The following is a 121,896-nucleotide window of genomic DNA, read 5'->3' as shown; positions in this document are numbered from 1 at the left end:
GTCTGTTTAAACTAGTTTCAGATTTAACGCTTCTGAACCCTGCTATTTGTCAGGGCTAGCCGATTTGTCTCTGCTGATGTCCCCTTTAAATCATGCTATCTGCCATTTTCCTATTATATAGAATTCAACTTCCGGGCATGGCGACATGCTCAACTTTGTCTGTAGTGTCCCCTTTGTCCCTAATCCATGACTATCTCTGAATGCCTGTAAATGGAGATGATGTTTAAGAGATGAAGGGTGTAGGATCCAGACACACAGGGGTGTGGTTAAAGAGGCAGCAGCTTGTAGCAGGGACATTATGGTAGCTGGAGCTGGCTGACTTGGAAATGGTTTTTACTTGACTGTTCCAGCATCCGACACGGACATGGACATAGACACACACACACACACACACACACACATCCACAGAGGCAGGGTGCCCAGTCTCCTCCCAGTCCTCCAGATGCCTCCAGCTTTGAAGCCGAGTGTGGTGGGAGAAGGTGAGCAGGATCCGTGGCATCATGAAGGCTCCACAGCAGACAGAGGGACGCACTGACCAGATGCTAGGAGCCATGGGGGATATCCTAACATCGCTGGCCCTACCCAGACAACCCTGGGTAAGATTTGAGGGAATTAGGCAGTGGGAGGAGGAAAACTTTTGCAAGAAAAGAGACAGCCTCTTGCATGTAAAATTTAAGCACAGTGGGGATAATTGGGAGTGACTGTTGGTTTATGAGCAACACTTTTGGGTCAGTTTTGTATTGCCTGCTTGGAGAGAATGCATTGTCCAAGGAAGTGGATTTATTTTCGCTGAGGATGGCGGGGGGGGGGGGAGAGGATGTATCTGAGGTATTGATTATAGTACTGAGATGGAGGATGGATAATTCCCCAATAAGAAAGATAAGTATGTTCTGAACTCTTGCCATCTACAGTGGTCCCGGGGAGGTCAAGATGAACTCAGTATCTGTTTGTAAGTCCTTCTGAAGGACTTTGAACTGCCAACCAGTACATTTCCATGTTATTGTCTGACTGCTCTGGGTATTTGACCGAGTGCTAGCCATTATAGCCAGAGTTTCAGTTTTGTTAAACTAACGTGGGAGGTCTCTACCGACCCCTTGATCAGAAGTAGTAAATCATGCCAGATTAGGGTCATCCTTATCCTTCAGACTCATCCAGCCCTGAAGGTCGAAAGGTAAGATGAGTAAGATTCTCTTCTCCCCAATTGTGCAATTTTCTTCATTAAGTCTAAGCTGAGGTTTTTAAACTTGTTTTTGTTGGGGGGGGGGGTAGGGCAGTTTTCGCATCATCCCCAAACTCAGCTTCCAAGTTATTTTTATTGTTCCGAAAACTGGGATGTGGCGATGGACCCAGGAGGAATTTCTCTTCCAATCTTTTCATCAGGGTGAGTCTGTGCTTCTCCCCACCCACAAGGCTGATATCCCTAGTCCAGGACAGAAAAAAAAAACCCAGCTTGTGGGGGTTGCTGAGCAGTGCTAAAGGGCGTGGCGGGCACAGTTCTAATGGAAAAGTAAAGATTGGGGTTTTATCGTCTTTGGAATGCTCCCGTCTTAGCAGAACTACAGTAAATGTGCTGTCTTGGACAAGGCTGGTAAGACAGCATTATCTCTCGGGTTATTTGGTGGAAAGGTTTATTTTAAGGGTTTTAAAAAAAATTCTAGAGTTGTTTTTGCAGTGTTGCTGAAGCTATGCAGCCAAAGTTGTTCAAAAACTGCATGAGGATATTGTGGCATTCCTGTTTCTTAGAGCAGTGTTTCTCAACCTTGGCAACTTGAAGATGTCCGGACTTCAACTCCCAGAATTCCCCAGCCAGCATTCGCTGGCTGGGGAATTCTGGGAGTTGAAGTCCGGACATCTTCAAGTTGCCAAGGTTGAGAAACACTGTCTTAGAGGATAAGGGGTTTTCCCCCCAAACTTTTCCCCACCATAATTGGTAAACAAAAACAAGCATCTTGATTTCTAAATGCTTGTAATTCAAGCAAAATGCCTGCTCACTTTCAAAAGGGGCTGTCCCTTTCTGAAAGGCATCGGGGTAACATTAACAAACAGCCGAAAAGACAGGTAACTCTCCACAGGTTTGGTCAGTTGAAAGCCAAGGATAATCAGGCCAATTGGTCTTTCAGTTCCATGGTGTTTTAATGCTCCCCTCTCCCAACCTCAGGACTAACGAAAGAAGATTTCCCCCCTCTCATTCATAACCTTCGCCCAGCACAGAAAATTAGGGAGTGGGAAAAGGAGGGGCAGGAGCTCCATTTATCATCAATGGGTGACCTGCGATAGTTGCCAAATCAGATGTTTGTGAATCTTATCAATTGTATTCTCAGTATGTTAATAAAATACCACCACTTCAAGGTTCTTCCTAAGCTAACTTTGCCCTTTGAAAGTTTGTAAACATTACGATCGCACAGAAATCCATACTAATGTATTTTCCCAGGTGTAAGATCCGGAAAAGTAGAAAGCTCAAGTTTTATTGTTGTTTAAACTCCCCCACCCCTTAGCAAGGAACAAAATGCCATGACTACCTCTCTGAATGGATTTTCATGGAATAAATTTATGCTAGTAAGCCTGTAGCATTTTGTTGGCCAAAAAAGGAAAAAGAGAGCTAGTTTTTTGTTACATGGTCACCTGGCAGGATTTTTTTTTTTTACTTTGCTGCAAATAACTATGTCTATAGCTGTTTGCAAGCCTGATGTAAGCAGGTTGGTGTTTGCTTCTTAATTTGTGTACTGTAATCTCCTCCCCAGATTGGTCCATTTTGGTTGTATGACCTACATGTCATATTGAGCAGTGTGTGTGGTTCTCTAATGGCTTGATAGTTTTTGCACCGACTTGTTTGTGAGGGGTCCTTGATTTTCCCTGAACTTGTTTGTTTTCTTGCAGACATTTCATTACCCAAACTAGGTAATATCATCACGGTGGTGGGTTCCTACCGGTTCAGACCGGTTCGGCCAAACCGTGAGTGGTTTGGCGGTCTGGGTCACTGGAACTGGTAGTGACCCAGGCCTGCCACACCCCTGAACCGGTTCTCCGGGCAACGCCTTAGGCGCCTCCATATTTATTTATTTTTGCTTCTGCTCATGCGCAGAACAATTTGAATTGCACTGCACATGCACACTCAGCGCACATCAAGCGCAAGCGCACCGCGCCCCTACAAGCAAACCGGCAGTAATGCCTGCCAGAATCCACCCCTGCATCATCAGTGCTGGCGGGGAGTGTGGTGAAAATGACCAAGCTCAGAGATCACCAAGAATCCCTCATTTCAACTCTGAGCTACAAATATTTTCCTCTATCAAGACTTGTTCATGCATGGCAACCCAAGAGAGACTAGTTGCTGAATAGTTGGTTCTACAGCGGGGCATCATTCTTACAGTGCCCAACTTCTGTGCTTAATCATTTTAGATCTGGGCTTGGATCCCATGTTATAAGAAGAAGGATGACTATACAAAGAAGGCTGGAGCTTTGCTAATTTTAGGAGGTGTGGAGGGAACCAAGCAGATGCAGCTTGATGTATTGCGGCTGCAATATCTACTTCTAAGAGTGTTGAAGAAGAGTAACACAGTGGAAAAACTCACAAAATTGGAACATAATTTGTCAGGTCAGGCTAGCTGACATATAGTACTACTTTTATATCAGATGATGCAGCCATTATCTCAACTTCACTTATGGACTTATCTAATTGCAGTATCATGGCGGCTCTGTACTTACTAGCATCTGGTCATCCCAATTTCAATGAAGAAAGAGTATTGGATGTTGAGAAATAAGCTGAAGTCTTATGAAGTCTTAGCAGTAGATTCAGATGAAGTGTTTATTCTTTCTATGCAACTCCTGTATCCAATGCCATGTGACATGGTGGCCACTGGCTTCAACCTTTAAAGTTATTAATGATAGTAGTTAAATAGGACCTATTTATATGGAGCAGCATGTCATCCACTGCTTATATCTTTTTGTGTCTGTAGAGCAAAACAGAAACATTTACGTTCCGTTTACAGAATTCCCGGTGGTCTCTGTCAGATCAATGAATAAAACAGAATTTTAAGTTTAAGTAGTAGTAAGATGGGAAGAATACTCCCAGGAATCAGAATTTGCTCTTTTTCTACTTGTTCGATTTTTAGCATGCACATTGGCTTGTCTTTGTTTCCGCTCTTTTTAAATCTACTAGTAAAAATTACTGGGTTTTTTTTCCCTATGTCCCCAATATCCTCATTGTCTTCCTGCCTACTCAGTTCTTTGCTCTGTTCCCACTCCATCACCTCCAGGAAGAACATTATGTAGCAAAAAGATTTCAGGTCAGTGTTTACAAATTAGTCTATCATGCCAAGTCCATTTAATTCTGCGTTTTGTTTCCTACAGAATTTCCTAGTGATCAGACAGTTGCCTCTAGAAAGTGCAAAAGCTTGGGCTTGAAGAGGTCATCTTTCCATTTCAGTATTTTTTCCTAAAGAGATACACTTCTTCAGAACAAAGAGATTCCATTTTGTTGTGGATTTAATAGCCTCTCCTTTGAAGTATCCAACTCAGTGGGAAAGAAGATCCTCTTCCCCTTTATGTGAAAATTCTGTCGGGCTCTTTTAGAAATTGGGTTACCCATGTTTGTGGCCAGCCACTGTGTAATCCAGAACAACTCTCAGCACCACCTTGGGTAGGTTTTGTGACCTACTTGGATGATCAATCTCTGTACTATAGGAGACTGGTTTAAATGAGGGGGGAGAGGAAATAGGTGCATTCTCTTTTATTTCCCTCCCTGCCCTCCCGCACCTCAAAAATCCCTGTAAAGAAGCAGCCAATAACATTGGAAATATAGTAACTTGGTTTCCTTCAGTGTGGAGCAAAGGGAGAAACCATTCATGGCTTCCCCTTCTCTTGCATTAGAATAATAGTGGAGATCTGAAGTTTGGAAGCAGATACTGGGAAACACACAAGTATCCTTGTTCTTTTTGTCCCTTAGCAATCCTCTTCTGAACCATGGGAAGAGGGTGAACACTTCCAACTTTCACATGTGTAAAATAATTGGATTTCCACAGTGGGAAACCAATGATACGTAAACGGATGGGGTGTGGTGGGAGGAAAGAGAGGTGATGGGTGGCATGAAGTTCTGACTTGGAAACTTAACGCATCCCTTGGAGTCAGAAATGTCTGTCTCTGATTCAGACATTAGAATGGAAATTCTCCTACACTTGGAGACTTGGAAATTCTTGTTTCTTTATCTCTCATTCTTTTAAAAGTAACTTTCTGTTTTCTAGGTAGGCATTTGAGATGAATTGACACAGTTTTGAAGTTTGCCGCAACAGATAGAAAAGAAGTGAGGTTTCATTCTGCATTTTAGCTGTGACGTTGAAATATATCTTGCCTTCTGTGACTGCATATGAACTCTCCATGCCAGAATATACATATACAGATATTCAATACATACATTCTCAGCTTTTTTTATTTATTTGAGGGAAACAACCAATTAAAAAAATGGAATGAAAACTGCAAAATGTCTGTGAGATGTAGTTCCGGCATCCTTGATACTCACAAAAATGATCTGCAAACTACACTAATTGCATGTATCAAAAATATATCTATATTTCTTTTTTTTTTCTTTTCTTTTTATTTCCCTTTTTTTTTCCTTTTCTTATAATTTTAGTGTAAAATACAAATTGAATAGATTAATGCAGTGGTCTCCAACCTTGGCAACTTGAAGTCCACAGGTCTTAAAGTTGCCAAGGTTGGAGACCACTGCATTAATGAATAGTAGAAATACACCTAAGTGAGGAGTAGAGGGAAAGAAGAGGGAGGAGTCAAGAGGGAGTGAGAGGGGAATGTAAGGAGGGTGAGATGGAGGGAAGGGGAGAAAGGAATGTCTGAGGGGGAGGGGAAGTAGAAGAGGGGAATGCTGGAGGGGAGAAATGAAAGTTGGAGGGGGAGAAGAAAGGGTGTATGGAGGATTGAAGTGTTATGTTGGTTTTCCATGGTGGAATAGAAGATGAGTTGTGTTTATTGCTTTCTTAATTGCACAGTATATAAGTGATTGTATAAAAAGGAAAATGAAAATGAAATAAGACATACGCTATATATATATATATATATATATATATATATATATATATATGTGTGTGTGTGTGTGTGTGTGTGTGTGTGTGTGTGTGTGTGTGTGTGTGTATGTGTATGTGTGTATGTGTGTGTGTATCTATATCTATATCTATATCTATATCTATATCTATATCTATATCTATATCTATATCTATATCTATCTATCTATCTATCTATCTATCTATCTATCTATCTATCTATCTATCTATCTATCTATCTATCTATATATATATATATATATATATATATATATATATATATATAATCTATATATCTATATATCTATATCTATATCTATATCTATATCTATATCTATATCTATATCTATATCTATATCTATATCTATATCTATATCTATCTATATCTATATCTATATCTATATCTATATCTATATCTATATCTATATCTATATCTATATCTATATCTATCTATCTATCTATCTATCTATCTATCTATCTATCTATCTATCTATCTATCTATCTATATATCTGTTATTGTACCAGCTTGTGATCTATTTCTGATACTGAGGCTCCTCATATCAAACAGGCTGTTTGAATTCTAACCTAAAACCTGAACATATTTTCTGCTTCATTACAGCTGTCAGACCTGTATTCACAAGAGCAGGGAGCTGAGATGCAACCCCTGGCTAACAACAAAAACAACAGGGGGCAGCCTGATATGGGATCCCAGCAAGAAGCAATAGCATCCTCAGAGATCCCTGTAGTCCAGGTCACAGAAGAAGGTGAGCTGCCTGATTTATTTTATTGTTAGGTTGCCTCTCCAGATCTAGTGCAATAAGGAAAGCAGCTTTATCATTGTTTTTAATCTTGTTATGCTCCAACATACCTGAATAATTGATTGACTGTCTATACTTTCTCTACTGCCATATTTCCCAGGCATGTAAGTTCCCTGAGTGTATTATTCATTTGCTGTGTAACTCCGAAACCCTAACAATTAAGTAGCATACAATGTTGGAAACTAAAGAAATAACTAAGACTTCTCACTGATCTTGAGTACTTGGACAATGATTGAAATGCCTTAATAAATCTTGTCTTTTCTGACAGGCAGTATTTCTACGAAATCTTTCTGTACCACTAGTTTTTAATCTTTTGTGTGTATTCAAGTTTTGACTTATACACCATTCAAATGGTTTACTTATGAGAGGCATTATCAAACTGATCTTACCACCATGAAGTCTTCCTTTCGTATGCTCACTGGTATTGCACAATCTTAATTTGGGTTTGCAGCTCACCATGAGGTAGTCTGCTTTAAGAATATTTTTGAATAAGCCATAATTGGTTGGATTAATGCATCATGCTAAGTCAAAACCCAGAAGTACACTGCAATGGCTAAACCAGCATGAAAAATAATGTTGAAGTTTGTTGTGTGAATCCTCTTGATTTAAACAATAAACCATAGTAGAGCAGACATGGATCAATGTGATATTTGAATCCAGTCTAACACAAAGCTTAAACCAATCAATGACTGAATAAAGTATGAGCCCAACCTTAGCCATTCTGTACATTTTTTTCCTAGTTATGGTCTATTATTTCTTCGTATTTAAAAAGATCTACTCTTTGTGCTACAGGAAACAGTATGATAAAACCAAATTAAATAACTAGCATGGTCACTGAGCAATAAACCTTCTTCTTTATTAGTTCTAGAAAACAGGTTGGGAAAGATTCTTGTGTTGGATTGCTTGGTCTATTTTAGATGTCTGCTCAGATCTAGCTACATTAAAGACATACTGTGCTTAAGAGGCCATCCCAAGAGAGGGAAGATAGCAAGAGTGAAGACAAAGATGGTTCTGTCAACAGCTGGAGCCTGCCAGCTGCTAGTATTGTAGTGATCAGCAAATCTCTTGTGATATGAATTATTTTAAATTAACATATGGGAGAAGAGGGTGCCCTAGTATCCATGGTTCCATGTTGCTATTGCTGCTCTGCTTTAACAGAGAACCAATTATTTATATGACTTGCAAATGTGTTTTTTTGCATTCTTAAAAAAATGTCATATTTATCTGACAAATTTTCTAGAAATCTGTCTGTTATATGAGTACAAAGCAACGAAGGAAATCTGATCTGTGTGACTGTCATTTTGGGAAATAAAACTGTCATATACCTAATCAGTGACAGGAAATCTGAAGTGCAAATCCTGGAATCAGACAGATGCATGTATTGAATACCTAATTTTCCAATTTTTCAAATATAGTTCCTTACCCCAAGGCATTTTCTTTAGGATGATTTTTGAATGCAAGCTTTTGCCAGTATCCGATTCTAGATTCAATTCCTAACAACTTTAGGTTAAGCTGAGGAGAGCCCATGCCTGAAATACTGTAACAGATCTGTTGACTGTTACTATGGAATTGCCTTCTCCTGTGTAATATTTGCTAAATATGTTAATTGCAACTCCCATAATCCTCAACAACTTCTTGGGAATTAAGGGATTGTGAACTAACAACTGGTGAGATCAGATAGGAGGCAGTGCTCAATTTGGTTTAACTCATCAAAAGGGTGCCAGAGTCACACTTGACATAATTGTTCCCAAATAGGTAAAAATCAAGATTAAGAACAAGGGTGAATCAGGTAAGAGAACACTTTATTTGATTTAATATAAATGAATATTTAATTAAATTGAATGGAACACAGTTAACATTACTATGAGTTGTATATTGAATACAAGATTAAAATCGAATGGCAAAAGGTATGAGGAATTTCCCCAAGCTTTTGGGCCCACGTGCAATCTAAAGTCCCCAGGCTGTGTACCTCTGATCTTAAAATATAAGTTTTCTCAAACCTTGATCTGGAGAGACATCTATCTCTGTTTATCTATTATCCATCCATCGTACATCTATTCCTGAAAGTGTATAGGCACACAGAACAAAGTTGAAAAAGAGAGACATCAAGCCCTTGCTTCTGTGTTTATATTTGACCAAAGGAAGACCAAGGGAAGACATGGAAAGGAGATGACAACCAAATGACATATGCTTCTAGATTAGGCTTTCAGTATACAATTTCCCTGCCTTATTTAAGATATTTATTCATTTTTTTCCCTTTTCTTAGGTTTTTTTTTCTTACACCCAAAAGATCCATTAGGGAAGAAAAGATAATGTCATTTGGTCATTAGCACCAGAAGCTACATTGTAATGCTATCTGGAAGCAATAACACTATAGAATATTTTTGTTTTTCTTGTCTATAATGTAATTGTGAAGAAAATAAATCAAATATTAGGAAATAAGACCATTCAAGGGCAGCTAACAGTCAAGGATGCAGCCTCAGAATATAGAAGCTAGTATCGGGTTCTGTGGGTTTAAGGTGTGGTGGGGTGGAGACAAGAAAGTAAGAGCATTAGAATGAATGACAGCTGGCAGAAGTTGTTTTAAATGAATGCAGGGAAAAGAGGGAGGCAAAATAGAGGTCAGAAAAGAGTAAGCTGTTCGTGGCAATAAGTAAAATAAATGAGGAATTCAAAACAGAGGTAAGAAGATTGAAGGAAGGAGCAGAAAGGATGAGCCTCTGCTGATTAGTTCCCAAGATAATTAATAGATTACAGCAACGCTTCTACAAGCCACAGGCAGGGTAGTTAGGCATGTTTCTTTCAGAACCTGATGACATCTCTGCATTGATGGGCTCTTGAATGGAGACAACACTCCTTGCCAGTTCCATCTGCTTGCCAATGCCCCTGCTTTTCTTGGTTGACCAACAGGCTCTTCAAATGAGTAGTGAGACATTTCTTGTAATCTAGTACTGCCAAAGCCAGTTATATTCTTACAGAACTGGATCTGGAATTGACACTAGTGATCTGCCACTCTGTTTAGCCATATCTCAAGGAAAATGCTTGATTCTGCTGCATTGAGGACTTGACTAGAAGCCCAGTAGCTGGCTAGTCACTCCAAGTGGCTAGACAATTAACCGGAAGCTTAACCGTGACCTAGGAGGAGAGGTTTCTCCAACTGTGAGCTTTCTAATGAACTCATTATCTCCAATCTCTCAGGAGAGCAATTGTGAAGTGGAAGAGCTACCAATTTAAAGATGCAACAGCCACCTTTATTCCCGTGAGTGATTACTGTATGAATATAGAAGTAGTAAGAAAAATGTGCAAGACAGTTAAATAATGGATAACATAAGAAATATATATTCAGATAATTGATTTGTAATTCCTCATCTACCTTCGGTCTTTGCTCTTGCCAGCACAACCAATGTTCTGCAGACATACTGAGACGATTTGCTTTTCTTCCCACCATATAAGAAAGTCTTATCAGTGAAAATTGAAGGGAAAAATACTGCATACTCTTTCCCAAATCCATTTACACTCTACAGTTATCCTGCTGTAGCTTCTGCTTCTCTTGTGCTTTTTGTTACTCTTTCTTTGCCCTCCTTTGTTTCCTTGGCCTGTTCTACAGTTTCACTATACAAATGGACAAATGTCATCCTCTTCCAACAGCATCCTGGTTATAGGATACCAGGCCTTGCCCTCACCTCCATCTGCCCTAATATTTGAGTAATATCTGCACAACTATTTTTTAAGCATTCTTCTAAAATTGTAGTTTGTGAGAGAAAGGCAGCAGGATTAAGTTCTCTCCATGTAGCAGTTTCTAAACAACTTATCACTAAAGCTCCCATGATTAATAGGTGTTTTGGTACAGGGTTATACAGATGATAATTTAAAGTAGATTGTAGATTGTAGATTACTTTATTTGTATGCCGCCCTTTTCCCTGAGGGGACTCAGGGCGGCTCACAATTCAGGGGGAGGGAAGGACAAAACAAGTTACATATATGAAGACAATACATCATTAAAAAGCGCAACAGTCATACTATTCGGGTGGGGTTGAAGTCTTTAGCCCCAGGCCTGTCGGGACAGCCAGGTTTTAAGGGCTACGCGGAAGGTCTGGAGGGTGGTGAGGGTACGAATCTCCACGGGGAGTTCGTTCCAGAGGGTCGGAGCAGCCACCGAGAAGGCTCTCCTCCGGGTAGTTGCCAGTCGACATTGACCGGCTGATGGAATTCGGAGGAGGCCTAATCTATGGGATCTTATTGGCCTAGTGGAGGTAATTGGCAGTAGGCGGTCTCTCAAGTATTTGAAGTAGTAAAGTATTTGAGAAGTACTGGGATGAACACACTTGACCTAGATTCTGTAACAAAACTCTTCTCAGCACCTCATCAGAAGCAATGACTAATTTAAATGGCACATAAAACCAATGGTCTTAGGGTGAAAACATATTGTTATTAAGATGGTAGCATCTTTAATATTAAAAAAGGTTGCTATTATTTAAGCCAGGCTCTAGAAGAATAGAATCCTAAATGTCCTCTTCAATCCTTCTTTGAAAAGAATCTGAGGTCACTTTTACCATTATCATTACTCCATAGGTTATACACTTGAACTTGCACTTTGAAAATAAGTGCCAGAACTAATCTCTGATTCAAATCTGATTTGAGATAAAAAGAAAATCATATTCCTCAATTGAACAGGTTGCAAACAAAGTCTAATCTACAATTTGCACCACAGTGGAATGGTAGAGTGACAGAGGAGATTGTACCATCTCTGGAGAACACGTAAATGCATGATGTTATTTTTAAAAGCTACCCAATATAACAACTGTATACATCCTACAAGTAAGAAAACATGATACCAAATAGAAAATGTTTTTTCCCCCTCAACTTCCTTTTTTATTTCTTTGCTTTTACCTCTAGTGCTTCCCACTAGGTTGGGAAGCAACCTGGGTAAATTTCCCAAAATTGGATAGATGTTTTTCTTCTGTTAGTGACATACAAACCCACTACCTATCACAACATTTAAATTGACTTAATGATTGCCCTGTATCAGTGGTGGGTTGCCGCCGGCGTCCTCGTGCACGCGCGAAGTTCACACATGTGGCGTAGCACCTGAGCAATGCTCCAGCTGCTCATGGAGAATTGCACAGGCGCTGTATGTGCCATGCGCCTGCGTGGAAGCACAGAAGCCTTCAAAGACCGGTAAGGAGCGCGGGCGGGTGGGTGGGCCCTTTGCCGTTCCCGGAAGTTACTTACTTCCGGGTTCGCCGACCAACCGGTTCGCGGGGACCGCCGCGAACCGGTTGAAACCCGGCCCTGCCGTGTATACTAAAATATATTCAAAAATCTCCCAAAGTGTTCCTTCTATTAAGATAAACATCATTGAAATTATCAATGGCAATTGGATGAAATGGCTGAAAATCGTTCAGTGATTTTTTATTATAATGGGGGTAGACCTCGAATTATGACCATATATTCAGTGTCCATTCGAAGTTACAATGGTGCTGAAGGAAGAGACCACTTATCAAACTGAGGACCGCTCATAAGTGTTTTTGGGTAATGAAAGAGAGAGAAAAATCAGAAGCATTTCTTTAGAGAATTGATCTTATGACTAGTTTTTAATGCTGATCATTAAATCAACCCAATGAGTTGATCGTACCAAAATATAGTCATCATTCTGTGGCATACTGGACAGACTCAAGGAACTTTGTGGTCGTTGATAACAACTTTGAGTTTCTAGTTCTGCAAGATAAGCATATTAGTTACTGTACTGTTTAGATTCTGGTTGGGAATGATGGGGATTGTAGTCACAACATGCCTGGAAAGCATTAGATGGTAGAAGTCTTCCAATAGTAATGAAGCATGCATGTTCCTGATAGAGGGTTGGCTATTTTTGTGGGGCAGTCGGAATGTGAAAGCATGAATGGGGAAAGGAAGAAAAACATTAAACTATGGTAATAAATGTAACCTCTGGGGTTACATTGATATGCAAATGTTACATTGGTGCAAATATGATCAAGATTTCCTTTATTCAAAACGTATTTCTGTGCTGTTTTTGCATATCCTACTTACACCTATTTTTTCTTTCAAGAAATTTCGAACAGTCTCCGTCTGTATAGTTCTCACCTACTCACCTATTTTATCCTGATAACAATTCTGTAAGGAAGAATTATTGCTGCAATTGGCTCAAAAATATTACATGACTGATAGAGGATTTGAACCTGGGCCTTCTCAGATAAGTCCAGCACCTTGGATGATTAGAGCTTCATTTGTCCATTCATCCCCCAAGCAAACTTCATTTGAGGAAAGCATGAAGCACAGCAAGCTCATTGTTACTGCACATAGCAAAAGAGTGGTGTCCTTCCTGTGATTATCATCTGCCTGCCTTTTCAAATATATATTGATAATAGCTTTTCTGGGAACTCAAAGTATGCATGGGCACGGCTGTGTCATCATCTCAACAATAAACCCAGAAATAGTTGAACTGAGAGTTCATTATGGTCTTATTAGGGACTTCAGTCTAGTCTCCTCAGTCTCAATCCAACAACTTAACCACTGCATCATATCAGTTCTTAACGTGTTACGGGTTTTGTGCATAAATTTTTTGCTAGATGAAAATGTATTTCTAGTTCATTTGTTAAGATGTACAGTGCACCTTACTTTTTCTCCAGAAACCTAAGGAGCCTAGGACTCCTTTCTCCAATTTAATTCCTATCAGTCTGAGAGGCAGGTTGTGCTGATAGAGAATGACTGGCCCAAACTTAGGTATTACCTTCTGCGTAGGCATTTTCAGCTGTCTTTTGTTTTGAAGATGTGGGTTGATTCCTGAGGCTTTTATCTTTGCAATAGGAAGTTGGTGTAAAAAGGACCATACAAATCTCCCCCCCCTCCACTCCCTGTTTCTGATTTAATGCTGTCCTGTGTGGCGGGAGGAGGGGACAGGGTCTGTAACACTAATGCACTATATAAGGCTCAGCCTTCACAGCCATCAGCACAAGAGAAGCTGCTAACTCATGCCTCTCTTGATAAACTTTGGACATGCTATATACTCATTCTTTTTATTTGTATGTCCACCCCACACACACACTCACACAGACACATGTGTGCCTTCTAATGTACTCCTTGTTTCCTTGCCTTTCCAATCCCAGACGGCTGCATCCAATGAGGTTTGTTTTCTTTCTCTTTTCTTCTCCTTCCTCACGGTAGCCTTCCGCAGTGGTGGGAACACCAAGAGATCTCACTTGTGCCTGCTGCAGGCTCAGCTGCTGCAGAGCTGGCTGCAATGGCTCAGCAAGAGTGAGGAAGGAGAGAGGGAGGGGGGAGTCTGGCTCCAGGAAGCTCTGGAGATGGATGAAGAGAGAGAGAGAGAGAGAGAGAGAAAGAGAAAGAGAGGAAGGGAGGGAGGAGAGAAGCAAGGGGGCAGCTGCAGAAGCTCCTCCTCCCCACGGGCAGCACCAGCCCAGCCCTGTTGTTCTGTCACTGAGAAAACGGCTGCGGTGGCAAGAACTCCCCCCCCCCAAACAACCCCCTTTCACTGCCTGGGAAGTACTGTCCCCTCGCTTGATGGCTGGCATAGTGAGTGACGGAGCCCAGCACAGCCGGGCGGCACCATGAGAGGTGGGAGCCAGCAAGGCTGTGCTTGCCACCACTTGTTCCGCAAAGTCCTGGCCAAGTGCAGCTGCTGCCCCTCTAGGGCACGAGGTGAGTGGGATTCCCAATGTAGACACTGTTTTTCTCCTCTCTCCAGCTCCCCCCTCCCGCCTCTCCCCCCCCCTTCAGCTTAAGCACCACAGCCTTTATGTTGCCCTTTTTCTTACATGCTGCTTGTTCACCCATCACTGCTTGAATGCCACCTGGCCAGTACCAGCATCGTTATCCAAAGTGGCCATCAGCAACCAGTAGGATGGCATGGGCGTTGTTATCCCTGCTGAATAGTATCAACTGGCCTGGGACATCTTTCCTGGCCATCACTACCGCTTCCTTCTTGTCAGAAATTAATATTATTTTGTTTGAGCACAACATTTGTTGTGGAATCACCCCTAGAGAGGCATTGTTTTTTCCATGTCTGTCTCGTTTGGCGTTTCACAGGTGCCATGGTTTCCCTGGATGGGTATGAGTTTGCTCTCCAGGTGTTGGCATAGGGGATGGCATCTGCTTTCTTTAACATGGTTCCTCTCACATTCTTGTACTATTTCTGCTTACCAAACAATTAGACGGGGTTTATGTCAAGTTACCTCAGGTGCCAGTTTCTTGTGGCCAGGCTTAAGGGGGCACTAACAGGGCAGAGTGACACAGCATGGGGAGGGGTGGTTTAGAAAAGTTTGTGTCAAGTATCAGAGGTGCAACTGGAGTTGTCCAATATCTTGGCTTTGAGACAAGTGAAGAGGTCAATTTTTAATGGTTGTTTAAAGAGATGGTTTTTTTCTAAAATATGAACATGGTCTCGCTCCAGAAGAGTGCACTCTTGTTTATTGTTTGTAATATTTTAGCATGATTTTGCATGCATATTTGTATTTAGAATGGCAGGTTATGAGTTAGACCTCTATATTAATCACTGTAAGATCCCTATTTACGTCTCTCATTGCACAAATCTGGTTCGGCACTCAGATTGTTCATGTGAGCAGAAGGGACAACTTGTGGGAGGCTGTATGTACAAGAAGTCTGGCTGTGGGGGAGGATGTGCATGCACGTCGGAATATGTGGCTGTGTATCACTGCACACAGGATTGCATTTCTCCTGCAGTCTGTGAATATGTGAGGATACTTGTGTCAATGGATTGTGTTCTGCACACAGACTTGAGAATATAAAGCACTCTCTGCATGAGCAGAGTTTTAAAATTCTCAAGAAAAAAAGAGAGAGATGAGAAGTACCAGGGAGGGATGCTTGAGAACTGTCTCCCTGTAAGTTTTCTGCTACTCAGTACTGCCTCTCCTCCACCCCATTTCCAGCCAGTCTTCGTTGCCCAAATGTCTAAGATTGAGGCTGACAGCAATATAGTAATGTTGAAAATTGGAGAACTGGGGTTGAAGGTGGTGTTATGGGACAAGAGACCTAGGCTCCAAGTGTTAATCCCAATTTAGTGAGTAGGGGCAGAAGGCACGGTTCATCTCTCTGTATATATGTTTTGCATCCCCTTATGCTTGGAACTTGCTACAAGGGGCCACCACTCTTGATTCCCCTTCCTCATCTAAGTCCCCATCTAAGTTCCCCTTCCCCTAAATAAGCCCTCCTTTTCATGTACTGTTTTTGGCTTAAAAGCCAGGTGCCTGTACCCAACCGTTAGAAAAGAATCCTAGGTTACATGTAACTACCATTCATTTTTCCTTGTTATCTCTACATCTCCCCTAGCTTTTCCATCTGTTGACATTTAGAGTGTAAGTTCCTCAGTGCAGAGATCTCCTTTAAAAAAATAAAATAAAACCCATGTGTTTGGATATTTCTTATAAAAATAATAACGATGTGTGGGTAGCAACTGGCTGTGTTGTTGGCTTTTTATACTTCTCATTTTTAGGGATTTTTTGTGTGTTAACTCTTTTTCTCCCAAGGATCCTGCAGAGCTCTATGTCTGAAATGACACCAGGCCATGGAGAACTTTAAAGTTCCATGTTTTGGTATACTCCAAAGCAAACCCAACTCTCCCTTGCGGACACAGGCTAAGGAATATAATCCTAGGGAAGCCCTCTTCTTCAGTATTGCCATTTGTCTAGATGAGAATTCCATGATAAAATGGTTAAGGAATCCCAGCAGGATCTTTGGTAGCAATTTTGAAATCACTGAAATCCATTGAGTTTACATAACGTAATAGATCAAAGCATTTACCCAGATATGCATGTGGGGGGGGGGGGGGAAATGCACACATGATTTTGATTTTGATTCTGTAGTATGTGGACTCTCAACCAGGCCTACTCACATCTGACTCCTTGCCTTTTCTTTTGCATTTGACATGTCCACCCAAATAATTCTGCCTAGTAATACATTCCTTATTGTTGTTTTCTCTCTGTATACCCTCCTCTTCCCTTCCACTTAGGAAAGCTGAAGCCTGCCAATTCTCAGCCATGTAGCTAAATTAATAATAGGTTTGAAGGGACAAGCTGAGGGTTGGAATCTTATTGCCAAATGGGTACCTGTGCTGCTCCAAATCCTCTATTCAGATAATGTTCATTTTTACTGGCTGCTCCTTTTTCTGGGTGTTGACTACTCATTTGGGTGAGAGTCAGATAATTTCAGATTCTGACAACATAGTCTATCTCAAACCACCCGTAAGCTTTTAGAAATGACTAGTTTGGGGATTTATTATACAATAGGTGCTTATGTAGAGGTTTTCCCATCAACAGTCACTGGCTTCAAAATGGTGGATGCAAAAGAGCTATTGAAACCCTGTTCTGTTTATGTGATGTGTGTGATATGTATTCAAGGTGGGGGCCCTTGTTTATATGATTTAGAAATAAAAGTCCCACTGAGGTTATATTACATATATAAGCCTGAAGAGTTTTTGGTACGGTCTGAGCTTGGTTGTTTTCTTGCAGACGTTTCATTACCCAATCTAGGTAACATCATCAGTACTACATATGTAAGCCTGCATATCATTTAAGGAAACTAACTGCAAAAACTATGAGGAAGATGCAGAGTTTTGTTTCTAGTGTTTATCTGGTTTTTGTTTAATGGAATACCTTTCCAAAGTTATCCACCTATATTGGATGTAGCTATCATTACCACAAGTCCTCGCCATAAAATTACGATCCCATGTCCATGGATTAGGGATTGTGACAATTGAACAGGTCTGAAATTTGTAGTGCCGACTTTTTTAAAAAATGTTTTTTTCCTAGAATAGTTTTTTTTTATTTCCCTGTATTGCATTTAAATTGTTCACATCCCTGTAATAAAATTGGAATTGTATTTTCTATTCATGAGCAGATATACTGCTAGTTTTCTCCTACTGATCAATTTTCATGCTTCACACTTATGAACAAGATTCATCCAAAATATAAACTCATAGTGCAATTTGTCTAATTGTGCTATGGTATGTTTTCTGAACCCAATCACTGTTAACATATCCACTAATCTCTGGTCTATTTTGATTGGACCTCCATGGCTTGCTGGTTGATTCCTCTGGTTTGATAGGCCTTTAAATAGACCTCTTGGGGCCTAGAAGCAGCTGTCGGAATGACAGTGGTTGGGTGAAATTGGAACAGAGGTTGTGGGAGCAAGCATGACTTTTGTCCTCATATCTGGGAGCACAGCTGAGACTTGAGTGATGAAGCAGGAACTAGAGGAAGAGAAGCTGGTATTAATTCCCTTTCTTTTGTTCTTGGATCAAAGGTGGATTGTTAATGCTTCTTTCCCACAGTCAAATGGAAGTGTTAAAATATACATTTGCTTGCATATCTCCAAGTGCCCTTATTAACTATAAGGTAAAGGTTCCCCTTGCACACATGTGCTAGTCGTTCATGACTCTAGGAGGGGCGGTGCTCATCTCCATTTCAAAGTTGGAAGAGCTAGCATTGTCCGAAGTTGTCTCCGTGGTCATGTGGCTGGCATGACTAAACGCTGAAGGCGCACAGAACACTGTTACCTTCTCACCAAAGGTGGTTCCTATTTTTCTACCTGCATTTTTACATGCTTTTGAACTGTTAGGTTGGCAGAAGCTGGGACAAGTAACGGGAACTCACTCCATTATGTGGCACTAGGGATTCGAACCTTCGAACTGTCAACATTTTCTGATTGACAAGCTCAGCGTCTTAGCCATTGAGCAACCGCGTCCCTTATTAACTATACAGGCAGTAAAGAAGGCTTGGTGTGGAGGGTGTGTCAAGAGTGCCTCTCCTCCTAACACAAGTAAATTACAGCTGGTTCCAGTGTACTGAGGGATTAGGAAGCAAAGCTTTCCAGAGCAAAGCAAGTGATCAAGCAACTTTTTAAGCAACCAAGAAAGGTTAGGATGTCCTCTCTTGGATGTTTCTTGAGAACCTGATCCTCAAAACCTGCAGCTGACTGTTTCAGTTATCAACAGTGCCTCCAATCCAGATATGGTTGGCACTGCTCTCAGATTGATAGTAACCAATTACTCTGCTCCGCCCTACTCAGGCCTACTTTCTTCTCCTTCCTCCTGGTCTTCACAGGCAGGCATGGACACATTTTGCAGGGCAAATGCTACAAATGGGATGAAAAAAGTGGTGAGAGCTACTGTTAGGCTCAATCCAAGTCAGATGTCACTCAGGTTCACCAATTTATCCTTGTGGGTGAGGAAGGAGTAACAAGAAGACAGTCGCTTCAAGTTGGTGCAGAGTGCTTTTTCTTTCTCCACATGGTAAGAATGGAGTGCTACACTGGGAGAGCAGGAAGTCTCAGGTCAGGCGCTGGGTGGCTTTTCAGCAGACTTGAGGTATGAGAAGTTCTTATTTTAGAAATCCCATTCTGGAGAAGGGCGCCTGTATGCATTTAGGCATCCTGCCTCAGTTCCTAACAGAAAAAATAGGGAACTCAGCCAGGGAATCTAGAATAGATAATTTATCATCAGTCCAAACTTTTCCCTCGGTGGGAAGGGCAGGTCGAACTTGGGACTACTTCATTCAATAGAATTTAAGTTGTGGTCATATTAGTGAAGTATTCGAATCCTCACGGTGGTGAGCAGGCCTTCTACTCTTGGAGCACCGGGGGGACGGGGACGGGGACGACAAGAGCAATGATTTCGGACTTTAAAAATGCATGGGAGCCATTTGAAATGATCAGTTGTGACAATGCATCAATATTACGTAAATGCAAAAGTTGTTCTAATGATTGTAAGCAGCCCAGGTTTGCTTTGGATAGTGAGGTGGGTGGAATAAAATTGTGTTTATTGGGCCATTGATGTCAGTGGATAATAAACCATGGAGAGAAAAAATAAATTGATGAGGAACTCAAACGTTATTCCTCTCTGAATCTTAAACAAAAATCTTGCCTTGGGACTAAGGAGGTTTGAACCAGTATATAAATGTCTTCTGGATCAAAATACGTTCATTGGCATAAGGTGTCTCTACAGAAATTCTGTAGAGTATTAGTGCCAAGAGCATTTTATACCCCAATTCTCAATATAAAGAACTTCTGAGCATAACTTCAGCCGTTCCTCTTCCATTATTGCCGTTATAAAAGTGAATAAGAACCCTTCTCAACCTGTGAAATGTGCTGTGAAATGCTGTGAGATTTTCAATGTGTTCAGCTATTTTTAATTGCATTGATTGTACATACGTGCAAAAGGAAGTTACAAATACCATATTAAGGGTTTTTGAGTATATCACACTGCTTAATGTCATTAGGGGATTAAACAAACCATCAGTACAGCAATTATTTTTATTTATGTATTGAATTTGTTTGCTGCCCAACTCACCCTAAGGTTAAATTGTTTGATTGCTGTCCTTTAGTTTGTTAGTTCAGAATTGACCAATCTAGTTGTTTCTCATCCTTATTATAGACTAAATTTGTCTCCTTTTTTTGCTTCAGCGGGCAGCCTTCTTCATATTGTTCTGTCACAGCAGGCTTTCCCAAACTGAGATATACATCCCTTGGGGAGGTGCAGACAGAGTCCAGGAGAGATTTGAAAAATCCTTTGTTGCAATAAAATACACCTTTTCCAAAATTTCGTTGTGTTGTTTTGGTGTTTGGATTTTTAGAGGAGTTGTATAGATTAACGTTATCCTAAAGGGAGATCTGATGGCAAAATGTTTCAGAACTCCCGTGTTAGAGGATCAAATAACCGAATTCTATATATTATCTCATATGAGAGCATACTTAGATATTATTAGTAATTGGGATGAACATGGAATTAGCTCTATAGTGGTAGTCTTTAACTTGCAATCATTCATTTAGTGACCAAAGTTACAACAGCACTGAAAAAGTGAATTATGACCATTTTTCACAGTTACGGCTGTTGTGGCATCCCTATGGTCCCATGATCAAAATTTGGATACTTGGCAATTGGCATGTGCTTATAATGGTTGTAGTGTCCTGGGATTATATGATCATCTTTTGCAACTTTCTGAGAGGCAGAGTCAATGGAGGACCCCTGTTCTGGTAACAACAGTATTACTAATTTAACAATACAATGATTCACCTTAACAATTGTGGCAAGAAAAGTTATAAAATGGAGCAAAACTCACTGTTGTGGTTGTTAAGGGCTACCTATACCTCATCATATTTTCTTAAATTATCATAGAAATTAATTGTATTTATTCCATAATTTGAGAACAGTCCTGCATAATTTGAGAATAGTCCTGCAGGATAAGTGCTTAAGGCCCTATTGTTTTGCAGCAGTTGCTGTTCCTCTGAGGGTTTGGCCCACCTTATTGTGGAAATGTATTTGTCTATTTAATTCATAGCAAGCATGCATTACCATTTGTCTTGGCCTGGTTGGCCCTAAATTGTTGTGTGTTGTGGAAACAACCAGTTGAAAGTAGTGTTGCTTAAATCAACCTTAAAAGACAGAACAAGCTGATAGATGTGTTTTCAATGTCATAAGTTATTTTGTAAAATGTCTGTGCAAGCTTTTAGGTTACTCTGAGTTCTTTGTCATGTACCTAAATCAGAGGTGGAGGAACTATGACCCTTTTGTGATTTGTGGACTTCAACTCCCAGAATTCTTGAGAAAGCGTGGCTGGCTCAGGAATTCTGGGAGTTGAAGTCCAAAAGTCATAAAAGGGTCATTGTTTCCCATCCCTGACATAAATGACTATTGAAGAATTATTTCTCTCATTAGCTTGGGAATATTTCTAATAATGGAAACCAGAAACAGAAAATGTTCTAAATAAGTCAATTTTCCTTACTCTTCTTCCAAAGTCATGTGAAGAGATTGTGCAAAGATGAATAAGGAATTACCAGTGTAATTAATATTAGTATGAATCTGAGATGTGTTTCTATCCATCTCCCCTTCTGGCAGTGTATGACACATAGGAATTGCCTCGTTGGACAGGGCCAGTAGCCAGCTCATCAAACGTTTGTCCACCAGATGTATCAGGCACATGCATAAGTGGTAAAGCTGTGACTTTTCCAGCTACTGTGAGTTGCTTCCCGAAATACATGTAACATTTGGCTCTAGACACCATTGGAAGGTGGGGGGCGAGAACAAAGCAAAAATCGTTACCAAAGCAAATTCTTATAGCCATTTTAAGTAGGGAGTGTCTGAAGCTACTCCATTTCAAGATTAATTATCTGAAGAGAAAATGCCCAAGCAAAAGGTAGAGAAAGCAGAAAAATACTCTAAACTACATGATCTGCCTACAGTATGTGGGTTTGGGAGAGTCAATTCTGTTCCTTAACTATTTTTTTTGTCATAAATTTTTTTATTTTTTTCATTTTCATAACATATAATCACATGTATACTATTACATAGCCAACATCGTATTGTATTATTAAATGATTACATCAATTCATCTTACCATCAACTCCTAAAAACAATTATTGGCTCTTCTGCTCTCCGTACACCATATTTGTACCTTATCCATCACTTTCTTCTCCCTTTCTCCTCCGCCTCCCTACCTCCTTTCTTCCCTCTGTCATCCTTCTCTTCTCTTCTCTACTTCCCCTTCCTCTCTTCTTCTCCTCTCTCCCCTTTCCACTCCTCATTTCGCTCCTCCGCTTCCCCTCCCCCTTGCTCTCTCTCCTATCCCTCTCTTCTTCCCTTACCTCTCTCCTCTATTTCCTATGCTTCATCTCATTTACTTGGTGTATTTCAGCTTCTGAGCAAGCTCCATTTTATGTTGATAATATTTATAATTCCTTTTCAATATACAAATTTAATTTTAACATGTACTCTTTAAAAAAAAATAGAACAAAAAATATACATATATAGTCATTGTCCTTTTAAAACCCTCCCCGCCAGCCTAATTTTGGCCGAGATGTAGACCTGGTTACAATTCCCAGCTATTCTCATCATGATATAATTTTACATCCTTACATGCCCCCAGTTAGTGATTGTCTTTAAATCTCAATAGTTTCTGTTAGATTGGCGCAAATGCAGCAGGAGAGAGTCGCTAGTGATTTCAGCACTTTTTATTTCCAGCAAAATGTGACTGTGCTCTGCCGGTTGGGCTACCGGAGCGCGCCCTTTAAAGAGCTCCAGGCAGACCAACCAGCCAATGACAGCGATTTAAATTCCCCACGGTTGGGAAAGCCAATCCGCGACTAGCATGACAACTTATGTATAGCCAATCCGCGGTGAGCATGAAAATTGATGTAGATTTCTGCTGTACATCTGTACATAACTCCCCTCCCCTCCTAGAATGAACAGTGTCCAATCCCCTGCCTACGTATGTGATGTAGTCCTCCAGGTAGGCAGGGCACGCCGGCTTCCTACTGGACCTGCGCAGTTCACTTGTCTCCGGGATCTCGGCTGCAGTGGTCAAGTCTGCTGTTCCTCCGGCTGCCTGGGACAGAACCTTCTGGAGCTCCTCGGCCCGAGAGTCGAGTTCTGGCCTGGTTCCTTCGGCTTCTGAGTCCGTTGTTTCCTGCTAGATGCCCTTGATGCCAGATAAGTGGTTATGGCTCGGGTTGGTGTGTAGTTCCTCTGTTGGGCCACTGGGTAGGCCTGGTTCCCGCTTGTCTGCTTCCCAGCCGATGGTTGAGAGTGCTCCTCGGGGCGGAGACCTCAGGTTCTGCGAGGGTTGCTCTGGCCCTCCAGTTGCGGTCCAGTCACCCTGGTTCCTCAGCTCAGTGTCCCCCAGGCAGTGTCTGAGTTGGTTGATATGCCTCCTCCAGATTTGCCCGTCCTCCAGCTCAACTTGGGGCCGGTGACAGCCACGACTCGGCCCGCCAGCCAGGTTGGGTACCTTGCATAGTCGTGTGCGAATACCCGTCATGTATGTTGAATGCCCGCGTGGGCCCTGTGGAGTCCAGAGAGGGCTCAGGAAGGTAGTCTGGGTGGTATCGGTCAAGTCGCGACCTCAGTCTTCTTCCCATCAGCAACTCCGCTGGGCTCTTGTTGGTGGTCGCATGGGGGATGATGTTTGGGCGAGGAGGAACTGGTCGACTTTTTCCTGCCAATTCCCCGGGCCCGTTCAGGTAAGGGTTTCCTTGGTTAATCTCACCATCTGCTCAGCCTGCCTATTGCTTGCTGGGTGGAAAGGAGAAATGAGTACGTGCCGGATCCCTTGCTCCGTGAGGAATGCCTCCATGGTCTTGGCTGTCAGTTGTGGGCCATTATCAGAAACCAGGACATCAGGTAGACCGTGGATGGCGAAGAGTCGTCGGAGGGCTCGGATAGTGGTTCTGCCATGGTTGTCTGCATAATGATTACTTCTAACCATTTGGAGTATGCGTCCACAGCAATCAGGAACGTTTGTCCTTCTACTGGCCCTGCAAAGTCAATATGTATGCGGGACCAGGGTCCCTTGGCCGCTTCCCATTCACGAGTGAGTGCCCGTGGTGGCGCTGGTCATGTCTCCTGGCAGGGTTTGCATGTGGCCACCCATTTGGTAATGTCCTTGTCCATCTGGGGCCACCAGATATAGCTCCGGGCTAATGCCTTCATTCTCACGATCCCGGGGTGCCCCATGTGTAACGCATCCATGGCTTGCCTCCAAAGCTTTTGGAGAACAATGACCCTTTCTTCCCACAGCACATAGCCTTTTATGGTTGACAGTTCAGTTTGCTTGCTGTGGTAACTCTGGAACTCCTCCCCCAGTCTCTCCTGTGGCCACCCCCTCAACATCCAGTTCAGAACTTTCTGTAATATTTTGTCCTTTTGGGTGTGTTCGGCAATGTCTCCAGCGGTTACTGAGCTGGCTGGGTCAATGTCGATCAGCAGTACTTGGGCGGTGGGTGCAGGGTCTTCCACTATTTCTGGCAGCAGGTAGCGGCTGAGAGCTTCGGCGTGGCTGATGTCTTCGCCGGGTTGGTGGATCAGCCCGTAGTCCTACGCTGTGAGGAAAATGGCCTATCTGGTCATTCTCAGGGACATGTATGGAGGGGTCTGTTGGTTTCCGGCAAGGAGTTCTAATAGGGGCTTATAGTCGGTGACCAGCTTGAAATGTCTTCCATATACTTACTCATGAAACCGCTTGATTCTTGCCACCACAGCCAAGGCCTCTTTATCAATTTGGCTGTAGTTGCGCTCAGCCGGTGACAGGGTTTTTCAATAATATGCTATTGGTGCTTCCATTCCGTCTGGTAGGCAGTGGCTGAGGACTACCCCAACTCCAAAGGGAGAAGCGTTACAGGTGACCCGGATCAGCAATGTGTAGTTGTATTGAATCAGGATGCTGTCGGACGAGAGGTGGCCTTTAACTGCAGTGAATGCTTGGTCTTCCCTCCGTCCCAAGGTCCACAGTGTCGTCTTCCCCAGGAGCTTGTGGAGCGGCTCAGCAACGGTGGCCTTCTGTTGTAAAAAATGCTGTAGAAATTTAACAGTACCAAGAAGGCTTGCAGTTCTGCCTTATTCTTCGGGGTGGGGGCATTCTTAATGGCTTTCACCTTGCTGTTGGTCGGGTGGATGCCCTACCCATCTATTAGGTAGCCCAGGAACTCTACTTACCTTATGCCAATTTTGCATTCATTAGGGTTTACTTTGAGTCCTTTTTCCTGGAACCTCCCCAAGGTCTCACACACGCATTCCATCAACTGTCCTATTGACTCTCCTGATATAAAAACGTCATTGAATTATGGCACCACCCCTGGGATCCCATGCAGTAGCTGCTCAATTAGGCACTGGAAAAGTCCTGGGGCTACACTGACCCCAAACTGCAACCTGGTACATTTGAATGCCCCCCTGTGAGTCACTATGGTTTGTGCTTCAATGGTAGCTTCATCTACCGACAGCTGCTGATAGGCCTGGGCAAGGTCCAGTTTGATGAATATCTTCCCGCTTTCTAGGGAACGCCACAGATGTTGCACTACTGGCACTGGGTATGCACTCTGCTGGAGGGCCTTGTTCAGTGTACACTTGTAATCCGTGCAGAGGCGGATGGACCCATCTGGCTTCACGGGGGTGACTATGGGGGTCTCCCACACCGTGTGGTCGGTTGGCATGAGGATTCCCTGGCGATCAGCTTCTCTAATTGTTCCTTGACCTTGGACCGCAAAGCAAATGGTACCCTTTGGGGTTTGAGCCTGATGGGGGGTTACATGGAGGTCTAGGTTAAATGAAATGTGTTTCCCCGTGTATTTACCTAGGTCCTCATCGAAGACGTCCACAAACTCCGCCAACAGCTGGTTCAGTTCGTGGGTGGTTATGCAGTGCAGTCCGATGATGTCCAGGTCCATGGGTTTAAACCACTCTACTTTCAGCAGTGACGGCCAGTGGCTGCCAATGACCATGAGCAGCAGCCAGCCCTGGAACTCATGGAACCTTACTTTGTCCTCCATTCTGCCTAGTACATCCGTTTCCTTTGATAGTCATTCAGGCGGACATTTGGCGGCTTCAGGAACTTCCTTCTTGTGGCTGGGTTCAACTTCTTGATTGTTTGCCAGGATACTATTGTGAAGTACAACCCTGTGTCCAGCTCCATTTTGTATGGTTCTCCTACAATGGTCACGACTGCATGGTATTTCTCCTGCTCATATGCATCTGTGTGTCCCACGGTTGTGTGATGGATTTCTCTGGGAGCTTGGTATTGGTCCTCTCTTCGTCTGCTTCATTGTTGGCCAGCTCTTGGGTTCCCTGGTCTTCCTGATGGGGCTATAGGCTTTGGCTGAAAAGGAATGGGTTGGGGCACTTTGCAGGCTTTAGCAATGTGGCCCTTTTTCTGGCATTGGTGGCATGTTGCATCTCGGAAATGGCAAGCTGCCCTTGTGTGGAAGCCCATGCAGCCCGGGCAGTGTGGCTGCCTGCTCTCCTCGTCTCTGGGGTTCTTGTTGCAAGATAGCTGCGTAGTTCATGAGGATGTTCAGGTCCTTTTGTCCTTCGTTGCCAGTGTTAGATCAGCACGAATGCAGCAGGTGAGAGTCGCTAGTGATTTCACCACTTTTTATTTCCAGCAAAATATAACTGCGCTTTGCCAGCTGGGTTGCCAGAGCTTGCCCTTTAAAGAGCTCCAGGCAGACCAGTCAGCCAATGACAGCAGTTTAAATTCCTCGTGGTTGGGACAGCAATCCTCCGCGAGCATGACAACTTATGTAGATTCTAGCCAATCCGCGGTGAGCATGAAAACCTATGTAGATTTTGCCAATCCGCGGTGAGCATGAAAACTGATGTAGATTTCTGACGTCCATCCATACTTAACAGTTTCCAATTGTAGATGTATTTCATGTTCCCTCTCCATTTTCCATATCTTAGATTATATTACCCTTAATTGTCTATAAATGGCAATCCTCGTTGTTCAATGTCCATTACAATTCCCTTAATCTATTATATAGAATAAAGCGTATCATCTCACTTTATTCATTATCTTAAAATTTTTATATATGTCCATGTTTCATATATTTTAACCCATGCTTATTTGTCCTTCTATTATCATATTCAGTCAATTCACAACTCAGTTTAATTATCATGTATAAAAGTGAATCACAAACCTCTGCTTTACAACTTCCACATATCAGTATCATATTTATCCATATTCCATATATTTTAACCTTTGTTTAATTATCTTTCCATTATTATATTCATCCAATTAACAACTCCATTTTATTGTCATATTTAGGAATAAAACCCTTATCTTAGCTTTATATTTTCCCATATTCTAGTTGTCTGATTTTTTCCTAGTAAGTCTTTTGTCCCACTTCTCTGTTCCTGTCTTCTTCCTTTTCTTTGTTTTGGCACATCCACTCTCTTCGATTTTTCCCAGGCCACCATCAAAAGGATATTTTATATTTCTTTTTGTTGGGGAAAAAACCTCCTACTTCAATTTTCCTTAGGACACTAACAATGTCAACTTCTTTTGTCTGCTTTATTCCCTTTTGTTGGGACACCTCTTTTTACACTTTTCCCTATACCATATATAAGACTAATGGAGTTATTTTTGTCTGCTTTTTATTTCCCTCCATTTCTACCCCGTTGTTATCTTGCTCCCCTTTTTCTTTTAATTCATCTTTAGATATCTGCTTCTCTAGGTTCAGAATTATATTTAGGCTTGATTTTAATAATTTATGCATATTTTTTATAATTTCACATAGTTCTTCAAATTCCCAGCTTTCCATGATGTCCAGTTCCAAAGTTACAGTTAGTTATACAGTTCTTATTTCAGAGTTCTGATCCACCTTAAATTTATCTACCTCAGCTGCCATGGGGAAGAGCGATGGGAGCCATCTTGGTCTTTTGTTCTTCCTTAATGTCCAGTTCCAAAATTGCAGTGAGTTATACAAGTCTTATTTTGAGGTTCTGGTCCACCTTAAATTTCAACCACTGTGAGACCGGAAGAGAAGTTGGGGCCATCTTAATCTTTTGCAGAGAAAAAAAAGGATGAAAGGGAGGAGGGAAACCCCTCACATTTCCCAGTTCTTGACTCTGTAATTATTCTTTCCCCTGCCACCTTCCGGATAACCACAGCTGCTCAAAACGTATCAATTGGAACAAACTTGCAAACAGCCAGATTCGGGTACATTTCTCTTTTGCCTCCTGCTTTTCCAAATTCTGATTTATGGCAGTTGGTTTATTAAAACTTCCTGCACAGTCAAGGTTAGATTATCAGTTATCAGTGAGAAGTGTTTTTTTCTTGCTTTTTGGGAGTTGCTTCAAAGCGAAGTAAATCCTTCGGAATGTTTGGTTTCTATTTCAAATCCAAAACCAAGTTTAGAGTTTATATTTGAGTGGGTTTGTCACTTCTCGGCTTTCTCCTTTTCTTTCCGAATTTGTTTCAAGCAAAATAGCTTGGGTGGTGGTGGTGGTGTTTCAACCCTCCATTTTCCTTTTCTTTCTTTCTTTCAATATTATTTACCATCAATATTATTTATGCTCTCAAAATTTCTTTGCCTTTACTAGGTTTGATTTATGGCTGTGGGTTAGATAAATTTTCTTACCGGTCTTTCATCTCTTCCTCACCCCCCTGTTCATTTGCTTAGATGGGAAGTCAGCATCTTGTCAGCCATTATTAGGCTGCTGCCCCTACTCCAATTCATAAGGAAAATCTCCAACCTGCAAGGAACCTGTTGTCTCCCTCTGGGTCTGGTGAGACAATTCCCTTCTTCGCCCCCCCCCCCCAACTCCAGGAGGGTTCTGATCCAAAAAAGGATCACCGGAGTAAGTTTGTCAGACAGGGTTCATGTGAGGCTCTTCAAAGCTCACATTCCCCACTTCTGTCCAGCTGACAGAACTTCCTGTCAAATCCCTCTGTTCCTTAACTATTGGTGCAGAAGGATTATTTTTTTAATTTGGTCCATCAGGTCTGAAAACAAATTTCTTCCCTCCTATTGCTCCTGCAGTAACAAAATATTAATTTAGGTTTGTTTGGTTGATTTTGCTGTCCTATTAACACCATCCCAACTCATGAAAAATAAGCAGATAATCTTCTCCTGGCATGAAAAAAGCATAGGCATAGTCTAAGAGTCAGCAAAAAATATATATGCTAAAATCCTGCTTGCAGTGTTTATTTTCCCATAAGTAATAGCCATGATGAGCACTAATGGAAGCTTGTCAGGAAAGAGTTTTTGTAAACCCTTTTTTCCTTACAAAAAGCCTAATTAAATCCCTCCCGTTCAAAGCTGTAGTTAGCCCTCGGATGGACCTTTTCTACTGATACCAGTGATTGAGCTATAGATCCGCAAGTCCTAAGGTTGAATTTGTCTTCTGCTAATTGATGGCCTTGGGGCAATCCTGTTAGCTGCAGTATTCATTTACTGTTGTCATTTTGATATCATTCGTTCATACTTATAAAAACAACATTTCTAAACACTAGGCAAACTGTATACTGAAAGGTAAGATTGTTCAAGCACACAGGTTCACGGTCTGATAGACATGATACAAAAGGAAAACTTAAGTGGAGAGTGAAGGGGAGAACAGAGTAAATAAAGGACTATTGTAGCTATACCTTTCTTCAACCAATGATTAATTTTCCCCATGCAAGGACACTGTGTCTAGAAGATAGTGAATATAGCTTCCTGGTAGTGCTTGGTCTTCAGACCAATGGATGGTGCCAGATTCTGCTGCAGGTCTGATAGACATAGCACTATATCATTGGGTAAAACACTGTGTAATGCTGCTGATGGGTAGGTATGCCTTCGTCTGCTATGTTTTTGTAGAGGTGACCCAAGCTTCGCAACAAGTTGCTGAGAGAGCTCCTTCCTTTGGCTGCTTCCCCGCAGTTCAATCTGCTTTCCCCACCTGCTTTCACAGTGATCTCATCCTTCTTCTCCATTCACTATTGTTTCCTCCATCCATGCTGCCAGTTCCACTGGTGGCACTTTCAGCACTGTTGTTGGGATGCACAATTTCAACAGCAATAGAAGCCTGTACTATTTTCCACAAAGAGAACATTAAGTATAATTTTGAACCAATCCTGTGCTGCCTTTGGGAGTGTTGATGTCGCACAGGACTGGGTTTATTGCTTCTTCTCCATGCATAAGGAGGAGTTTCTAATTTGGCTCAGGTACCAGTTATCATTCTTGGAGAAGTAGTTTGTTTTAAATTATATCTTGTTACTGCAAGTATGCCTATATGGAAACCAGTATGCAATTACCCCTGCTAATTTCCCAAAAAAACAAGGGTGACTCCAAATTGCCAAACATTCTTGAGGCATTCTTCAAGCTATTATGAATTAGCCAATAAGCATGGGTATTTAATTTTACTGTAAGCACAACATTACTCTAAAAACAATACATATACACCATCTGTTGTCTGAAACACTCATGGAGAATGGTGAAAGTATGATTGTGGAAGGTGGGGCAAAAGATTTGTCTTAAAAACTGGTGGAACTTGGCACCTAAAAATGAAGATACATTTCAGACTACATCTGGATTTGCACTTCCCTGAAACTTGTTAGCTGTGCTTAGTTTTCATTTATATTTTTGGTTCCCTGAATATCTGATAATTTTTTACAAGTATGTTCTGCGCTGAAAGTCTTGTTAAACTGAAGTCTGCCCATCTCTTTCATTGGCTAAGCTCATTCATTTTACAAGAGTGTGTTTCTGCTTTCTCCTCTGCATGGACATAGTAATAGTTTAAAGAGATAGAGAAATGATAATGGGCATCTTGACCAGCTTGACTAAGAAGTTGAGCAAATTATCTTCCTTGAATAATAAAGGTAAGATAAACTCTTAGGGGACACGGTGGCTCAGTGGATAAGACGCTGAGCTTGTTGATCAGAAAGGTCAGCAGTTCGGCGGTTTGAATCCCTAGCACCGTGTAATGGAGTGAGCTCCCGTTACTTGTCCCATCTTCTGCCAACCTATCCGTTCAAAACCATGTAAAAATGCAAGTAGAAAAATAGGGACCACCTTGATAGGAAGGTAACAGTGTTCCATGCGCCTTCGGCGTTTAGTCATGCTGGCCACAATGACTATGGAGACATCTTCAGACAGCGTTGGCTCTTCGGCTTAGAAACGGAGATGAGCACTGCGGGAACGGCTAGCACGTATGTGCGAGGAGAACCTTTACCTTTACTGAAAGTCTTCTGAGTGAGTTCAGATCCAGTTGACTTCATGAGTATAGCCTTGCAATTTTCCTGGCAATAGTATAGAAGAGGATTTTCATGTCTACTTTTTGGACGTTTTCAACTTTCCAATCTGGTTATTGTCCTTAATTCTTTAATAGCCTTCCTTATAATTATTTAATCAGGGCCAACCCTGCTTAGTTTCCCAACCCAGACATGATCAGCCAAGAATGTGCTGCCACATATTGAGAGACAAATAGTAAAGGGGGGTGGGGGGTGGGACAAATTGAATAGGAGCTTGTAGTCCTTTCATAGCACCTACTGGAAGATGTGGTTAAAGCACAAACAAAGAAGAAAATTAGTTTATGCCACAGAAAGGATCATCCCTATAGAAAAGGGGGATGGTCTTCCCTGAATGGCTGCATCTTTCCAGCATATGTCCCCCTTGTATGCAAGTCTTGGAGATTTATGCACATTCCACTGCTGCTTGTGGTATTCTCATGGGCATGTTCTATTTCCTACTCAATAGGCTCCTTCTGCAGGAAATGCCTCATGCAAGCAGCTACCCTAGAAGGGGCTGGATGGGATGATTGACACAATTGTTCTCCTTGTGAACATTCTTTCATTTTTCTGCCTGAATCCAGTTATGCACAGAACAAATAGGATTTCTGGTCATGATCTGAAGCTACAATTACTAGCCATGCTCAGCTTCTCAAACCCGATTGAATAGTGGGAGGAGGGGGAGGGAAGGATGTTCCATTCTTGGTGAACAGCTCAGGTATCACCTTTGACAGTAATATACTGTATTCTGAAAGAAAACAGGCTGCAAGGTGAACCACTGTGTGAGTCGCTTTAACCTATTGACCAGTCTTCAATGCCTTCCAGATGTGTTGAACAATGTCACCCGTGATTACCTAGCTATAATGCCTAATTAGTGGCTGTCTGGGGGCAATGGAGGAGGAGATGCAACATATGAAAGACTCTGTTAAAGCAAGAGGAACACATTTTGTGTGAGATTCTACATCATCTGAACACATGAGTGAGATTTGCCAAGATGATCAGAGAATTACCATTCTATAATTATTGCTTCAAAAACCTTCAGAGTGTAGCAGATGTACAGAAAAGTGCACTCTTTGAAGCTACCCATATTTTTCAGAGTATAAGACACACCGGACTATAAGATGCACCAAGGTTTTGAAGGCAAATTTTTTTAAAAAAGTTTTTGCACTCTGCAGACCTCTCAAAACTGACCGTTTTTTGTGAAAATGGGCCCAGGGTTGTTTTTTTTTTTTTAAAAAAAAGGCATGAATAGCTTTTAGGCGGCTTGCAGAGTGCTCCTGGGGGGTGCCCCCCCCCAAAACAAGCAAAAAATGGCCCATTTTTTGGTCATTTCTGCCCTCCCCAGCCCCCAGGAGCACTCTGTAAGGCTCTTAAAGGCTATGCACAGCCATTTAGGTGAAGGGAGTGGGGTTTGGGGAGGCAAAAAATGCTGCATTCAGTGTATAAGATGCACCCAGATTTTCAGCCTCTTTTTTGAGGGAAAAAGGTGCGTCTTATACTCTGAAAAATACTGTAAATCTATGTACTTAACTTTTTTATTATTATTATGTTTTACTGAAGCAGCTTTCCCCAAACTGGTGTTCTTCAGAAGTGCTTGGGCTACTATGCCCAGAATTCCCAGCAGTAGCTGGACTGGAAGACAACAGAGTTGAGAAGGATGCTTAGTTTAAGATTACTGGTTCCTTTATTCATTGCTTTGATTAAAACAAAGCTTTTAGCTAGCTTAAATCCATGACTTGTTGTGCTATTAGTATTTGATGGCTAGTTACATTATGTTTTTAATATGCAGAAATAATTTAGTCTTCATCTATTTTGCCTTTTCAACATACTTGTGCAGTGAATCACAATCATTCCCACATGGGAAGATTGAGAGAATATATTTGCTAATAACTTGTTAAACAGAGCAAGGATGTGAGCCCAGACCTTCTATTCTATATCCAGTGCTCTGTGCACACTCTCTCTCAACATAATTGCAACAATCTTCACCTCTTGCAGGTGTGAGATCTTTTGTTTGACTCTCAATGTGGCATGACTATTTTCTTTTTTATTTACTTTTAATGTCACATTTCTTCCTTTAAATTTGCCTTTTGTTGGTAATTCCTTTCCTTCTTGTTTTTCTTTCTACCTCTTTCATTCTCTGTTAGCTTGTGGCTGTGACACCAGTAATACGATTCATATAACTGTTTAGATAAAAACCCATGTTCTATGGGATGCCTATATTAGGCTAAACTGTCATTCCCTAGGAAGAGAAAAAAACCAGGTCTGCTCATTAATCATCATCATCACCCTCAGGTTAAGGAGCCATGGTGATGCAATGGTTAGAATGCAGTATTGCAGGCTAATTCTGCCAACAGCAAAAGTTCAATTCTGACCATCTCAAGGTTGACTTAGCCTTCCATCCTTCCGAGAGCGGTAAAATGAGGACCCAGATTGTTTGGGGGCAATATGTAAACTGCTCAGGGAGGGCTGTAAAGCACTATAGAGCAATATATATATGTCTCAGTGCTATTGTTATTTAAATGTATGTAGATTTAAAGCAACGTTCTGTTTTTTAAAAGAAATATTAAAAGGAAATGTCAGGCATTTTGTGCTTACCTAAATACATGAGAGTAGGAATTTCTCAGGCAAATTGACTTTGTAGAGTGTCCAATGTTTCTGCCATCACCTATATTGATTTGTTATGCCTTTTTCCTTCTCCACCTCCCATAGTCCACAAAGAAGAAAGAACCTCTTTAGTACTGTCATTATACAAATAACGCATAAACAATGTCAGGGGATAAGAACTCCAAGATTTGACAGCGAACCTTTTCATGGGACATGTCAAGTGCTCACTGAAGCTACTCTGATGTTGGCCATAAGTACTGATTCATGTAGGAACCCAGTTAACTGTTTCAATTAAAATAAGATTTGTCTATTCCAACGTAAACTGTTACAAGTCCTTTAGAAAGTTTTTCTCTCTCCCTTTTCTGTCACAAATTCTTTTTATTTTTAGCAAATTGCACATCAATTTTATTAGGATTATGTAGGTCTTGTGAATCCAACTTAAGCCTATGTTGCTATTGTTTTTTTAAATGGGTATTAGGATGTTGGTAGGGTAATACTGACAAAAAATTAGAAAAATACACTTCTTTAATTAAAAAAATTCCCTCTTCTCTTGGAAACTCAGTGCGTGAGTAGGATTAGACATTGCTAACTGTGAAGTCTCATTAGTATCATGAAACTGCAATTTCCAGAATTCTCTTGGGGAAAACTATGATATTTAAGATTATACAACCAGTCTAGAAGTGAATTAAATGAGGCAAGAGTGCTGAGTCTAAATGAATTCTTAAGAAATATATTTTTCTTTTTTTACAGTTGCACTTGGATCATAGACATTTCTAACTTTTTCCTTTTCTGTATTATCCTTTTGGGAACAGGTCCATAACTCTGAAATAATGTGTGCATTGAAGAATATATAGACAGTCTCAAGTTCAGGAATTCAGACAGCACAGCTGAAAAAATTCTTACTTTCCTCTAAGGTCTTAGGCTGCCAATGCTATTTAGGCAGTATTGAGTCAGAGACCAGATGGATCAATATTCTAACTCTCTACAGGAGCTTCCGTTATGGATCTCTCTAAAGCTGGGCCAGCCCTGCCTTTAGGCATAGCAGAACAAACTTCCAAAATAGCATATTTTGGGAGTGGGTAATATTAGGATGCCTTTGCTTTGTGCTCTTAAGGCAGCTTGGTGTTTTCAGATGCAGAGAAGTAAACTGTTTATTGCCAATGTTGTAGACCAGGTGTCGGCAAACCTAAACACTCAAAGAGCCATTTGGACCCGTTTCCCACAGAAAAGAACCACAAAGTTCCTAACCGGAAGCCCCCTGTTCAATTTTGGAGCTGACCGGTAGTTCAGTTCCCCCATCATAGAGTCTCCTCCTAGCGTGATATCCTTTTTCCTCTACCTATCATAACCGAAAGTCCTATCAATTGTGGAGACAACTGGAAAACCCTCCCCTTGCCATAGAGTCTTCTCCTGGCACACTGTGCTTCTCCCCCCTCCCCTTCCCCGGAAGCTCCTCTCAAGATTGTGGCGCCGACTGGTGACACAGCCGCAGCAGAGGGAGGAAAGAGCCACTTGCGGCTCCAGAGCTGCAGTTTGCTGACCCCTGTTCTAGACAGTGGTGGGATTCAGTCAGTTCGCACCACTTTGGGAGAACCGGTTGTTAAATTTCTGATTAGTTTGGTGAACTGGTTGTTGGAAGAAATCATTAAGGCAGAGAACCAGTTGTTAAATTATTTGAGTCCCATCACTGGTTCTAGGTGTTTTAGAGGTTGATAAAAGCCCAGAATTGAATATATCCACAAAGACCAACAGTGCAGGTATAAAACTAATATGGTAAAATATTTCCTTGTCATAGCTACTGCTTGGAATCAGGAATAGAATCAAATTGATTCTTTGAACAGAGGTGAGAACAGGAGAACAGAGATGACCTTTAGAGATTGGCAGAAAAGTGTACCAATAGATCAGTAGGGGGTGCTACTCCCAATTTCAGATGTTTCTTCACCAGTATGTAGAGTGTAGGTTTTCCAAATAAATGGAAAACCTGAAGTACTACCGTAATATAGGAGGACAAGTTGATATCATAGGCATCATTGAAACTCAGTGGGATCATTGCATATGTCCCAGTAGATCACAAGTTGAACATGAGCTTAAAGCATGATGCTGCTACTAAAAAGGCAAATCTATTTTGGGATGTTGTATTAATAGAAATGTAGAGTTCAGATTATGAAAAGTAATTATCCCATTCTAACCCACCCAGGTCAGACCCCAATTGGAGTACTGTGAGCAGTTCCAGATATCACAGTCAAAAAAAGGAACGGTCAAACAGAAGTGAATTTAGAGGAGGGCCATCAGAATGGTGAGGGAATTGGAAATCAAGTCCTGTGAGGAACAGTTAAAGGAAAAGGATATGTTTTACTTTGGAAAAGAAGTTAGAGGAGATTCAATAGTAGCCTTCAGATACCTAAAGTATGTTCATATATACGATGGAGTATTCTCTCTGGAAGACAAACCCAGAACCATTGGATTGAAACTACAAGGAAGTACGTTCAGGCTAGGAGAAATTTCATGAGGCCAGGCAATGGAAGAAGCTGCCTTATGTAATGGTGGCTTCGTCTTCAGTGAAGGTCTTTAAACAGGAGCTGGATAGCATATTTATTCTAAGCGATAGATTGGACTAGATGAAACCTGAGGATATTTTGAAGTTTATGATTCTGTTCAACTGCGTTTTGTATATGAAACAAAAAAGGAAGTAACATGATCTAGAGCAGTGTTTCTCAACCTTGGCAACTTGAAGATGTCCGGACTTCAACTCCCAGAATTCCCCAGCCAGCGAATGCATTCGCTGGCTGGGGAATTCTGGGAGTTGAAGTCCCGACATCTTCAAGTTGCCAAGGTTGAGAAACACTGATCTAGAGCCTCGGTGGCACAGTGGTTAGAGTGCAGTACTGCAGGCTACTTCTGCTGACTGCTGGTTGCTTGCAATTTGGCAGTTCAAATCCCACAAGGCTCAAGGTTGATTCAGCCTTTCATCCTTCCGAGGTCAGTAAAATGAGGACCCAAATTTTGGGGGGCAACAGGTGACTGTAAAATCACTGTAGGGCTGTAAAGCAGGATAGATGCTATTGCTATGATCTTAATCTTTACTCCCTCAATCTTTATCTTTCATGTGCTCACCCTATTGTTGAAAAAGCAAATGTTGGCAGTATCCTGCATGCTGTTTAAGAGAACCTTCTTTGATCTTTTCTTTATTCTTTTTCCTGGAATGACGTTTAGAGTTGTTGGTTTTTTTGCCCCTGTAGCGTCAATAATATTTTATTTATTTTTACTTTATTTTTCACTTTTTTGAATTGCCCATCACCCTCAGATAGGAACTCTGGATATCTTGCCATCCATCAAATCTTGTCATTTATTAGCGCTGGGAATCAGGCATGAAATCATATTTTCTTCACTACTGGTTTGGTAGCGGGGGCGCACACTTCTGGGCATGCACAGGGCCTTCTGCTCATGCGTGATGACATCAACTTAGCCGCCACTACCAGCTTGGCCGAACAGGTGATGACGGCAGCATCACCTCCACTAACGGTTCAGCTGAACCAGTGCGAACTGGCAGAATATCACCTCTGGCTGGAATGGAGTAAAACATATTATTACTTATATTCATTCATTCTCCCTCAGATTTGATGTAAGAGCCTATAGATGATAGAAGTCTTGTCATTTCAAAAACCTCTTGCTATGCCAGAGGTTTCAAATGCTATGGCCCACTCTGTTCATTTTCTGTGTACAAAATTTTTTCCCCATCTTTTAAAGCCTCAGTCAATAGACCCACCAGATTTTCATGGGATCATTTGATTAGGAACAGGAATTTCTAAAACAGATAACATGCAACAGAAACAGAGGACATATACCAATGAACTATCTGTATAATGGAATCATTTTGGCTGGTGCATGGGGATCACAGGCAATGAATGTGAGGTAGAAAGGCCAAAGATAACTACCCTTTTATCTCAAAGTATAGTAGGGAAGTGAATATTGAATAATCCGTTTGCCTGTATTGATAACATCAAATGTTCTGCTGGAGGCAGGTTACTTTGTTGTATTGAGTGAAAAGATAATGCTCTCAGTGTTAACCCTTTTAATATTTGTTCTTGTGCTTTGCTACATAATTTGTTTTGTAATGCAGTCATCTACTTGTCTGTTCAGAAGTAAACCTCTGGATTTCAATGGGGGTGGTGGTATTGCTGTATAATGTGCTCAGCTGTTTTTCTTACTTTGATGCTCTTCAGTTCTCAGAAACCTTAGCCAGCACAGCCAGTGAGAACTGAGATCTATTGTATTTAGGTTGTGGGGTGCTAATATGTAGGGTTGCAGCATTAGGGAGTGAGCATTTCACTCTGGATCCATTTAAATAAAACTTCTACATAACAAAGGAAGAATTAAGAAGTCAGCAAGGTTTTCTCACCACTCCCACCCCCAGTCCCTCATGTCCATTTTTGGATTGGGGACACATGCTTTATGCTCAGCTAAAGAAAGAAAGAAAGGTAGGAGGCTCTCTCAGCTGGAAACTTTCTTTTTAACTTATCTACACTCACCTCTGTCCATTAAGTCATATTGAATGTATCTAAAAATTATTTCAGCATTTAGAATTAAATACATTTTCTTTCCAGATTTAAAAGGAAGCATAAAAAGTATCTTGGGTATGCACCCCCCGGAGAACATGTAGGAAGGAGAGAGATAAGAAATTAAGTTGGAGGGGACTCAAATTAGTGGATAAAATAGATAGAATCTAGCTGTTCTTATTTTAGAAGAGGAAGAACACAATCCATCTGCAAGTTTTATGTTTTTTTAAAATAAACATTGCACAGTTACTGTTTATTTCAATGAGGCCTGCTTAGGAGAATTTCTTAGGAAATTGGAATCCTAAATTTAATTACTAGCTTTCATGCTTAAAATGGGGGAGAAATGTCATTTTGAAATATGATTTCTGTCTGCTACTAATTCTAGAGTTGCTTAAAAACAAATGTCACAAAAAGAAGTTGCTGATTTTGTCTTTGAAGTCTGGAGATTTTAGATAACAATATTTTATTTTCAAGATCTTACTCATCAATTATCTGCAATTAGCGATCCTGGACTTGGCTGGACACCTGTGTTCAGGCTGCCAAATGCCTTTATATCAGATAATCATCTCTATTTCTGCATTGGAATCCTCTACCTTATCAAAAGCAATGATGATACCTTCTGCTGCTTTATGAGGGAAGATAATGGTTTTCAGGAAGTTGGCACAGAATGCCCTCTCCATTACAAACATAATACCATCTTTTTCTTTATGGACAGAAGTCCCATATCCACAGACATATCCCTGCAGCGGTTCAAACTATTCCTATGTTCCATGGTAAGGCAATTTTAAGAAAGATTTCATCTCTAAATTTTGCAATTTGTGAAAAAGTAATAACATAGTACATGTCTCCATAAAACATGTAAACATTAGAAGCCACAAAAAGAGAAAATCTTTTTTGTGAATGGCTTTTGTGGCTTGCCTTCCATTATACCCCGCAAAGCATAAAGCATAATGACTAGTACCTCTTAATAAACACTGTACCTCACAGCTGGATAGACTAATGGGAACTATCATGGTTTGAATCAGCTACCATAGATAGACTGGTGATGTTCTCATTCAAACCACCATGAACACAGCTCTTATTTCCACATTTTTCTAGGCTTTAATGCAAGTGCTTCCTAAATTTTCTTTCCATCATTTCCCCAAAAGGTTTATCGGAAAGTTTACCGCTGTTTATAAGAAAGAGTTAGGGAACAGCTTTTTTTTTTTTTTTAATAATATAGGTTGAGAATTGACATTAAAGAAAACATGAAAAATACATTGCTGAAGAATAAAAGGGAATGTGTAAAGAAATCATCTCCCCTTGTGTTTTGAGCCTTTCTTTCCCGCACATGGCTCCACCCACCAGTACACTGAACTCCTGAAGAACAGATGGTGAAAGGCGCAGCCAATTACACCAGGCCTTGCCAAGGAACGTGCTGTGCAGATTCCTCCTCCACTGATATTAACGGTTGCCCCATCACCCATAGAAGTAGCAGGAGGAATCTGAAGGAGATCAGCATTTAGCACCATATACCTTAGGTCAGTGTTTCTCAACCTTGGCCACTTGAAGATGTCCGGACTTCAACTCCCAGAATTCCCCAGCCAGCATTCGCTGGCTGGGGAATTCTAGGAGTTGAAGTCCGGACATCTTCAAGTGGCCAAGGTTGAGAAACACTGCCTTAGGTGAACATGGCTCTCTTGCACTGTTTTACTTCTGGAGACCAGCCAGTGGGAATGGACTGGCATAACGTGTTGTTAAGACCGACTTGTACAGCTATTTGTGACACAGTTTTTTGAGGGTGGCCCCACCAATCGCTAGCAGGGACCCAATAGATTCTTGACAGATCCCCGTTTCTCTTTGTTTTTCCGTGCCAGCAAAACTAAATATTTGTCTGTTTACCAGAGATGATGCCAGCCTTAAAGAGGGTGAGGCTGAGGTAATATGTGGTAAGGTGCTGTTAAAAACAATGTTTTTAAAAAAATTCATATTCCACATACAGTGGGTTTAAAAAAACTTTGCGTTCCATTTTCTATTAAAATGCTCAAAAAGCTACACCACACAGAAAATGTGGATTCCTTCCCTCACCAATGATACCCATGTCGTTGCTCTCATACCTCCTCCATCCATCAGAGCCTTGGCCCAATTGTTTAAATTAGAAATGTCCCCACCTAAAAAACAAAAACACGTATGTTAGGGATAAAAGGTAATTGTGGCTTGTGGAGTTAAAATAGCACATGTATTCGTTGAGGATGTGGCATACTTAGCTAAATTTACAATTACCTAGACTAGAGGTAAATACAATCTACATAAACAGTTCTTAAAAGTGGTTCACACATGCATATATAGATACTACTTGCAAGTTTGGACCAGATGGCCAATTTGAACTTTTCTTTAAAGTCATTTGATTTGGAGAGTCTATAAATAAAACAAAAACAAAAACTGGAGTCCGGTTCAGCTGCTTCTGATTTATATCCCTTTAGAGTGTAAATGAGAAGTCCTTTCCATTCTCCTTTCCATTAGCGGTCCTTACATAAGCTTTCAACCTTGTCCTTGACTTGGTAGTTTTCTCTAGAACTAATATTTTCTATGAAAGAACATTTAGTCCACACGAATTTCAGCACTTCAGGTATAGGCTTCAGACCATGGACGGTAAGACTGACATTGCATGCTATATTTTGTGGGTGCAAATTATTATTTTTTCCTAAGCCTTCATCACAAGTAGACCATGGACATGTACAGAGCTGATAGGTTGCCATAGCAACACCCCTCACACTGTCGTGTTAGTTTCCTAGGTAGGTTTAGATGCCTGTGGCATTGGCTTGACACATCTCTACTTCCTGACGCAGGCAATGTTATTTCAGGAGCAGGTGCCATGCCACTGTATTGAATTATGGCCCCTGGCTAAATGGGTTATTGCTGCAATACAGTGGGGTTTTTTCCCCCCTGAAAACAAGACTCCTTTATCTTGCTAGTTGCATTTGGGACAATACTGCTGGCTTACAAATATTTATCGGAGCGTTTCCAGCATGCATTTTCACATATAATTCCACGCATTCAGGCTCACTTCATGAAACTAAGCAGAACATGGGCCAAAGTAGCCAAACCAAACGTTTCTGTTGAAGCTAAGCATGACTACCCTGATTTGTTTTGAAACAGATGTGTGGAAATTGCTTTTTCCACATATTTCTGGACACCAGATTGCAAGATCCCTAACCAGCATAGTCAAAGATTCCTTGGAGTGGCAGTTAAACATCTCTGAGAATAGAAACCCCTTGCAACTTAAAACACATTTGAATCAGTTTTCATCAAATTCAGATTTTATGGTGATGTACGGTAAAATTGCTCAAGCAGAGCCATATTTGAATCACTCTCACATGTCATAAAGTTCATTAATTTGTACAATCATACTGAATAGTTGATTACCACATCTTAGTCATGGATTTTTATGGAAATGAAGCAGATACAGACTTCATACAACATCACGGAACTTTTATTAATCAGTTTATGTGTATATTCTAGTCTAGTATTTATAATGTAAAATAAGGTCAAGGAGTCCTCAATTTATATCCTCATATGGTTATCAAACTTCCTTAGAGCCTTCTCTCTCATCTTAGATGAAACTATACTTCTTGAGCTATGCTGGCTCAGGAATTCTGGGAGTTGAAGCCCATAAGTCATAAAAGGGCCATTGTTTTCCACCCTGATCTAAGATGAGAGACAAGGCTATAAGGAAATTTATTGTTTCCCACCCCATTGTTCCCACCCCTGCCTTAGATGGTAATTATCGAGGATGAGCTAGAAGGGACAGGGTTGTGTATATTGCAGAGTTCCATGAAGAAGGTGAGATAAGTACACAACAAAAATTAATTCACCTGTGAGCCATCAGTTCTTAGTTCACACCAGTGGTGGGCTACCAGTTTGGACTGGTTAGGCCGAACTGGTAGTGGTTTGGTGGCCTGGGTCACTGGAACCGGCAGCGACCCAGGCCTGCTACAACCCCGAACTGGTTCTCTGGGTGGCGCCATAGATGCCACCATCTTGTTTTTCAGTTCTGCGCATGCGCAGAACAATTTTAATTGTACTGCTCATGCGCGCGCGGCATGCACACAAGGAAACCAGCAGTAGTTCCTGCCAGAACCCACCCCTGGTTCACACATTATGAATTTTACTTGATTTCCATTCCCATGATTATATTAATTGATGGTTTTGGTCTGATGCACAGTAAAATAAAACTGTATACGTGCTCTTTTATTCATAGATTCAACCAGTCATCAGACAATAAATAAACCCTAGACCTCAAGTACATATCAGTTTGTACAAAACTTGCATAAATATGTATGCAATCACTTAACTATAGTCAGTCAGCTTGCAATGCAACCCATGTTTATTGTCTAATCCAGAGTAAGATGTTATTGAGCTAGTAACTTTAGGGTTTATTTGAAAAATCACACATATTATGTAGCTGATCTCATAATTGCTTCTGTACACAGCTCAATCTATCTACTTCCTGACACAGAACTTGGATTGTGTAAATTTAGCCTTTATTCTCACCCAGATGATTGCATTTTCATACATACTCAATAAATATTAATGCATACAAATGAACACCTGCGCCCATCAACCAGGGTTTAATTTAAACCTTATTTCATTATGTCAACTCACTACTAGAATATAGGAGAGGAATATTAATGTGTTGCCTTTGCTTCAGATTTCAGTTTCTCTAGGCCCATGGGTTGCACTTAAATAAAGACCGTGTCTCCTAGGAAAATGATTGTACTCTTGCTCTTACTGAATCTTATGCCTTGATTACAGGCATAAGCTGTGCTTCAAAATAATAGCATCCTGTTTATGATATTGGTTGAGAAGGGAGAGAGAGAAACTTTTTCAGTGCGAAAACATTCAGTTCACTTCAATGCATTTCCTTAATTTCAGGGGTGGTATTTGCTTTTAGTGAAATTGAGGGATCTGTTATGGCCTGCCAGCAGAACTGGCGGCAGACTCGGACGATGAGGAGGTTGTGGGGTGGGGGTGGGGAACTTGGGCCAGTTCTGGAGTCTGGGGAAGGTTCTGATGCTCTGCGTCGGATGCAGAGATAGAGCCAGGGCCATTCAACATTTCCCAGCCACTGGAGAGGCAACTGCCTTTGGACGCTGATATGAGTAAAGAGGAAGAACATGATAGAAAAACACATATCATCCAGCAAGGGCTACCAACCATTCTTGCCTAGAATCTAGGATTTCTTTTAGGTTGTCAGAATACCATCTGGCTGGGAGCTACCAAATTTCAGGAGGAATCTCATTCCAGAGGGCAGGTACTGCAGTAAAGAAATCACATCCCTGGGGTCTTGATAAATGACACTGGTTAACTTGAAAGAACTTGGAGCGTGCAAACCTTGTCAGATCAAATCAGATACCAGGAGAGATAGGGTGTCCCACAAATAACCAGACCCCATGCCACATTGAATCCCATCCAGAAGCAAGCTGGCAACGAGTGCAACTTATGAAGCAGGGCTGTCATGTGGCATAACACAACATGCCCATCAGTGCCCAAACTGCTGCTTTCTGAATCAGTTGGAGCTTCTGAGTGGGCATCAAGAGCAGCCCCATGTAGAGCATATTGCAGTTTATACAAGGAGGCTGTGTTATGCATAAGGACCTGCACTGATTTTTGAAGCAAAAAAAAAAAAAAAGGTAACATGAAATTTAGCATTCATTTCAAATGAGCTTGGAGAATGCAGTGGGATGCAATTAAGAGTGGCTTCATCTCTTTGACATTAAGACCATTCAAACCTGGTTGTTCAATGATGTGCAGATATCCCGTTGCATGTTGTGACTGTTTATATTCAAATAATGTTTTCTTGGTTACTTAAGATTTTTTAGTGATTGATTTGTATGATTTTAACCCTGGTTCTGTAGTATGCACGTTTACTTCTTAGAGTTGAATACAAGTGGATCATTCTATAAGCCTGAAAAATAAATAAATGTCCCTCAAATTAATTGTTGAAGAAGTATCATGGCGCCTGTTTCCAAATGACTGGGTCCCAATTCCTACCAGCTCTTTTAACTACTCTAAAGTTTCAATGTTGTCACAAATCTCCGAATCGGATTTGATGTGGTCAAATTTGATTTGGAGACAAAAGAAGAACTCTACCATTCTTACTACAAAGCATACAAGGATATTTTGACACCTTCAAGATTATGTAATTCATACTTATTTCATTTGTTGGTCTTCAAATGCTGACAGAACATTGGCCCACTTTCTGCTGTCCATTTTCTTGATAACCCTGAGAGTGAATGGTGCAGCAGCTGGTTTTTTTTTTGAAGCTGGACAGGATTGGCCTTGATCAGTGTGTATGTTAAGGCTAGCCAAAAACCCAATGCATGCAGCAATTAATCCTATTATTGGCGGAAAATAGGATAATAAACAAACCAATAACACAGAAAGTTTCTTTGGGAAGGAAAAATAAAATGTAATAATACAAGAAAGGGCATGTCCCATCTTACTACCTCAGGCTATTTCAACTGGACTTGTTTCTATGTGCAACATGTATACTGCAACCTTGAGTAAGGATCTTGTCCTCGGTGAGAATGTACAGAATATCGTAGAGTACGCTTTCATAACTAGTGGAAGGACTTCCAGGTTATGGAGTATAATTATTTGGGCAGCCTTTAGTCCATTTACTTGAATGTTTTGCCTTGGTGCTTTACATTGTGATGGCACACTTATGGTCTCTGTCTTCTTCTTGCAGATCCGTACTCTGTTGCAGGCAGTGATGGCAGCATCTCTGCCTCAGTGGCCTCAATCCAACCACAGGCATCTAGCAGCTCAGCTCCCAGTTCCCCTGCTTCCCGCCATTCAGTTAGCACCCTCAAGAAATGGCTTACCAACCCCGTGCGCAAGCTCAGTGGTGGTGGGCTACCTCGGGGAGAACGCCCACTCAGGAAAACAGAAGGCCGGACAAGGCGCCACGGGCGCCAGGAGGATCGCAAGAGTATTGACCTAGGCCTCCTCAGCCAACCAGAGGAACCCTTCGCTGTTCCACAGGAGTCAATCGCCACAGTAAGAGCAAAGAAATGCATGCCTGTGCAAACAAAAGCTATTTTGTTCAGTCCCTCGTTGCAAGGAAGGATTAGACAACTGCCAGCCCTGATAGAATAGTCCATTGAATTTAGGCACAGACTAGGCCTTCTCCGGATTCCATCTGCCAGCCAATGTCGGCTGGCGACCCCCCGGGGGAGAGCCTTCTCTGTTGCAGCTCCGGCCCTCTGGAACGAGCTCCCTGTGGAGATCCGGACCCTTACGACCCTCCAGGCCTTTCGTAAAGCCACTAAGTCCTGGCTGCTCTGGCAGGCCGGGGGCTGTTGAAGTATCCAGCCCCGCGGTAATCTATGAATGTTGTTGTATTTTAATTTGCTGTTTGTCTTATTTATTCCCTTTCCCCTTTTGTATTGTAAGCTGCCCGGAGTCCTCCGGGAGTGGGCGGCATACAAGACTAATAAACATAACATAACATAACATAACATAACATAACATAACATAACATAACATAACATAACATAACATAACATAACATAACATAACATAACATAACATAGGCTAGCTTCCTGAAATCCAGATGTCTGTGGGTGAGGATTCCCTGAGTTAAGGTCCACAGATGTGGAGGGTACCCAAGTTGGAGAGGTTGATCTAGATTACGAGACATAGAACAAATAGTTCGTTTGAGCAAACAAGACAAGACATATACTGTTGAAGAACACCAGCATCATTATGCATGTGATACTATGGATCAGAGACATCTGATCACCAATCGCACGTCAAAGTGGATTAGAAAGAGTCAACCTTCAAAATAGCATTGGATGATCGTCCTTTTTCATTTGTCAATACAATAGCATTAGTTATTCTGATTTGTCTTGTAAGCTTTTTTTTAAAAATGTAGCCAGTTTTCTAAGTGCACCTTGATGCCTTTTTAAAAAACCTCACACTTGATTTACAGAAAGGTTTTGATTAAGTGTGTTCATTTTGCTGGTAGAACAAACTGGCAGCTGTGTAGAGCATGGCCAGAGATTTGGGGTGCTAAAACTGTAATGATGTGAGCAATAATGTTGTTATCTAAAGGAAATTTAAAAGAGAAGGATTGGAAAGTTTTGTATATCCTCTTTAAACTTGGGTATGAAGTTGTTTGATATCCTTCCCTTATAATTTCAGGATGGCAATACTCATCTCCCAGATCTTTCCTCGCTCTCCAACCTGCTAGAAGGAGATGGCTCAAAAACACCCAACCAGGTGGGTTGTGAAGGTGGAAAGAGGCAGGAAGAAAAGATGTCTTGTATTAGATGTTGTTCAATGCAAATCTTGATGGATGCTTGTTATATTTAAGCAGACTTCAAAGAAGAATCAACCACTTTTGTGAAGCAGTAAACACATTTGGAAATTTAAGATTGAGACACTATAAAATATCTTCTTACTCCTGGAAGCAAATTTGGGAGGGTTTGTTTCACCAACACCCAGGATACTTTGTTTGTTTGTTTGTTTAAATGTATATGCTGACTTTATATAAATATAAATTTATGTACTTTTATCTTTTCTCTGGGAAGATACAGTTCCCACAACTTTAGGATATAGGCTAGAAATCCCTCAAATTGCACTCAAGTGTACTATGTTGCCTACCTTGGTTCAGAAAAATACTTTGACATTGAAGTTAAATATTTGCAGCTCATGCGGTTAGTGTTGCATGAAATGAGATTAGCTGCAGCCAAAGGCAGGCAAAGAATAGAAATGACTGGACAATCTTGTGATGACTTCTTTAACTGGTCTCAGTTCTCATTTACATCCTATTTTCACTCTTTTTCTTTTTCTGTCCCTTCTTGATACCAGTATTCACAAGGAGCTAGGAGAAAAGAAATTATTCTGTGTAATCATACCAAGAAAGCAATTAAAAAAAGAAAGTAAAATAAAACTGGCAGGAACAGAGTGAGGTTAAGAGAATCTTCCAAAATCTCAAAACCACCTAACTTATTAAGGTGGTAACTGATACTAATAACCCTTCCTTATGCATTAGGGTTACTTATCTGAATAGTTAGATGAGATAGCTTTATATGTAAGGTCCCAAATTTAATCCTTTGTCTTTCTTAAATACAACATTTAAGAGAAAAACTGATGGAACTGTAGAGAGCTACAACCAGTGACGTGCAGTCAGGGAAGGCAGGGGAGGCAGAGCCTCACCACTGTCATCATGAAAGAAAGAAAAATGTAAAAGGAAAAAGGCAAGAGCTGAGTTCAGGCTGAGCTAGTTGCTGCCAGAGTCACAGTGGATGACTCTGCTTAGTGCTTAACTGTTTAAAAAAGCCTCTAAAAAAGCACCCTCTACAGGAGGAGGCAGGAGAACGACGTGCCTCATCTAGTTTGACTTTAGACGTTTTATGATCACTCGAGCAGAGTTAAGCAAGGGTTAAAAGCCGAAAAATTCCTGATGTAGATGAGGCACGTGGTTCTCCTGCCTCCTCCTGTAGAGGGCACTTTTTAAGAGGCTTTTTTAAACAGTTAAGCAGAGTCATCCACAGTGACTCTGGCAGCAACTAGCTCAGCCTGACCTCAGCTCTTGCCTTTTTCCTTTTACATTTTTTTTCTTTTCATGATGGCAGGCAAGAGCAGAGTTGAAATCCTCTCTGAAACAGCTGGAAAAGGTGTGTGTGTGTGTGTGTGTGTGTTTGAGGGGGGGAGGGAGAGAGGTAGGAAGGAGGGAAAGGGAAAAGAAAAAGAAAGAAGGAAACTTATTTTGCAAAGGAGAAAAACAAATGCTGTCGTTTTAAATCAGAACTGAGCATGCCTGGCTGTGGAATTCTGGGAGTTGAAGTCCACAAGTCTAAAAAAAATTGTGTCAGTGCCTCACCAGCCATAAACCTCACCGCATGTCACTGGCTACAACCATTGTGTTTAAGTAGTAAATGATGATTAGACCAGGTGTATCCAATTTTTTGGCTTGCCTGGGCAGCATTGAGTGAAGCGGAATTATCTTGGGCCATATACAAAATATGTAATACAGTCAATATATATACAATACATAAGAAACTACCTTCATTTTAAAATATTTTTATTATGATCTTGTGGGGCCCCATTAATACCATTCCAGGGTTCTATGCGGCCCATAGGCCATGGTTTGGATATAACTGGTTTAAACTATTGGATTAATTCCATGTAAGATAGGTTCTTATGTTTAGATGAAGCCCGCTGTTACTCAGAGGTATATGTGCACAAATTTCTGACTACAAACAGGCTATTAATGCTTTGTTGACCAAAATGTTATTAGCAAATTTCAAGACATATTTGTAATAGGTGTTCATTGATTTACAATAAAGCCATGCAGATTCAAAGTTTAAAAGCCATAATAGTTAGGTAAGGTGGAAAAAGACTGATGTTTCCATATAAATGTTTCTCTAACAAAATTGTTATAGAATGAAAGAGGTTGCACTCAAGAACCAAAGAATTCAACAATATTTTCATTGTGAAATTTGGTAGGGCATCAGAGAAGGGTGAATGTCTAGTTTTTACAAATAACATCAGTTATTTGGAAATTGATGTAGATCTTATTGAGAAGCAGTGCCTGATTTGTTCACAGATTACATAGAAGTATATCACAGAAGTGAGTACACCCCCTCACATTTTGTAAATATTTAAGTGTACTTTTTCACATGACAACCAGTGGTGGGTTCAGGCCAGTATGGCCCAATATGGCCATACCTATATTAGCCAGGAGCAGCTGACAGCATACTAGTATGGTGGCTTGTTGACCCACCCACCTACATTCTATATTGTTTTTTTAAGCAACCGGCCAATTGCGCCTGCGCGCACAGCGTGCGGCGCCTGCGCAAGTCTGACAAGCAGCTGGGTGTCACAGGGGCGGTGGAGTGTGCATGCCTGTGCAGCGCATGTGCACGAAAGGACACGTGGCCCCGTGAGCACCGTACCAGTATCAATGGGGAGAGGAACTCACCACTGGTGACAACACTGAAGAAATGACACTTGGCTACAATGTAAAGTAGTGAGTAGACACCTTGTATAACAGTGTAGAGTATCTCTTTAACTTTATTAAAACAGATGACCTGATAACCAAATCCAAGTAAATCAGTTTTGTTTTTGTTTCATTTTTTTAAATAGTTTTTATTAAACATTTTAATCTTTAAAAACAGAAAGAAAAACACAAGAAAATTCAAAAAACAAAACATACATAACAATATAAAGTAATTATACAGCCTCCTGTATCGGCTTTCATGTTTATAGTTTTCCATTCTGCATTTCCTTCCTATTGATTTTACCTTGTCCAATAATATAATAACAGTAGTACTAACACTAATAATAATATTCATTATTTATATCACCATTATATTTACATTCTCTATTTTCTGTTTTGGCTCAGTTTTGTTTTATGCATATAGTGTATCTGAAAAATAAGGCATTTAAATTAGAAGGGCTTTTTTTTTTGTTTCTTTCTTTTTCAAAAAAAGAAATGGGTTCTATAACTTTCTTCTCTTTGGCAAAGAATCAGCTACCTGCAAAGCGTCCGGTAGCTTGGAGCATTAGCGTATTTTCTTTCCCTTCGGGATTTTTGTTACCGCAAAACCTAGAGCAGCTCGTAGTGGGTCAGCAATTTGCTTTATTTACATCATAACTTCTAAAATTTCAGAAGTGAAGAGGTTTCAAATTGCTTTTCAGAAGCTGGGAAATCAAAAGGGATGTATGGCCAATGTCAATAGTGTCCAGCATCAAAAACAAGTAATCTGCTCCAAAATGGAAAAATAAACCCGGATTTGTGACTAATATTCCTTCCTGAGCACCAACAAACCTATCATATTCTGAATGAGGTTAGAGGAAACGAGACACTACAGTAACTCTTCTTGCTTGAGTAAGGCGTTTTGAGTTGCCTTGAGTCCCCAACCTGCCTTTTAACCTATTATTGTCTATTGGAAATTTTAACATGAAATGGAATCTTTCCTCTTCTTTTTTCCGGCAGGATCCTGAACCCTCTCTGCTCCCCACGGATCCCAGAACCCCAGAGTCTCCCATGGAACCTCTTGTGCAGCCCCCACTCTCTGAGGAGCAGGAAGAGGAGGAGAGGCGTAGTGCCTTAGAAAAGAGTATGTAAGTGATTTTCCTTGGTGCAGTAGCTTAAAACCATGAATGGGAGAAAGGGATGATCACAGGACTAGGTGGAAGGCAAATGTAGCAGACAATGTCCCAAGACCCTTGGGATATTGAAAAGCACAGAGAAGCACAGATTTAATGGAGGTGAAACAAGAGTTATTTCATAGCTTTTGTACTCAGGATATATCCCCGGGGGTTCCACCACAAAACCGCGGTAGACTAAAGCGCGCTCGACGAAAGCGCGTACCTGACGTCATCACAGCGCGATGAAAACATCACGCTGTGAGCGGTAAAGTTAAAATTAACGCGAAAACCTTACCCTAACCCCCCCAAACCTAACCCTAAACCTAACCGTAAACCTAACCCCTAACCTAACCCTAAACCTAACCCTTAACCTAACGCTAAACCTAACGCTAACCCTTAACCTAACCCTAAACCTAACCCTAACGCTTAACGTAACCCTAAACCTAACCCTAACCCTTAACCTAACCCTAACCCTAAACCTAACCCTTACCTTTACGTGAATCGGCTTGCTTTAAAAGCGCTTTTTAAAGCGCCCTTTTTTCTCTGCAGTCGTATTTGTCGCGCTGCTGATGACGTCAGGTACGCGCTTTAATCGGGCGCGCTTTAGTGGACCACGGTTTTGTCGTGCCACGATCCCCGGGATGGTGGACCTATGGCACGCGTGCCACAGGTGGCACGCAGAGCCATTTGTCAGGGCATGCAAGCTGAGTTCAGCCTTTTTTAAAGCCATTTTTCGCCCTCCCCAGACTCCAAAGGCTTTATAGGAGCTGGGGGGGTGAAAAGAGCCTCTCCCCCCCAGGGGGCTCTTTTCTGAAGCCTCTGGAGCGCAAAAAACTGGCCCTATGGGCAAACCGGAAGTTCGGGAACGGAGTTCTGGTTTGTTTGTAGGGTCAGTTTAAGCCCTCCGGAGGCTTCAGGGACCTTCAGAAGGCTTCCCTGAAGCCTCCGGAGGGCTTAAACCGACCCTACAAGCAAAGCAAAAGTTACGTCCGATTTGCTCATAGTGTCATTTTTAGTCCTCCGCAGGCTTTAAGGAAGCCTCCTGAAGGTCCCTGAAGCCTCCGGAGGGCCTCCGGGGGGCGGGGGAGGCTGTTTTCTCCCTCTCCAGGTGCCTATAAAGCCTCTGGAGCCTGGGGAGGGCGAAAAAATCATGGAAAAATGGGGAGACCACCTCTCATGTGTGCATGCGCGCTGGGGGGGGTGTCATGCATTGCACTATGGGTATGGCATGCCCACACACGACCCCCCCCCCTGCGCTCACCCACTTATGGCACGTGAGCCAAAAAAGGTTCGCCATCACTGATATATCCCATCAAGTCCTAACTGTTCATTCCAAATGTGCTGGGAAGACATGCTATGTAGAATCCATTGTTAATTATGCATCAACATTCCTGTAATACTTCAGGAAAAACTGACTGCTCAGACATTTGCAGCACACTTGCTCTGCCACATCTTAGGCAGCTTGCCAACGAGGTCCTTTCTCTGTGTCATACAAGAGTCTCCTCAACATAGAGAAGGCTTTACTGTATGTCTGTAAGTGGCACATGTGTGCAGGATAAGAAGATGGGAGGGATGCCGTACATAAGAAAAGAGGGAACAGGGCTCACACAATGCATTTCCTTCCCCTTAGACACTGCTGCTTCGTCTTGTCTGCAGGTTTGTTCTCAGGGAGTTGACTGAAACGGAGAAGATGTACGTGGAAGATCTGGGCCAGATTGTGGAGGTGCACACATATACTCTACATCTTAGACACCAAATTCCCTATCCATCAGCGGGTCATTCATCTCCAGATCTTTGGGGATCCTGGGCAAAACATTTTCCCTCCTCCAAAGAGAGTAGATTGCTTGAGACTGCCTGTCTTCTTGCTTGACGAGAGCAGAAGAAAAAGAAAATTAATGCTTGACTCTAATCTTCAGTCTGAAGAGCTATTCAAGTAACTATGGACCGACCCAGGGCAACCCTGTGTGATTGTTGCATTGCCATCCTGGGTACACAATGGCATAACCTCAGGTTTTTATGAAGAGAAGACTTTCCCCTTCAATTTTTTTCTCTCCTCTAGTCTGTGTCTCCTTTTTTTTTTTTTCAGATGGGCTAGCCATGTAATAGCAATAGCAATAGCAATAGCAATAGCAGTAGACTTATATACCGCTTCATAGGCCTTTCAGGCCTCTCTAAGCGGTTTACAGAGAGTCAGCATATTGCCCCCAACAATCTGGGTCCTCACTTTACCCACCTCGGAAGGATGGAAGGCTGAGTCAACCCTGAGCCGGCGAGATTTGAACCGCTGACCTGCTGATCTAGCAGTAGCCTGCAGTGCTGCATTTAACCACTGCGCCACCTTGGCTCTTAACTGGCTCTTACTACCAGTATGGTAGTGTATTAAATGTTGACAAACTTTTGACAAAAGTAAAATCCCAAAGATTCAAATGAGAACTGGTTGCCCGATTTGGGGTACAAAATATACATTGGCTTCTGGGGGGGGGAATATAAAACATGGTGGAATGTAATATCCTGTAGAAAGCACATTATTTTACAATGCGATATTCTGTTGAATGTCTTAATTGTAAATTTTAACACTGAATCAGCTTGTTCTTTGTGCTTACTTCCATTTTGAGCCCTATTTATTTATTTCCACCTTCTGTTGCTTGTCTTTCAAACTAGCGACCAGTCTATCCTCTTATGTCTTGACTAGTTGTGTACAAATTGTTTGGCGTTCAAACTCAGCTGGAAAAGCCCTGATTTTTTAAATTCAAAACAACCTATTTCAACTATAACTACACGTGGGTCAAATGTGAAACAACCTGCTTCATTTAGAATTGGAATTAGAATTCAGAAATAGAAATGTTTGGATATCTCTACGTTTGACTGCTGCAATTGCAGGGCAAGCAACATTTTTAGAGTCAGGAATTTCATATATTAAAATCACATTTTTCTGCCAGGCTGGAACTGTTGGCTTCTTTTATATCTCTTTTGAAAATTTGATAAGGTTTTACTTAAAAGCTAAACTATGTGGGTTCATCCTGTTGGACGCTTGTTTTGGAAGAAATGTATTAAGAGAAAGTGTTAATATTAGCCTTTTAGTACTGGATATCAATGATTTTCCAGCAGTTTTCAGCAGCAGAATTGGGGAATCATCTAGGCCAGGGGTGTGAAACTCAAGGCACAGCCGTCCTGGAAATTGTAAGGGGCCAGCCCACATCGCTTCGGCCTGGGCCATGCTATCCTGGTGGGTGCACATGTGTGCAGGAGGCAGTAGGCACATGCAAGCGCAGGCCTGTCCCACGCCATCCTAGCAGGCGTGCATGTGCACAGGAGGATGCCATGATGGCAGGCCTGCACGTGCCTTCACCTGCTGACACCTCCTCCACCCACCACCAGCCCACAGAGGAGAACTAGAACAGTGATCCAGCCCGCGAAGAAATCAAGTTTGATACCCCTGATGTAGGCGGTCAAAAAAAGGAAGTTGGTGGTTGCATGTGAGCTTCTTGCTCACCCCATTATAGCTTTCTGAACAGTTGAGAATATAATATTCACTGGATCACTTACTGTATCTGCAACTTATTGCAACTTATTATTGATGCCTCTGTGGTACAATATTTTAAATGGCTGGCAGAGCAGAACCTCCCTCCACAAAAATTCTTCCTTAACAAGTCTTGTGTTTATGCACGTTTTTACAATATCAGTTATCTTTTTCATCAATGCATCTCAGACAGGTCCGTAATTTCCTGAATGTTGTTTTCTTTTTTCCTCTTCCTCAACCCCAATCCCTTTTTTAAAAAAAAAAATATTGCTAATATATTGGCTACCTTCCAGGTTCTCTGTTAAGAAGTCTGATTTAAGAGATGTTACACATTTGATCTCATGCTTCAGCAGTTCCTCAACTGTTTTTTAAGATCCGTTGGGTGAATGCCACGAGCGCAAAGCCCTGATCCATTTGTGGGGGGGAGGGGAGTATTTATTTTCAATCAATTCTGATTCAGGCATGGGTACATTTCCAGCAACTTTTAAAGTAAAGACCAATGTACAAAATTCATTTGATTTATTTGCTAATTTCCCTGACTCCTAAAATGACTCCTTCTATGTTGTTGTCATATAATGGTTTCATTGCCCTTCTGCTAATTTCCCGCTTCTTATATTTTTAACTTGTATTAAAGTAATACAAGTTGTTATGTGTTTAATATCTTTAACAATTGATCTTTAATTTTCTGCATTTTTAAAGTATTTTGTCAGACACAATTATTTTTCAAAATGTGCATTCATTTATGCCTTTTCCTGAGTTGGGCAGACCCTCCCTTTGTAATAAAATAATGCTTCCTTTTATACTTTACTGACTTTAATTTTCTGTCTGCTTATTGCTGATCTGTCTTCTTCCATTCCTCCTCCAACTTGTAACCCATTTTATTTGAGCTTCTATTACTACATATCTAAAATGAATTTGTGTTTTATTTTAAAGTGTCCTCAGTTCCTTACGGCCAATAGTTATTTCTAGCCGAACTGTCCTATTTTTGCAATCATTCAAAATGTTCAAGTTTATATAGTCAAAGCGGTATAGTCATAGAGACCTGGTTTAATGAAAAGGAGAGTATAGTACAGAAATAATCCTTGAACTTTGATGAATACCAGGAAATGGAAGAAAAAGTAGCAGTAATATGTGTCCCTTGCTTGTCAGTCATCACAATATTTTCCGACATCCTTGAAAAAGAGCACCCGTTTGCTGCTTCTTGTGCAGTTCAACTTCTTTTCTCCAACTACCGTAATAAAAGCACTAGAGAGGGAATATAAATCTATCTCAACTTAGTATATTTTAAACTCCAATAAGCTCTTTACTTTGAGATATTGTTAACTGGACTAATGGGAGTTAAAATCCAAGCAAAATATGGAGACAGGATGCCTATCCTACTATAAAGTATATTACGTTCTAGGTAAGAATTTTTGAGTTTGTAATGCAACGTGGAACAAACTTGATGTTTGTACAGTGTTCAAGATAAACAACTTTATCTTTGTTTTAGTAGATCAGTTTAGTAGTTGACCATTTCTCCAGTTAGACTAAAGGCATCTTGCCACCCCAAAAATCTTCTTCTTTGACATATTTCATTGAAATATATTTTAAAATGGCCAGACTTTTTTTTTAAGGGAACTGGTTAGCTCTGCTCTCATTGAGAAATCTGTGATGTGTTTCTGAATATTAGGGATTCTCAGGGGTTTCTGAGAATCATAGTTGCTATAAATAAGGTATATGCACATGTACTCCTTTCCTCCCAGTTACCAAGGAAGAGCCCATCATCCCTACTTTCTGTCAGGGCAGGAATCTTAATTCCTCCTTCATTCATTCCTTCCATGTTTCAAAGAAGAAACAAAATAGTTCCACCTCTAGCCTATTCTTCTGATTTTGCAGGGCTATATGGTGACCATGAATACCCGTGGCATCCCTGAGGGTATGAAGGGCAAGGATAAGATAATCTTTGGGAACATCCACCAGATCTATGACTGGCATAAAGAGTGAGTGAACAAGCAAACAGTCATTTCTGGACAGAGCATGGCATGTGGTAACAATGAAAAGTCCTATTGAACCTGTGGGCTTCCAATGATCAGGATTATTGGAATTCCAATAATTTCCAATAATCAGGCCAAATGGCTATAATGGGAACTGAAGGCCAGTGGCCATATCTGGGGGAAGTCTGGGGTAACTTTGAATTATTTCTTGGCAGCTGGTTCAAGGGCTAATATTGACCCAGTGATTACCTATCTAGGTGAATGTGGCCAATATGAAATTAGTAAAATAAAGGACAAGAATTTTGATGGGCCACTATCTTATGGTTGAATGGATTACTGATCCTCTTTCCTTTCTTTTCCAAAAGAATCCAATCCTAAGAAGGACTAACCGTATATACTCAAGTATAAGCCAAGTTTTTCAGCCCACTTTTTGGGCTGAAAAAAGCGGCCTCGGCTTATACTCGAGTCAGTGAAAAATTTGCCCGAAATGGGTGACGCTCGTGAATGGCCCGGCGCCCCTGTGAGTTTCCCCTCCCTCTGTGTCAGTTTGCCGCGCAGCGCGCACCGCACCATCCCCCCTCCTCACGTTCTAATGTAATGCAGGGCTGTCTTACGATGCCCCTTCCTCCCCCTCCTGCCGCTCTGCAACGATGTCCCACCTCCTCCTTGTTATGGCAAGCAGCCACATAACGATGTCCCAGAGCTAGTTTACTGTTTTTCTTTGAAATAAATATTCAAAAACATTATTGGTATCTATTTTTATTTTTGAAATTTACCGGTAGCTGCTGCATTTCCCACCCTAGGCTTATACTCGAGTCAATAACTTTTCCAGTTTTTTGTGGTAAAATTAGGTGCCTCGGCTTATATTCGGGCCGGCCTATACTCGAGTATATACGGTACCGTATATTTCTTAGCCTCCCTTGAAAAGCACTTTGGTTTGAATCTGTAATATAAAAGACAGGGAGGGGGGAAAATGGAGGAATGGGATAAGGGCACTTATCTCATGGATACCATATCTGCTCCCTCTCCTCCCCCAACTGCAGTTATTTACTCAAGCAGCTGGAGAAATGTCTGGAGGACCCTGATCTTCTGGCCGAGCTGTTCATAAAGCACGTGAGTCCCTACATTTGGAGGGTAAACCAGCTGCCAAAATAGAAGCTGAATGGTTAAATGACATTTCTGAATAGAGGAGCATAGATTTCTAGTTTCTAAAGACCAAGATAAAACAGTTACCCTTTTTACTTGCATTAAAACATTTTTAGAATGGCCATGGTCAGATGCAGAATGCTGACCTAGATGGAGCTTTAGTTTGATTGAATCATCTAATTCCTCTGGAAAAGCATGTTCATTGTAGCCTCATTAACTCAGGGATTATGCAAGTTTAAGCATAGAAGAGGAAATCCCTTACTCATCTTAAGAAAGCTAGATGCTCTAAGGATGATGGTATTGATCCCTTTTTCTTATCAAGCATTTGTTAGCCTGACCTATGGCATATTTAATACAAGAGATTTTTCATTGTCTAGGAGCATTGATAATTATTGCCCCACAACTGGTGATAATAGCAATAGCAATAGCAGTAGCAGTTAGACTTATACACCGCTTCATAGGGCTTTCAGCCCTCTCTAAGCGGTTTACAGAGTCAGCATATTGCCCCCAACAATCCGGGTCCTCATTTTACCCACCTCGGAAGGATTGAAGGCTGAGTCAACCCTGAGCCGGTGAGATTTGAACAGCCGAACTGCAGAACTGCAGTCAGCTGAAATAGCCTGCAGTGCTGCATTTAACCACTGCACCACCTCGGCTCTAATAGCGTGATAACAGTGCAAATGAAATGAGATATAGAGTTGCAAAGTGAAATGTTATTTATGTGTGGCACAGACTTCATAGACTTTTAAATCTCATAATCCTCAAGCACCATGACCTTTGGCCATTCAGTTGGTGATTATAGGAGTCATCAGTTATATGAAGGTTGGAGAAAGAAACATTCTTCTGATAGAATGAAGGTGGAATTGACTATACCATCTGCCCTAGTCAATTTCATGCTGTAGAAGAACATTTAATAAAACAATTCCAGTGTACAGTAATTAAGAAGTCTGAATGCTATTTATAAATTCAAAAAAAAAACACCTTTGAAAACTAGGAGCATTGCTGCCTGGGAACAGATAACTTTGTACTTTTTTTAAAGGCTACATTCTAAATAATATCAAACTCCAGAGAGAGGCGATTGCCATGAATCATTCACACCCTGGTTTAATCTTGTTTTTCACAAAATTGTTTTGTTGTTGCTGCAATGAATTACCATGATTAACCCATAGTTCTCCTTTGTAAAAGGAAACTTTGCTAAAATGAGATGTTTTTCTTAGCCTACTATTTAACTTTAGTAATTCAACAAAATAAGCTGCTATAAATCCACAAAATTGACTGTAATCATTCAACAAAACAAGGTCTGGTCCCAAATAAATGTGAAGTATATGTGTATATATGTATATGTAATATATACGTGCACACACACATATACACAATCAGAAAAAAATTAGATTTATTTCTTAGCAAGTATGCATATTCAATGATTACAACCAGAAGCTATTAAAATTATACCTGCCTTTACTTATAATCTGCTAGAGGAAGCTAATTCTGAGTTTCCCCAAGTGTTACTGGAAGCATTATAGAAACAAATGCTGGCTTAAGCATAGATAACGATGAAACAATAAAAAATGCCCCAGAAGCAAAGACAGCATGTGCCATAAAATAAGATTTTCATCAGAACTAGTAACTTGTATAAATGGCTCAGTAGGTTTGGACCTGGCTCTTGAAGGTACATGTTGTTAAATTGTATCCAAAGTGTTCCACTGAACTGTTTCCCTGTTATATTCTAGGAGCGCCGTTTGCACATGTATGTTGTTTACTGTCAGAACAAACCCAAATCTGAGCATATTGTTTCTGAGTTTATCGACACTTACTTTGAGGTAAGGGACTATGTGCCTTGATTGCTGCTTTGTTCTTTCTTCCTGCCTTCAGCCTCTACCACATAACTTGCTTGTGTCTGACTCCTCTCCTGCCGGCATAAGGGACCCTTTCTCAGCCAACGCAGATGAACTCCAGGGTACCTGGCAACCTCTTTTGGTCCTGTCATCTAGAAGCTCCCATCTTGAGGAGAAGCATTTGTATGGAGCCATTGCCGCCCAACACATCTGCCTCTTCTTGCACACTATCACACATTCCTCTTAATGTGGGTAGGCAATGATTTGCAAAACCCATGGGAATAACTCCTGGCATCTGTTAGCCGTAATTGAGGTGAGAACTCCCGGTTGAGGGAGACTTTAAAAGCCATGTACCATCAGAGGTTGCCTGTATTAACTCTTTAAATTGGCATAAGGGGTAGATGAGCAGCTGTTGACTGGCCCCAGGCTTCAGAATTGTCTTTTCTCTCAGAAATACATGCCCTTGAGCTAAGGGGTGGGAAGGAAAAGTCTTTTGAAAGAATGATGAATTTTCTATCCCTGGGATCCTTCTGCTCAGAGATAAAGAATAAAAGACTGCAAATGTTCTTCTATGCTAAGCTCCATTCTGAATATGTAAGCCTATGAAGCCACTTTTAAATGTTATATATTGGTCGCATCTTGCTTTCCCAAGTCTCTAATACTCGTCTTTCACTTGCAGGTGTCCTTTTTAAAGCATGTCACATTTTGTGCGGTGTCTGTATAGCATGCGCAGTCAATCTCCCACACATTTTTTACAGACTTGGCTGTACATCGTTTTTTCTTTTCCAGGAACTAAAGCAGGAATTGGGGCATCGCCTGCAGCTCAATGATTTACTTATCAAGCCCGTACAGCGGATCATGAAATACCAACTGCTGCTCAAGGTGCTGAAGCAGAAAGTGGATTGTTGATCTCCAAAGCTAAGGGCAAAAAGCCTGATCTCCAAAGATCTCCAAAGCCGAAGGCAAATCCAGCAAGGAAGGAATCTATACACGTATTTCCTGCTGATCTTTAAAGAGCAAGCTTCCTTAGCCTGTTACTCTCCAGATGGCTGAAATTCGAATTGCCTTAACTCCCTGTTAATAACATGAATGCCCATCTGGATGGTACCAGGTTGGAGGTAGCCGCTGTAGAATCCAGAGGGGAGCAGTTGGTGAAAAGGAGCTCCTAACAACATCTGGATTTTCTCTAGGGCAGTAGGCCAGTGAAATTTCACAAAAGGAGTGGCTCTTCCATCTGGTGATGTTCTCTCACCCCCTACTGGACGTTATTTCTATCTAATCCCCCAGAGTGAAAACAATGATTCAGGCTGAGGGGTGATTCCACCCTGCAGCCTAAAGCTATTTGTTTCTTAATGTCAGCTTCAGAAATTCTACCTCTAGACAAGGGCCGCTCCAAGTTCCAATTAGCCTTTTTAAATATTTTTTTAATCTCATCTTTATTATTTTTTTAATAAGTCACTCAAGGCAGCGGGGCATACCTAGTATTCCTATTTTCCCCACAACCACCACCTTATAGGTCAGTTGGGCTGAGAGAGTGATTGGCCCAAAGTGACCCAACTAGCTTTCATGCTTTAAAGTTTCACTCCTTCTGTGAGGAAGATGGGTGGTTTAAACATGTAATTAATAAATAAACTCACAGTCTCCTGATCTGTTGATTGGCTCCTGTGGGCACTACTGAATCGGTGCTTGCCTTTTTCTTTTAGAGATCGATTCCTAATCATTGGGCCTTATGCCTTGCCTTTGCTTCTCCAAATGCTTGCATTATTTCCTTTGACACTAATGCAGATCCTTTCTGGGGGGGGGGGTTCCCCCCCCTTATGATACTTTTGTGGTTCCAATGATGCAATTGTATCAAAGCAATAGGGAACAGGTTGTTCACGCCTACATTTCTCTGTAGGGCATGGAAAGGGGAGCAAGGAAAAACTGTTCCTTTAGCTTCACAGAAATAAAATAGCAATGTTCCTATATTGCAGTGTAAAGGTCGTCAAATGAAAGGCAGGGAAGGGAAAGCCCAGATGCAGGAATACTAAGGAAAAGGGTCGGAAAGAAAAGAGAATCTGGACAGAAAGAGCAAATCATTAAAAGTATCCTCAGCCTTACCTTCACTGAGAGATGTAAAGATGGAATGGAGTGCACACTTACAGGGATGAGGATGCTTCAGTGATTATTAGATCAGTTGCAGGATTATTTTAAAAGGTAACAACCTGCAACTGCTGACCAGTAAACAGCACAATAGCCCAGCAGCAAAGGAGGGATGACCCATTGGAGGAGAGGCAGTGTGCCCGGCACTGGAGGCCAATCAGAAGTGAGGCTGCTCTTAGAACAAGATGAAACACTGGAGACCATCTTCTCTGAAGGACCTAAGATGGCTTGAGTTTGAAAACAGCAGCTTTGAATTGAAGATGGAAAACCTGAGAATAGGGTGCATTTGGAACGTGGCACAACAAAACCGCGCTCGACTAAAGCGCGCCCGATTAAACCGCGTCGCTGACGTCATCAGCAGGGCGACAACAGCGAGCGCGGAGAAAGAAGGGCGCTTTAAATAGCGCTTTGAAAGCAAGCCGATTCAAGTTAAGGTAAGGGTTAGGTTTAGGGTTAGGTTTAGGGTTGGGTTAGGTTGAGGGTTAGGGTTAGGTTTAGGGTTAGGTTAAGGGTTAGGATTAGGTTTAGGGTTAGGTTAAGGGTTAGGATTAGGTTTAACGTTAGGTTAAGGGTTAGGTTTAGGGTTAGGTTAAGGGTTAGGGTTAGGTTAAGGGTTAGGATTAGGTTTAGCGTTAGGTTTAGCGTTAGGGTTAGGTTTAGCGTTAGGTTTAGGATTAGGTTTAGGGGGGTTAGGTTTAGGTTTAGGGGTTAATTTTAGGTTTAGCGTTTACAGCGTGCTTTTTTCTCCGCGCTGTTGTCACGCTGTGATGACGTCAGCTACGCGGTTTCGTCGAGCGCCCTTTAGTCGAACGCGGTTTTGTGGTGGAACCCATTTGGAATGGAATGAGAGTGGAGGGAGGACATTCATCCATTCCTGCATTCAGAAAGCAATGAGTGGCCTGCACGAGTGATGGGCCAAACAGAAAGTATGCATCTGCCCAGTTCAGACATTAATGGCAACAAATTTTAATTTGTCACCCTGTCTACATTTTTGACATCAACTGTTCCTTGACCTTTTCTGCCACTTTTAATCCTCCTCCTCCTCCTCGATAGTTCTGGTTCTTGCACTTCTGGCTGTGTCACCCATTATTGATGCTGTTGTAGTGTATCTTTGATGTTGCCTCTCCATATCCTTCTGGGTCTACCTCGTATTCTTTGGCCTTCTCCTCTTTTTGTATATGCTTTATTTCCAAATCCCCAAATACTAAGGCCTTTAAAGGATAGCACTGCTGATTTTAGTTTCCTTTGGATGAATAGAGCCCTGGAGGTTTTTTGTTTTTCAAATGGTGTGTTAATTACAAAAATACAGGCAACCCAACTGAGAAGGCAGATAAGCAGATACCCATCTGAGCCAGATTCCCATAGAGGAATTATTACAACATTATTGCCCTCAGTCCTGCACTGTTGTTCCAACTAAAAACTGCTTTGGGACCATTTTTCGGTTAGATACTGCTGTCAACCCTGCACCTACCCCACTGAGTTATCTTAGAAGCATTAACATTGTTTTTTTCTATTTAGGAGAAAAGTCACTCACAGATTTCCCCAAGAGCTCAGTTAAACTGGAAGCCAGCCAGTGCTGGGTTCTGGATTCCGTTCTAACCGGTACGGTTGGAACGGCCTCGGAGTTACCCACATGCATGCATGCGGTGTGTGCGCACATGCATGCAGCGCGCGCATGCGGTCTGGCATCAAATGACGCTTCCGCAAGCCTCTGTGACGCTCCAGCTGCTCCGCGGAGCATCACACAGGCGCCATACGTGCCATGCACATGCACAGAAGCGCCAACGGCATAAAGCACCGGTAAGGAGCACAGGCAGGCGGGTGGGCCCTCCGGAGCACCGTACCGGAACGGTATCCAGTGCTCCGGGCAGGATCCAGTAGGCCCGTACTGGGGCATACCGCCTGCAACCCACCACTGAAGCCAGCACATAGTTTTGTTGAAGCAGGATTGCTTCTGTTGCCTTTGATACTGTAATAAACAAAGCTAGAAAGGGAAGAAAACTATGCAAATTAGAATGTAGATGTGATTGGATATAACAGTACACATGGATTTGTTATGAGAGTATTACTATAAAGACAATGATGTATTTGAGAAAACAAAGGCAGTATTTATAAATTTTCCTCTAATGGTTTTACTTCCCTGAGTCTTTTTAATCCTTTAGTATCTTCTAACTCTATTGATATCACTCAGGTTTTTGAGCTTTTTACGGCAAAGCTAACAGATTTTAGTGTTTCCCAGGTCCCTGGGAACATAATTTAGGGAGGGGGATGCTTTGAAAGAATGATATTTTCTCTTACGTTAGTCCAATAGTGGGTTTAATTATACACAAACTTGCAATTAAAAAAAAAAACTTTAGAATTTTAATTTTAAATTTCAAGATGAGTATGATTATGATTTGAAAAATCGGCACTCAGATGTAAAAAAAAAACAAAAAAAACCCTCAATACTATTGCTCCAAATGGCGTTACCTCTGCACAGTTCTTGAACGTACAGAAATGTTCATGCAGCTGATATAAAAGTTAGGAAATTGATTCACTTATAGATTCCTGCCTAATGGGAATGTTGGCCTTTATGCAAACAAAATACTCAGCGGTGAGATTTGTAATGGCTCTGATGCTGCCAGCTGTCTTTGGATGGGATATAATTTAGTTTTAACTCATGATTTGCCTCTTCTACAAGGAGGTTGGAGTTTATGTCATTCTTGCCAAGTTTGGTGGCCTTCAGATGGGTTGGACAGTAGCTTTCATCAGAGGTCATGTTGTGAGAGGATTATGGGTTCAGTAGCTCCTGAGTGCAAAACAGAGTTATACTCCCAACATATTTGAAGGGGACACCAAATAGGTATAAGCTGATGTAGGTAAGTCATAGAACAGGGGTGTCAAACTCAAGGCCTAGGACCAAATCTGGCCCGTGCTTATATCTGCCCTAGAAACAGCAAAGGACCAGCCTGCAGCGCCTCTGCCAGCAAAAGCAGAGCTCAGGAGGGCTGCATGCGGCCCTCTGAGCTCCGTTTTCACTGGCGGAGGGTTGCAGGAAGCTGGTGCAGCCGAAAACAGAGCTTGGGAGCCTGTTTTCACTGGCAGAGAGCTTGGGCTACCACAGGCGCCCCCAACATGAGTGATGCAAAGCTGGCCATGCCCGCCCCGGGCCTCACCCACCCAGGCCCCCCGAGGTCAAACACAACCCTGATGCAGCCCTCAATGAAATCGAGTTTGACACCCCGTCATAGAACAATGGTAACTTGGTAATGGTAACAATGGTAACTATAGAACAATGGTAACAGTAGATGGCACTGAGTTTATTCACTCATCATAAACTAGCTCATCTTGCTCTCTTTCTCTCCCTTAAATAATAAAACATTTATTCTTTCCCTTTCTTCTTTCTCTTGCTGTCTCCAGGATTTCCTGAAGTATTATAGCAAAGCTGGGAAGGACACAGAACAGCTGGAGGTAGGAGTTGAAACCAATGGGAGCTATAATAGAGCCGCTGTTCCTATGTAATGATCTTGATAGTATGCTATTGCTTTTGAACAAAGAATTACAGTCACATGGGTCAATTTGGGATATCACGTGGGTCGGTTAGAATACCACCCAGCATTTACATGTTTGACAGGGAAGATTGGCAGATGGGGAATCCATATCCTATGTCAGTTATTGCACATTTGATGCACAGTATCTTCAGATCTCAGGCCAGTAAAGCCTTCTATATGATTAGCAGATCTTATTTTGTGATTTCCCCCTCCCCCTCACTTTACTCTCGCCTTTGTAGTTTAAGATGTGGAATAAAAGGTTAACAGCTTTATTAAAACTCACTGATAATCCCTGAAATTGATATTTCCAGAGGCATCAGGCTTGGCGAATCCAGTGCATCTTTTCTAGCATCATTCTCTACATTTGAATTTCAGAAAGCTGTAGATGTTATGTGCTTTGTTCCCAAACGCTGCAATGACATGATGAATGTGGGACGTCTTCAAGGCTTTGAGGTAAATTTTGAGGATTGATTGGACATTCTTAGCTCTGATTTTTCTGATTAACTGGCTCAGTGTTGAAGCAATTCTCTTTTTCCACTCACCCCTCCAACCCTCTATCATCACTTCAGTCTTACAGTGATAGGAAGGTTGTATATATTCAAGGAGGGGTTTTAACTCCTTATTTCTGAAGGATCTCAACTTCTGTACAGATTTACTTGGGAATGCAAGCTTAAAATATAGGATATTACGGGGAAGGGAAGGGGAGTGGAGGGCAAGATTTAGAAGCATTTTGGTCAGAAGGAAGATTTAAGACAGATGTTTTGAAAAGACTGGTGGTGCAGTTGTTGAAACTAGCACTTTAACTAAAGCAGCATGCGTGAATGCTGTCCCAAGCTACATTTTAGAAAATTTTTGACAAGGAAAGCTACCATTTTGGTGGGGGAAAAAACTTTGACATAGAGCAGTACTATAAGGAAGTGCTAGACCATACTAACATTGAGCTCTCATAGTAGAGTAATTTGTTGTCATTTAGACAGTTGGATAAATTGCAGTTTACTTTTTTTTTTCTTTAGGGGAAGCTGACTTCACAAGGGAAGCTGCTGCAGCAGAACACTTTTTGGGTGATGGAGCAGGCAGGCGGGATCCTGGCCCGGGCTCGTGAGCGCCGCATTTTTCTCTTTGAGCAAATTCTCATCCTAAGTGAGACCCTGGAGCGGAGGCGTGGTCCATATGCTGCCCCAACATATGCCTTTAAGAGCAGCATCAAGGTATTCCAGAGTTAATAGTGGGGAATTAAACTTCTGGAATTTACTCATAAAAGACTTTACAATGGAAATGTGCCATATCTAAAGTTGGGTGTCCCATCTTTCTGCCTTGTGCGTTTGTATACCATACTACCACATAGTAAATTTGATATTATCTTGTATGTAGGCAGTTATCTGGACTTATGGCTGCAATTTGAGAATATGTGTGCAACAATAAATAGAACTTATGGAGTAAACAGTGCAGCAAATCTAATGGAAAAAAATTAATATTTGTTTGATTTCCATGCCTTACGCCATAGCTGTCAAACTTGCGGTCCCTGGGCTGGATACGTCACATGCTGGCCATGCCTATGCCTGGTTTAGTGAAGGGGGGGGGGGAAAGTCGCATTCTGTCATGTGACAAAGCTGTGACGAGAGTTTGACTCCCCTGCCTTACGCCAATCAATGAATGTAATTTCTGTTTGCATCAGGTTACAATCTTATAACCGGAAAGTCATACAATTTCTGTATGGGCAGCCAAAAAATAAAAAGATGCTGAGGTTGTAATACAGTACTTTAAACCCTTGCAATATATCACTGTATGGCACGTGTTTTAGGTTTTATGAATTGGAATAAGCTACTGTAAGTCTAAATCAGTGGTAGTCAACCTGGTCCCTACCGCCCACTAGTGGGCGTTCCAGCTTTCATGGTGGGCGGTAGGGGTTTGCTGTAACTCTGCTTTATAAATTTTATAAAGTAAAGTTACTTCCCTACTTTATAAATCACTGTGGAACCAGTGGGCGGTTAGAAAATTTTGCTACTAACAGAGATACAAAAGTGGGCGGTAGGTATAAAAAGGTTGACTACCCCTGGTCTAAATTTATTATCAGAAAATAAGTAAAGGCTTGAATTTGCTTGATTGCTGATTTTATTCATGTAATTTTCTATTTTATTCATATAATTTTCTTGCTTTTTAGCATTGTTGCCTGGGAAATGATAACTTCATTATTATCTTTATTTATTTAATTAAGTGCATAATCTGCCTCAGTTGCAGTCACAACTCTAGGTTGATCCACTTGATCAATTTCTCTTCCAGGTAAGCTCTTTGGGCCTGGAGCCTTGTGTGGACAATGATCCCTGCAAATTTGCACTGATCTCTCGTGGCACAGAACGGGGCACCATCCGTTATGTACTGCAGGCAGCAACACCGGAAATTGCCCAGGCCTGGGTGACTGATATCAACCTCATCTTGGAGACACAACGTGACTTCCTTAACGGTAAGAGTGAAAACACAGCTACTTACCAATTTGGCCATTCAAATGTTCCTATCAGAAATTGCCTTGGGATGTAATTCATAGTTAAGAAGAAAATTTTCAAATTCAAATTTGAATTAGAGCCTTTTACAGAATATCATGTAGTTTGGATTAAAGGCCCGGAGACTAAAACATGTGAAGAATGGTTGAACAATTTGGGTTTGTCTAGTCTAGAGAAAAGAAGGATTGAGCGGGACATGATAGCAGTATTCCAGTATTTGAGAAGCTGCCACAAAGAGGAGTGGGTCAATTTATTTTCCAAAGCACCAGAGGGCAGGACAAGAAACAATGGATGGAAATTAATCAAGGAGAGAAGCAACCTGGAATTAAGGAGAAACTTCCTAACAGTGAGGACAATTAACCAGTGGAACAGCTGCCTTCAGAAGCTGTGGGTGCTTCTTCCCTGGAGTTTTATTTTAAGAAGAGACTGGACAGTCACCTGTCTGAAATGGTATAAGGTCTCCTGCTTGAGCAGGGGGTTGGACTAGAAGACCTCCAAGGTCCCTTACAGCTCTATTTGGATTGATTGGTCTTGTATTTTACCTAGGCTCATATTTTTGATCCAGGTACTGTTTCATCAGTGAAGGAACTGTTTAATTCTCCCCTTCTTAATTATTTTGCTTTTTGTTACTCTTGAGTCTTGACCTTCAATCTCTGTCTCTCCCTCTCTCTCACATACACAAATATCTGTCTGTCTATCATCTATATCTATCTATCATCTATATCTATCTATCTATCTATCTATCTATCTATCTATCTATCTATCTATCTATCTATCTATCTATCTATCTATCTATCTTAGCTGAATACCCGTGCGCTATGAAACTATGTGATCGAGCTTGATAAATTGACACTTACAGCTTGAAAATTAATGAGTAGTTACCATCGACCTCTCCACTCCCCTTCTCTCCCTCAGCCTTGCCCCACAGAAGCCTCCCGTATCCTATCCCCTTCTCTGTCTCAGCCTTGCCTCACAGAAGCCTCCCATATCCTATCCCCTTCTCTCCCTCAGCCTTGCCTCGCAGAAGCCTCCCATATCCTATCCCCTTCTCTGTCTTGGCCTTGCCCCACAGAAACCTCCCCTATCCTACCCCCTTCTCTCCCTCAGCCTTGCCCCACAGAAACCTCCCCTATCCTATCCCCTTCTCTCCCTCAGCCTTGCCCCACAGAAGCCTCCCCTATCCTATCCTCTTCTCTCCCTCAGCCTTGCCTCACAGAAGCCTCCCCTATCCTACCTCCTTCTCTCCCTCAGCCTTGTCTCACAGAAGCCTCCCCTATCCTATCCCCTTCTCTCCCTCAGCCTTGCCTCACAGAAGCCTCCCCTATCCTATCCCCTTCTCTCCCTCAGCCTTGCCTCACAGAAGCCTCCCCTATCCTATCCCCTTCTCTCCCTCAGCCTTGTCTCACAGAAGCCTCCCATATCCTATCCCCTTCTCTCCCTCAGCCTTGTCTCACAGAAGCCTCCCCTATCCTATCCCCTTCTCTCCCTCAGCCTTGTCTCACAGAAGCCTCCCATATCCTATCCCCTTCTCTCCCTCAGCCTTGTCTCACAGAAGCCTCCCCTATCCTATCCCCTTCTCTCCCTCAGCCTTGGCTCACAGAAGCCTCCCCTATCCTATCCCCTTCTCTGTCTAGGCCTTGCCCCACAGAAACATCTCCTATCCCCTTCTCTCCCTCAGGCTCCTCTCCAAACTCCCAGCCAGCAGGCTGGATGAGTCACACACTGGCCACGGCCACAGCCAAGTTTTCAGATTGGGAGGTGGAGTAGAACATTTTAACTCCTCAGAGCGTGTTAATAAATAATATACGAAATACTAATGGTCTGATGGTCATTTCGAAAAATCCTTTGTTATCGAGCACCTAGAAGCCACGAGGAATATACGTGCCAAATTTCAAGTTTGTAGGCTTTACGGTTCTGGAGATTTTGTGATCCCTGTAGGCAGAAATTGGGCTTATTTCTCAGGGAGTCCTTCTAATAGGTAAGGAACCAGGGCAACAGTTCCATGTCAGCTTGCTTGCTGCCTGCATGCTGATTTTTTTACTCCTAGGAAGGTTTGTGTTATTCAAAGATGTGATTCCCACTTGTCAATTCGTCTATAATTTCCATTCTAATAAGATCAGGTCTTAATGAAAGTGAACACAGATGCAACAAACATGTCTCAGAAGGGGGTGCTTTGATTTGTGCAGATCAAACACAACACAAAACACATTTGAAGGAAGGGAGCTCCAGAATCCCGAGTGGAGGCCGTTCTACTCGTTACACAGAAAGTGAAGGCAAAACCTGCAAGTTTGCTTATGTTGCTTTTTCAATATTTCCAATTTTTTTTCACTGGAAATATTTACTTTAATTTTAAAATTTAGAAGTTGCCTGAGTCCACAAGACACTAGGCAACTAACAACTTTTAACAGTAAGAACAATGATAAAGAAGTAAAAATCATAGACATACTAACAATTCATAACCAGTGACAAATCCTACAAAGGCTTGATTCTATGTCTATTTCAAGGCCTGTGGAAAGAGCCTGTTCTTCTTCCCTCAAAAATGTATATTTTTATAAATTGTTTATAAATCTTTCTGGTCATGTGATATAAACATTTTCAGTTGTTTATAAAAAAATGGCCTTCTGAATAAATGAGAGGCAGACAGCACTTCCCTAAATATTACACTGACTAAAAGCTTTAAGAAAAAGTGAGATGGGAATCAAGAAAATCTGGGGGAAAAAATAATTTTAAAGGATAGCACAGAAAATTAGAAACAACAGAGAAAATAGGCCCATAGAAAAAAGACTGATTTTTCCAGTTGCAACGTATGGCTGTGAAAGTTGGACTATAAGAAAGGCTGAGCGCCAAAGAATTGAGGCCTTTGAACTGTAGTGCTGGAGAAGACTCCTGCAAGTCCCTTGGACTGCAAGGCGATCAAACCGGTCAGTCCTAGAGGAGATCACGCCTGACTGCTCTTTAGAAGGCCAGATCCTGAAGATGAAACTCAACTACTTTGGCCACCTAATGAGAAGGAAGGACTCACTGGAGAAGAGCCTCATGCTGGGAAAGATTGAGGGCAAAAGAAGAAAGGGATGACAGAGAATGAGGTGGCTGGATGGAGTCACCAAAGCAGCAGGTGTGAGCTTAAATGGACTCCACAGGATGGTAAGTACAGGAAGGCTTGGAGGAACATTGTCCATGGAGTTGTGATTCATCGGACATGACTTCGCAACTAACAACAACAAGAAAAAAGAACATTGATAGCAATAGCACTTAGACTTATATACCACTTCACAGTGATTTACAGCCCTCTCTAAGCAGTTTACAGAGTCAACCTATTGCCCCCAACAATCTGGGCCCTCGTTTAACTGACCTCAGAAGAAGGATGGAGGGCTGAATCAACCTTGAGCCGGTGAGAATTGAACTTTGACTGTGGACAGAGTTAGCCTTCAATACTACATTCTAGCTACTGCACCACCATGGCTGATTTTTGATTTAACAAAAATTAATTCCAGATCCTGGATGATGAACAAAGCTAGTTTATTTTATTTTTTAATGTGAGGACAAATGGATCTTATGTTATAAAACCAGCATGAAAGATATGAGATTGTTATTGACTAAATGAGTAGTGAAATAAATGAAATATTTATAAATATTTTCAGGGAACAGAATAGGTTGAGGGGAAAAAAAGATTAAAGAGAATAAAAGAAAAACATTCAAATGCCGTTGAGATATAAAGGCTCACCATTATGAAAAAGAAATATTGCCGGTGAAATTTCAACGGAAAGATACCATTAGGTTTTATCACGTATCCATACATCTTTCTGTTGGTTTTTAATGGAACCTAAGGAACAAAAACCATGATATTCATACTATGTTTGATTTGAGGAGAGCTGGCAGAGACATAGAACAACTTTTCTGAAGAATAAGCTGCTTTGAATGTCTTTAAACCAACTATATACAAGAGGTTTAAATACACAGTAGTTGCAGAAGAGTTACATGGAGGACAGGTTATAACTATGGTTTAAAAAAAGGAACATCTGAAGACTATTATTTTAGATAACCCATACTGGCCAAAAAAAGAGGGGGGGGATAGTAAAGTTTAAGAAGTATGCCAATATGGACTTTTAATTATTAAATGTTATGAGATTGACAAATAAGAGAATCCCAATTTGAGGAAATGATAAACCATAGCTGCCTGTCTGTTTTATGTACCAAATCAGTGGATAAAAAAAAAAATCTGTATTGAATTTGACAGACAAATTAGGAAGCCAAAAACCCTTTTGTATCACCAATGACAAGTCCCTCAGTGAATGGAGATGAAAAGGAGTGTTGCTTGAAAGAACTACAATACTGTACAGCATCAATTTGTACCATTTATTATAGATATCATGGGTCCCAGTACAAATCCTTACCTGGATTAGGATTAGGTTGACTAGCTATATCCTTGATCATTGTATCCTTGATTCAGAAGATCGGCTGAAGCTGAGGAAAAAGTAGGTTGTCTAGAGGAATCAATTTTTTAAAGAAACAGAAACTGGGTGGGACTGTTATAAAGAGTAGCTGTCAACTGGATACTTGAGGAAAAAGAAATACTTGTGGTTTTGGTTGCTGCAGAACATGCAGAACCTAATTCAAAAGCAGAGGTATTAATAAAAGCTTTAGCTGATGCAGGAGAAGAAAAACATTATGCTCAACAATTTCTGCTGTTAAGAAAATAGAACACTATGCTGAAAAGACAAACCAGCCAGCTGTAGTTGTAGTTGAAAAAAATCAAAGCCATGTCTACAGAAAGTGGTAAAATGGTTTGAAAAAGGAAGAATTTGGAGAATCAAAAAAAAAAAAAAAAGCATTGCATTTGCTCCAAAGGAAATTGTTTCTCTGGGAGATGTTAACCAATGACATGAAATAAAAACTGAAATTGCTGCTAAGGTAGAAAAGAGAAGAAAGGATGACAGGATTCGAAGGAGACATAGGAGAACGCAATGCTGCTAACTTGGTTTTGAGAATAACTCTGGTTTGTAGATTGTCTGTTGTAGCTCATTCAACAAGGTATTGAAAGTGGTAGAACTCCAGCAGTCCTATTTGGACAAACAGCTGACGGAGCTAAAGACACTTTCCATCTTGTCAGAGAAGAGGGAACTGGAGGAGAAAAAAGGGGATGAGGAAACCAAAATAAATCTGGGTAGATTTTTTAGAATTCTGTCATTTTGCATTGGGGGCAATGCAGAGATGGGTTGCTCCCGGTTCGGCTCTGTTTGACCGACCTGTAGTGGCGGGAGGCTCTGCCCACCTGCCTAGACGCTTCTGTGCATGCAATGAAGCGTTGCGCGCGAAAGAGAGAGCGCATGCATGAGTGAACCAGTACTAAAACCAATAAAAACGCACCACTGGGGCAATGACATTTTAAATTATACTGGATTTATCCCTAAAATTCCCTCGTAAACCCAATCTCACCTAATGTGCCAGCAACAAGAAAACTATTTTTAAAGTCTCTTAGAAATCTATCTTACTTAAAGATTTTACTTCATTTTATTTATCAAATTTCTATATCACCTATCTTTCTTAAGTGATTCTGAGCAGTTTACAAAATGATCATTCAAAAATGATGTTAAGATCAGGGTCTCCATCCTCTCCAGTAGTCACCTGAGTACATTAGTCATAGGAGGAATCAGTAGATGATGTTAGTCCACAGGTAAGCCTAATATGTGATGGCTAATTCAGACAGGTAAATCATCATGTAGTCCTTCTACTCAGTGAAGTTACCTCTTGGTTCAGAAAGGGTTTCTTGTTGTTCTCGGTGAATGCCATACAACTTCTCTTTTGGAAAGTACATTATTTTATGTTACCAGGTTGACCCCATTGATCAGCAAAGTCTGTTCCTATTGTGTTTTTCCCCTCCCAGCACTGCAGTCGCCCATAGAGTACCAGCGCCGAGAAAGCAAAACCCACAGTCTAGGACGAACGGGGGCTCTGCACCATTCACTGACAGGTGGCTCTACCCGGCCCTCCTCCTCGACCTCCATGGACCAGAACAAGGGATCCAGCCTCCAGGCCCACAATGCCTCTCTGCCTTCCCTTTATCTTCCTGGTCCTACCCCACCTGAGCCCCTCCCCTCTATTGAGGTAAGGCAAGAAGATCATCAGTCAGGCTCTCACCTCAGATAGTATAGCAATTTGGTGTGTGTGTGTGTGGCTGACACAGATTTTCTACTTTGGAGAGAAAAGCTTAACATCCAATGCAGTCATTTCATTTAATTAAACAGTAGCTCTTAGCCTACTTAGAATTTGAATGCCTGAAATAACCATTATATAAAAACAGCAATTCATAATTAAGATAATTCTATCCTGTCTGTTGGTTGAAATATGTTGTGAACCAGTTGCCATAAAGACAAAATAGTTTCTTGCTCCATTCCTAATCAATGCGGTTTTGTAAAATTTCCATTATTGATGGGGGGAGGGAAGATAGGAGAGGAGGTTACTGGCCATCTTTTAATAGAGCAGCTCAACAAATAGTGAAGAACTGGGCCCATTTACTTAATATATTGCTCTTTCCTAAATAAACTGTCCTAGAAATAATTATGCTGAAAGATACTATGTAAATATTAAAAAATAAATGCTAATACATTTGACTACCATATATCATTTTATTTTGAACAACTCAGTACAATCAAAGGACTCTTGAGTCCATGCCAAGACAACTGTATGTACAGCATATATATTATTATATATTAATATAATATATTATATTATTATGAATCATATCTGCTCTATCCAAATGCTGAAAGTTGGAGAGGATGGAATCACGGTCAAATGAAATGGAAATCAGGTTGAGGAAGACCTAGAATAGGACTTTTTAACTCTGTTCCAGCTCATCTAGGAGATGATTTCTTTCTTTTGTTAAGAAGAGGTTATTCAGATGAACAGAATTGGTTTCCATGGTCTCCCAAGATGGGCAGTTAAGAAATAGGAAAAATTGTTGAGTGAATGAATGAGTGACTGACTGACTGACTGACTGAGTTAAATCCATGCTCCAAGCAACCCAATTTTTTTGCTTGGCCCATCCTTGAGGCAGAGATATCAGAAGAACTAGAACAGGACAGGTGGGAAGGGAATATATTGTCTGCTATTGCTCCTAAACAATTATTATTTAGTATCACTCACAGAACATACAAGGGAAAAATCTTTGCACACACACGCAGTTATATACAGCAAAGTTATGATTTACCCACCAGACTGTTAGGCAAGAGGGACTGAGAAAAGATAATTTTAGTGGAGATTAATTAATGTAGAAAAACCAGATACATTTATTATGAGGCCATTAAGACAATGATTATTATGTGTTTTCTGATCATTGATCATTTGGCTGCTGTTAGAGGAATGTGTTTTTCAACATTATTTGATTCTTTTATTTATTACATTTGTATGCATATTAAATCATGTACATGTGTCATAAATAGGCATAAATAGAAGGGAAAGATTTGGGAGCTTATTTTTGTTAATCTGGGAGATCAGTTGATTCATTTGCTATATTAGATTAATGGAATCCACTCTTCTCATTTTGAGAGAGATCAAAATATGTGCTAAATTAATGATGACTTCAGTGAAGGTATGAATGCTACAATACGCCTTCAGCGTAGAAAACCATCATATCGTTTTAAGGATAATTTCTTACATCCAATGCAAAATGGTCCACTCATCTCCATAATTCTCAGCTTCTGGTCTGCTTTTCTGTACTACGTTTCTCTTCAAATTTTCTCTCTTCATCCCACTTTTCACTTATAGCCATCTCACAGCCAAAGCTCTCCAGGGCCTGAATCCTCTCACATACCTTCTGAGCAACCTGATATGCAGCTCGCCAGTGCCCCTCAGCTAGAAACCCAGCAATTGGTGAGTTCTTGGTGAGTTCAGAATAATCACAACAGGTTAAGTTTCTACTTTTGCTGCAGCTTAAGTTTCTACTTGCATGCACGCACGCACACATACAGTACGAACTCACTGGTCCTTGGCCTTTGGCATGTAACCAGGGTTCTGTCTTGGGAGAGGGTAATTGTAAAGAACCTTTCCCTTCCCCTTTTGAGAGCTTGGTAAGCACAATCACTGCAGACAGCAAAGATACACAATTGAATCAAATCTTAAATGCATTTCTCCCTTCAATATATTTCTCAGTTTCAGCATGTTGTTGATCACTACAATTTTCTCAACTAATATAAGCAGAGGGGTTATATAAATTAGTAATCAGATAACTACCAAAACTGTTTAAGTCTAGGAAGAGTTCCCAATGTGGAAAAGATAAAGGAAGGAGTAGCAGGCAAACAGGAGCAAAAAAAAAAATTAGCTATAAAATAGAAAAACCGTGGCATGTTATGTGCAATCACTCACACGTGTGTGTGCACACATACACACCTTTTGCTCACTTTGCCCAATTTACATACAATGTTCTGCCTCGGGCGTTGTAGGCCTGCTCTGGGCATGCAGTTACTCCACGCTTAGGAATCTTTCAGATCTAATTTATTATCAGGCATTCTTTTTTTTTTTTTAGTTTTTATTTTACACACATAAACACATCAACAAAAAGAAACACATGACTTAAGACAACATAGGAACAAGAAGTTCCATCATATATCATACAGCAGTTCTGTATCGGTTTCTTTGCAGTTAGTGTTTTCCCTTTCTATACCTTTCTATCTTACATTCATGGTCTCTTTATTTGTTATCCATTTTTATGTACAATTCTATATTTATTTATACTTAGCTATTTATAACCAAATATTGTTTATCTATAATGTGATATATATTCTTACTATCATTTATTCTCTTACATACAATTCTAGGTATACATTCACATGGTTATTCTTTTTCTTTGCCAATTTTATACTATTGTTATTCCATTAAAAAGATTATAGGGTACAGTTTGGATTGTATTGTTTACCATCCCAAGCGTCTGTTATGACACCACCTTATTTTCTCTTTCTTTTATTTTCTCTCTCCCTTCCTTCTCTACTTCCTTCCTTCCTCCTCTCCTTCCTCTTCTTTCTTCTCTTACCTCTCCCCTACTCTTCCCCTCTCTCTTCCCCTTCCTACCCTCTCTCTTTCTCTTTTTCTCCCTCCCTCCCTCCTCTCCTTCTCTTTCTCTCCCTTCCACCCACCTTTCCTTATCTTTTTCTTCTTCCCTTACCTCTCCTCCACTCTTCCTCTTCCTTTCCTACTATCTCTCCTCTTTCTCTCCCTTCCATCCTCCTCTCCTTTCCCTTCCTCCTTCCCTCCTTTCTCTCCTTCCTTCCTCCTCTCCTCTCCTTCCTTCTTCCCTCCCTTTCTTTTTCTATTGTTATAGGTGTCTCTTTCAAATCTCAATTTATTTTTTCTTGGGGATGGTATTTCCACAAACCCATATAATTTCATATCATTTCCTTTTTTCTCTTTCGTTCTATAGTCTATATGCCAGCTATCGTCCTGAATTGATTTCACCATTCTTAACCTTCTTATTTTATTAAACATCTGGGCTTTTTTTTTTTTTTTTGGGTGCATTCAGTTCATTCAAATTTATCGTGATAATTGTTGTTTCTTGATCCATCTTTAACTGGGGTTGGTTTTTTTACTTCTGGTTTGTATCTGACTTTTCCCTCTCGCGCATTCCTTCTCTGCTCTCTCTCTTTCTTGCCTCTGTTCTTCTCTCCTGTTTCTTTCGTTATGTTCTAATGTTTCTTCTCTTGACCTCCACTTTCCAATTCCTCCTTGCTTCCTTGTTCTATTTTCTTCTTGCGGTATTCTTCATAGATTTTCTGTGCATCTTCTATATTCTCCATCTTATATCTTTTTCCTTGTCAAGATACTAGAACCCCTTCAAGTACAAACCATCTATACATTATTCTGTTTTTATTTAATTGGTTTGTTAAGAATTGGTACTGCCTACATTGTTCCCGAATTCTTCGTGGAATCTGTTTGAGCGTGATCAACTCTTTTCCCTGTAGTGTAATTGTCTCTTCTCTGATTTTTTTGTACACTTCATCTCTCGTTAATTTTTTTGCAAATCTTACATACATTTCTCTCGGGAGTCCATGTCTTCTGGCATAATTAGTATGCACCCTATAAGCTTCATCAATGTCTCCTCTCAATTCTTGTTCTTTATTTTTAAGAGATTCAGTTAGAATTTTAATCACTTTTCCTTTTACGTCTTCCTCCTTCTCTTCCGGTATGTTTTGGAATCTTAAGTAAAATGCAGCTCTTTCATTTTCAAGTCGGATTATTGATAATTCTAATTCTTTATTAAGTTGTTTATATTCCAATTCCATTTTTCCCATCTTCTGATCTGATTGTTCTATTTTTTCTTCCATACACTGATTGTTAAGGCCTTCTGTATCTTTTCAATTTTATCATCAGGCATTCTTATTAGCAAAATTTACAGTTCAATGTTAAGATACTTCTGACTTTCCATAATCTGTCCCATCATGTGGTGTAAAAAGATGATGATTTCAATCCCATGCTGAGCGGAGATATAAAACACTACTATTCAAACTGACCAGCTACAAACTTTGTATGTGGGCAAAATGCCCCAGTGGCCAATCATAAACAGAGATGTGATCACGTGTCATGGAACTACTTTTCCCATAAGGCAGTTATGCCTACATTTCCCATGAGGTTGTTTCTTAAAGGAGACAGTTCTTAATTCCTACACTAGCTATATACTGCTGGGGCAGCATATACAGAGACATCCCCTTTATCTTCTATTTTATAACCTAAAATATTGGTCTTGAGACAGTTGGTTTTTATCAATCTTGTAATGGAACACAGGTTTCAAGTTTCAAGTTTATTAGAATTTGTATGCCGCCCACTCCCATAGGGACTTTGTCATAAGTGTGAAAAAAAGCATGTCACTTTTTTTCAGTAGCGTTCTAACTTTGAACAGTCACTAATAAAACGTTTGTTAGTCGAGGATTACCTGTATTCTTCCATTTACAAAACAAAACAGATTTATCTAGCTGTTCTTGAGCAGTTCTTGATCATGGAAGCTCATGTCATCACTCAGTACTTTTATCCATCAATTATACTTTGACCCTCTGATCTTTATATAGTCCATCCTAGGATGTTGTTGCACTTTCATGCATGCAAATGGTCTGTACATATTAAATTAGCCTGACTCGCCATAATAGAGTTCATTAAGCTCATTATCTTATGATTACCAGAAAAGGCTGTTTGTTGTTCACAAAAAGTTGTATTCTGATGAAACATAGGTGCTCTCTGGTTTGTGGTTATGCCAGGAGAATGCAGATAAACCGAGAGTCTTGCACTTTCTGCAGAACTGAAATAGCATTCACCATTTCTGATTATCTGATTGAGGAAATGACTATTCTTATGGAATCATTTTTCTATGAATAATGATTAACCTACAGGGATTAAAAGATTAGATGATATGTAAAAACAATAGACAGTACCTGGGCCATTTCTTTTCTCTGCTAGTCTGCCCCCTCCCCGGCTCTCTCTAAACACCAATAATGTTTCAAGACAACTGAATATGTAGGAATTGCTTCTCTGTGAACCACCAGGAGACTGGTTTGCTAACCCTATTTTTAAAATATCAAAGCAACCATAATTTTCCTGATCAAAATGACACTAAAGCCTACCTCAGTGGGCAAGACATTGAAGTATTAAGCGGTATATACTGTATTTTTTGGAGTATAAGACGCACCAGAGTATAAGATGCACCAAGATTTTGAAGAGGCAAATGGGAAAAAAAAAATTTGCACTCTGCAGACCTGTCAAAAACAGTCTCTTTTTCGCAAAAAACAGGCCTGTTTTTTGTCAAAAAAAGGGCATGCATAGCCTTTAGGAGGCTTCTAGAGTGCTCCTGGGGGCTGGGGGGGCAAAAACAAGTAAAAAATGGCCCATTTTTCACTCATTTTTGCCCTCCTCAGCCCCCAGGAGCACTCTGGAAGCCTCCTAAAGGCTATGCATGGCCATTTTTGCAAAGGGGGAGGGGTTTTGGGAGGCCAAAAATGCTGTATTCAGTGTATAAGATGCACCCAGATTTTCACCCTCTTTTTGAGGGAAAAAATACTGTGTCTTATATTCCGAAAAATACAGTAAGTCTGTGCTATTGCTATTAATCTATCTCATCTGGTAGGAATGTTAGTTCTTAGGAATCTGTCCATTCATGGGTCTCCCACCAGGTACAGCTCAGCTGCACACTTCTATCAACATAATTTGGTTCATTTGCCTGATTCCATTTCTCTTTTTTATGAAGTCAGATTATGATAAATAACATTTTTCATTAATGTATCACATGCCATAATATAATGACTAAGGACTTTGACACTCTGTCCCCCTTTCTTCCGACTTTTTCTTCTCAACTGCCCATGCATGGGGAATACAAACAAATGGATTTTTTGTACACAGGTGCACTTTGTACAACATACATATGTATTAATTAGCAGGTAGAGAAGCTACTTCTATAAAATATATCCTTAACTTCTGGGCATTAAAACCACACTAGGTTTTCCATGCAGTTTCTTTCCTCTCATTTACTTGTAATTTTCTTCAGTTGGGGTGGTGGTGGATGTAAAAATATGGCAGGGCATTTTATGTCATAGATTTTCTACAAGTTATTGTATATATAAAAAATTCCTAGACACAGCTGTCTCATTTCATATACAGTCATCCCTTCTGGACAAAAGAACCAGAATCTGATGACACCTATTTTGACTAACAAATGTTATTAAAAAGTGTAAGCTTTTGTGAGCTGTAGCTCATTTCATCAAATCCATAGAGTGACCAGACTGATGTAGGATTAAATTGCAGTGAATTGGATGAGGGAGAAAAGGAAGTAGAACAGTGATGGCTTAACCTTTTTGTTGGAACGTACCAAAGCACTCATGCACACATAATGCAATGCGCATGTGACACCCCCCCACGTGCCCCACCCCATGCATGTGTGCATGACCCCTGTGAATGTGCATGTGCCCTTCCCCAACCCTTGTGCCTGTGCGCACATCTCCCTCATGCACCCTGCCACCTGCGCATGCACGGCACAGACCCGAAAACCAGCTGGCCGGGGGGAGGCGTGAGCTGTCCTGGGGTGACGACATCATGGGAGTAGAAGATGGGTTGGTTATGCAGATGCAGGTAACATAAGGAACAGCTTGCAAGTAGCTTATCGCTTAGGCATCTGATACCCATCATTTATCTCTATTATATATATGTAAAGTGAAATGGATACACTACCTATTATTATTATTATTTAAATATATTTTGTGCATTTCTTTGTCAGGGAAGTGATACCCAGTTTCTTTATTTCACTTTTTGTTGAGGAACTGGAGCTTGCATGCATTGCTGCTGTCTAGTCATTATTATTCATACAATAATACTATGAGTGGTGTTAAAATACTTTTACTAAGGAACTACATACTGTAGCTGAGAGTGGAGTTCTCTTCCCTCAGTTTGATATTCTTGACCACTATATCATCTTTCAAGTTTGCAGAGGATTTGTTGTGTTTAAGAGATTCAAGAGACTTCAGTTTTACTTGCAGTGATGCCTACCATTATCCCCTTGTCTTTTGGACAATCAGTGTAGTAAATATTGAAGATGCTGCTGTTGATACATTTCATGCTCTGGGAAAGCTGCTGATAGAAAAGAGTAGGTCATTGCAAGTAGGATCACTATTGTCCATGTTATAATTAGCTGAAGAAAAGTAAATCGTGAACCAATTAAACATATATATAGGTGAAATATTCTTAGATAACATATTTGCCTATAGCTGTAAAAGTAATTTAATTCTCATTTTAAAATAATAGTATCAAATCACATTTTGCGAGAATGGAAACAAATGGTGATATTTCATGTTCTAGAAATATGTTTTGGGGAGACAAAATATTGGATGGTCCTGAATCTGGACCGTATATAATTTATACTGCTTCATAGTGCTTTACGGTCCTCTCTGGACAAATTACAATAACAGCCTATTACCCCCAAAAATCTGGGTCCTCATTTTACCGACCTCAGAAGAGTGGAAAGTCTGTGTCAACCTTGAGCCAGTCAGGATTGAGCTGCTGGCTGTAATGAAATTGTGCACAATGTATGCAGATTAGAGTTCAGCTTTCTTTAAGGAGAAATTTGGATTGCTTTGCTTTACAAATTATTTTTTTTCTAAATATACTGAACTACTATAAATGACCCTAGCAAATAGCAGTTATATCAGCCTTGGTCATATTTCTGTAGTTGACCATCTCTTTGTCCCTCCCATTAGATCCTGATTGAAGATGATGCCAGGCCGCTGCTCCCCGATCCCGAGGTCCCAGAAATTAATGTCCCTCAAGGCAGTGCCCAACTTGCCAAACTTGACGAGAATGAGCTGTGACCCTTGGATTGCAGGATGGTGGTCTCTGTCAGGCAGGCACTTCAGCTGGGGATATCTTAACACCCACCTCCCTCTCTCTGGCTTCTCTGGAGGAAAGAGAAACGTGGCAACACTGGGGTGGAAGGTTTTGCTGTCCTCTGATCCTGCTCAAAATGCCCAGACTTCACCCCCCTTCCTTATATGGGTGCAGGACCCCATATTGGGATCAGAGCATAATGCTGAAGGCCCTTCCCTAGACCCCAGTATATGCATGCTGTGGGGCTCTAGGGGCTTTACGTGGGGGGCTCTTGGATGCGGGGTTTCGATTATGTGAAATGAGAATATTTTGTTCGTTGTAATAAAAGATTTTAATTAAAACAAACAAGGAAGTAAATTGCATCACACAAAATCTGCACAGACATCAGGAAAAGCTGATTTCCCCAGCTGATTTCCATAACATTTCTTCATGAGTAGCTTGTGGGGTATATGTCAAATTCTCTATTTTCTCCAATTCTTCATAACTGAACACTAAAGTGTTAGGCAGGGAGTCTTGAATTCTCATTGTACTAAGGTAATATTTTCTTCCCTTCCCACTTTCAAATTATACTTTAAACTATTCATGCATCTATTTAGCTCAATACAAGCTCTTTCGTCATTTAGATTACAGAATCCATCATCCTGGTCATTAGAGAAAACTATCACTGCATAGGAAATAGGAAGGTGTGAATGTAGCTATTACATTCTAAAAAAAATCGAGATCTTAGTTTGATTCTCAGGATTTATCAGCTATTAATCCATTTTAGCTGTCACTGGCACATCATTGCATCCCAGCTCAAGGGCTATCTACTGTATTAGTGTGCAAGATTTGTCAATTAACATCAGTATGGAGGGATCAAGGAAAACTTCCTATCTATAAATCCTGAATTAATAGGATTTAACTTAATACATGAGAGGAAAGGGTTGGGAAAGGGGATTTCTCCTGTCAAGCCCCTTTTAACAACAGTCTCCGAGATAATAAATGAAAGAAGCTTGGTTCTTTTACACTTCAAAGGCCACACAGCCTATTTTGACAGAGGCAGCTCGGCTTACAAGTTCATCCTGATAGTGGTCAGAAACATTCTTTATGAAACAAAGAAAAAGGTTATTTTCAATTAAGCAGTTTTTGCATTTGTTTCCTCTAAAATTTGCAAGTGAAAGGAGCATCAGCCATCCCATTCACCAGGTATTAAGTTCAAAAAGTGCCTCCTGTTAAAAACACATAAACATTTCTATCTAGGAAGATAAAAACTAGAAATTGTATTTCTCTACGTCCTTCCGAAATGACCTAAAACTGAGTATGAAAAACAACGGGAACCACTCGTAGAAAAATATATATAGCTCTGCCAACATTTAAACACAATAAATACATTAATACATTTTTTTAAAAAAGCAGAAAAGCAAAATACTAGGCAAACTATAAGAGAATTCCCCCCTCCCCCGCCCAATACTTGTTACCCAAGCAATGCCCAGATGATACCTTCCATTGTCCAAAAAAGAAATAATGTAGGTCTACCAAACTTGCTTCAGAAGAAGTTTAACCTCTGAGGCAATGCCCTTTTGCTGGCATACAGCTTGGATGGTACTGGAAACAGGTCATCCCTGGAGGTGGGGGCTTGACACTTGCTTAGCCCAACTTGCCACAACTGGGTTAGTTATTACTGCTGTATCCTTTTTTGGGGTGCCAACGCTCAGGCAAAAGAATACCAATGTATATTCATAATTTACTCACAAGGAGGTATCTCAAAGACTAGAGCAACTCATGCATCCATCTTGGTTAAAACACCAGCTGACACTTTTCTCAAAGATTCCACTGTGGGGCTAATTGTGTTAAAGACCCCATTGTGATGTAGCAGTGACAGCCCTGTGGACACAAAGGTGATGGCTGGTTTCCGTGGCAATTAAGAGGAGGAACAGAGCCCCTCTGGAGTTTTCGGTCACAAAGGAACTGACAGCAGTAGTGTGTGCGCAAGATTATCTCAAGTAGAGCTGGAGGCAGCCTGAAAGGATCTATCTGTCCATTGGAGAACAAAATTGCATCTTCTCAGCTTCATTCCCTAGTAGACTGTTGTTGTCATGAAAAGATGAATGTCTCAAGTCCTCTGTGGAAGGGAGAATCAGCTACAGTGGTGGGTTTCCATTTTTTTTAAACTACTGGTTCTCTCGTGTGTGTATGTATGATGCTTCTGCGTATGCGCAGAAATGTCTGGATGAGTTGGGGGAGCCTCCCAGCGCCACCACTACCGGTTTGCCCAATCTGGGCTGAACTGGGAGCAACCCACCTCTGATTAGCTACTAGTTTACTCTGCTTCCATATGGTTCTGAGCTGGGTGTGCATTTTTTAAGCTGAAATTCAGGTATGCACCAATAAAGGGGAATATTTGCAACCCGGGGTTGAAATGTAGACTCCTTGGTGCTCTCTGAGCTTGGTCGTGCACTGATGATGTCACCTAGTTTGGTTAATGAAACAAGAAAAGTGTTCCAATATCTCAGGGGTTGCCACAAAGAAGAGGGAGTCAAACTATTATCCAAAGCATCTGAGGGCAGAACAAGAAGCAATGGGTGGAAACTAATCAAGGAGAGAAGCAACTTAGAACTGAGAAGAAATTTCCTGACAGTTAGAACGATTAATCAGTGGAACAACTTCCCTCCAGAAGTTGTGAATGCCCCAACACTGGAAGTCTTTAAGAAGATGTTGGATAGCCATTTGTCTGAAATGGCATAGGGTTTCCTGCCTAGGCAGGGGGTTGGACTAGAAGACCTCCAAGGTCCCTTCCAACTCTGCTATTGTATTGTATTGTATTGCAAACCAAGCTCAGACAGCATTTTTTCTTTCTCTTTTAAGCACAATTTTGTTCTAGAGGTTTCCATGAAGACAAAGCACCAAGCCACATCAGCTTTCCCACCAGTCAAAGATGGACATTTTGAGTGTGTGTGTGTGTGTGTGTGTGTGTGTGTGTGTGGTAATGGATGCATGCACAGAGGAACCCCAACGCGAAAGAGCTATAAATTCCACAGTGAAATATGACAAAAGAATACACCATGAGGGTGTTCCACCTTTATTTCTGTGTTTTCATTGAAAGATAAATTTACCTTCAACCTTTCATCACTTAATATCACAGAAGCAGCAAATGAGTTGGTAAAAATGTTCCTCAACATTTTTGTTACTAATTGCAGACACTGGAAATCAAAGGTTTGAGTGCTTCTACCTGAGGGCAGGGGAGGAGGGGAGAGAGACACTGCAGAGATGAAACTAGCATATCAACAAGAAGGCCATGTCTGAATTTTCAGTCATTATCATGAAGATGTATATATTCATGTTCACAAGCATATGAGTCACAGCTTCACACTAGCTTATGGAGCCCTTTTCATTGCATACTGGTTTGCTTGCTTAAATCACAGCAAAACAGAGAAGGCTGGGCTAGTATCAACATTCACCAGGCGATATTAAGCTTATCTGTAAATTCTTATTTTTTATGAAATGACCCAAGAAAAAAGCAAAACACTCTATATATCCTGGGGGCCCTCTGCACCCTCTACATTTGTTAATGCTGTTACAATTTTTAGTGCAAAACAAACGTTTAAAAGAATTCAAACTATGTTGTTTCATGAACTGCAAAAATAATTCAAAACCTGTGATGCCAACATCAAAGATATAGGACACAGCAGTATTTCTCAACATGGGCATCTTTTAAGACTTGTGGACTCAAAAAGTCCCAGAATGCTCTAAATCTGAGGAATTCTGGGAATTGATGTCTACATAAATTGCCAAGATTGAGAAGCAGTAGGATAGAGAATAGGAAAAAAAAACCTGGTTAGATGCTAGATTTTCTTTCAGTGCTGTGGAGATCAGGGGCCAAGGTGGTGATGGAGGTAATAACATTATTACTTTGTGACTTGCGATTGCTCAACTACTATATACTTATGTTTCCCCACACCAGTTTTGACTGGTTATACTCTCATGCAGGGGTGGGCTGATGGAGATTCGCAGGGGTTGGGAGAACCTCTAGCTAAGATACTGTGCAATTCTGAGAACTCCCAAATCCCACTCCTGGCTGGCCCCACCCACCTCTCCCCTCCCAAGAGTCCCCAGGCGATCTATTTTGGATGCAGGTAAGTGTAGGGCGTGCACAGAGGCTCGGGGAGAGCACAAAAATGGACCTACCAGATGTTCGGAAAGGCCCGAAATAGGCCTGTTTCTGGCCTCAAGAGGGCCTTCGGAGCCTGGGAAGGCCATTTTCTCCCTCCCAGAGGCTCAAGGAAAGCCTCCGGAGTCCAGGAAGGGCAAAAAGCCCCCACCACCGTGAAGTAGAGGCCGACTAGGCCACGCCCAGCCAGCAACCGGGCAGAGAATCCCTGGCTAAACATTTTGAAGCCCATTCCTGCTCTCATGGAATCTTTGGGCTTTCCGTGTAGTCTCAGATCTTTCTGTAAATGAATGGAAACTGCCTCCTAGCAGACCTTATCTAGGTTCAGAAGTGGGATTGTCTTCTGTGAATATTTGGATGGGAGATCACTTGGAACCTCATGACACTAAATGAAATGAGAAAGTAAAAAAAAAAATCCAGAAGGCAGTTAGATGACCCTCTTGCAAACTGATGTGTCGATGTGTTGATCAAGTCCCCAGAAATCACACTCAACTCAAAGGGAACTTTATCTGAGAATTTATTTAAAAGTGTATTAGACAACCCATGCCACATTGGCTCATTGTTTCAGAGATACTTCCTTACCTAATGGAGAAACCAAATGATTATTGGCAGGCAAAACAAAAAAACAAAAAACAGTGGGAGCAAGAGCAATTTCCTGACAGCTTCCCCACTGACTTTTGTTGTAGAAAGTTGGAAGGAGCATTGGAAACGATGATCACATAACCATGGGCTGGCTGCAGCTAACTTTGGCAGTGCAGCAGCACTGAAGCAGACACAACTTTACCACATTTCAATCAGGAGGAGTCACAAAACCGCATTCTCTCATTTGAGATACATCGATTCACAAACGGTCGCCCTATGATGCACTATTTCATCCAGTTGAAGGTTACAATCAATCAGAGACAATATTTTTTTAATAGTACCGGTATATAGATTCATCTATGTGGGTCAACTCTGTTTTGTACTTGCTTCCAATTCTCAAGATAACCCAAGGCATTAATTTCCTATTAACTTCCATTCGGTGCATGCATTTGATTGTTTCTATGGACACTTCCCCGATCACCATTAGGCTCCTTATCCAACACTAATATTTTGAAGATGTTTTAAAATAAAATAAAAAAGCTAGTTGGAAATTGACATGCCGCAAAGCAAAGCGCTAGTCTCTTTTATTTCCCAAAGCTGCCTTCAGGTCTAATAACCATATTTAGAAAATAAAAATACTTTGCATTGCAATCCAGTTTTCTGTTAGAAATGTACTCTTGAGCCTAGATAAAAGAACAACATAGCTCCTCCCAAAAGCAATCTAGAGCTATAAGGAACATAAGGTGAGGGAGGGGAGGTTTGAAGTAGTTGTGGGGAGTAGTGGGGAGCAACTCACCAATTTGTCTTCCAGAAATAGCAGTTTTGTGACCTGGCAGCCATTTAGTCCCATAGAGGCCACAATGTACTATCTGGCCTCCTGACACAAAAAAATTACCATATTTTTCAGAGTATAATACACACCTATTCCCCCCCCCCCAAAAAAGAGGGTGAAGATCTGGGTGTATTTTATACACTGGACATTTTTTGGCCTCCCGAAACCCCACCCCTTCACAAAAATGGACATGCATAGCCTTTAGGAGGCTTCCAGAGTGCTCCTGGGGGCTGGGGAGGGCAAAAATGAGTGAAAAACAGGCGTTTTTTTCCTCATTTTTGCCCCCCCCCAGCCTCTAGGAACACACTACAAGCCTCCTAAATGCTATGCATGTCCTTTTTTGGCAAAAAATGGGCCAGTTTTCACAAAAAACGGGCCATTTTTTCTCATTTTTTTACACACACACCCCCAGCCCCCAGGAACACTTTGCAGGCCTCTCAAACTCTGCATGCCCCGTTTTTCACAAAAAATGAGGCTTGCAGAGGGTTTGGGAGGTCTGCAGAGTGCACTAACTTAAAAAAAAAATTACCTCTGCAATATCTCGATGTGTTTTATACTCCAAAAAAATATGGTATCTACCTGCTCCTGTTTTTATACCAATGGAATTGAGGGGGCTCAAGCATCACTATTGACTTTAATGGACCTAGCCAATCATTCATTCTTGCTAGGCAACATTGGCAGGATTTTCTGTCGGAGACTTCATAGCATCCCACTGACCTCTAGTTGCCAGGTTTTGAGAAAACAATATGATAGGGCAATACTAGCATTGGGTGTAAAATGAATTCAGTTGCACCTTAGCAAGGGCTCCAAATCAGCAGCTGGTAGCAAAAGTATATAAAACAACCAATTTCTTTGCTGCTATCTGGTGGGTGTCCAGATTTTTGCAGCCCAGATACCGTAGCCCTGTTGTAGCCTTGCTTCTTTGACCTCATCTCTGCTCTTTTAGGCCTCTTCGTTTAACATCACTCTCGCTTGATGCCCACTGCGGCTGCTGTCACAACAGCCACATTCCGGACCCGCTTTCCCTGGTGGGTCTTGACATGTTTTGCTAGGTGATCACTGCGCATAAATCTCTTGGGGCACAGCTGGCAGCCAAAACGCTTCTCCCCCGTGTGTGTCCGAAGGTGCCTTTGCAGCTCATCAGAGCGAGTGAAGCTCTTCCCACAGTACAGCCAGGAGCAAATGAAGGGGCGCTCGCCTGCATGCCAGCGGAGGTGGGCCTTCAAGTGAGAGGTTTTGCCATAGACCTTGCCGCATCCTGGCAGATGGCAGACATGTTGCTTCTTCCTCCCTGGCTCCTCGTGGGACCTGCTGGCTCCCTGGCAGTTGGGGCATTTGCAGCGACGACAACGGCGAGCTGTACTCAACAGCCCTTTGGGAGGGCTCTGCAGGAAGGGTGCAAGGGGAGGCTGGGGACTGAGAACTAGTGGATGTCCCAGAGAGAAATTGCTTGGCTGCTGCAGGGTCCACCAAGGGGCATCATCAGTGGAGGTGGTGGCTGGAGGGACACCTGGACCCAAAGACCACGGGCCTTGCAGAAAACTGGAGGAGTCCTGGGCTTCTGGGAAAGTATATGAGGGATGCACTGTGGGTGCCAACATCTTGACAGGTGACCACTCCAAGGAGTAGATGGCCTCAGCCGGCGGTGTCAGCGGCAGTTCGTGGGCTGAGGCACCACAACTGCTAGCCACCATCTGCTCATGGTATGGCATCTTGGGTCGTCCAAACGCCATGGCTGTGTGAGAGCGTGATGGCACCTCATTGCTCCAGAGTTGAAACATCCCCACAGATTCATAAGACCCCGGTGAGCTGGCTGAAGAACAGGGAAGTGGAGGTGCTGCTCGGAAGGCCAAGGTGGGATAGTTGACAGTGATGTCCTCTGGAGATGAGTTGGGAGAGCGGTCCTGAAGCAGAGCAGAAAAGACTGAGCGTGAGTATAGATGTTAATCATCCCAAATCCTTAACCAACCCCCTACTCAAACTCTGTCCAAGCAAATCATCTCCTGTAGCACATTGCTAAATTTTGCACTTTGCACACATCCTCTGACTAACTTTGCCTGCCATGCTAAGGTAACCAAATGTATGGTCATTTTATCCTCCTCCCCTATCATACATAGATCTTTAATTTGGCTCTGTGAGTGATGTTTCATCTAAGCCTCAAATTGCCATGATCTGCAATGGGAATTGGACCAAACATCTGTCATAGTCTATAAGCACAGAGGCAGTTTTCTCAAAATGCCTGGACAATGCATGTTGGTCAGCAGCTAGAACAGATCACTTCCTCTCATTCTTTAAAGGAAGAACAGGAGTCACTTGAGTTGGAAGACCAGGTCTGGTTTACACTAAGCCGGTATCTGATACTTTCAACACACAATATCTGCTTTCTGATCAAAGGGACTCAATCTTTTGGATGTTGCCAAATTCTGTTAGGCTCCTACTGAGATAAGATTCAAATCAACTGATTCCCATCCCTCAATATAATATAACTGTATATTATACCCACTGGGGTGGGTGGGTGTTGGAACAACACTAAATAAGTGTAGCTACCATAGATGTCATCCTATTCATCTTAGAATTTTAGCTTTAAATGTTGACCACATTTTTTTGTTGGTTATGGTTTTTTAAAATATTATTATGTGCTACCCAAAGTCATTATGGACTCTGGAAATTTTAGAATTTTGACAAGTATTGATATTTAAAGATATTTCAATAAATACTTGCTGTAGTTATATAACCTAACCAACAGCATTATACAAATTCTTCTTGGACAGGAATATCTATTTCCAAACCTTTGTATCTTTTTTTTTTAAAGACAAGTATAACAAGGAGGGCTCAGAGAAACAGAGCCAATTCATGAAGCTGCTTTGGTTCTACTAGAAATCCACTTCAGAGCAATACTTTTATGCCTTCAAGTTAAAAGCCTGTCAAAAGATCTGCAAGCCATTTTTCATTGCCTGAGGTTGTGCTTGGGGGAAAGATCCGAATGCAAAGCAGCTGATTTGATGTGGTGAAAAGGCTTTAAGATGATGCAACTCCTCAGAAGTGTAGAAGGCACATTTTATCGTACTGCGAGGACCTGTCAAGGCTTCAGGCCTAGTGTTGTAGGTACTGATAAGTTTCTCTTTGGCGTGGTTTTCACTGTGTTTTTGTTTCTATGTCCCAATTTTGTTTTAAACTCTTCCCATTATGCTGCTTTGATCTTTTAATATTGAAATATATTTAAGAAAAAGAAAAAAGCAGAGGAGACAGAATCCTAGAAGCATTTCAAATTAAGCAGGAAGTCTCTACTCATAAATCCTGACTGAATGTATACAGAGAGTCCTCAAGTTACAACCGTAATGAAGTTTGCCCATTACAGTTGTAACAGTCATAAAACAGAAATGGACACACGATTGTGTCTTTTGGAGAGGTTGTTAAGTGAACACTGCAGTCATAAAATGAACCCATTGTTCACTATAGTGCAGTTTTAATAGAAACTAGAAGCGCTGATTTTTTGTAAAATGTGGTTGGGACACTACAAATGGCTGTAAATGTGGCTAAGGTCATGTCACCACAGCAAGAAGTGACTGTCAACATTTGGGATCTGGGTAATAAGTTCCCTTTCCCAGGTAGGTTGTAATTTCAAATGGCTATTAAGCAACCAGCCGTAAGTCAAGGACTATCTGCATTGGAAAAAGATGAAAATCCAGACAGGAATGTTAACTGTGGTCATTTTAGAATTAAAAAAAGAGAACATCTGTTTTGTCATTTCATGGGATGATACAAAATATGTAGCTGCATCACTCTGGGTTTAAAAACAAAGTCGCTCCTAAGATCATTCTGTATTACCTTTAAGAATATTTGGAAAAATAGTGGTGAAACTTTAGAATTAATCACCATCAAGTAGGAACAAGAGGATGAGGGATTCTGGCTCCCACCAGTATCAGGCAGCATGACCAATAATGATGGCAGTTATACAATCTCATCCAGAATTTACTGGCTTCCCATTCTTGTTATATTGGCTTCCCTGGAGTAGCTTTAATTGTATTATATTTGGAATTATGAAGAGAGTGAAACATTTTAAGGTGATTGGAACTTTTGAGCAATTGCAAAGAAAATTGTGTGTGAGCAGGATTGGCTACTATATTTTTCATTTTGTCATTCCCCAAAATCAAGATGCTACTTTACTATGAACTTCCTTGGTCCCTTGATTTCATGTCATAACAATTTTCTCTGTACTCACTGAAAAATAATTTTAAAAGTCATTCATCTTGCCCACAAAAAACTTGTTTTGTTTAAACGTTTCCCTTAGTTGCCAGTTCAAACCCCATGCAAAACTCTGTACGTGGCAACAAAGAAAATCTTGCTAATTCTCTTTAATAAAACCAAAGTCACTGGACTATTTCCTACTGAAAAGGTATAGTAAAGCCATAGATTGCGAGAGAGAACCAAAAAAAGAGAATCAGGATCAGGGATAGGAATTTAAAAGCTGAATATGCTTCAGTTATGTGCCACCTTTTAATGGAGGAGTATGTGTATGAAAAGTGGGAAATAGCTCCCAGAATTCTTTTTTTTAACTTTTTCAAACCTGTATTAAAGTATATAATTGTTATATATTCCTACTAGCAAGGAGGTCATTTTGAATTCATTGGAAGCTGTTCCACAGGCCGCTGTTGAAAAGTTGCAAACAGGCAAGAAATGCTCCAACTAAGAAAGGTTTTGTCTATCTGATCAACAGGAGAGTTTTGAGAATGGAACTTAAGCAGTGTCTACCATCTGAACTGCCACAGCTCTTGAAGCAATGAATATCCTATAGCAGAAAGAGTCAGGAGAATGACCAGCACTTTTTTAAAGAATATGTTTTAAGCTGGCCATTTGCCATTTCTGGGAGAATTTCCTGCTGTGAAGGAACCATACCATTCCTTATTTAAAAAATGTATAAAAAATCTCTCTCTCTCTCTCTCTTTATACACGTGGAATGGTAAGGAGAAAAAGTGAATATCTAAAGGCAGTCTGAGGCAGGAATTCTGTGCCTGCTACTTCTATCAGCATGGAAAATATTCTTAGGCAGTTTGGGGTGTTAAGCATTGGTTTTGTAAACAGAAGAGTGTAAAACTGACCAGAAACTGAAGGATTAAGATAGTTCTTTGTTCAAGTTCCCCTTCCTTGCAATAAATAGATTGCAGCAGATAAGAGCTTGTTTACATCTAAGAGCTGGAAGGTTGGTGAAGTTCCGATTTTAAATAAGTCAGTGAGGAGTCAGAAGAAACGCTGGCTTACCTCCATCCCCCAAAAGCCAATATTATGGGTAAAAGGCAAATTCAGAGTCATTTGTGAATTGTGCAAATGGATACATGGAGAAGAGTTTGCAACTAAGCATTGGTGACAGTAATGATCTACCGTATTAGGCCTGTGATTAGGATACAGAAAATTAGTTTTCCCTAATGAATGTCTTAAAGGGTTGTTGTGACTTTTTAAATTTGCCTCAATAGGCATTAAAATATTACATTTCCCTACTCAAAGAATGTCGCCTTCTAGCTAGAATTAGATGCCCAGCTAATATCTTCTAAGCTCAATTGCAGTGGCTTATCAGGTCTTAGGCAAATTCTTTCCAATAATTCAGTATCTAGCTTTTCACAAAGAGATGTGTGGGAACTGAATCTGCAACCATTTCCAAGTAAAGCTATACTACTGAGCTGTAGTCTATTTCTAAATAGTCTTCCTGGCACTGAACAAAGCACAATAGACTATTTCCCACCTTCTACAATATATATATATATATTATATATATATATATATATAATATATATATATTTTTGAAAAATAAAATAAAATGCAATACTTTCATTAGACATTTAAAATACATTTAGTACCCATAAACCAAAAATAGCACACCATAAACGTACATTCCAGGAGTCATACAACAAATATATAGTTGAAAAGTAATGTTTTCATTCAAAATAAACACAATTCTTCCCCCAACCCTTAAAAAATGTCTGTACCCCAAATTAATACCACATCTGTCAACTTCTGTTTCTTTAGAGACACAAACTACCTTCCCCACTTTTCAAAATGTTCTTGCTATCTAAATCTCAGCTGAGCTCACATGCTAAAAAAAAATCACCTGCAGTTGGGAGGGGTTATCCTTTCCTTTGGCATCTCAGCAGTTGCTAGAGTCCAAAGTTAGCATCTTTCTAGTACATTTCCTATTCGTTTGCACCCATTTGTTCCCTACAGTCCAGGAGCAATTTAGCCTGGCTTGAACACAGCAGGTGAAATCCACTTCTCTCCCTCAGAGTCCTTGCTTAGCAATTCCTTAAAATCCGAAGGCAGGTTTCAATACTGAAACCTTATTGGGAGATAGGGAGAAGGAAAGCAGATGTAGTTTACACACAGGGAAAATTCAGAGGCTAACAGTCCTTTTAGTAAGTCTAAAAGATAATTCGCCTTACCATTTCCTACAATCAAGAAAACGCTGCATCTCCTCAGAATTTACAACTGTAACTCCACAATCTCTCACAGAGTGTCAAATTAGACAGGGTGGTACACATCAAAGTGCTACAATCAGTTGGTTGTTGGTTGCTAATTACGACTTTATAGTTTCTTTTTTTTTATGTTTCGTTTCACGCTAATAAAGAATAATGATATGTCTGCGACCTAATCCCTTCAAGGCAAAATTTACTCCAGAGTTCCTCTGGGATTAACACATTTATGCGAATCCAAGAGGAAGCCTCCTTTGAGTTAATGGGATTTACATCTCAACAGAAAGATTACAGGATTGCCAGGAAAATGTTGGGAGCGCGCTTCCCCCCCCCCCCGTTCCTTCCATAGCAAAACCGCGCCGGTCGGGTATTTTAGCAGCCAAACGACAGGTGAAGTTTGCCCCAACTGTTCAATCTCCGCATCAGGAAAATGCTCACTTACTGAATTACATACATACATGCATACATACACACACACACACACACACACACACACACACACACACACACCACACACACACACACGAGTTTAACCCCCGGTTAAAGACTCCAAAGGAAGTTCGAGGGGAACCCAGATGGGGGCCACGCCACTTTGCTAACCCGGGAAGCTTTCCTCCTACCTGCAGGAAGGAGGCGAAGTGGTTCGCGGAGTTCGGCACCGCCAAAGTTGCCATTGGGATCGGGGTCATCCAAACTCTATCCCCGGATAGGACTCATAAACTGAGCAAGAAAGCCAGGAAGCCCCGACGTGGCCACCTGCTTCGCTTCCCCTCTCTATGCGGAAAGTCCCCCGTCCTCCCCAACCTGCATCTTTCTCCTCCTGCGCTCAGACTCCCACTCCCCCCCCCCCTTCCCAACACTTTGATTTTTTGGCTCCCCGTCAGCCTATCAGGAGTGGCGATTGGAGGCGCCTTTGATGTCGCCCGAGCGAACCAATCATTAAAATAGATTGAGTGATTTCAAAGAGGGGCCTGGCTAGATCGCCTTTAAGGGCCGAGCTCCCCCGCTGGGCCGCTTGTTACGGATGCAAAAGGCCTTGATTGGGCTTGCGTGCGATCAAGAGACCCAGGCTGCTCCTTTTATCTCTTTAGAAAGGACTGCGCGGAAGACCGAGAGCGGGGAGGGAGCAGACAGGTCCCAGGCCTCAGTTGCAATCGCTCCCATCCCTCCTAGAGTCCTGCATAGCTCCCAGCACGTGGCCGGCCTCTCCAAGTGATTTTGTGTGGAGATTCTCAGTCATCCAGGTTGTCCTAAAGGTGCTTATTCTGGAGGCAACTGGACTTCTGGTTTGGCTTCTCGTCGAAGAAGTTTCTTCAGGTCTGACATTCTTCCCCACTATCCTGTCAGAACTGAAGAAGCTTCTTGGATGACACAGGGCAAACCTCAAAGAAAAGCAACAAGAAGTCCGGAGGGAAGAGAGAGATGAGAGGGAAGAGAGGAGAAGGAGAGAGGAAAGGAGAGGGAAAGAAGAAAGGGTAAAGGAGAAGGAAGGAAGGGGTAGCAAGAGTAGGAGAGAGGGTAGGAAGGGAAGGAAGAGTGGAGGAGTAGGGGAGAGGAAGGGGAAGAAGAAAAGAGAAAGGAGAGGAGGAAAGAAGAAGGAAGGGTAGGAGAAAGAGAGGGAAGAAGTAGGGTTGTAATATAAGATGGCTGTATACGGGATGGCAGGAAAGCAATCTCAAATATATTATTATATCTTTAGGGGAACAATGGAATTATAAATGTTAAAGGATAATGTATATAATACTAATATCTATGAGAAATGTATATTTGTGAAATGTATGTATATATAAGTAAGAAATTTTTTTTAAAAAAACTTTTCAAAAAAGTCCAGTTGCCTCCAGAGTGACCTTTGGGATCCCCAAGTGATTGTCTTTTGAGTAAGAGATGGGAAGGTAGAGAGATCATGATTGAGTGTTCCCGATCTTCACTGATGCAGAGTCCACGGATAAGCGATCATGAGCTTAGTGTATTCAGTTAAGTATTTGATTTGTAAACCACTGACTTTAAGGTGTGAGTCAGTTGTCACTTAACCTACGCTTTTATCAACCTCTTGCTCAGAGTCATAAGTAAACCTGATCTATAAATGCTTAAGTTCTGTAGGATGATGATGATTGCTCATGGCACAGTCAGCCAGATGTTTGGACTGAATTTGGCATCTTTATCCATCCATTGAGTCCTTCTCAAAGACTTAGAGGAACAGGCAGATGGTGTTAAAGGTATTGTCACAAGATGTAAGCTGTTCCAAATAAAGCTGCCTTTTGCAATTGACTGACTGTGGTTTTGCCAAGGCTGATGGCATGATGGTGCTCCAGATGGGGATTGTACCCAAGGTGCCTAATACTATTGGAACTAGCTGTGCTTTCTTTTGCCCCGTCTTTCCATATCTCTTTGCAGGTCTTTTGTGTTTTGTGATTTTTCTCCAGTTTTTTCTTGTCTATTTTGCTGTATCTAGGAACTGCCATATAAACTATCCAGGCTGTTTTTGTCTTTTTATCCAGAAGAGATAAAAGTCCGATTTTTTAGATTGGGCATTTTTATTATTAAATTTTTATTCTGCTTTTTAAAATATTTTAGTCAACTCAAGCTAGTGAACATACCTAACATTCCTGCTTCCTATTCTCCGCTTAACAACAACCTTGTGAGGTGTGCTGGTCTGAGCAACTAATAAAGGCAGCAACTAGCCTAAAGTTACCTAGCTGGCTTTCATATCTAAGGGAGGTTTAAACTCGCCTTCACCTGGTCTCTAGGCCAGCATCTGAGCCACTAAACCCAACTGGCTCCTATACACAGTTTCTATCTATAAGGAAAATATTGGGATAGACAGAGATTGAATGAATGGCACCTGCCTAAGCATAGGATTACCTTATCCAGCCTTCAAACATGCAGATCACTGCTAGATATAGAAGAAGGACTTTGCTATGTAACTTTGCCACACCTAGTGATTGTCTAGAGTTGTATAACCTATATATGGTAGCCCTAGTTGGCAGCTACAATCCCAGTTCATTTCTCAATGGCTGTTGGTTTTCACACTGTTAAACACAAGCGTCCTATCTACCGGGGATGGATGAAAATTAATGCCACCAATGTCATAAATTGCCAATAGGTGGCACTATTGATGCATCGGGTGCTCTGGTGTGTTCTTTAGCTTCTGTTCATCCACTTCAGTTAGTGGGAAGTTGTTGTGAAAAAGATCATGTTGGTATTGTGCAATGGAAGCGTTTAATGAATATTAATGCACCCTAAGCAATGCCTTGTAACTGAATTTTTGACTGTCAAAGAAGTCTCTCCGATTGAAATTCATTGTCAAATGCAGATTGTTTAAGGTGATGGCTATATTGATATGAGCACAATAGTCCTCCCTTAACAATCTTAAATGAGGCCCACAACTCTGCTAAGCAAAGTGGTGATTGCTAAATAGGAAATCATGGTACTTTGTACTTTCTAGCTGGAAAAAGATAAGACTACTCAATTTCACAGATTCAGCTTTAGTTTTGCCATCTAACTCTGTGTTTCTGCCCTATATGCTTCAAAACTGTGATCATGCCAGTAGCCCAGAGCTGGGAATCCTGAGCATGTTACACAAACAGATTACACTACTCTCTTGAAATTTCTATCTTTCCAACCTCTCTTCTCTAGGAGGGTGGCAGGGGGAAAATGATTCCTATAGGCACTTTCTCTTTTTTAAAAAATAAATAAAATCTGTTTCGGGTAGTTCAAAACAAACAGCTGAATGTTGTTCCACCATCCAAAAAAAACCTCAAAAAATTTACTCTGGGAAATTTAACATTAAATAGTGTGAACTTGGTTTTCGTAATGTTATATTGTACTTTCTGTCAGTAATTATGCAGCCAAAATTTACAATATGCTTGAAAACCCAAGGATGGTCTCAGCTTCTTTAGGCAACAAGATAATGAAGAAAAAGGTGCTTTGGAAAATTCATCCAGAGCAGTAGTAACATTAATGTATGCATATTACTTGTGGCTATACTTTGAGTTCAAAGGTTTAAAATCCCATTACTCTGAGATTAAACCAATGCCCATACATTGATAGGAAAGCAAAGTTACCGGGGACATTGTCATATTCTGTTCTGTTCAGACTAGTTGGCTGGAGCGCATGTGTGTGCTGGAAACCGGAAGATCATCTCCCCTCTGAGCGCATACACACTGGGTGGCTGCTTTTCTGGTTTCCAGCACGCACATGCCCCCATTTTGGCACTCGGTACCGAAAAGGTTCGCCCCCACTGATATATACTGTCCTACTTGATTAGTTCTTTTCCAAAATGAACTTTACATTATTTTTGGATAGACATGAGAGACAGACACTAGAAATAGGTGCGGATGTTGACTTCAACTTCTAGCTGCCATGTAGATAGAATTTCTCCAAATTTGCTGTCCCCCAAACCTGGATCTTCAGGTCCTCCTGCGCTAATGGATCGATTAGAGCAGCGACAGATCCTCCAATAATGCATCTATCACTGCTCTAATTGATCCATCCACCATATTGCTGGGTGTCCTCTTCTTCAATTGCTTTCCAGCTTTCCCAGACGTTCTATTGTGGATTTCTGAAGGAAGCTGGTCTTTTGTATGATTTATGCAGAATATGGTCATTTGAATTTGATCATTTTTGCCTTAAATGAGAACTATGGATTAATTTGTTCTATGATCTATTAGAGGGATGGGGAAGCTAGGTTTACGTTAACGGGGGGGGGGGGGGTTAAATTAAGTTCAAAGTATTCTCAAGAGATTTCCTCTCACCCCCCAAAATTCTAAAGTTTCAATTTTTTTCTGTCTTGCCTTTTTAAAGTCCAACTTTTGCTTCCAGAGAGTATTACAGGGGAAACCATTGCCTGTTTAGTTCTGATTTTTGTAAGCATAGATAAGTCATGGAACCTTAATATTTTTCTATTTTATTGTCACTCTACCAAGTGTGTATTTTTTTTAACTCTGGTTTCTTTGCTGTTGATTATCATTTTTAAAAGGCAGAAACTTTCCTCCACTTCAAATTATGAATTTTAAATCCAGTTGTTGTACTTGTTGTCATTATATTTAATCTTAATCTTAGTCCCCATTTCTCCCTTTTTTGTTGTTGTTCTGCTCCATGACTAAGCTTGCAAGTATTTTTGCATTTTGACCTATCCAGAACCACCAAATAATGAAGGCTATTGGTTGATCCAGTTTTAAACCACAACTTTTCTTCCAATCTAGCCTGCCTTAAAATATATTCAATATACTTTGTATAAATAAGGAGATAATATATATACGTATCTATTTCACCATGATCCATTTGGGCTCTGGCTTTCTATCTTCTCTGTAGATTTTCTATGAAAACAAGAAGATGTTCTGAGATTCCATTTTCCTGAGGATATTCCATAGCTTGACACAATCAACACAATCAAAATGCTTTTTATAATCAATAAAGCATATGTTGTTTTATTTTTGGTACCTTTTGGCTTTCTCAGTTTACCAGCAGATTTCTTGATCCTTGGTTTTTCTGAAACAAGTGTGGGAAGTATACCTCAAAAAGGACAGTTTCAGAAACTTCACAGCACCAGAAACCTCCGAAAACAGTGCCAAGAGATTCAAGCCAGCCCTTCCCCCTTTAAGAAAACCCCAGGCAAAAGCACCAGCTGAAAGGAACACTTAAGTAGAGCCATTAAGATAAGGGGAATCAGGCGAAAAATAAACTCTCCAAGGTACATCGAAACTCCCTTTTTCCTGCCTCCCTGACAAGATTAACTCCTAGGACAGGAAAAAGACCTGGGATGAAGATTAACCCAGGGGAAAAAAAACAAAATCCAGGGCAATCAGAAACACATCAAAACACATCAAGCTGCAGGAGCTTCAAAGGGGAATTAAGAATAAAAGGCTCAGAGTCACACTTCCAAGTTTGCTTGTAAACCAAGAATGCTCCAGCTGTGTCACTACTTTTCTTGCCTTCCTGAATTAAAGGATCCCTTTTCTGGCAACTGCTTCCATGTCTATTTCTTCTCAGCATCAGTGACTGCTTCCCAGCTGGGAACAAACCAGGGAAGTTTCTCCCAACACCAGTTTGGACATGTGGGATTTACCTTTTCATTTCTGGCTCTAATCTGCAATAGGTGATTTTAAATATTATTGTACAAGCATCTGATATTAATCATTTGGCTGCTCATATTTCTCTAGATTTGCTGGCATAGTTTGCTTAGAACCTTTACCAATTCTTCTGCCTTGCTTGCTATACTTCATTAGTTTATGTTACCTTCTGATGGCCAGAGTGCAGATTTAACAAGAAGTTCTCTAGTATCCTCTAAGGCAGTGATGGCTAACCTTTTCTGGACTGAGTGCCCAAAGTGTGCGCATGCACCTGAGCCCCCAAAATGCAATGCGCATGCACCCCACCCCCTGCACATGTGCCCTGGCCCCCATGCATGCTCACACAGCCGCCCCCACATGTCCCCATCCTCTTGCATGTGCACCATCCCCCACATGCCCCCCACACCCCACCTATGCCATAGGTTCACCATCCCGGCTTTAAGGTATGTTGATGTTGGCATCTGAACAGAACAGAATTTTGGTAATTTCCTTCATTTTTTCTTTGAATACATCTATTGGATCTTGTAGCATACCAGTTCAAGGTTGGAAATTCCTTCTGAATCTGGAGATCTTTTGAAAGACTTTTTTTTTTAATGTTGTAACTTTGTGGGGGGTGTCAAAGTTGATTTCATTGAGGGGTGCATCAGGGTTGTGTTTGACCTCAGGGTGGGTGGGGGGTGCCCAGTTTGATGTCACTCATGTCAGGGGCACATGTAATGACCTAAGCGCTACGTCAGCAAAAATAGGCTCCCGAGCTCCATTTCTGGCTGCGACGGCCTCCTGCAACCCTCTGCCAATGGAAATGGAGCTCAGGAGGGCCGCACACAGTCCTCCAGAGCTCCGTTTTCGCTGACAGAGGCACTATGGGCCAGTTCTTCACTGCTGTTTCCAGGGTGGTCCCGAGAGACAAATCTAAGCACCCTGTAGGCCGCATCCCGTCCACGGGCCTTGAGTTTGACAGCCCTGTTGTAACTCCTCCAGACTTACTTGTGCATGAATTGAATGACCAAATAAATTTGTTTAATAAAAAAATAAATAAGTAATTCTCTTCATTTATTACCTTCCAGAATATTGTCCATCTCTCTCTCCCAAAGTGAAAATCGTAAAATGTGCTAAGATGGAGATGTAGTGTGACTCCTTCTAGTAGGATACCAAGCTTAGAAGTCAGGGCACGAAATTTGCTTATTGGAAGGTCAGGCTTTCTCAGCTCAACATGAGGCCAGATTGTAATTGCTGGGCTGAGACAGAAATGAATTGATATCCAGGTGGTACATTGTGGAGGGAGGTCAGGCAAGGTGAGTTGAAGGACTTGGTAAGTAACTTCCAGCCTCACAGAGAGAAGCAAGAAGAAAAACACATGACCTTTCATATTCTTTCTTACTGAAATCTCATCTTACTTGTTTCTTCAACAAGGAATTGCTATGGACCCATTTTGATTTGTTAAAAAAGGTTTTAATTAGTGATCTTGGAATTTTAATTAAGAAGCAATGGCTATATGTTATCCTGATATTGTCTGTCTGTCTGTCTGTCTGTCTGTCTGTCTGTCTGTCTGTCTGTCTGTCTGCCTGCCTGCCTGCCTGCCTGCCTGCCTGCCTGCCTGCCTGCCTGCCTGCCTGCCTGCCTGCCTGCCTGCCTGCCTGCCTGCCTATCTATCTATCTATCTATCTATCTATCTATCTATCTATCTATCTATCTATCTATCTATCTATCTATCTATCTATCTATCTATCTATCTGGCTGTTTGTGTGTGTGGTGGTGGGGGTATGTTCCAGCATAACTCTGGAATGCCTCAAGCAATTTCAACCAAATTTGATACACAGATGACTTGCTCTTTGGAAAAAAATACTGTGAGCGTAAAGCACTCCTAACACTCCTCGGGATGTGTGTTAAGATACAGCCTGTTGTGCCTTCTACCGTACTGCCGTAAAATGGCTTCTACTATACAGCACAGTAGAGTTGCCATGATAACGGTTTCACAATATTCCACAAGGGGGCTCCCTCTGGTAAGAGGGAAAATCCAACATTAGAAATTGCTGCAACATTCATGGAAGGAGGGTTGGAATAAATAAATATCTGGGCAGCGCCGGGTTATCTGATGGTATGGAATAAAAGTTGACCTATTGTTTTAACTGTGAAGGATGACTTTTACTTTTCACTTTTCACTTATTTCATGTTTTATCGCCTCCATGGAATATCTATTATTTTGTAGTTTTTGGTCAGTAGCTGCCAATTTAAAAGAACTCTTCATTAATCACTGGAATATTCTTTCATAAAACGATAAACCCAGTTTGGCTGATATGTGTATTGGATATATACAAGGGCTCAGATTCAGTTTAAAAAACCTTTGAAACATGCAGGAGTGTGAATGTAGTTGCATCTTTTTCCAAGGTTGCAAAAGATGTATGACGAGGGAAGAAATTCAGCTGAGTCAAAAGGATGCCGTGTTCACAGAAGCACTTTTTCTGAATTATTTCTGAAGCTTTGCACAGCCTTGACATACACTCGCTGTATGATGTAAATCAGTCTGAGAAAACTGCAAGCCTAATATTGCTTTCCAGTCCTATTTTTTTTGCACTCAGATCTGGAGATGTTTTATCTTTTACCTTGGATGGGATTGTATTTTCTCTTTCAAGGTTACTGCGCAATCTAGTGGCTTTCCTAGATTCGCCTTTGCACAGCTTTGTCTGTTGTGCCAGTTGCACTATGACAGTTGCCTATATAGTCATCTCGCAGCATGCAACGCCAATGTGCTGTGTACAGGGCTACCCTTGAAGATTACAGAAAAGCTTAAGCGGGTCTAGAATGCAATGGCACGGGCAGTGATGAGCATGCCTCAGTATGGCCATGTAACACCTGTATACTTCGTGAGCTCATCACCAGTTTGCTTCCAGGTGCAATACAAGATGCTAGTTGTTACCTAGAAAGGCCTGGTTACTTGAGGGACCATCTGTGTTTTATTACATCTGCTCTGCCAATTAGATCTTGCAGACTTGGTGCACTCTGGGTTCCTTAAATTAAGCAATGACATCTATTGAGATCTGGGAATGAGTTCCCCCCAAACTCTGGAACAACTGGCTTTTCTCTGTGGTCTTTAGCAAGGGAGAATGAGACCCTCTTGTTTCATTCTATCCATTTTACATTGACTTTTCTGGCTGTTGTAGTGTGTGTCAGGGGTGGGTTTCAGGCGGTTCGCGGCGGTCCCCGCGAACCGGTTGGTCGGCGAACCCGGAAGTAAGTAACTTCCAGGAACGCCGAAGGATCCACCCGCCCGCCCGCGTTTCTTACCCGGTTTTGATGAGTTCTGTGCTTCCACGCATGCGCAGAACGCATACAGCACCTGCGCGATCCTCCAGGAGCAGCTGGAGCATCGCACAGGCGCTAGTACGCATGCGTGCACTGCGCGCGTGCACGAGGACGCCGCCGGCCCCGTTCCAACCGAACCGGTTGGAACTGGGCGAGAAACCCACCCCTGGTGTGTGTGTGTGTGCGCATGTGTGTATGTGTGTGTATGAGAGAGAGAAAGAGATTGAGAGAGAGAGGGAGGGAGGGAGGGGGAGAGAGAGTGTATTCTGTTTTTTGTATGACATAAGGAGGTGACTTAAAATTAGGTGCATTCCAGCAGTGGGATTCACATTTTTTTACAACAGGTTTTGTGGGTGTGGCTTGGTGGGTGTGGCAGGGGAAGGATACTATAAAATCTCCATTCTCTCCTAACCATCTGGGACTCGGGAGGCAGAGAATAGATGGGGGTGATGCCAGTCAGAGGTGGTATTTGCCGGTTCTCTGAACTACTCAAAATTTCTGACCAGAATTGGTCAGAACCTGCTGAATACCACCTCTGATGCACTCATTGTGTTCTAGGTTTTGAAAAGGAGCATAAAATTTGTGGGTTGTTTGACTTTTCTAATCGCAGGGTTGTGTATGTACAAAATCTTGGCCTTCTGTTTGTCAATCCTGATTGAGTAAAACCAGGAGGCCCCAAAACATGCATAACTGTGTCTATGCAAGTAGGTTAGGCTGAAAATGAGATAAGATATGGATACAATGAGATAAGAACTCTTACCTACCAGATAAGAAAAGAATGCAAACCTTGGATAGTTATGAACAATGCCTGCTCCAGGCCTCACTGTTTTAAGCCTGTCCAGAGGCCCATTTCCTGCACAGTACTTAACTGAGAAGGAGTCAGATCCTTTTTCACTCCCCAAAGTTCTTTGCCAAAGTGAAATTTCACCAAGTCTCCCACCAGCTGCCCACAGCTGTCTTTAAACTCCAGCAATTTGCACATAGCTCTCCTCTGAAGGAAAAACAACAAGCAATCTCGGCTCAGGAGGATAATCTGTTTCCCTCAACTAGCTTCCGTTTCATCTCCTCTCCTACCACCTTAGATGATGGAAATTAAAGGAAGCAGCTAAGTGGTTTCGGTGCAGTTGTACAAAGGCCCGGGAGCCCTGTGTGGATAACTGGTGACTTGTCCAATTTGCTTGTGCCACGTCGGCCTAGCTTTGAAGATAGCTGCTTAGCATAAGATGGTACTCAGCATCTGAGCAGCATCTGCTGCCAGTCCCATACCATTCAATTAAAGAGAAAAGAAACAAGGCTGGGAGGCGGGCAACCACCTCTCTCTGTATTAAGTTTCCCAGCTCTGGGCAGGGGAACCAGAGAGAAAGTGATACTTCTGGAGCGGGATGGATCCACCTGTTGAAATTCTGGCCTCTCTAGGATGATTTCACACTCGCTGGCATGCAGAGAAACAAACTGCATTCTCCGATTGCCTCCATTTTTGACGGGCAAAAATGTGTACCCCTTCTTCCCATTTCCTCTTACTGTATTTTTTAAAAAAATAATAATTTTAATTGGTAGATTTTAATGATGGCTTGAAGATAAATTCTCATTTATAGAAGAAAGACATTTAATTAATGTCCATCTTTTCCTCATTTAAGCAAAAATAGAATCCACAAAAGGTTTCCAGTCTTTTATAAATGTACTTATGGTTTTATTCCTGATCTAACATATCAAATATTTTGCCATTTCTGCAAATTGAGTGTGTTTCAATATTTTTCCATCTTTGCGCATAGTGTTGGAAGAAATGTCCTTCTGGGTTTAGGTTCCAAGTGGGGAGAAAGACACTGGAAACATGGAGGCTGCTTGGAAGGATGGTTTTAATGGTGGACAGGACCACATGGTTTGAGGTCCTGGGGGAAAAGTGATCACATGCTTCAAGATGTTGGGTGAAGAAGAAGAAAAGGACAAGATGCTGAAAGTCCCTGGTTTTATGCCCTCTCTGACCTTTGATCTTGAGCTTGTATTCTGATTGGTTGTCAGACTCCCATGGGGCCATGCAGGGGCAACTCTGTAGGCTGTGCTTTAAGTCCAGGTTTGGTTGAGTATTGCTTCTTTCCAGGTGCCATGTGGTGAGATGGGTGGAAGACTAATCCTACATTTGTTGTGTAGAATAGACTGACCCAGGCTCCTATTGGCCCATTGACAAAGGTGGGGGCTATTAAGAGTGAGTCTATTTCCTGCCTAAAAACATGTTTCTTCATTTCTTATCCAGGAAAATACAATACTCTGCCTTTTCAATGTTCCCCAGGATATTTCATTTTTCTAGGAGAGTTTTAACTTCCTACAATAGTGACCGTATTAAAAAAAACATTTTCTGCAAGTCTTTTCTAATTGACTATCCATAAGCTCAAAGTCTGCACATCTTGAATTTGCTACCGCTGCCCCAAGCTATGACATTCGGAAAATTTATGCCCTATATATCATGAATCGGTCAGTGTGTGTTAGTTAGAAAGAGAAATCTCCATCAACAAATAATTGCAATGGACAAGCAAATGATTTTGGGGGTATTACCTTGTTGTTACAGTTGAACAATGTGTTAAGAAAGTGCAAGCTGCGTGATCACACTTATGTTAGTGCACTCTACCTTACTCTTTCCTATTTCACTCCCTCTGCCCTTATGATTTTCTTCCCATCCTGACTCCCCGTAGCTTCCCACAGCGTGTTTCTTGGTAAGGTGAGCATTGATAGTTCTGGCTCCTTTTCACTTCAGAAAGTGATGAAAAATCAAACATGGAAATGAAGACGCCTGAGTTTGCAGATCAAAGAGCCTGAATTTACCTTTTGCTTCACTTGATCTTCAAACTCAGCCTGAATCAAAGCTGCCCAAGGGGAGCCAGCACACAGTTCACGCTGGGAAATAGGGTGGGGGGGGGAGAGAGATTGGGGGAGGATGGAGCTTGAGAGGAGAAGTTGAGGGTAAAGGCAAAAAAAAATGCAATGTACATTTGCTTTATAAATACAGTAGGGGAATTTCAGAAATTGGCCTGTTTTCTCTTCGTCCACAGGCCTTCAATAGTTGGTGATGCTTTCTGTGAATCACCATGTGCATTTGTGTACAGACTGTGTGTGTGTAATGCTGAGAGGAAGAGAGAATAAGTGCATCAGACAAAGGCTCCAGATCTGCAATAAGAATCCTAGTGAAAAAAAGTGTACAATCCCAGAAGTGGGCCTTAGCGCAGTGACTCTGGGCATCCATGTGTCCTTAAAGAGCAATTTCCGGGAATACAGCCAGTTTGCAAATTTTTTGTTTATGCCTAAAAGGAGGCCAGTGGAGATTGAACTGGTACTTTTTAATTTTTGCTTTAATTTACCAGCGAGCAGATTGAGCATAGTTAGAGGCATGCTTAGCATTTCAATGCACCCCCCAAGTCCATTGCTCCCTCATCAAATATTCCAGACAGACGGTCAGGCCAGGGAAATAATACTTGTTTTCAAATATCTGCCCAGCCCACCTTTACCAGGTGTTATGTGTTCTATATCCGTAATTCCCAGGGTAAATGAAGTGTTTCAATTAGGGAATGCTGGTTTGTATGAGGGAATGCTGGTTTGCATGAGGGAATGCTGGTTTAAACGTCAACTCTCTGCCTTTCTCAGTCTGCCTCAGCTAAGGGAGATAATAGTCGGCAATTTTACCACATCTTCTCATAGACTGAGGGAGCTGATTGAGAGATTGTGCTTCTGGCTGTAGGCCTGTAGACCATTCTGCAGCACTTCCACTTTTTCTTCCTCTCCCGTTGGAGGAAAGGAAAAGACAGAAGTTGTAATGGAAACATGGTGCTTCAAAGCAAGAGACACCCCACACCCCAAACAGTTCAGTGAAGTGAGGATAATCGCGTTAAAAAGTCTCCACTGGAAACTGCCAGAATGGTAGAGATGAAGCAGTCAGAAAACAGAAGGAGATGTCAGCAAAAATTCAGAAACCCAACATTTTACTAGATGCATGAGAAATTTATATGTTAAAAGGCAATTTACTTTAAAACCGGTAAACTCTAAATTTTACTGTACTGATTACTGTTTACTTTAAACTAAAGTTTTAATATAACTCCAGAGCTGCTGCTGTTGAATAATGAAAAATAGTGTGGAACTTGATGTTAGGGAGGGCAGAACGCCCACTGAAGAATCTTTCTTCCAAGAGGCAAGGAGAGAAGGGTAGAAGGGAGAGAAAGAGAAGGAGAGAGGGTAGGAAGGGGAAGCGGAAAAGTAGGAGTAGGGGAGAGGTAAGGGAAGAAGGAAGGGGAAAGAGAGGAGGAAGGAAGAAAGTAGAGAAAGGAGGGAGGGAGAAAAGAAAAGAAAAATAAGATGGTATTGTAACAGACGGAAGGGATGGTATATAAAGCAATCCAAATTCTATATTACAACCTTTTAAATGGAATAACAAATGTATAAGAATGTCAAATGCAAAGAAGAATAACAACTATGTGAATGTATATCTATAATTGTATGTAAGAGAATAAAAAGTAACTTTAAAAAAAGACCTTTATTCCACCAAGCACAACATACCTCAAACACAAAGAGGAAGCCTTGGACTTCCAAGGAGTGTAGCCATTGCAGAGGACAAAGCAGGGCAGAGAATGTAATCCTCTGCAAACTGATCTGAATTGTGTAGAGAGCAATGGTGGAGCAGGATAAAGAATCCAGGTTCTGAGGTACTCCTCTGTAGAAGCTTTGGCAAATGCCTCCATATTCTGAGAATTGATACTCCACCTTTCAGCTGTGAATACATTCAAAGCAGATAAAGATTAGAACAAATCCATGGTTGCAAAACACAGTTAAAGTAATAGTGCCATGATGGCGAACCTATGGCACACACGTGCCAGAAGTGGCACGCAGAGCCATCTCTCCAGGCATGCGAGCCGTCACCCATTGCTCTTCTGAGTTCCGGTGCACCAGCCAGCTGGTCTTCATGCGCACGGGAACACTGGAAACCGGAAGAGCAGCTGCACAGGTGTGCATGCATGCACCGGGGACATGATCTCTCGGTTTCCGATGTGCGCATATGCACTGGCCAGTTGGTCTTTGTGTATGCATGTGCTCCAGAAACTGGAAGACCAAGTGGCCTGTGCGCGTCTGCATGCCGTAAACCAGAAGATCATCTTTCCAGCCCACACATGTGCACCAGGTGGCTGATCTTCTGGTTTCTGTCATGCATGCACACAGGCGCTCCCCCATTTCAGCACTCAGTGCTAAAAAGGTTTGCTGACACTGTTATAGTGGATCCAGGCTGAATCGGAAAAGCAACACTAAATATGATTAAACTATTTTATCTTACTTGCATAATAAACAAAGCTCAGGTATTTCAGAAGGCCCTTTCCAAAAAACATACATATTTGCTCTCTCTGCAACAGAAAACTACTTTTTCTTAGTGGAAAATTATTTGCGTCCTGAAAAGCTTGTGCGCATTTATGCCTATAGTTGAATGTATGAGGAAAGGTATTATTGTACTTCCCAGGACAATCAAATCACAACCACATCACAACCGTTAAGTACAGGAATTTTGGTCAATAATATGTTTTCTCCTCCAGAGGGAGATATAGTCAAATTCTCTGCAGGTTCTGTTCTTTGACATTTAGAAAGAAGACAGTTGAGTTTGCATTTGGGATGGGATAAGGTGCCTTGCCGACAACCCAAAGGAGATGCCTAACTTTGCCTTGTGCTATGAACTACAAATGAAATAGGACCAAATTAAAATTTGTTCATTGGTAAGAACACTACATTCTGTAAAGACATTTGTACTCTGGTCAATTGATTAATTAATCCATACTGTACTTTTTTAAAATGATGGTTTATTGAAATAGTTTTGGTGGCCTGGCTTACACATGCATCATGGTTGCCTAAGATGATGTACAAACCAGGCAGTTATTCTTCAGTGACTGTAAAATGTCAGCATGTGTGAAGGCTGCAACATTGCTCCTCTGCCTAGAGCAATGTTTTCAAACCTGGCACTTTAAAATGGGTGGATTTCAACTTCCAGAATCCCGCAGCCAGCATCGTGATTGGCGAATTCTGGGAGTTGGTCTACACATCTTAAAATTCAAATTCAAAACTTTATTGTCAGAGTACAACATGCGATTGGCTGAGCTTCCCTTCGTACCCCCACCCCCAACACAATACATCTCACAATGAAAGTCAAAAAAAATCCCTAGCCCAGTGAATCCTACCAACAAACACCCCATCCTATCACACTGTGAACTTCTTGCACGTCTCACCGGCCCCACAAGTCAATCGTACTATGTTGTTGTAGGGTTATTTTTCATTCAGGAGTCTGACAGCCCAGCGATAAAAACTGTTCTTCAGCCTGTTTGTGTGGCTGACTATGCTTCTATATCTCTCTCCAGGTGGTAGGAGAATAAAGAAGGGCTGACCAAGGTGTGAGTCATCCCTGAGGATTTTCCTCACTCTCCTAAGGCAGCGAGCCCTAGTATAGCAATAGCAATAGCAATAGCAATAGCAGTTAGACTTGTATACCGCTTCATAGGGCTTTCAGCCCTCTCTAAGCGGTTTACAGAGTCAGCATATCGCCCCCACAGTCTGGGTCCTCATTTCACCCACCTCGGAAGGATGGAAGACTGAGTCAACCTTGAGCCGGTGAGATTTGAACCACTGAACTGCAGCTAACAGTCAGCTGAAGTGGCTGCAATACTGCACTCTAACCACTGCGCCACCTCGGCTCTTGTATGTCATCTAGTGGTATTGGGACAGCCCACAATGTTTTGTGTTGCGCTCATCACCCTCTGTGGTGCCAGGTTTGATAAACACTGGATTAGAGTTACCCAAATAGAGGACAATAAGCTAAAATTTGAACTGGAGACTCCACCATAACTCTCTGGCTACATTTCTGCTCCCACTGGAAGTTTACTCCAACACCATTATGCCCCGACAATCCTATTCTTCCACCTTAGTTGAATGATGATGTCTGAATCTTGTCCCTCAGTCGAATTTCCCTCTTTAAGCTGACGTATTCTCACCATAATTTCCGTTCTCAATATGGAAGCACGTTCAGGTGATCTGTGGTGGTCTTCATGGTTTCACAAAGAGGACACATACTTCCAGGATAGCCATGACTCCCTAGAACGTTGGAATGTTCATACAATCTGAAGAGAAACAAGGGAATTCGCTTGATGAAATGATCACATATCTCCTTTTTTATTCAGGGAATGGAGTGGGAAGATTTACATGACTGAGCTGTAAGTGGGGATCTTCACATTTAGAGCCTTTCCCAGGCTCCGGAGGCTTTCCTCAAGCCACTGGGGAGGGTGAAAACTGCCTCCCTTGGGCTCCCCAGGGCCCCTGGAGGCTGGAAATGGGCTCATTTCTGACATTTCAAAACTTCCAGGAGACCCAATTTCCCCCCCACCCTGAGTCTCCATACGGGCCCTGAACTTACCTTGCATCCAAAATGTGCCACATGTAGACTCCTGGGAGGGGAGGGGTGGGAGGGACCAGCCAAGGGTGGGATTTGGAGGTTCTCTGAACCAGCCATAATTTTAGCTACGAGTTCTCCTGAAACCGGGCGAACCTGTAGCAACCCCCCCCCCTCGGAATCTGCCCAGCTGTTTTTCACTGCAATGACTTGAAAATAGAGCCGCTTATTTGCCAGTGTCTCTTCATTGGTTGGTTTCAATCACTGTTTCCCTCCATCCAGTTTCTCAACACCCAGTCAGTTGTTCAGTTCTGCTTTATAGGACAAATCTAATTGCACAGCTCACAAAAAAGCCTTCTTTTTTACCCTCTTTGGAGCTGTTTCTGCTTTAGTATTTTTTTTATATTTTTTTTCTTTCACATTATTTTACTTTGGGAGTTGGGTATTTGGGCTCAACTGAAGATGTTTTTCCTGCTGGCTGGTGAATGGGAGCAATAACAAAAGCCAGAGGGGGAAACTGAACACCTTGCCTGTAACAAATGGAATATTCAGAAACCAGGACTTGGAAAAACTGCAACAGAAGCAGGAAAGGGTTTGGCAATGAGGACAACATGTTTTGTGCCATCAGATTTTTGTGACAATTAAAGGTGGGGTGAAAGTGCCTTGACTTAACATCGGGAAAAGATACTATGATACAATACTAGCTGTTTTCCTTTCTTTGGAGGCTCTCATAAAGACCTTATACTTACATAAGAGTCTTGAGTGATAGGTTATACTGTAGTCAGCATAAAAATATGAACAATGATTGTTTATCGTCATCAGCACTCATTTATAACTATTTATGTGGTTTTTCAATTGAGATAGTAACTTACCCAAAAAAACTTTTTTAAAAAAGGCGTTTTTTTGAGCCTTTTGGTTCTTTTTTTCAGGATTGAAATAATTTTAAAACTATTCAGCTTCTATAGCAGGGGTTTCAAACTCAAGGCTCGTGGGCTGGATCTGGCCCACAGGGTGCTTAGATCTGCCTGCAGGGCCGCTCTGGAAATAGCAAAGGATCGGCCTGCAGTGCTTCTGCAGGCAAAAACGGAGCTGGCAGAGGGTTGTAGGAGGCTGTCCCAGCCGAAAACGGCCATGTGCGGCCTCCCAACAGAGGTGGTGCTCAGCCAATTTTCACAGGTTCTGGAGAACCAGTAGCGGAAATTTTGAGTAGTTCGGAGAACCGACAAATAGGCTGGCCTGCTCCTGCTGCCTCCCTGTCTCCCAGCTGATCTTATTCTGTTGCCCTGAACAGGAGAATGGAGCTGGAAAGCAGGTTAGTGGGGTGGGAAGGAAATGGAGATTTTGCAGTATCCTTCCCCTGCCAAGCCCACAAAGCCACGCCCACAGAGCCGGTGGTAACGTTTTTTGAATCCCACCACTGCCTCCCGAGCTCCGTTTTCGCTGACAGAGGGTTGCAGGAGGCTGTCGCAACCGAAAACAGGAGCTCGGGAGCCTGTTTTCACTGGCAGAGCGCTTAGGCCACCACCAACGCCACTGACATATGACATCAAGCTGGCCACGCCCACTCTGACCATGTCCCCCCGGCACCCTGAAGTCAAACACAACCCTGATGTGGCTCTGAATGAAATCGAGTTTGACACCCCTGCTCTGTAGAATCCTCATTTTTTTCTCAAAATGTTGGGATATTGAAGAAGTAGATACGATGTTTTATTGAAGAAGTAGATACAATGTTTTAAAAACTGAATATACGGTACAGGATGAAAAGAAAGAAGGAAAAAAAACCTGCTCTTTTTGCATGCTAGATTATCATGTGTACATAACATAATCCCTGCTAGTTCAGAATCAGTTGCTACCTGACTATAATTATCTGTTTCCTTTGTAGGGGTAGAGAACATCCACTCTGCTCCCTATGTGGGATTCCTTTAATATTCCTGGCATTTTAAAAGGAGGGGTTATTCTAAACATGGATCGTCTATAGTACAAAAAGGAACGAGATGTTTATTTCTCTTCCCACCATTGTTTGGTCTTGGATATTATCACACTTAGAGCAAAAAGTGAGAAAAGTAGTATTCCTCTTGGCAGTTTCCTATTTTTCAAAAAAATACGTGTAGAAAGGAAGATAATGGCTAACTTCTGATATTGAGCCAAATATTATTTCTGCAAGAAAACCCCTTTAATTGCAGCTCTCCTATTATTGGGATAAAAGTTAAGGAAGTATTGACAGGTGTTTAGCTGGTAACCTGTTTGGAAATGCACATGTAATAAATAAAAGCAAATCGTGTGTGCTCTAAAAACAGGAATCAGAAAGAGGGAGGGAAAAATAATGAATGTTAGAAAGAGAGAAGAACAAAGTAAAAAAGAAGATTAAGATCAGGGGTGAAATGCTACCAGTTTGGACCGGTTCGCCCAAACTGGTAGTAAAAAATGCTACCGGTTTGTCCGAACCGATAGTAAAAAATGCTACCAGTTCAGGCGAACTGGTATTTCCAACAATCAACTGTGACGTGCAATTTATACTAGCTAGAATTGTCGGATTTCTTGCTGTCTAGCTAATCTAAATCATGTGGCACAGTGGATTCCCCCCCGCTGTTCTACTTACCTTTGCAGGTGCACTCGGTAGCAGGCTCCGCCCACCTGCCTGAACATCATCACGTCCCTTTTTTGACGTTCTGCGCATGTGCCAAAGGTCCTACACATGTGCAGAGGTGGCTTGCACTCATATTTGCAAACCAATAGCAAAGGTAAGTGGATTTCACCCCTGATTAAAATTGGTTGCATCTAATTAACATGGGTCCTGCAATAAATTATCTCTAAGGGAATGGGGCTCTTGCAAAGGGAAGTTAACCACATTTTTGGTCTTTGTTCTTTCATAACACTGAAGGAAGAATCTGAAATATTGGCTGAAATTCTGTCTCAACCCATCATGTCTGACAGGGTTATTGCGGTGTGCAAAAGGGGAGGGGGGAGCACTGTCTATGTTGCCTTGAACTCCTGGACAAAAGGCAGGATGTGAATCAAACAAGTTAAACAAAAATGAGACCTGGTTCTTTGCTCTTATTTCATACCTTTAGATTTCGAAGTATGATCTGGATTCTAAAAGGGTATAAAATGAGGCTTCTTATTCTAACACATTTTAACTGAGTCACATTAATCAGATTATGGACATAATGCCACATATTACTAAAGTGGGACAGTATACAGCTTTCGACATTTAATCATGTCAATGAAAAGAAAAAATGGGGTGGAGCTAAGATGAATCACTGAGATGATATTCATGACCAAAGTTGCTAAAATCAAATGGCATGGTTTTTCAATTGTTTTTTATTGTTTTATAAGGGCTGTGGTGGCGCAGTGGTCAAAATGTAGTATTGCAGGCTAACCCTGCCAAATGCCAGCAGGGTTCGACCCTGATTGGCTCAAGGTTGACTCAGCCTTCTGTTCTTCTGAAGTAAAATGGGGACCCAGATTATTGGGGGCAATAGGCTGACTCTTGGAGAGGCCTGTAAAGCACTGCAAAGCAGAATGTAAGTCTAAGTACTATTGCTATTGTGTTTATAATTTTTTTGAATTGTAAGTTGCCCACAGTCGCTGTGGGGTGGCTGTAGAAATTGAATGAATGAATAGTTCTTAGCTGAGAGTTATTTTCACTGATTGCCTCTTTACTGCCTCTCGCACTGGAGAATGTTGCTACTGGATTTCTGAGGAAAAGGAATGCTACCCTGGATAAACTGTTGAAAGAATGGCTGAAATTAGAGATACCTGAAGGCAATCCAAAGGGAAGAAATGATGAAAGGAACATCATATAGCCCTAACCGGTGGTGGGTTGCTCCCGCTTCGGCCCAGTTCAGCTGAACCGGTAGTAGTGGTGGCGGTAGGCCCCGCCCACCCACTCGGATGCTTCTGCGCATGCGCCCAAACCAGTAGTAAAAATATTTCCAACCCACTGACTCTGGTATGTGAGAATGACCTTGGGAAACAAGTGGAAGAGCTGCAGACTAGGCAATAGTTAAGTGAGAGCCAGCTGAGTCCATTGAAGGAAGGGGATATTGCAAGCATCACAGAAGGAATCCTCCCTAGTTTCTTCAACCATAAGGGGGCTGGGGGCAGGAGAAATGCACTTTCAGATTTTCAAAGTTTTGTCAATATAGCCTTCAATAAAATTACAACTACCACTTGTGAGAGAGCTTCTTGTCTGGATTAGCTGCCTCTTTTGTGTATCAGTCATGATGTCCCAGGTGGCTATGAAAGGACCACAGAGTGCATGGGGAGTAATGCTACTTTCAAAATAATGAAAGCGTTGAATCCCAAGAATGCCTCTGACTAAAGTTGTCCAGATTGCTCCTGACTGAGACATGCACAAAACTGGGAATAAAATGCACAACAATACGCAAACATTCCAATGTTTATAGCTATTTACATAAGCCTTCCCTTTAGATGCTCCCACCTCCCTTTCTGGCTCTCCACTGAAAAGTTTTTTTTTTTTAAATAAGGGTTATTTGGTGATGACGTGTTGGTTTTATGAATAAGACACACACAAGGGCAGTTGTGCCTCTATTATCTCTTTAAGCCACTACTAGATGCCCTTCCAATGTTGCACCCCCTCATATCATGGATGAAATAATATCCACAGGGGCAGATACAGGGGTGGGCTGCTGTGGGTGTGCCCCGTTTCAGGAGAACCTGTAGCTAATGTTATAGCCAGTTTGGAGAACCTCCAAATCCCACCGCTGGCTGGCCTCGCCCACAACGCCCTGCCACTGCCACCCCCCATACCCCTCCCAGGAGTCTCCATGTGTCCCGTTTTGGATGCGAGGTAAGTGTAGGGCCGGTGCGGAGGCTAGGGGAGGGAAAAAAGAGGCCTTCTTGGAAGGCCTCCGTAGCCCAGGGGTGGAAGCTCTCACCCTCCCAGAGGCTCGAGGAAAGCCTCCGGAGCATGGGGAAGGCGAAAATCCTCCCCCAGTGGTGCAGGAGGTCGATTAGGGCCTCCTGGCCATGCCCTCCATGGCCATGCCCACTTATCAACTGAAGAGAGAACCTGTTGCTGAAATTTTTGAAGCCCACCCTGGGGCCTTCACTTTGAGAAAGTCTCTGTATGTCTCTGTCACAAACAGTAATATCTTTTGGGAAGAAAGGGGAACTTCACTGAGCCGAGGTGGTGCAGTGGTTAAATGCAGCACTGCAGGCTACTTCAGCTGACTGCAGTCCAGCAGTTCGGCTGTTCAAATCTCACCGGCTCAGGGTTGACTCAGCCTTCCATCCTTCCGAGGTGGGTAAAATGAGGACCCGGATTGTTGTTGGGGGTAATATGCTGACTCTGTAAACCGCTTAGAGAGGGCTTTCAGCCTTATGAAGCGGTATATAAGTCTAACTGCTATTGCTATTGCTATTGCTAACTTTTAATGAGATACTTGGATTGCTCCTATCCCACTGCTACCATGAGATAGCAAGTAAAACTGAGTCTTTCAGTTGGAAGTTTCAATTTTTTTTCCCTCCCAAAAGTCGTCTGTGTAATTCAATCTCACCTCCTGCCCTGGGATAGAGGCTTGATAGCTCCCACAGCCACTACTTATCTTCCAAGGAGGTGCCTCATCTGATATCTTTCTCCTAACCAAAACTAGAACTACCGTATCCTTTTCTGGTTAAAAAAAAAAAGGTAATAAAATAATTTTTATACTGCTACTTCCAACACATGCAGTTGTAATGTATGATTCTCCTACATGGGGAAAGCACAATCTTATAAGAGATAAAGAAAAAAATATCAATCTTTATTTGAAAATAAAAGATAACTTTTAAACTTTAAAATCTTGTACTTGTTGATCTGCTGTGTTGCACAATGTGGCACAGAGCTGCCCAATTTACATCAGACAGCAACTGGTGAATTCATTCATCCAAAAGTCCACACAGTGGCCTGACCTGTTACTATTCACCTCTAGAGAACTACGCAGTTGACCTTAGAGAAACTGTGCAATAGTCTTTGGAAAAAACATGTTTAACTCTAGGACAGGGAGAAAACATTAGGACAAAATTCTAACTAGCTCTGCCTTAACTCTCTTGACTATAAGAGGGAGGGAGGGAGGGCAAATGCTATTAGGTTTTCAAAATTTTAGAGCCTATCGAACAAAGTCCAGTTTTAGCCAATTCTTGTAGAATCTGATATCTGACCTGTGAAACGAAAAGGCCTCACATTACCCAAACTCTCATAGGGAAAAATTATGACCTCAAGAGAGTTGAACAAAAGGAAGCAGGCATCCCCATGTAACCTGAGATACGCCTAGAAGACTGAACTATATTTAGTTGCTAAGCTTACGCTGAGATATTAAAAATACCGGGCCATAAGCACACACAGGCAAAATACATTAAAATTTAATGCAGCTTCTGCCTCAAATGTTTATCTCTTTCCTAGCTATAACCTGAATCCCAAAGCAAAGCCTCCTCTGCCCCAGACCTCCCTCACCCCTTGGGGGTAATTCCAGCAGTTGATCAGAGCTATTGAGGAGATGGTACACACACACACACACACACAACCCGCGCTCAAGTGTAAGCACTTTTTTACCCTCTATTTCCCTGAACGTCTCCCTGAGTTTAGAAGCTTTTTCCTATCCAGGAGAGGAAGGGGCTGGAGCACCTGCGTTTGTTTTACCTCATGCCTCCCCCAATGTTGATTCTGCTCAAGATGAAGGAAAGGGTATTCCCAATCAGGGAAACAAGCTGTCATTCTTGTGAATGCAGGTTGGCATCACAGCCCCACTTTAATGGGGATGGCGCTGCTAATTTAGAAATAGAAGTGCCAGAGTCCATTGAGCAAGATTTTCAAACATACTGTAGATGTGCTGCTGCTCTTGAATGCTTTTCTTATACTGAATTGGGCCAGTTCGGCCCAGTTCAGCCAAGTAGGTAGTAACTCGGCCCACGTCCCTGAATCGTTCTATCAGTGGCGGGCCATCTTGATTTTCGGTTCTGTGCATGCGCAGAACAATCTTCATTGCAAAAATATACTTTTTTTCTTTTCTAATATGGGCATGCGCAGACCTTTTCAGGTGCAAATGCGCACATGGCGGAGTGTGTGTTTGGTGCGCGCATGCAAAAAATTTTGCACGCTGAACCGGCAGTAATGCCAGCAGAAACCTACCCCTGTAGTGATATACTTACAGTGGGAGCACAGTTTTCCAATATCGTATTGCCAAAATTTGATGGCAAACCGCTAACCTTATAACTTTTTCCCTTTCTTTTTTTAAAAAAATACATTGAAATAGGAACGTTATGCCATCCAACTTTCACAAATCTTGTTTGCTTTCATGAAGAAAAGCAAAACAAAAAGAAAAAACAAAACCCAAGCCCTCAGCCTTCCTTGATGATGTCACCACATGACCGTCGTGCTTCAAAGGTTGAAAAGAAATATTTGCATTTGTAGAAAAGTACATTTCCTGGCCATAAGAACGTTGCTCACTCCTGAACTATTCTGTAAGGGGACAGCCAACATTGCAGTTCTCCAGATGTGCATCTTATATATTAACACAAAGCTTCAACTTTGAACCAATTGTGCCATTTCAGGATTGGTTTTTCAGGTCAGGCCAGATCTATACATTTTGTTTGCCGCATTGCCAGTATGGGCCACCCCAGTGGTGAAATGTAAAAGAAATTGCCACCGGTTTTCTGGCCGTGGCTTGGTGAGGGGAGTTCATATGACAGGGTAGGCGTAGCCAACTTTTTATTTTTATTTTTAAAGCATTTTTTACTACTTATTTGCCTGAACCAGTACTAAAAAATCTTTAAGAAGTGAAAAAAAAAAAGGTTCAGCTCTGCCATGCAATCGTGGGAACCTTTTTCTTTGCTTTTTAAAGCAATTTTTTTTTACTGCTGGTTCAAATAGGCAGTAAAAAAAATCTTTAAAAAGTGGGGAAAAAGTTCCCACGATCTCACAGCAGAGCTGATTGTCGTAGAACCTCCCCCCCCCTACCTTTTAAAGCATTTTTTTCCTGCCAGTTCAGGTGAATAGGCAGGAAAAAAATGCTTTAAAAAGCAAAAAAAGAGAGCTTCCAACGATCACACAGATCAGCTGTGAGCTGCATGATCCTCGGAAGCCTTTTTTTTTTACTACTGGTTTGCAGAACCAATGACAATCATCCCTACTGGTTTGGCCAAACCGGTCTGAACCAGGAGGATTTCACCCCTGAGCCACCCAACATTTTTTGAGTTCAGGAATGGTTGACAGAGTTTTCCAATCATTCCTAGCCTGTTGGAAGTACAACCCTCTCCTCTTTTGTTCTGAATTTTCCTTGTTTTTCATCCTAAGCCATCTTAAATCTTACCAAATAGTTAGCTTACGGTAGATGTTGGCTGTCATCTTTGAAGACTTTCATGGTTTGGGATCAAGATATCTGTGGAGCCAAGTCTTTCCTGTAATATTTGATAAAATCCAAGGAGATGTGTTTATTGCTTATTGCATATATCCTTGTATAGGTCCTGTCATCTATAGGATTGATTTTTTTTTTAAAAAACAGCCTTTTCTGTCTCCCTTGGTATGTAAGAGGCCCCTTCTCTTCTTTTTTACAGAAGTTTGACAAAAGCTTCCATCAAGCCAAGGAGGCTAGACTATTGTCACGGCCCCTTGTTTGTGAAATTGGGTTTTGTGTGTGTGTGTGTGTGTGTGTGTGATGTTTTTAACCATGAATGCCATTTCCTTAGGAATTCCTAATAACACTTGTTTGTTCATTTGTTTTTCATTGAACTGAATTGAATTGGTTTTTACTCCCAATTATATATATAATCCCCAGAATCAGCAGACAGCAGCAGCCTAGAAGCCAAACAAACAAATAAATAAATAAACACACACACACACACACACACACACATACAAACATACATACATACATACATACATACATACATACATACATACATACATATATAAGCTATGAGTCGCTCAAAGAGACATGCTCGGCATTATAAGACAAGATAAAAAGATCTGAATATAAATTAGAGAATAAATGAAAGTACCGTATTGACTCACCAAGATTTTGAAGAGGCAAATTTAAAATAAAAATTCACAAAAACAGGCCCGTTTTTTTGTCAAAAAAAAAGGGCATACATAGCCTTTAGGAGGCTTATAGAGTGCTCCTGTGGGTTCCGTTACTGAATCCCCACTACTGCCAATTTGCTTGTGGGCGCGCATGCACAGAAGCCAAAAACAAGATGGCACTGTCCAAAGAATTGGTTCAGGGGTGTGGCAGGCCTGGGTTGCTGCTGGTTCCCGCGACCCAGACCACTAAACCATTACCAGTTCATCCGAACCAGTCCAAACTGGTAGGAACCCACCACTGATCCCACTTGATAAAACTGTCCATGAAAGGGACCTAAAACAAGATGGGTCAACAACATCAGTAAATATTGTGGGCCCAGTTGGCAAAAGAAAGCCCAGGAGCGTATGGATTGGAAACATGCAGAAGAGGCCTTCATCCTGCAGTAGGTAGACAATGGTTAAAATGATGATGATGATGAGGAGGAGGAGGAGGAGGAGGAGGATATATCAACACATATAACACATATATATAAGAGCCATGGTGGCACAGTGGTTAGAGTGCAGTACTGCAGGCTAATTCTGCTGCCTGCAGTTCAGCAGTTCAAATCTCACCAGGCTCCAGGTTGACTCAGCCTTCCATTCTTCTGAGTTGGGTAAAAGGAGGACCCAGATTGTTGGGGGCTTTAGGCTGACTCTGTAAACCGCTTAAATCACAATACTTAAAGTACTGTGAAGTGGTATATAAGTCTAAGTGCTATTGCGCCACACATACTCACACGTATATGTACATGAGAGAGACAGTGTGTCTGTGTGAAGGGAAGAGGGCTTCAAAGTCTGCTTTGGGATACAGTCAAAATTCCATTGCCATGCATTTGGAGCGTTCGTGCTGAATGTTTTTAAAGTATATATTCTTATAGCATTATATCCTGATGCAGGGCAAACCTATCCCCGCCTCTCTCCCTCTCCCTCTCTTTCATTCTGTTTTATTTTAAGCAAGCTAATTTGTACCTTTGCCATCCAGACCCAGGCTGATGTTATCGTTCATAACAATAGCTCCTCAGCATGTAAAGCTGAAGGGCTTGCCAGAAATCTCTCCTGAGGCTACATCACAATTGGTTTCCCCCCTGCCCAACATCCCCAGATGGGAACTTTGCAGTACATTGAAACACCCAAAGGGAGGATGCAGGAAATTCTCTTTCAAGCAAGTGCTTTTATTGAAGTGAGACCAGATGGCCAAGTAGAATAAGCTTCTATACCACAATCCAGCAGCTCCACCCTGGTCAGTGAGAATCACATTTCAGCTTTCGGATACCCTGACAAACCATGGTTTGCAAAGCCTAATTATCTTTTTCATTAAAATCTTTTAATCTCTCTGATCTTGTAGCCAACCCAATGGAACAATGAAAGATCTCATTTATTGTTTACTCATTAATTCACCTGAAACCTCCCTTACAGAGCGAATACCAAACCCAACGTATCTTTCTGGTCATGTTCAAAGTAGAGAAAGAAATCTCTTTCTATTATTTAAAACAAGGCTGACTGAGGTGATTCTGAAAATGAACTTGACAGCTTTCTAATTTTCTTTTGTCAATACCAAAAAATCCAACGATCAAAAGAGAGTCTGAGCCTTTTTTAACATAAAAAATGGGATGGGGAAACATAATTTTAGCTTTCACCAACTAGGGTTTGTAACCATTTTATATCTGAATTCACTTAGTAAGAACTGAAGAAGCTTCTTGGATGAGAAGTGAAACGTCTTCCAGGGGAAAAAATGAAGTCCAGCTGCCTTATGGAAGAAGCATTTTTTGGGGACAACCATGATCTGAATCAGAGGCAAGGATTGGGTTGCTCCCGGTTCGGCCCGGATCGGGCAAACTGGTAGTAAAAAAAATAGAAACCCACCACTGATCAGAGGTGGTCTTCAGCCAATTCTGACAGGTTTTGGAGAACCGTTAGCAGAAATTTTGAGTAGTTCAGAGAACCGGCAGATAGGCTGGCTCTGCCCCTACTGCCTCCCAGCCGATCTTCTTTTGTTGCCCTGAACAGGAGAACAGAGCTGGAAAGCAGGTTAGTGGGGTGGGGAGGGAATGGGGATTTTGCAGTAACCTTCCCCTGCCACACCCACAAAGCCACACCCACAGAACTAGTAGTAAAAATTTGTTAATCCTACCACTGATCTGGATGACTGAGAATTTCCATAGACAATGCACTGTAGAGTTCTTGGTCCTCTATTACCTTGGTTTTTGTCTGATGGTCTTGTCGAGTTGGATAATGAAATGTATGCAAGCAAGATACGAAGGTCAAAGAGTACCGAGAACTTCCCAGTTCAGTTCTGAGCTACAAATATTCTCTTCTGCAGGAAGTTCAAGGTTGGAAGTTCTTCAGTTCACAAAATCTGTCTT

General features: G+C 41.5%; 2 protein-coding genes across 5 annotated transcripts; one reads left to right on the top strand and one right to left on the bottom strand.

Moving 5' to 3' along the window:
* Positions 1 to 460: 460 nt before the first annotated feature.
* ARHGEF25 (Rho guanine nucleotide exchange factor 25) lies at positions 461 to 82,022 on the top strand. Of its 4 annotated transcripts, none has more exons than XM_087710582.1 (17): positions 461 to 596; positions 6,667 to 6,811; positions 45,277 to 45,587; positions 46,734 to 46,811; positions 50,536 to 50,663; positions 52,347 to 52,413; positions 56,086 to 56,189; positions 57,227 to 57,296; positions 59,060 to 59,149; positions 59,954 to 60,046; positions 64,706 to 64,756; positions 65,212 to 65,289; positions 65,850 to 66,044; positions 67,117 to 67,297; positions 73,219 to 73,439; positions 75,099 to 75,203; positions 81,554 to 82,022. In XM_087710582.1, the coding sequence occupies exons 1-17, from the start codon at positions 501 to 503 to the stop codon at positions 81,662 to 81,664; spliced, it is 2,124 nt and encodes a 707-aa protein (XP_087566708.1). In that variant the 5' UTR covers positions 461 to 500; the 3' UTR covers positions 81,665 to 82,022. The 4 variants fall into 4 exon arrangements, with proteins under 4 accessions (XP_087566708.1, XP_087566709.1, XP_087566710.1 ...); XM_087710583.1 differs by having other exon boundaries at positions 75,099 to 75,214; XM_087710584.1 differs by lacking the exon at positions 75,099 to 75,203.
* A 6,181-nt stretch (positions 82,023 to 88,203) lies between these two features.
* LOC106548250 (transcription factor Sp5-like) lies at positions 88,204 to 94,376 on the bottom strand. The gene is made up of 2 exons (XM_014065592.2): positions 94,323 to 94,376; positions 88,204 to 89,145 (listed from the first exon to the last, which is right to left on the bottom strand). The coding sequence occupies exons 1-2, from the start codon at positions 94,374 to 94,376 to the stop codon at positions 88,204 to 88,206; spliced, it is 996 nt and encodes a 331-aa protein (XP_013921067.2).
* Positions 94,377 to 121,896: the final 27,520 nt, after the last annotated feature.

The sequence above is a fragment of the Thamnophis sirtalis genome, unplaced genomic scaffold (assembly GCF_051295495.1).
Source record: "Thamnophis sirtalis isolate CommonGarterSnake01/CBP01778 unplaced genomic scaffold, rThaSir2_p1.2 scaffold_3, whole genome shotgun sequence".
NCBI classification, from domain to species: domain Eukaryota; kingdom Metazoa; phylum Chordata; class Lepidosauria; order Squamata; family Natricidae; genus Thamnophis; species Thamnophis sirtalis.
This window is presented reverse-complemented; position numbering and strand designations above follow the sequence as displayed.

Coding starts and splice junctions, on each gene's coding strand:
- ARHGEF25 (XM_087710582.1), top strand. CDS start 501: ATGAAGGCTCCACAGCAGACAGAGGGACGCACTGACCAGATGCTAGGA. Junction 57,297..59,059: donor CCGAGCTGTTCATAAAGCAC/GTGAGTCCCTAC, acceptor GTTATATTCTAG/GAGCGCCGTTTGCACATGTA. Junction 73,440..75,098: donor AGCCCCTCCCCTCTATTGAG/GTAAGGCAAGAA, acceptor TTTCACTTATAG/CCATCTCACAGCCAAAGCTC.
- LOC106548250 (XM_014065592.2), bottom strand. CDS start 94,376: ATGGCAACTTTGGCGGTGCCGAACTCCGCGAACCACTTCGCCTCCTTC. Junction 89,146..94,322: donor ACTTCGCCTCCTTCCTGCAG/GTAGGAGGAAAG, acceptor GCTCTGCTTCAG/GACCGCTCTCCCAACTCATC.